At 53.0% G+C, this 141,237-nt stretch overlaps 2 protein-coding genes across 4 annotated transcripts; one reads left to right on the top strand and one right to left on the bottom strand.

Annotated features, from left to right (window-relative positions):
• The first annotated feature begins 899 nt into the window (after nucleotides 1-899).
• Nucleotides 900-37,075, top strand: TRPV4 (transient receptor potential cation channel subfamily V member 4). Of its 2 annotated transcripts, none has more exons than XM_047698134.1 (17): nucleotides 900-980; nucleotides 14,691-15,107; nucleotides 17,672-17,844; nucleotides 21,748-21,900; nucleotides 22,593-22,733; nucleotides 23,276-23,574; nucleotides 24,934-25,113; nucleotides 26,354-26,512; nucleotides 26,768-26,860; nucleotides 27,308-27,381; nucleotides 28,108-28,273; nucleotides 28,528-28,594; nucleotides 30,644-30,960; nucleotides 31,932-32,059; nucleotides 33,307-33,428; nucleotides 33,900-36,120; nucleotides 36,168-37,075. In XM_047698134.1, exons 2-16 carry the CDS (start codon nucleotides 14,722-14,724, stop codon nucleotides 34,055-34,057), a joined length of 2,616 nt encoding a protein of 871 aa, XP_047554090.1. In that variant the 5' UTR covers nucleotides 900-980; nucleotides 14,691-14,721; the 3' UTR covers nucleotides 34,058-36,120; nucleotides 36,168-37,075. The 2 variants fall into 2 exon arrangements, with proteins under 2 accessions (XP_047554090.1, XP_047554089.1); XM_047698133.1 differs by lacking the exon at nucleotides 900-980 and adding an exon at nucleotides 4,385-4,470.
• A 5,917-nt stretch (nucleotides 37,076-42,992) lies between these two features.
• On the bottom strand, nucleotides 42,993-96,274 carry FAM222A (family with sequence similarity 222 member A). 2 transcript variants are annotated; one of them, XM_047698153.1, is made up of 3 exons: nucleotides 96,143-96,274; nucleotides 66,526-66,653; nucleotides 42,993-45,564 (listed from the first exon to the last, which is right to left on the bottom strand). In XM_047698153.1, exons 2-3 carry the CDS (start codon nucleotides 66,605-66,607, stop codon nucleotides 44,285-44,287), a joined length of 1,362 nt encoding a protein of 453 aa, XP_047554109.1. In that variant the 5' UTR covers nucleotides 66,608-66,653; nucleotides 96,143-96,274; the 3' UTR covers nucleotides 42,993-44,284. The 2 variants fall into 2 exon arrangements, with proteins under 2 accessions (XP_047554109.1, XP_047554110.1); XM_047698154.1 differs by lacking the exon at nucleotides 66,526-66,653 and having other exon boundaries at nucleotides 96,143-96,259.
• Between the last annotated feature and the right edge of the window lie 44,963 nt (nucleotides 96,275-141,237).

Here is a 141,237-nt window from a genome sequence, read left to right as displayed (position 1 = left end):
TCCACTTCCTAGCTGCCGAACCACACCGTATGGGAGCTATTTCTGTTTGCAGGCCAAGGAGGGAAGGACCTACCCCGCTGTCTTTGGGGAGTTAGCTCAATTTAATAAAAAACAATAATGATAAAAGGGCTAAAAATGTTCCTGGTGCCCTGAACAGACCGGGAGCTCCCAGCATCCCCCCCAGGACTGTGGGGGGTGGGGAACAACATAGCTATTCCCCACTCTACAGTGGGGACACTGAGGCTCAGAGGTGGAACAATTGGCTGCTCAGGGGATGAGTCCAGAGCCAGAGTGTGGGCTCAGGGAGCCTGGACCTGGAGCTCAGGCCCACTAGGCTTCCAACCAACCCCAGCAGAAGTGAGCTGCCTGACCCGTGGAGGCATTCAAATGGCTGGAGTAAAAAGCCAGACTGCAGGTAGGGGCTCACCTTCACCACCCAATAAAAAAACACACCGGAGCACCTCCTAGGTGCCGGGCTGCATGCCACGTGCTGGTAAAGAGGTGAAGAAAGGGAGCTCACATTTATTTAGCCCCAGACAGCAGACTCTCGATCTACCCCTGTGCCACTCCTGCACCTCGCCTGCGGGACTGGGAAGCGACCTAAGGGCACGGGTCCCGGGCCCGCGTCCCAGTGAACTGTCTGCTGAATGAATGAGCCAATGCACCGAGGACGGCCTCGCCCGTTACCAGAGGGGAGGCAGCCCCCGGGTGGCGGGATCAAGAGCCCCGGAGGGAACTCAGGGTCCCAAGCGAAGCCCACCCCGGGAAGCGCCAGGGCCCTCGGGCCCGATGATCGTGACGCCCCGCTTCCCAGGAGGGGGGCCCGAGCCAGCCCCCGCCCCCGCAGACGCGGCGATCGGCGGGGCGGGGGCAGCCGGGGGCGGCGCGCGGCGCTGGAACCTGAGCCGGGGGAGGAGAGTCGCGCCGGGCGGGCGGGCGCCGGGCGGCCGGGATTCAGGAAGCGCCGCGCGGTCCTGGAGGTGAGCGGGGCTTGGGCCCTCGGGGCTAGGGATCCCGGGAGGGCATGCTCAGCCGAGGTCCTCTCGCTCCCCTGGGGACGTCTCCGAGGTTCCAAAGTCCGGGCCCGGGGCTCAAGAGCGAGGCGCGGGGTCCCGCCAGCTGCTGCCACCCCGCCCGGTGCCCTTGGGCCGGCCAACCCCCCACCCCACTCTGGGCTTTAGTTTTATCACTTGTGAAATGGGCGCCGTCGTGAGCCTTGGGGTCTCGAGTCTGCAGGAGAGAGGTCCCGGAGTCCTCGAGATCCAAGCCCAGGAACCCAAAGTTAGGAGGCCCTGCAGCCCACCTTGGGAGCACCCCCATTTTGGGGGCGGGTGGAAGGTGGGGGTCTGAGGTTTGCCCTCTACCGGGAAGCAAGCAGGAGGGAATTGAAAGTCTGGAACTTCCAAAGCCCACTTCTTAGTTAGCCTTCGTTAGGCCCAGAGATGGCTCTTCCTCCAAGAGGCAGGACAATCTTTAACCTCCACCTCTGCCTCTAGACTCCAGCGAGGTCCAGGAGGGCAGAAAGAGACCGCCCACACCCCCACTTGCCTGGAGATACCAACCACATGCCCTGGAGCTCCCTACCACCCCCACCTGGCCCAGCCCCAGCCTGGACCTCCATCGGACTTCCCGGTTTGCAGATGGGAAAGCTGAGGCTTAGGTGGGGGTTGTAACCGAGTGGAATTTAAACCCAGGGCTGTCAGGCTCCAGAGTCCTCCCTGCCTGGTGCCCAGGGGTGCCCTGTGAGTTATAGGGGAGGGGTTGTGCCTTTGGGGGCTCTGCTGGGGCTGGGGACGTGTGATGTCGTGTGTGACTTCGTTCTGGGGACGCTAAGAACCACTGGAGGACTTAAGCTTTGCCACTTTATCTGGGGGCCAAGAACGGGGGGGTGACTCCTTGACTACCAGGGAGGAAGGTGAAAAGGAGGTCTCTTTAGAGAAGTCAAGGAGAAGGGTCAGGTCCGGGTCACCTGTGGGGTTAGAATCGGGGCCTGTGTGGCCCCTGTTCCTCCCACCCCTGCTGCTGAGTGACTTTGGATGAGTCCCTGAAATGGGGATGGACTGAGGGCCACCCCAGGGATATGGTGAGGACAGATGGCCCAACTCAGCACCAGCCTGGGCTTCTTAATGCTAATTGGTCATTCCCTCATTTCCCTAGTTCATTCTGTTTGAATAACAGCGGGGAACCCCTCTTTCCAACCTTTGTGGGTAAATTGGAGGGGGAGGGGCTCCCAAAACAAATGGCAGATGGCTCTCCTAGACCGGTCAGGGTCAGGGGTGTAAGATGGAGGTGGGGTCCTTTGGCATGGAGTGTTCCCAGGTGTAGGGAATGGCACCTGAGGACAAGGGCGTGAGGGTGAGAGCTTCTGAAAGGTGCCTGGGGCTCCCTTGGAGAAATCTGGAGCCTTACTGCTGGGGAGGGGGTCACGGGGTGCCTCTGCTGCCTCACCTGGTGGGAGCTGGGCCTCGGCTGCTTTCACCTGTGGACACCTGTCAAGGTAAGCAGGTGTGGTAAATGCTTTGCAAATGTGTGCTGTTGAATGAATGGGAGCCAGGAGAGAAGGCTGTGGGGTGAGATAGCAGTCCGGGAAGGGATCAGGGAGGGCTTGATCCAGGTGGGGGTTGAGCCACACATCCAAGAGTAAATGCAGACTGGGGGAAAGGCATTCAGATAAAGGGAAGGGTACTAGTAAAGGAAGGGCAGTACCTGTTGCCAGGTAGGTAAAACTAGACTTTGTAGAGCCAAGACATGGTTCTTTCGGCCTGGAATGTGTGATGTGGACGGGAAGGGCAAGGAATAGGGCAGGCAGGGGCTAGATCAGGCCCAGAAGCCCTGAAGACCAGGCTGGGAGGGACATGCTGGGTATGTGGTCTGGAAGGGTCCCTCTTGCTGAGAGTAGTGGGGGCCAGGCAAGGAGGCAGGTCCCCAGGCTGGGGAAGTCATTCAGGCAGGAGACGTGAGGCCCAGGTTGGTGACTGGAGAGGCGTAGCCGGCAGGAGACCTAGGAGGGAGAGACCCGCTTGAGAGCTGGTCTCATGGGGCCTGGCACAGGGCAGGTGCGCTGTAATGTCTACTGCCCAGTAGAGGGACTGGACACGTTGTTTGTGAGAGGGCCCGAGTTCTTTGAGCTTCATCATCTGTTCTTTGGATGGAGGGGGAGTTTATGTGAGTGGCCATCTTGACCCCTCACAGGCCCCTGACCTGCTGTCTGCCTCAGTTTCCCCCCTGGGAAAGACACCCCAGGCAGCTCCCCAAATCCCTGGCTCCACTTCTTGTCACACACCAGATCTGGGGAGCCAAGAGAACACTGCATGCCAGCAGGCCTTCTGGAATGCTTACCCATTTAGAGCGGAATTCACCTGTTAAAGATTAATTCCGATCTCTCGAGATACTTATGGCCCTGGGCCCCGCAGCTGGCGCTTGGAGCACCGGGTACAATGTTCTGCCTCGCTTTAGCCAAGCCTGGGCTGCATTTGTGGTCCTTATGATGGTCGTGAGCATTTAGTGAGCACTTCCTGTATGCCAGGCCCTGGCCCAAACACTCTTAGTACATTTGGAGAAAAAACTATGATTGTACCTATTTTTGCGAGGGAGGAACTGAGGTCTGGGTAGTGAAGTTGCTTGCTGCGGGGTCTTTTACTTGGGGAGGGGCAGAGCTGGGATCTGCACTCTGTTCACCTGATTCCAAAATCCACACCCTTAACTTCCAAGGTGACCTGTCCCCATTTGTCCTGACCCGGGGTCATGGGGGAAGAGACTGCAGTGTAGAGAGAGAGAGAGAGAAGAACCCTGGTGGCTCAGGCAGGCCCCGCCTTAAGTCCTACGTCAGCTGCTTCTTCCCCAGGGAAGCTCAGGCAAGTCACCAGGCCTCTCTGAGCCTCAGTTTCCTTGTCTGTCAAATGACGCTTTCGGTTCCCGCTTTGCCAAGTCAGAGGCACACAGGTGGGGCTCCGAAGCACTATCCTCTTCCTCATTCTGTTTCCCTGGGCTTTTCCTGGACATGCTTTCCTCCAGCTCATCCCAGTGGCAGCCTCTGAGAGCCCCTCTGTGCCAGGCAGGCAGGCGGAAGGGAGCAGGGGCAAAGCTAGACTTGCATTTGGACAAAGGACGATGCCTTTTCAGCCGTGAGATATTTACAGGCCTTGACTGAGTGCCAGGAGCAGTCAACGTTTCATACTTAGCTAATCGTTTAGTGGATAGACAGTGTCTGTCACATGATGCTCATCTCGGTGATGTCACAGCCTGGCCCCCACTGCTGGTGGGCAGAGGCAGGAAGGCTGGATCTCATTTTATGGCTGGGGAAACTGAGTCTCCGAGGGCGAAGCAATTTACTCAGGGCTCCAGGCAGACCTGGATCTGGAAGCCAGATCTGAGTGACTCTGTTCCCTTTGGGTCCCTGAAGAGCTCCTACCTTGGAGTCTGACCCACCTTGGTCCAGTTCTGCTGCTTGCTGCTGTGTGACCTTGGAAGGTAGCTTAACCTCTCTCTTCCTGGGGTTGCAGCCTAGGGTTTGCTGGAGGTCTGAGCTGTCTGCTAGAGGGTAACTGCGTAATTCCGGCAGCTATTCCTGCCCCAGCCTGGATTCCCTTTGCCTGGGTTTCCCTTGGGTCCTGACACTCTGGCTGAACAAGAATGAGGAAGAGAGGCCAGCCCCCTACTTTCACTATGATTCCAACTTCCTTCCTGCTGCAGAGCCCCTTCCTGGTCATTTGCTTCCCCTTTCTGTCCCGAGCCCCTGGCCACAGCTGGCTGTGTGACCCCAAGTAGGTCACTCCGCCTCTCTGAGCAGGTTTCTTCATTGGCGAGGGGGGGCCAGACACCACAGCAGGAAGCCATAGGAAGCTCTCCATAAATGCTCTTGGGTCTGCTCCTGATGAGATCAGAGGATAAGAAAGGCGACAGAAGGAGGAGGGTATAACTGGAGGGGCAGACAGGCAAGCCATTGACCAAATGGGCATACTCTTATTTTTCTTTGGGTGGTGAGTAACTGCCACCCGCCCTGCCTGCCACCCTCCCTGACTCCCCCCTGCACAAAGGGCTCTTCAGTCTCCCGGGTGCCTGTTTTTCCCTGCGGGTGGAGTGGCCTGGGTTCCACCCAGATGACCGGGAGGCCTGACCACCTCTGGGACAGCTCCTCATGTGTGTGTATGATGGGGGAGCAGACTTCCACCGCATGCCCCGAGTGGGCCCCACAGGTTCAGGGGAGACCCCACTGGGCAAGGGGCCAGTTGACTTTAGTCCAGGGGGACCCACTGGACTCTCCTGTCTCCCCTTGCAAAGATAAGGAGCTCGGGAATACCAGTAGACAGAGTGAATGAAGGAAGGAATGATTGAACAGACATATCTTAATAAGGCAGGGGCATCAGCAGAAAGCCCCTACTTGGCTTGGAGACCAAGTGGGCTTGGGCGAGTGTCCGGGTCTCCTTGAGCCTTAATTTCTTCTTCTGCAAAATGGGTTCATGCTCACTGTTGCCCTACTGGCGGGATGTGGGTCTCACAGGTTAGAGAGCACACAGTAGCTGCACAATAAATGAGCTATTGAAGGTTGGGAGAGAGGAAGGAAGTTAGCCAGCGAGCTGGTTCATTGGGCAAAAAGGTTCATTTGTGTTTGTGAGTTCATTCATTCATTCGGCAAGTCTGTCTTGAGCAGCTACTAAGTGCCAGGCTGTGTTCTAGGCCCTGGGCACTCAGCGGGGACAGGAACAGAAGAGCTTCCATCGTGCCCCACACAGTCCTCAGGGCTGCACTGTATGAGGCTCTGATGCCCACAATGACCAAGTGACCCAGGGGTGGGTGCTGTGCTTAGCTCCCTATTAGAGAAGAGGAAACGGAGGCTCAGAGAGGTGATGTGACCTGTTGGGGATCCCACAGCTACAAAGCAGCAGAGCCGAGATTCAAACTCCAAGTGTGTCTGTCTGTAACGCCCCAGCTCCTTTCCACTGCCCCAGCTGCCTGCCGAGCTCCAGGAGCGGTGGCGTTTAGAAGAGGGTGGCCCTGGAGAGAGGGCTTCGGAGACCCCGAAGTGGTGAACTGACACAGGTTTCTAAGCAGATGGTTGGAACCCTAGCCACATTCCCTTCTCGTTGCATTGTGACCTCGGCTGGGTCCCTCATCTCTCCAAGCCTCAGTTGGCGCCCGCGTGACATGAGGACGATGACAATGCCTATCTCAGATGAGGGGCGAATGCAAAGGTGCTCAGTGCGGGAGAGGTGTTGGGTGGCTAGCCGCCCGCCTCTGTTCCCCCAGGACTTAGTTTATCCATCTGAGAGTGGAGACGATAATATCTGACTTCTGGATTCATTACTTGGTTTAGGACAGGGAGAAGGGGATGTGTGGAATGTTCCGATGAGGGCAGACCCTGCTAATGGTGGGATTTCAGGCATGATCCTCAGCCATAATTTTAAGCAGTTACCCAGAGACGCAGCCTGCTGTTGGCATAGGAGGGGTAGGCTGGGGCAGAGAGAGGATCTCAAACCGTTTTTTCTGCTGCTTTGGCTTCCTTCCTGGGCTCCTGATGGACCCATTCGCTCCCTAGGGATCTGCTCACTCCTCTGACTTGGTTAGCCTTGGGCCGGTTGCACGTGGGAATAAAGTGAGGGATCCCCGTGTGGGTGGGTGGGGTCCTGTCCCCTCTGGGACTCAGCCTCCCAGCTGGGAAATGGGGCCATGCCCGTCCTGACAGCCTCCCCGAGATGGCGAGAGAGGGACATGTGGGGTGAGAAAACTCTTTTGGAAGGTAAGGTCTCCAAGCATCATTACCGGCCCTGGCCTTGGAGCCAGGAAGTCTGGGTGCAAGAGCCCAGTCCACCATGCCCTCTCTGGGCCTCATCTCTCCCGCTGTGAACAGAGGGCATGTTCACAATCCCCCACAAAACACATACTACTTGTTGAGCACTTATTAGGCACCAGGAACGGTCCCAAACTTTTGAATAATCTCATTCAATCCCTGTACCAGCCCTTTGGGGGCAGGAGCTGTCCTTTTATTCTTTAATTTAAAGCTTGACTGTATGGTACAACAAGAAATTCTAAAGCAAATATGAGTAGAGGTGTATATTCCCCCCATTTTATAGATGAGTAAACTGAGGCCTAGAGAGAAGATACTTGCTCAAGGCCACCCAGCCTGAGAGTGGCAGGTGGAAAATAGAACATGGGTCAAGCCGTTCCTGAGGCTAGGAAATCCCCTCTGGGAGTTTCTGGGGCTTGACTGTCCTCTGGGAGAGAGGCCGGGCCAGAGAGAAGGGAGTCCTGAGTTCTCGAAGGCTCCCACCTCCTGGGCTGAACATTGGGTGGAATCCTGTAGTGTGCTCTGATGGGAGGGGGTGAGGACATGGAAGGAGGCAGAGCCTCCTGGGACAGGGAGGGCCTCTGCTTTGGGTTAGACCCCGTGCTGGACCCTTTATAGTACTCAGGACATTCCCATGTTGTGTCGAGGAAACTGAGGCTCAGGGCAAGGAAGCCACTTGCCCAAGGTCACCGAGCCAGGCAGGGATATCAAGATGTAATTCACGTACCATACCATTCACCCTTTCAAAGTGTACAATTCAGTAGGTTTTGTTTGTTTGTTTGTTTTTTCAGGTTTTGTTTGTTTGTTTTGTTTTTTACTGTGTTCAGAGTTGGACAGACATTCCCATTCTCTGTTCCAGTGCATTTTCATACCCCCAAAAAGGAACTCCAGACCCATAGCAGTCACCATCCCCATGCTCCCTCCCAGCCCTTGGAACTACAAATCAGTTGTCTGTTTCCATGCATTTGCCCATTCTGGACATTTCTTGTAAATGGAATCCCACAGCGTGTGGCCTTCTGGGTTGCACGGTACATGCTCTTGAAAGCACCAAGCCGCACTACCTCCTGGGGGCTCCTTCCCAGGTCGTGGGGCCCTCGGAAGTGAATGGCCACCCAAGAAAGCTCACAGTGGTGTCTGCACACATGGTCGGAGCCCCTCCAGCCAAGGACCTGCCTGATGTCCCGATGAGCACCTGCAGTGGCCACACCAGCCTTGCCCTCTGTGGGGCCTGGTGACTCACCCTGGGTGAGTGCCCCGCCTGGGTGGTGTGAGCTTGAGGGGGGCACTCTCCTGGGTGTGAGGGGGACGACAGGACACTGGGGCTCTGTCTGCCCTGGACAGGCAGCCACTGTGCAGCAAACAGGAAGCGGGCTGGGCCGAGACCTGCTAGGTAAACACAGGCTGGCTGGGGAAGGTGCCTGGCATGGCGGGATGCCCCCCGCCGCTGCTGCCCGCAGGGAGCCAGGGAGCCTCAAGCAGCCTGGCAGGCAGCGGGTGTCGCTGAGCTCCCAGCCCGCTGCTCCCAGCCGTGGCCGCTCCGAGGTGGCTGTGGTCCCAGGCTCTGGCCCTGGCCACTCCGCCCTCCCAGGCAGGCATACCTTCCTTGGTCCTCTGTCTCTTTGTTCCTCTGCCCTCTGACAAGAATTAATAAAAATAATAATCGTATAATAGTAATAATAATAATAATAATACAGTGGTACCAACGATGTTAACAACAGCCAGTCTTTACGGAGCGTGCATTCTCCCCCAGGTCCTGCGCTGAGTATTTTATACATTTATCTCATTTAAGCCCACAGCAGTTCCCGGAGTAGGTGCTCTGACCATCGCCTCATAGGGGTGGGGAAACCAAGGCAAAGGAAGGCCAGGGGACTTGCCCAGGGCCACAGAGCTGGTGAGCCGGCCATCTGCCTTGGGGGCCTGTGGTCCCCAGCAGCCATCCAGCACCCCTTCCTCCAACTCCTGCTTCCACCCTTCCCTTCTGGAGTCCCCAGTCCTTGTCAGGTGTCCATTGGAGGCACAGATCCTGGGGACCACATAGGTGTGACTCCTGGTCCTCCCCCTCGGGAGCTGGCCAACACTGTTGGAGTAACCCTGCCTCTCTGAACCTCAGTTTCCTTACTGGGAAGGTGGGGGGGCAGTTGGACAGAGCTGGTGTTGTCTCTGCTGGATCCCCGTTTTCCTAACCCCTTCCTCACCCACACCGCCCCTCCAAGACTGACCGGGAATGACAGGTGCTTGCAGTCTTGTTTATTCCAGGGGACCTCAGGAAGCAGGGGCCCCACAGGTTGGGCACAGAGCCCCAAAATGGAGGGAGGAGGAAGTGCCCTGGGTCCATGTGGGAGCCCCACATCTCCCCCAAGGTCTACCTGCTTCCCACCCACCTACTCATCCCACACCCACTCACCCACCTGCTTCCCACCCACCTACGGATCCCACACCCACTCACCTGTCTTTTCTTCCTCTGCCTTCTTTGTCCCAGTGCCTCGGCCCAGACTGTTCCCTAGTGCCCCCTGCACTTTCTCATTGGACCCTGCTGCCCCCATTCCAGCTGTCAGGCCCCAGTCCTGACCCCCCCTCCTTGCAGCCCATCCATGTCCCTGTCTGTGTTCCCATTGGAGGAGTAACGCTGCTTCCCCATGCCTGTACCCTCTGGGGACTTCAGAGGGCTCCTGCCTTATAGTTCAAGGAGACAAATATTTACAGGCGCCCCATTCTGCCCCCAGCATGGTGCTGGGAGCTGGGGAGACAACAGATACACAATAGTCCCTCCCCCATGGAGCTGACACTCCAGAGAAGAGAGAAGGTGACTAAAGGAGTAATACAAGTCAATGTACAAGTTTAATCACACAGGAGCTATAAAGGGAGGCACGTATTGAGTGCTCTATGAATGAACAAGGGAGCTGGTTGAGACTGGAGGTCAGAGAGGCTTTTCACAGGAGATGTCTGTGAAGAGGAGACCCGAGCAAGGGGCCCCAGCCAGGGGGAGGAAGTGGGGACAGCCCTGGCAAAGATCTGGAGGGGGAAAAGCCATGTTCTCCCCCCCAGACTCTTTAGTGAGGTTCCATTCTTTTATGCTTCCCTGAGTGCTTTGCAAACAGTTGGCACTCAACAGATGCCCATCGGGGTGAATTGATCCCAGGAGGGAGAGATCAGAGAAGAACTAGTTCCCTGGAATTCTTCCCCCTGGGGTAGAGCAGCTTTGCATGCCCAAACTTGCCACCAGATTTAAGCAGCTTTCCTAGGTCATGGAATCAGGAGGATGGGATTTGACAAATACATGCCAGAGTTTCCATGAGATCAGGCAAAGCTACAGGCGATGGTGAGGATGGGCCCCTTCTTCCACCCACTGCATGAGGAGGGGGCAGGTGAAAGGCTCAGGAGAACTCAACCCCCTATTGGACCTGAGATTCTCAGAGAGAAGGGACCTGCCTTTCACTTAGGCTTGTGGTTCGCTGTTTACTGAGGGCTTCTTCTGTGCCAGGGGCTTAACTCGACTTTTACAGTTCACACAACGACCCGGTTAAGATCTCCATGGACAGGGGAGGAAGGCAAGGCACAGAGAGGCTAAGTCACTTGCTCAAGGTCATGCAGCTCAAGAGCGGTGGGTGGGAGAGCTGACCCCCTGATCTGTCTGATCAAAATGCACACTCTTTCCACTCCCCACTAGTTCCTTCCCGGGGGACCTTTCCCGGGAGAGAGTGGGTTTGGTTGCCCCAACTGAGTCCCCAGGTCTGTCAGAGCATAATGTGTGGCTTTTGGCTGTTTTCCTGGAAAGCCTGGAGCCTCTGTCGGGGCAGAGAGGGAGGCTTGGGGACCCTGGGTCAGTACTGTGTCTCCTCACCCTGCTCGGGACCTCTGCAGGCCTTAACCCAATCACTCCTGAGCCCCTCTGGTCTATACTGCTCTGAACACCACTGGACATGACTGCTCCTTGCTTTGTCCGGCCGTTTAATCTGTCCCCCACCGGAAGATCAGCCCCAGATGGGCCAGGTTTTTCTCCGTGTCCTCTGTACCTGGCACGCCGTATGTTCCAGAAATCATTTGGCGAGTAAATGAATAGAGGAGTGGTTTCTAATCCTTTTCCTTGGGCCCTGAGATTCCGATCCCCCTCCATTCGTCTTGTCCGGCCACCCTCTGCATGGACCACAATCTGGTTTTTATGTTTGGAAGCGAAGCTCAATGCTTAAAACAACACGTGAAATTGACTGGTTTCAGTGACGCTCAGCAAGTGGGGAGGTTCCCACTCAGGCATACCCATCCTCCACTGGGCCTCTGGTGGCCCTGGTGCCAGCTGGGAGCTGCCTGCTGTGCAGGCCTTCTGGGTGGGGCAGCTCCCAGGGGCTCACCATGGGCACATGCACACGTGTGTGCACATCGCGCGGGGAAAGACACAGAGAAGCAGACATGACGTTCCCGCCCTGATGAGGCCCACGGGGACTCTCTGCCTTTCTTCCCTGCCCGCACCCCCTTCCGTCCTAAGCCTGGCATGGGTTTGGAACGTGTAATAGCAGCCTACAGGGCAAATTAGAACAGGGAGGGAACTCTTTTCCTGACCGCAAAGGACAGGGTAGTGTTTGGGTGTAGAATGGTGAGAGAGCAGCAGAGCGGGCTGTGCATGCGTGTGTGTGTGTGTGTGTATGCACACGTGTGCATGTGCACGTGCATGTGATCCCTGGTGTGTACACCGGCGTGGGCTGTGGGGAAGGAGCCCAGGCTTAGGATCGAGAAGCCTTCTTCATGGCCATTTGCTCCTGGGTGGCCTCTGGGGGCCTCAGTGCCCTTAGCTGTGAAATGGGAGCCGGGGCCCAGCTTTGTTGGCCAGGCTTTCGGGGGCCGGCACGGGGGGAGGGGTAGCCGGCTACAGTTCTGCATGTGCCTGTGTGTGGGGAGGGGGGTGAGGAGGGCAGGTTAACATGCCGTATATCACACACAATGGTGATGATTGCAATGGAAGCATTCGCCAGTGCTTCGTTAGGAGCCCGAGAGGCCTGTGATCGGCCTTATGTCACGGCAGCCCTGAGGGACGGAGGCTGTCGCCACCACCCTCATTTGACAGGTAGGGAAACTGAGGCTCAGAGAGACTGGCATGGGCTGGCGGGGGTAATCGTTAGCTCCCAGCGTTTGTGCAGCTTGAACAAGATACCATCAGTGGTTGACATGATGCCTGGTGGCCACGCAGGACCCAGTCAACCCAGGGCTTGGGGTAGCCCAAGCTTGGCAGCCAAATGCTCGGATTTGGATCTGGGCTCTGCCACTAGCCTGCTGTGTGGCCCTGGGCAAGTCACTCAGTCTCACTGACCCTCAGCATCCTCATCTGTAAAATGGGAATGAGAGCCATACTTCCCTCCAGGGCAAGGTTCCCCGACCTCAGCACTGCTGATGTCTTGGGCTAGATCGGTCCGGGCAGCGGGGTTTCCCCTGTGCGTTGTCATAATTATGATTTTATCATAATTAAACCCTAATAATGATCCCATGTGCCTTGCCTAAGGCTACGAGCAAGGAGCGAGTGGCCGAGAGGAGATTTGAACCTGGGTTTGGCTGAATTTAGACCCCTCATCATGGAGCCCTCCAAAACCGTGGATACCGGCCAGGTTGGGGTTCCTTAGGAGATGGGGTGCAGGCATGATGGGGGGTTGGGAGCGCTCTGAAGCAGGAGATTTCCCCACTGGCTCCAGTGGGGAAAGGGGTATGGTAATTGGGAGGGTGTTGACAGCAGAGGAACGTGCCTCAGTGCCTTCCCTCCCCTCCCGGGAGGTCCCCAGAGAGGTGGGCAGAGCTATTGCCCCTAGAAGTACAACCTACCCCCTGCCATGCCTGCACCCCAGTGGATTCCTGTCCCTGCCTAACATGCTCCTCATTCTTATGGAACAAAGCCATCTGATACCTCCCAAGATCTCTAGGAGGATGTGGGGTCACCCCAGTTTTACAAGGAGAGAAACGGAGACCCAGACACAGAAAGTGATTTGTCCATGATCACACAGTTGCTGGAGTCCAGGGCCGAGAGAGGAACCCTGTGTGTCTGATTTCAGCACCTGTGCTCCTAACCCTTCCTTCCTTCCTCCTTTGATTAGACTCATCGAAAGCCCTTGATTTATTCCCAGGGTTGGCCCGGAAAATGCCTGACCTCACTGAATTCTTCCCACAAAGCTATGAAAAGCTGCTGCCTTTACTCCCATTTTATTTTATCTTATTTTATTTAAAGATTTTATTTATTTGTTTTTAGAGAGAGACAGAGAGTGAGGGGAGGGGCAGAAGGGGAAGGGAGAGGGACAAGCAGACTGCCCTCTGAGCACAGAGCCCAACACGAGGCTTGATCTCATAACCCTGAGATCACATCCTGAGCCAAAACCAAGAGTCGGCCGCTTCACCAACCGAGCCACTCAGGCGCCCCTGCACCCATTTTAAAGGGGAGGAAACTGAGGTTCAGGGAGCTGAAGTGACTTTCCCAAGGTCACACTGCTTGTCAATAGCAGCTGAGCCTAGAACCTAGGCCTGAGTAACTCCAGAGTCCAGGCTCTCCCTCCCCACTGGTGCCCAGAAAAGGGCCAGTCCCCAGCAGGAGAGGGGACCCTCTGTAAGTTCCTCTGAACCCACCAAGAGAGACCTCTGGCAGTACCCCTGCTTCTCTGGCCTTTGCCTCCCCTCAAGCAGTCACAAAACAAACAAGGCGGGAAGCAGTGTTTATTTGCTTCCCTGCTCATGTGTCAGGCAGGGAGAGGAAGACATAGAAAAGAGAGCTTTTCAGACATCTCCCTGCAGCCAGGGTGGGATGGCGCCAGTTCCAGGAAACTCGCCCTCAGTGCCCAGCACCGCCTGCCCAGCAGTGCGCTGCAGAGGGCAGCGGCCTGCCAGCCAGCCCACGGGGCCTTACTCCTCCCCATCCTTGCTCCTGGTTCACCATTGGGCCCAGAGCTAGGGAGACCTGGGTGCAAGTCCAACTCTTCTCCCTAGAAGCTGGGTGACAGCCCCTCTTAAAGCTCCAGTTTCTCCATTTGAGAAATGGGAACACATCATACCTCTGTCCACGTGGCACCCTTCTAGGTGTTAGGGACGCAGGGGTGAACAAGACAGAAGCATTCCCTGCCTCCTGGTGCTCATGGCCCAGGAATGAACTAGTCCCATGGACAGATGGTCAGGGAGGGCTTCCCAGAGGAAGGGACAATTGAGCTGGGATCACAGGTGGGTAGGAGTTAGCCAGACCAACAGGGGAGGGAAGGGAAGGGCATTTGGCCCAGCGGAGCCAGGGTTTTGCACTGTAGTAAGTCAGCTATAGTTTAGGGAACTCAGTTTCCTGTTCTGCAAAAGGGGAGTCATAAGGATGGGCGCTAGGAGAGACAGAGGAGCCCTGGCTTACGCAGTGGGTTCACACTTGTGTTTTCTGAGCACCTGCTGGGCCCAGAGCATGCATTTAATGGTTATGTTCTAGTTAGTGCCTGACCACGGGAATGCATGCTCTCTGCGTGGACGCCCCCATTTTACAGGTGAGAAAACTGAGGCCGTGAAATCAACTTGCCCAATGCCACGCAGTTGCTGAATGTGGTGCCTGGATTTTTTACCTGCTCTGTGGGGCTCTGAATCCTGCCAGGTTGGGCAGGAGTAAAGCCCCAGGCCCCAGGCTTGGGGTCCCAGGGGTGACTCTGAGGCCCTTCTTCCTCCCGCTAATGCCCAGGGTAGTTGGACCTGAGGCACATTTGCATTTCTAGGTCCCTAAAAGAGGCTCCTGTTGCAGCCCTTGCCTGGGGCCGGCAGCCAACCACATCTGGGAGTGGTCACCCCGCACCCCTGTCATTACAACAGTGGCTTTGAAGCAGCTGGCAGCAGTGCTGTTTGCCCACATGGGAGGGGGCTTCCTGGAGCCCCCACCACTGGCCGGGCTCCGCCTGACTCTCCTCCTGTTGCCTTGCAGGCAGAGCAGCGCAGACGGGTCGTGGGTTGGCATGGCAGATCCCAGTGAAGGCCCCCACACCGGGCCTGGGGAGGTGGCCGAGAGCCCCGTGGATGAGAGCGGCACCCCTGGCAGTGAGGCCTTCCCCCTGTCTTCTCTGGCCAACCTGTTTGAGGGCGAGGATGGCTCCCCCTCCCCCTCCCCGGCTGACCCCGGCCGCCCCGCCGCCCCCGGGGATGCACGACCGAATTTACGCATGAAGTTTCAGGGTGCCTTCCGCAAGGGGGTGCCCAACCCCATCGACCTCCTGGAGTCCACCCTGTATGAGTCCTCGGTGGTGCCGGGACCCAAGAAGGCACCCATGGACTCGCTCTTTGACTATGGCACCTATCGTCACCACCCCAGTGACAACAAACGGTGGAGGAGGAAGGTCATCGAGTGAGTATCACGGGCTGCCTGGCCAAGGGTTTCCTCTGTGTCGAGTCCATCCACCCATCCATCCATCCGTTCTACCTGTTCACTCACCTGTCTACTTTTCCATATACTTGTCTGTTCAGCTATCATCCAACCGTCTACCCATTCATTTCTCCAGTTACCTGTCTTTCCACCTGCTCATCCACTCATCCAATCCATCCGTCCATACCCCTCTACCCTCGATCGCTCCAGCCACCCACCCACCGGAACCCGTAACAACCCCCCTCAGACCTCTTTGTGTATCTAGAGAACAGTCTTGAAGTCAGGAGATGGCCCGTTGCTGCCCAATCCCCACCGGTCCTCCTTGCCAGTCACAGACTCATTTATGCCCTTGGATGAAGCCCTTGCTCAGTAAGGAGCTGTCCCCTTTCTTTATTCACTGAGTCAGTGATTCATGTAGTGTGTGTTTCTCAAGCACCCACCCCTGCAGCCCATGTGCCAGGCAGTGCGGTTGGCCCTGTGGCTCTAGGGGTGAGCCACACCAGATCCTGCTCCAACTGAGATTAGACCCTGAGCAGCCTTCACTGGCACCTTCATTTTGGAGGGTGAGCCAGGTAATAAGCAAGTAAACAGACTCGTGAAAATACAGTTTGGGTTGGGAGAGGTGCTGAGGCAGAGAGAGGAACTGATACAGGACAGGTAGTCCAGGAGGGCTTCTTGGAGGAGTCAGTATTTTAACCCAATACTAAAGGATGAAAAGGAGGGCCATACGGGGTGAGGAAGGTATTCCAGTGGAGCGACATGCATGTACCAGGACCCGAGGCTGGAGGGCGTAGGTGTGCCCAAGGAATGAGGCCTTGTGGTCATCTACATGCTACCGGACAGTGTGTTTCACCTCTGCTCAGAGGACAGCAAAGCACCCCAGGGTCCCCATCCCTTTTAGGCCCTGTTGGAAGCTGGTGGGCTCCATGTCTCCCTTTCCTCATCCTCGGAACCCCTTCTTCAAGCCCTCACTGAACCCCTACCCCAGACAGTCAGGGCCAATAGCTCACAGGAGGGCTGTGCAGGGACTGGGGCTGAGGTCTTCAGAGACCCCGAATGCCACCCAATGAGGTGTGGGGGTGAGGGCGTTCTTTTCATTTCATTTTTTGGTTCCAAGCTCATAATTCAGGAGCAGATAAAATGGGGGCTGTCCAGGTGCTCTCCCAGTCTATGCCCCGATTTCAGGAGGGCATCTCTTCCCCTGCGCGGGGCCCTGCCCCTGGTGGGGAGTGTGCGGCCCGGTGCCCAGGAAGGAAGGAGAGCAACTGTCCACGTCCCCTGGCCTGCTACCGGTTCTCTCTGCCCCTATAGCCCCTCCTGACTCAGTCTCCCCCCACCGACCTGCCGCTGTCACTGTTCCCCCTCGGCTCCCCTCCTCTCTCCCCCACTGTCTCTGTTTCTGTCTTTCTCTGCTCTACCCTCTGTTCGATCGTTTGGACAGGTTCTTCCTGTGCCCCACATGTGCCAGTGCTGGGTGGGTGGGGACAAAACAGAGAGGATTCTTGCTCTTCCTGGGGCCCCTGGGCTAGTGCTGCTCCCAGCTTTTGTCTCTTAAAACCTAGCACGCAGTAGGTGTCCAAGTGGTGTTTGTTCAATGACCAGGGGAATATCTCTGGTCATCTACTTTGTCTCTCCGCTGGCCAGTCCCAGCCCCTGAGGGTTTGTACCCTTTCTCCACCTGCCTCTGTAGCTTGGCATTTCTCCCCAACCTCCTCCCTCCCCCACAGGCTCTGGGACACACAGTGGGTGCCAGATAATAGCCTCAGTGTCCGCTAACGTGTGCCGTGTCCTGCTGTGCAGGGGGCCTTGAACCCAGCACCTGTGTGCATGGCCTCATTTGTCTCAAATGTTTGTTGAGTGAATAAACCAGTGAGTGAATGGCGGAATCAATGAATGAGTTGCTTTATCTTTTAGTCCAGAGTTCCTCCTTTCTTTTCTTACTGGTTTCTCTTTTTTGGTCTCTGGCTTACTAAGTACTCAGTAACTGACTGATAGAAGAGTGGAAGGGTGGGTGGGTGGGGTGGAAGGGTGGATGAATGGATAGATGGACAGGTGGATGGATGGATGGATGGATGGATGGATGGATGGATGGATGGTAGATAGATGGGTGGATGGGTGAGTGGATGGATGTGTAGGTGGACAGATGGATGGATGGATAGTCGGGTGGATGGATGGACAGATGTATGGATGGGTGGGTGGGTGGGTAGGTGGACAGACAGATGGATGGGAGGATGGGTGGATGGGCCAGTGGTAGATGTGCGGCTGGTAGGTGGGTGGATGGATAGGTGAGTGGGTGGACAGATGCATAGGCAGGCTTATGTTTCTTTTTGTCTGTTTCTACCCAACACACAGTAGGTACTAGGCAGAGTTTGTTGGGATAAGATATTTCTTTGTTTTCCCAGCTGTCCCTCCCCTCTATTCTAGTCCCTTCTTAGGGCTCCAGCTCCCTCCACCTCCCCGCCACAACCCCTGGGCCCCTCAGGCCAGAGATGGTGGGGTGGGAGGGGGATGAGCCCTTCCATCACCCTGCCTTCCCCCACCTCCAGGAAGCAGCCGCAGAGTCCCAAAGCTCCTGCGCCACAACCACCCCCCATCCTTAAAGTCTTCAACCGACCAATCCTCTTTGACATCGTGTCCCGGGGCTCCACTTCTGACCTGGATGGGCTGCTTCCCTTCTTGCTGACCCACAAGAAGCGGCTGACTGACGAGGAGTTCCGGGGTGAGCCACCCAGGTGGGGGTCGTGGGTGGGCCAGCCAGGGCATGAGGGAGGCCTGGCATGGGGGCCCCCTTTCCTCTCAGCATCTTCTCCTGTTTTGCTGGCCTGCATTGGCATGAAGAGCACTGGAGAGGGAGTCTAGTTCTGTGTGTCCTTTGCCATATTACTTAACCCTTTTGGGCTTTTGCTACCATTATTCATTCATTCATTCTTTCAGCCTTAATTTATGGCAAGGTCAGTGTTGTAGGTAAGCAGACTTTACTCACACAGGTTCAAATCCCACCTCCATCACTTCGGGGATGTATGGCCTCCCTGAGCCCCAATTTCCCCATTTGTCAACTGAGGAATACTAATAGCCTAGTCCTGGCAGAGTATTCCAGCTTCTGCTCGCGGGCTCTGCCCTATCCCAACCAACTCTCGGGGCTCCCCTTCCTAGGCTGAAGCCCAGGTCACCACTGCCCGCAACTTCTCCCAGCCCAGAGAACTCACCCCTGAGCCTTGTCTGGGCTCCAACCTGCACCTCCAGGGATCAGCTCCCCCTGCCGCCCTGGCCTTCCCTGCAAATTGGCAAAGTTGCCCTCTGAGCCCTCAGACCTGACTCAGTCACCTGCTGTGTGCCGGGTGCCAGGTTTAGGAGCCATAATTAACTGGCCAAACGACCCCGCAAATCAACGTAAGATGTTGAGAACCGTGGCACCTGTTACAGAGGAGAGCCTGTCTCTAGAAGGCTGGCGGCTGTCTGCCACTGGGGACTAAAGAAACTTCCGGAGGTCAGAGGGGCCATTTTCTGAGACTTCAAGTATTTCAGCTAAATTCAGTGCCAGAGCAGGGGGTACCTAGCCAGTGGTGTATTTTTTGTGTGTACCTTTCCCAACCAGATCCTTTGAACACCAACGCGACTGTCAGAAGAGAATTCCTGGATTTATCAAAAATAGTCCTTCATGGCGTTAAGCTGGATGGTGGGGCTTCTTGGAGGCATGAGCTTAGAGCTGTGGCCTGTCAGGGTTCCTCCCTGTCCTTGGACGGTCTCAGTGACTATGTTTAAGCTCTTGGCCAAACGGCCCCTGCAGATGCCCCTAGAGCAGTCTGCACAAGGAGGGATAGGCTAGGGGGAGAGCAAACCCCTGTGTCTCCAGCGAGACCGTACTGCTCCAGGCTGGGCTCCCAAGGCTCCAGCTGCTCCCAGGTTTACGACCGAGTCAGGGGCTTGTCGCCTAGGCCAGGAGCCCCCAGGCGAGTGTATCTGTGTGCATGAGCAGAGGTGGGGGGTCCCCCAAAACTGCAGAGAACAGTGCATGTTATTGGGGGGTTAACCATGAAGCCTATGAGGCTAAGTAAGCTATAGAGCGGCTCGTTTGCTCTTGCCCCTTCCAAGGCCCTACAACTAATTTTGAATTCATAATTGCATATTTGATTTCATAAACAGTACCCCAAAATCATGCAAATCTGAGGCCCCCGAAAAACCTGGATCCACCCCTGCGTGTTGTTCTAGCCAGAGGCTCATGAGCTCATCTGATTCTCAGGGGAGTCTGACCACCACCCTTCCAAGTTTGACACCCTCCCATCTAGGATTCCTTTAGGGCCCCTCTCCCCTAGCAGCCGCTTTGCCACCTGGTGGCCGAGTCCCAGAACTGCGTGACACTCTCGGCATTTCATCCCAGGACCCAGGCTAGCAGCCCCCCACCCTGCTACAGTCCCGGTCTGGGAGGTGTGGGAGCCCAAATTCAAGGTCTCGTTCCATACCCCACACAAACCACTTTGGGCTATCTGTCGTTTGGAGTTACCTGTGGTGGCCAGCTCATGAGGTGCCGTGCCAGGCATAGGGCGAACAATGGTGAATGAGGCAGAACACAACCCTGTCCTCAAGTTGCTTGCAGTTTCCTGGGGCAGATCAACATTCATCAAGCAGTCAAGGAAATAAAAACAGTTATAAACTGTAATGTGTGCCAACAAGCAGCTGTCTTGGAAGCTTGATCTAGTCAGGAAAATCTGGGAGAGCTTCCTGGAAGAGGTGACACTTAAGCTGAATCAGAATGAGTTGCAGTTAACCAGTTAAAAAAAGGAGGAAGGACCAGGGAGGGGGTGCAGGACAGCATGTGCAAAGGCCCTGTGGCTCACTGCAATAGCATGTTCTTCCGTGACCACTCTAGCTGCTATGAGGATTGAAGGAAAGCCAGAGAGGCTAGTGGAAACCCGGCAGGTGTCTTGGGCCAAGGTGGTGGCAGTGGAGGTGGGGAGTGGTGGAGGGATTGAATAGGACATGCTGAAGGGGATGTGAGGGAGAAGAGAGGACAAGGACAAGGGTGACACAAAGGTTTATGGCTGGAGGGAGACCCCATCCTCTGAGGAGGGGACATAGGTGGGCTGGGAGTTGGCTTTGGGAGGGAGTGCAGAGAGTTGCAAGCTGCCTGAATTAGGAAATGGACTGACAACTCCTTGAGGCTACAACTGAGTGTGAGTGTGTCTGGAGAGACTCGCCAGGGCCGTTGACCAGCATTTGGGGCACCCCACCCCACACTTATGCAGATGAGGAACTGGAGTGTGCTTTTCCTTCAATTCAAGGTAGAGCTCCTGGTGACTCTGGGCTGGGCACCAGGGATGAAGCAGGAAGAGGCTTGTCTACAGGACCTCAGTCCTGGGGGCACCGGGTCTGCGAGTCTTTCTTGTTCTTCCCGCTGACTCCTGGCATCTAGGGAGAAATTCCTATGCCACCCCGTAACGGAGTCTTGACTGAGGACTTTTACCTACCCGGTGCTGGGCTCATCAACCAACATCTGGAAGCTCTTCGATGTCCTCTGTGGCCTGTTTAGCCAGAGGGAAAACTGAGGCAGAGAAAGAGTCACAAAGGAATGGGGAGTAAAGCCAGGAGTTGAACCCCAAGGTGCCTGGCCCCCCAGGTCTCAGCTCACACCTGCATCTCCCATTCTTGATCCCGTTTCTGCTTCGGCCGTTCCTGAGGCCCCAGCATTCTTAGGGGAGTTCTCTTCCCGTTGACGCTTGCTTGCTTGTTTACTTGCTTGCTTTCTTTTTAAGATGTATTTATTTATTAGAGAGTGGGAGGGGATGGGGGGAGGGGCAGAGGGTTGGGAGAGAATCTTAAGGAGACTTCCTGCTGAGCAAGGGCTCTACCTCAGGACCCTGACATCATGACCTGAGCCCAAACCAAGTGTCAGACACTCAACCGACTGAGCCACCCAGCCACCCCACATTAACTCATTCTTTTAAGATAGAAGTCAACTTGTATATCCATAAAAGTCAACCCAAGGGAAAGAAAATTACCAGTGTCAGTGGACGGTGTTAAGGACCTGTTTCTATCATGCAGACACTGGCTTCATGAGAGAGGTTTGACAACAAGCTCATAGCGGGACTTCAATGTCATCGGTGGCACGCCAAAGCCCTTTCCTGCCCCTCCTAAGATAATTTCATGTCCACTATGGCGGGCAGTCTGCACTTTGGGGACTGCTGTACCCCATCTGCCCCCTTCTAGTGGCATTGATGTAAATACTTCATGGGAAGAAGATCCTCTGTTCAAGTAGGTGGCAGATGCTTCCTGCTATGTCTGGCTTTAGAGCTTCACGGTTGTCATTGGCCTATCAAAGACTCTGACAAGTCCTGTAACAAGTAAATATTGGTTGGCTTTCTTTAACCCAGGATTCCCCACCATTTATTGGATTTTTAAAATTCCCTCCAAATTATGGTTCCATATATCCCAATCTCAACAGGCTGTGGCTTCCCACATTTTGCAGAACTGCCCCTCCAGGGTTATTGGACCCCTCTCAGCACCCATGGGGGCAGTAGGGAATGGGCTCAGAGGGGAGGTGTGACATGGCCCCAGTGCCCTGTCCCCTGCTGCCCAGTAGTTCCCTGGACTGAATGTCTCTCATCCCGTATGTGTGTCCCCCCAGAGCCATCCACGGGGAAGACCTGCCTGCCCAAGGCCCTGCTGAATCTGAGCAACGGCCGCAATGACACCATTCCTGTGCTCCTGGACATCGCTGAGCGGACAGGCAACATGCGAGAGTTCATCAACTCGCCGTTCCGGGACATCTACTACCGAGGTGGGGCCCTGCACTGGGGCAGGGGTGATGCAGGGTGGTGGAGGGGGGGTACTGTCCTTGCTCCTCTGACCCACGCCACCCCAGGAGCTTTCATCTACGCCCGGGGTGCCATCACATGTCCAGAAACTGATCACTGAATGACTCCCCTTCCGTCGGTTCTAATAGTCCGTGAACTTGGCTTTGGGACCTGAGGTGCCATGGCTCTGCGTGATTTAAGTCTCCACGATAGTAGTCCTATGGGCCAGCAGCACTAAGGGGCAAGGGGATCACCAGTCCCTGCTCCCCGGGGTCAAAGTTTTGAGATTCCATGAATCAGACTTGACTTTTCCAATTCCCAGATGTGGAGATTCAAAGCCTGTGAATTTTATAAATTCAGTCCAAAGTTCTGTGGGACCACAATGCCTTGGTCTCCTGGGGTAAAGCCCCCTGTGAGTCTTGACAAGTCCCCACACTTGGGATCCGACACGTGGGCTCTCCTCTGAGTCTATGTTCCGCTTGCCCAACACATGTTAGGCCTTCACACGACAGAGATCCCACATCCAGGCAGCGTCTAGAGGTCCGTTGCTGCCCTTGGGAGGAGCCGGCCGAGGCCTGGGGCTGCAGCCCACACTCCGCAGCCCCCCACCCCCGTCCTCAAGCCTGGTCCGGTCTTTGCCCCCAGCTGGTGACAGCCCTTCACCCCTCCCCCCCAGGTCAGACCGCCCTGCACATTGCCATCGAGCGGCGCTGCAAACACTATGTGGAGCTCCTGGTGGCCCAAGGCGCCGACGTCCATGCCCAGGCCCGGGGCCGCTTCTTCCAGCCCAAGGACGAGGGAGGCTACTTCTACTTTGGTGAGGAGAGGGCGGTGAGGGCTGGGGGACATGGGGTGTCCACAGCCCTGGCCCCTCCCCAGACAACCAGAACCCTCCTCTCATGTCGTGTTGGTCCCCAGGGTCTTACTATGAGGAGTAGAGCTTCACTGGCTCCTGGAGCCTCAGCTTCCCCATCTGTACTGTGGGGACCATGAGCCCCCCGGGGCTGTGATGGGTGGTCAGCCCTTGCACACAGCACCGCATCATGCTCGTCCTTTAGTCCCATCAAAGCTGGGACCAGGATCCCGACTACAGAGCCCACACCCCCATCACCACCACATCACCCCTGCTTAAGGCACATGCTATTAGAAGTTCAGGGCCAAAGTCCCTCCGCATCACAGAGCCACACCCCATCTCCAGCATGTCACCCACGGAAATGTGCACTTGCCTAACGCCTTGCTACTGACTGTCAGGACGGTGTCTAGTGTCCCCGGCTCTGTTCCCTGAGGATCCGTGGGCAGAGCTCCCCCACCCTGGGCCCCCCCTTCACTGACCTTCCCCACCTCCCCCCCGGCCTGTAGGTGAGCTGCCCCTGTCGCTGGCAGCCTGCACCAACCAGCCCCACATTGTCAACTACCTGACGGAGAACCCACACAAGAAGGCTGACATGCGGCGGCAGGACTCCCGCGGCAACACCGTGCTGCACGCGCTGGTCGCCATCGCGGACAACACCCGCGAGAACACCAAGTTCGTCACCAAGATGTATGACCTGTTGCTGCTCAAGTGTGCCCGCCTCTTCCCTGACAGCAACCTGGAGGCCGTGCTCAACAACGATGGGCTCTCACCCCTCATGATGGCAGCCAAGACGGGCAAGATTGGGGTGAGTGCAGGGGGTGGGAGGCACAGCCAGCCAGCACCCCCCACTCTTGTCCCTCTACACACACACACGCTGGAGGAGCAATAGCTAGTATTCGTTATTATTAATGTGCACCCACCTCCTATCATGCCAACCCCTTGTCCTCACACAAGAACCTGCTGTGGCTCCCTATTGTCCAGCCACACTACTCAGCTTCATCCCAGAGCCTCTGTCCTCAACCCATGCCACTGGATGATCAGGCCCCACTCCCGCCAGCCAGGACAAGCCACTGATAGAAATCGAAGTCCCAGGGCTCAACCCCTGGATACTCCCCTATAATCCACTATCGGGGTCCTAGCTTAGCCCCTAACCTGTTGAGCAGCCCCGCGCAGGTTCTTTCCGTCTCTGGCCTCACAGCACAGGGCACTGATGACATCGGAGGCTGGTTCTGGGGTGTGCGATGTGGCTGGTGCAGAGTAGGGTGATTAGCTATATCCTTGACCTTGAACCACCAGGTACCAGTGGCACTCCCCACCACTGTGACAACCCCAGAAGACTCCAGACGGTGCCAGCTTGTCCCCTGGGAGGCACCGTTGCCCTGATTGAGAACCAAGCCCGCAGTGCTCTGGAGTCAGGAGCACTTGGGTCCAAAGCCTGGCTCAGCCACTTCCCGGTGTGTGACCGCGGGCATCTCCCCTCCCCTCTCTGGGCTTCGTGTCCTCGGCTGTAAAATGGGGACGAAAATAGCACCCATGACGACTAGAGAGGGTGATCCACGGAAGGTCTTTAATGAAGACCCTGGGATGGGTGCTTAGTAAGTGGCAGGAATTATTCTTGTTCTGTTAAAAGCATGGTGAAGACTATAAAAACTGCAGTTCATACAAGAGGCTTGAGGTACTGGAGAAAGCCCGAGTTTAAATTTTGGCTTTTTGCACCATTAACCTGTGTGGTTCTGGGCAATGCCCACCCTCTCTCTGTTCCTCAGTATCCCCTGCATGTAAGCTACAGATAGTGGCATCATTTAATATGTCAATAAGATGGATTCACTGTTGTTTTAATTACATAAACAAGACATTCGTTCCGATTTCGATTTTTAAGGCTGGCCCGGTTCAGTCTGGTGTCAGCTGAATGTTTGTGTGGCCTCAGGGAGCACCCTTCTTTTCCCTGAGCCTCTGTTTGGGCATCTGGGAACCAAGACCATAAGAGTAAGGACAAGAGGCATGCCCCATAAATATTTCCTCCCCTCCGCATCCTGCTCTCTTGGGAGGCACCACAAGATGGGCTGTGATGGGTCCCTGGGTCCCTGGGATGTGAGGGGCTGAGTATGGGTGTCCTTCCCTGAGGCCTCCTGACCCACCCTCCCTCCCCCCCGACCCCGTGTAGGTCTTTCAGCATATCATCCGCCGGGAGGTAACAGACGAGGATACGAGACACCTGTCTCGCAAGTTCAAGGACTGGGCATATGGGCCGGTGTATTCCTCACTGTATGACCTCTCCTCCCTGGACACGTGTGGGGAAGAGGCCTCTGTGCTGGAAATCCTGGTGTATAACAGCAAGATCGAGGTGAGCGTTGGGGCAGGGGACGGAGCCTTGGGAAGGATGGGGTGGCTGAGAAAAGGGAAAGGACCCTGGCACCGGGAGTGGTCTGTAACTTCTTTGCTGTGTGACTCAGGACAAGTGACCCAGCTTCTCTGAGTCCCAGTTTCCTCTATCTTTATCTATCTATAAGGATAGTTCGTGTCCCTTAGGGTTGCTGGGAAGACCAACTGAGTTCCTTTGAGAAGGGTCTGGCACCAAATAAACATTATATGTCAGCTATTATCATCAGTAGTCGTTAGACGAAGGTTTGAAAGCTCCTTTTTTTCACTTATCAGTATTTCGTGAACATCGTTCTGCACCATTAAATATTCTTCTGCAATATCATTGCTGCGAGTAAAATGTACCACATTCTAATTAACCATTCCTCTATTCTTGGTCATTTGGGTTTGTTTCTGCCTTTAACTACCAGGAATAACACTGCAGTGGCATCTCTGTGGCTGCATTGTTGCACAGATCCATGGTGATGAGGGAACTCATGTCATTAATGGGACAGGACGCTATACAAATGAGACAGAAACTGCTGGGGACGGGGTGTAGGTCTCCCTTCCCTCCCCAGCTCCATGAGTTTGGACAGATGCCTTCCCCTGCTGGAGCTCACTTCCCCCATCTTTGAACTTAGGGATGAATTTGATTGAGGTTAGGGGTGGTGGGAAGTTTAGCATCTTGGTGCAAGCTTTGATGGATTGGTACTGTCTGTCTGGGAACCTGTATGGAGAACTATTGTGCAGGGCTCAATTATTGATGCCTTCCCCCCACCCACCCTATGGAGAAGAGTCCCCCTTGAGTTAAGTGTCTATCATCCTGGGGCTAAATTTCCCCATCCTGTTTCCTGACTCAGACCTTCTGAGGTTGCAGCCCAGAGATTTATATATTTTGACAAGCCTATCTAAGTGATTTTGCCACCAGGAGCTGGGGACCTACCATGCTCAGGTTGGAGTTTGGGTACTATGAGAATAGCTTTCCAGCTATTCTCTGAGAATAGCTCTGAGTGCAGAATAGCCTGGAAAGGTCAGCTCTGGCAGAACTGGACAGAGCTCAGTGGGGTTGATTTGGAATCCCCACCCAGTTCCCCGTGAATCCTTGAGTGTCACAGAAGAGTGGCTTAGGGAGGAGAGAGTGCTCTCGGGGCCGAGGGTGGGGACGGGTGTGTTAGAGTTGGCCTGCCTGGACCCCACGTGGCCCCCGCTCGCCCTGTCTCCCACAGAACCGCCACGAGATGCTGGCCGTGGAACCCATCAACGAGCTGCTGCGGGACAAGTGGCGTAAATTTGGCGCCGTGTCCTTCTACATCAACGTGGTCTCCTATCTCTGCGCCATGGTGATCTTTACCCTCACCGCCTACTACCAGCCACTGGAAGGCACCGTGAGTGGCCGGGAGCCCGGCAGGAGCTGGGGCGCAGCTGGGGCACATCTCGGTCCTCCTTTGCGGGTCCCTGTGGGAGGGACTGGAGAGAGCCCGAGATGGAAGTGCCCTCTCCCCCTACACCTGGGGGGGAAGAGAGTGGGGGAAGAGGATCCACAGGATCCAGGGGTTTGGGGGGGCCTTGGGGGAACATCTGGATCTGGGGCCAAATGTCAGAGGAGCTGGGTGAGGACTTGTGTGCCGTCTGCCCCCCAGCCCCCCTACCCGTACCGCACCACTTTGGACTACCTGAGGCTGGCTGGCGAGATCGTCACACTCTTCACCGGGGTGCTGTTCTTCTTTACCAACGTGAGTGCACAGCCCCTCGCGGCACCTGCCCTGCCCATCCTCCTTCCTCCTTTCATTTCCCCCTTCCATGCCATTCTTCTGTCTTCTCCTCCAGGCCTATACCCTCCTTCTCTGCTTTTTCCTCTTTCCCCAACAGAAAAGAGCCCATCAGCTCGGGGCGCCTAGGTGGCTCAGTCAATTAAGTGTCTGCCTTCGGCTCATGTCATGTTCTTGGGGTCCTGGGATCGAGCCTGCATCGGGCTCCCTGCTCAGCAGAGAGTCTGCCTCTCCCTCTGCCCCTCCCCCACCCCTCACATTCTTTCTCAAATAAATAAAATCTTACCAAAAAAAAAAAAAAGAGCCCATTATCTTGTCTCTGTACCACATTCTGCCTCCCTCTCTCTCCTCCCCTCCCCTCTGCATTCCTGCCAGCTCCACCCCTCTCACCTGCCTCCTCCCCTCTTCCAGATCAAAGACTTGTTCATGAAGAAATGCCCAGGAGTGAATTCTCTCTTCATTGATGGCTCCTTCCAGCTACTCTAGTGAGTCGAGGTCCCTGGGCTGTCAGATTCTGGGTGAAGAAGGTGGGATTGGGGTTGGGACTTCATCCAGATTTGGGGAGAGGGGCAGGGGAGAGGTGACTCTATTAGGAGTGTATTCACCCAGCCCAGGCAGTTTAGCCCAAAGTCAGGACAAGACCAATGTCAAGCAATAGACTCTTCTGATTAAAGCAAGATACTGGTTGCTACAGAGCTATCACCACATACACCTTAGATAGAAGTAATATAACCTCTTAGGCTGGTGATTGATTGCTAATGTCTGCTAGGAGTACCGCATGAAGAATCCTGAGGCACCTTTGTGTTTGGTGGGAAAGAGTACTGCACTTGATTAATGATGTCTGCCTGGAGCATGGGATGAGTTGCTGCCTGGGTACTACATCTTTCCCCTTTTTCTTAGGGAGCAATGAAATTCACTTATTCACAAAATCTCCACTCAACACCACTTTTTCTAGCAATTTCAAAGGGCATTACTTTGGGATCTTGTAGGGCCTGAGGCCCATTGCACACATATTACTTGCCAGCTAATTGAACATTCTGGTTAATAGAATCCTGAGGAACCCAGTGAATCTACTTTGTTTCTCTTCTGGGGAGTCCAGAAGGCATCGGAATGGCCTGGCTCCCTGGAGGGCTTGGGGGCGTGTCTCCCCCTCCGGTGCCTCATTGTCCCCTCTCCCCTCTGGGCCCTCTCATGGTCTCTGCTGCCTGTAGCTTCATCTACTCCGTGCTAGTGATTGTCTCTGCGGCCCTCTACCTGGCGGGAATTGAAGCCTACCTGGCTGTCATGGTCTTTGCCTTGGTCTTGGGCTGGATGAATGCCCTCTACTTTACCCGTGGGCTGAAGCTGACGGGAACCTATAGCATCATGATCCAGAAGGTAGGGGTCGTGGAACCTGATGGACTGTGTGTCCCTGGTGGGAGCCATGCACATGAAGTGTGCAGTTTATGTGTGTAGATAGTGCCCTTGGCCCTGAGGACATGGGGTTCTGTGGGGGCTGCAGGGAGGGTCTGGACATCGGTGGAGGTGGGAAGGGACAACGGTGGAGGTGGGAACACTTGGGATGGAGAAGTCAGGAAAATGAGAAACCACGTGTCTCATGTTTGTTTCCATATTCCCACTGGGGTCTTTAGATCCTCTTCAAAGACCTTTTCCGCTTCCTGCTGGTCTACTTGCTCTTCATGATTGGCTATGCTTCAGGTGAGCTCTGGGGAGCCAGGTGATGTGGTGGGGGTGTTGCCAGGACCAGAAGGGCAGCCTGGTGCGTGGAGGACAATAACTAGCGCATGCGAGTTTCTCTCTGTGTGCCAGGGGCTGGGCTGAGTCCTCTTACGTCCCTGCCTCGTTAATCCCCCTGATGGGTCTGTGAGGTCAGTGCTTTTATTGTCCCCTTTACAGGTGAGAAAACTGAGGCTTAGAAAGGTTAAAAAACTTGCCCAAGTTCCAAAGCTAGAAAATGGTAGAGATGGCATAGTAGTGATTATTGCGAAGGGAGTCACCTGAACTTAGGGGCTTAAGACAGCCACTGTTTACTATTGCTCACGAATCTGGGCAGTTGTGCTGACCTGGGCCAGGTTTGGCCCATCTCCACAAGCTCCTGTGTCCGTGGCCGGCTGTGGTTTAGCTGCCGGCTGGCCAGTCTAGCAAGAATGACCTCGGTGGGGGTGACCTCGCTCTCTTCCCTATGGCCACCTGTCCTCCAGCTGGCTCAGGAGCATTCACATGCTGTTCTGAGGGTTCTGAGAATGTATGTGAAAGTGTTCAAGGTCACTGCCTGGCATCCCTTCTGCTTTACTCTGCTGGCCAATGCCAGTGACAGGCCAGCCTTGACCGAAGGGTGGGGAAATAGATTCTACCTCTTGGTGGAAAGAACTGAAAAGTCACATTGAAGGGGCGTGGGTAGAAGGAAGGGTGAATGTGAATATGCACTCTACCAGTACAGGTCAATTCTGGCTGTCTCCAGTAGGCCTTCTCCGTGATGTCGTGATGCCAGGATGCCAGGGGACCTCAGTGGCACAAGCCGTGGGGGACGGGTCAGGGATGGGGACACTGACTGAGCCATTGGGCTGAGGAGATAGCAAGAGGCTACAGCTGCCCCTTCCCAGGGTTAGGACTGGGAAGAACTAGACAGTGTCAGGGGATCTGTAAGGTCAAGGGTCTAGCCCTATGGTGGTCCTAATTATGGAAACCAAGGCAGGAGCTTAGGGGTTAAATTAGCAAATAAGTGGTCAACTTGGTTGCAGGGCTTCTCCCAAGAGGGGACACTAGATCCCTCCTCTGAGGCTGACCTATCACAAACATGACACATGGGCCTTTTGTGTCCATGGCAGACATTGCTAATGGATCACAGAGTGATTTATTTTTTCTTTCTGATAGGTCCAGATAAGGTCTTAGAATCCTTCTCAACACATGCATCAGCAGCCGCTACACAACTTAACAGTGATAGCATATGGGTTGAAATGTGTTCACCGTAATCCCAGGATGAAGGTCCTAGGGGCTTGTATGCCCCACTGACCGAGGAGCTCAGCCTCCTTGTGCTCCCCACCTGGGATGGTGTGGGGACCCTTGTTGTTGCTGAACTGTGTTGAGAAGAATCCTGAAGCTTCATCTGGGCTCAGCGGGAAGGGATGTGCGCCAGGATCGGTTTGAGATGTCGAGTGGGGGCAACGACCTTAGCAGTCACAGCCTCTAGAACAGTAGGGCCCCGGCACCAGCTTTCAGCTTGCCCTTCTCCTCTGTGAGCTGGTGTGGATTGGGAAACAGGAGCATGGCAGAAGGTGTGCCCCCAGGAATGCTGGCCTTCTAGACTTCTAAGACCTCTACCAGCAACAGGCTAGATTAGGGTTACCCACCCTTAGCCCTGTTGCCCCTTGGGGCCAGATGATGCTCCATAGGGGCCCTTCTGTGCATAGTGGGATGTCTAGCACCATCCCCTGGGGCCTCTCCCTGCCAGGTACCAGTAGCACTGGTTGTGCTCTCTCTGGTTGTGACAGCCAAACATTGCCAGACGTCCCCAAGGGGAAATGCGGCCCCTGGCTGAGAACTTGTAGACTAGATCCCGGGACCCTCTTCCTTGTTAGCAAGAGTCTGTGGAATGAGTCAAGGCTTTGGACCCTTATGCTGGGGGACCCTGGGCCAGTGCGATCCCCTCACCAAGCCTCAGCTGTCCCCTCTGTTGAAGGGGCACGCTGCTGTCCACCCATCAGCGTGTGTCTTCTCTCAGCAAATGTCATTCCGCCCCTCCCACAGCCCTGGTATCCCTTCTAAACCCATGTGCCAACATGAAGGTGTGCAGCGAGGACCACACCAACTGCACGGTGCCCACATACCCCTCGTGCCGCGACAGTGAGACATTCAGCACCTTCCTGCTGGACCTCTTCAAGCTCACCATCGGCATGGGCGACCTGGAGATGCTGAGCAGCACCAAATACCCAGTGGTCTTCATCATCCTGCTGGTCACTTACATCATCCTTACCTTCGTGCTGCTGCTCAACATGCTGATCGCCCTCATGGGTGAGACGGTGGGCCAGGTCTCCAAGGAGAGCAAGCACATCTGGAAGCTGCAGGTGACGCCTCAGGAGCCCCGCCCCCTTCCTGAACAGGGGAGACCCGATCCATGGCAGGCCCCTCCTCTTTCTGCTCAGGGCCAGTTCCGTTGTCTCCTTCTGCCTCGACTTCCCTGTCTGTAAAATGGACACGTGGATGTGGGGCTTGTTGGCACAGGGGAGCTGCTGCCTTTGTTTTCCCCAAGTGCTCTATGCAATTCTAGAAAGCAATGGCCTCTGGAGGTCACACCCTTCTCGGGCCACATACGGCTCACAAATGGGAGGTTCACAATAAACAGCACTAGGACGAGACCCAGGAATGCTGCAGCCCCTTTACGGTGCATTTCAAGGAAATGATTCAGTGAGAGGGGGAAAAAAAAAAAGCTCCAAGGTCATCCTCCCTGTTCTGGGTCTTGGGGAACGACTGGCGGCTCTTAACCTTTATGCATACTACTAGCTTTCTTTCCTAGGCCTCAGTTTCTCCACAGGGTATAATTCATAGAGTCAAAGTGGCAACCTATGGGCTTGACCTTTAAAGATTTATGTTTTCTGCATTGCCAGATTTAAAAAAAAATTAATGCAAAATTTTAAAATGAAGAGATTTCTCGTAAAAATCCAGACTTCTGGCCTTTCTGGAAAGCTGGAAGCCTGGCAGGGCAGGCCCACATTCCCTTCCGGCAGTGCCTGCAGGGACGAGAGGCAGCTGCCTGCTTCTACACAGGCTTGCACTCCCTGGTTTGCCCCAGTCCCCACCCCTCCCTGGTGGTTCCCAGCACCGAGTGGTGACGTCGTGCATGTGTCTTGGGGCTTGGGCTGCAGCCTTCCAGCCTCTGATGCTGCTTTGCCCATTTGTGCTTCTGGCAGGCCCTGTGGGCATCTGAATGTATGACCTTGCTTCTGGGGCAGTAGGGATGAGCGTAATTTCTGCCACAAGGGCAGTAGGCACTGGTGGGGGGAGGCTCACCAATGGCCTGCCCCTCTCCCCCGTGCAGTGGGCCACCACCATCCTGGACATCGAACGCTCATTCCCTGTGTTCCTGAGGAAGGCCTTCCGCTCTGGCGAGATGGTGACCGTGGGCAAGAGCTCGGATGGCACCCCAGACCGCAGGTGGTGCTTCAGGTGAGCCGGGGCGGGCAGGCGAGCAGGGTTGAACCATCCTGCATTGATCAAGCCTCCTTATCTTTTCTACCCATTGCAACAGGCCTGATGGGCAACTGGAGTTCAGTTCTACTGGGTGATCTTGAGCAAGAAGGTTTTCTTCCCAGCCTGGGTTTTTTCCACGGATGACGACACCACCTCCTGGGGTTAGCTGCATGGAATCAATAGATTTGGGCTGTTACCCAGATGCATAGGGAGTACACCCTTCTTAGGGGAACCTCTGGGTGAATCTTTTCTTTCAACATGACTCATTCTTCGTAAAGCGATTGCTGGCATAGAGTACGACCGTCACGTCTTGAGTCAGGCAGAGCCAGTTTCCTGGTCTGTGAAGCAGGGACAATAGTGGCGCCGGCCTCCTAGGACAGCCAGACAGTCCTGTTCAGTTGGAACCCGAAGTTCCAATCCTGACCTTCTGATCGGTCAGTTTCGTGACCCTGTATGAACAGTGTAACAAGCCCGAGTTTCCTCATCTGTCTAAAGGGGAACAGTGAACGGATCTTCCTCGCTGGATACTAACCTATAGAAATGGCTCCAAATAGGGCAGTTGAATGAAAATGACAAAAAATAATTTTCCAAGAGGGAAATTAGATTAAGCCTGTTGGAGCCCAAGGGGCTGCCTGCTGCCTTTGCCAGGGCGTCCCATAAAGACGAGGGAGAGAATGTCGAGAAGCAGGGTGTCCATTGCAGATGAATGGATAAGCAAAATGCGGGGCATCCTTAGGAAATATGATTCAGTAGTAAAATGGAGTATAGTCCTGATGCACGCTCCAGAATGATGGACCTCGAAGACGTGATGCTGTGTGAAAAACAGCCACACACATAAGGCTATACAATGTAGGATTCCATTTATACAAAATGTCCAGAATCGGCAAATCTATAGAGGCAGAAAGCAGAGCACAGCTTATGGGGAGGTGGGGTAGTGGGACTTACAGCTTAATGGGTCCAGAATTTCTGCTTGGAGTGATAGGAAATATTAGAAATAGTGGGGATGGTGACCCAACATAGGGGGAATCTATTTAATCCCCTGAATTGTATACTTAAAAATGGTGAAAATGGCAAATTGTATGTCACGTGTATTTTACCAGAATTTTTAGGGAAAGTAGGAGGATGGGTTGGGGAGCTGGAGAAGGGAGGCTGCCTGGGAGCAGGGAAGGGCTTCAGTTAGTGTAGGGGAGCCCCTGACCTTTCTGCCTGCTGTGGCCCGCCAGGGTGGACGAGGTGAACTGGTCTCACTGGAACCAGAACTTGGGCATCATTAACGAGGACCCAGGCAAGAGTGAGAACTACCAGTACTATGGCTTCTCACACACTGTGGGCCGCCTCCGGAGGGGTGAGTGCAGGGGGCTGGGGGGTTGGGTGGGGGAGATCCAGAGGTGCAGAGGGGGAGCCTGGGTCGTCCTCATACCCGATTTGCTTTGAGCAGTCCTGTCCTCTTTCGCAGACTCCCTGTTCACATCTGTAGAATAGGAGAGCCCAAGGGGCCGGCCGCTGAGTTGTTGCCTTTGCCACTCATGAACGTCTGGGGCATCTCCCTTCCCCTGCGCTGGGTACATGAGATGTGGGGATGCAGGCCCTCAGCCATTCTGACCCAGCTTGAATTCTGGCTCTTCCACTTGCCCCTGTGTGCTCCTGGGTTTGGAGGCTTGACCTCACGGAGCCCCAGTTTTGGCCTCTGTCAAATGGGGATGATAATCCTCCCCCTTTAGATCACCGTAGAGTGCCCGGGACATAGAAAGTGCTCAGCGCCTATATGTGCCTTCTCCCCCCGCCCTCATTCCTCTCTCTGCCATGCTCACGACAGATCGCTGGTCCTCGGTGGTGCCGCGCGTGGTGGAGCTGAACAAGAACTCAAACCCAGACGAGGTGGTGGTGCCTCTGGACAACATGGGGAACCCCAGCTGTGACGGCCCCCAGCAGAGCTACCCCCCCAAGTGGAGGACTGATGACGCGCCCCTCTAGGGGCTGTGGGAGGGTTAGGGTCTCTGGCCTGCAGCCCAAGCCTGTCCCTCCACCTGCCTCTTTTTATTCCACCTGCATTTCAGCAATGCCTCTGCAGGGCATCCCCCACATGCTCCTTTGACCTCCAGAGGCGAGGGCTGGACAGAGATGAAGGGGAGGCCCCAGGACCCTCTGGTCCCCAGCTCCTGCCCTCCCAGCTCTGCCTCCCCCAACCCCCACCCCAGGGCATGTGGCTCCTGACTGCCAGTCTCACTCCCATGGAGTCACATAAGCCAAGGCCAGGGCCTCTCTGCCCATGGGGGCTCGGTCCCCTGCCTCTCCATTATTTATTTGCTCTGCTCTCAGGAAAGTGGTGTGACCCTCTCCCGCAAAGGGAACCTGGCTGAAGCCTCAGGACCCCATTCCAGGTCACTGCCGGCCAACCCCCAGCCTGGGGCCTGGGTGGCACAAAGCACCCTGTGGCTTTGTGATGGGGCTGGGGCCCTTGCAGTGGGGCCGTGCCTTCAGTGTGTTCTGTAAAAGGGCTGGGGTTTGTCAGTGCCCAATAAATGTTCATTCACTGATGCTGAGGCTGGTAGGGATGCTGATGAGAGGAGTGGTAATGGCACGGGGATGAGAGCAGCAAGACGGGGGAGCTTGGAAATGCTGGTGGGGGGCAGGGATGAGAATGAGGAGCGGTGGTAGTGACCAAGGTGGTGTTTAGGGTGATGGCCAGAGGCTGGACTCAGCGGCGTTTGGTGGTGTGAGCCTAGGAGACACAAGCGAGATTGGAAGGGAGGGAGAAGATGGAGTCGAAGGGAATGGGGAAAGAGTAAGGTTGGCTGGGTGAGGGAGTAATGCTGAGGGGCAGAGAAATGTTACTGGCAGGGAGAGAACACAGGTGTAGGGAGAGTCATGTTGGCAGGAAATAGTAATGTTGGTAGGAGAGAGTAATGTTTGTGGGAAAGAGTATTACTGGGGGAGGAGAGTAATGTTGGTGCACCAGTAATATTGGTGAGGAGAGAGTAATGAAGAAGAAGAGTAATGTTAGTGGGGAAGAGTAATGTTGGCGTGGGAGAGTAGTGTTGGAGAGAAGAGGAATGTTAGTGGGAAAGAATAGTGGGGGGATGGGCATGGTGGTGGGGGGAGAGTAATGTTGATGGGTGAGAGTAATGCTGATGCAGATTAATGTTGGTAGGGGGAGAGTAATGCTGGTGGGTGGAGTAATGGTGGGAGGAGAGTAACATTGGTGGGAAGGGTACTGGTGGGGAGAGTAGTTTTGATGTAAAGAGTAATATTGGTGGGAAGAGTAATGTTGGTGTGAGGAGACAGATGTTGGTGGGAAAGGGTAATTGTTGGGGGAGAGTAATACTGGTATGGAAGAGCAATGTTGGTGGGAAGAGTAATGTGGATGGGAAAAGTAGTATTGGTGAGAATGAGTAATGTTGGGGAGAGTAATATTGATGGAAAGCATATTCTTGGGGGAGAGTGGTGTTGGGGGGAGAGTAATGCAGGTGGGAAGAGTAATGGTGAGGAAAAATAAAGTTGGTAGGAAGAAAGTAATGCTGGTGTGGCTTCATGTCAGTGGGAAGAGTAATATTGGTGAGCATGAGTAATGTTGGGGAGAGTAATATTGATGGAAAGGGTATTACTGTGGGGGGAAGGGTATTATTCGGGGGAGAGAGTATTATTATTCCCCTGCAGGTGGGAAGAATAATGTTGATGGCAGGAAAGTAATGCTGGTGCAGATTAATATTGGTGGGGAGAGTAAAGCTCGTGGGTGGATTCAGGGTGGGAAGAGAGGAATATTGGTGAAAAGAGTAATATTGGTGGGGAAGGATAATGTTGGTGGGAGGAGAATAATGCACATGGGCAGAGTAATATTGGCGGGAAGGGTAACGTTGGTGTGAGGACAGTAATGGTGGTGGTTCTCCTTGTGTCTCTTTTTAGGAGGGCGGAAACCTGTCCCTGAACGACCTCCCCTCTTGTGTTATTGGCCAGAATAGTGTCACGTGTCTCCTGCTTCAGCCAATCAGCAGGCAGGAAGTCACAGAGTCCTAAAGCCCACAGGCACATGGAGAAAGGTAGTTTCTCAAAAAAAAAAAAAAGAAAGAAAGAAAGAAAAAGAAAGGTAGTTTCTCCTGCCCGGGATCCATACTGACTGGGCCCACTAGCAGTGGCTGCAGGCCTTTTTCCAGATGCCCACCCTCCGCCCCAACGGCTCTCCAATACCTGCTAATCTCTCAGGACCACCGAGAGGCCGAGCTGGAGCCGGGGATGGCATCAGCTTCCCCCAGACCACAGGGACTGGAATGGGGGCACTTCCCGAGGAAGGTTGCAACATGGGTACCTGTGCCAGACCGGGTCGATGCCCCCCCCTCCCCGCTCCTCCCTCTGCCCGTGCATTTGCAAGATAGCCTTATGGTGTTCTCCCACTGTGCACAAAGCAGAATTTTGCATCCCTGGCTTGACTAAGAGATTTGTTTTAATCAGCGGACATGCCTGGGCTAGGCTCCCCCAAAGGAGGCTGCAAGATCCGTGGAGCGCAGCAAGCCCGGCTGATCACAGAGGAACCCCAAAGATGCATGAGAAGGAGTTGTTCTCCCATGCCAATGAGTTTTTGTGGTAGTTACTTTTTTTTTTTTTTAAGGGCAGGCATCACTTTTGCAGCAACAACTAATGATTGCAGAATGTCCACTGCCCCCCATGTTTCGGATGAGGAAGCCAGGGCTCAGAGAGGTGAAGACTTTTGCCCAGGGCACCTGGCTGGGAAGTTGAACGCCCACATTCTGCCCTCAGAGCCCATCCTGGAGAGAATGCACTCTGACCCCCGACAGGTGACAGGTGACAAGGCCAGGTCCCTCCTTTGCTCTGAAGCCCCTGGCTGTCGCCTGCCACTTTCGCTCAGCCCCCGAGACTGTCAGCTCCTGTTTAGAACCCTCTCACTCTTTGAACATACCCCTAACTTTATTCCAACCCGGATTTCTTATTATGTGCGTGTATGTGTATTTAATAATGATAAAGCACTTATATGTCATATTTGACAGGAGGGCTTTTTTCATCTCAACTTTAAAGCACTACTGGGAAATAATTAGTGCTACTAGAGTCAAAAACAATGGGACCCCATCAGAAAAGACAGTCTCGGAAACTCTCAGATCTTAATTGAACAATTACCGCTTATGCCTATGAATACTTCATTATTACATGCCCTGTTATTATTAGCTGTTATTATTGTTTTAGATGAATGCTGGGGATTTTTTAAAAATCAAAAGCCATTTTCAACCACACTGTTCATCTCCCCGGAACGCACACTCCTGACATTTCCGAATATAATAACGTTGTAGCCGGCAGTCTCCACACCTCGCCCAGAAGACGTGTGTTCTGATCATTTCAGTTGCTTGGACAGAGCCGTTAAAGACTCCGGGCCTCTGTTCATACTGTTATTAATTGTTGACTCCCTGGCAAAAGCGTTGGTGTGAGAATCAAGCACCCCTTACCTTTTCATTTTTAGGAGCACAAAGCCATCAGGACAATGGGGAGATCTTCGTTCACCCCAGGCTCATGAGATGAAGCAAAAGGAGGGATGGTGGTGGAGGCAGAGGACAGGATGGAAAGGGCACTGGCTGCAGAGACCCAAGCCCAGACAAGGCAGGCGAGCTGGGCATCTTCTCTTCTTGGAGGGAACCATGGGGGGAGGAAGCGTGTGATCATGTGCTGGTAGGCACTGTACTCAGTGTTTGGTGTTCACGTCTCAGGAGCCATGTGTGGGAACGGGAGGACGGGTGTTGGATGTCCCTCCAGAAACCATGTCCTCCTTCCTTCTTCGCAGTACCTGTTTTGTTCAGAGTTCTCCGCTCTGCTCCACAGTCAGGAGCTTCCCTAGGCCAACCACTGTGACTCTATTTCCCTTACTAGGGATTGGTTGGGGAATTACCACATGAACCTATGATTTCTGACCTATGAGACAAAAGGGGAAGTCTGCCGAAGGAGGGGGGATCCTGGGAAAATAAGAGAAATCTTTGCTGGGCACTGTCGGGTTTATGATGTGATGCCTGGAACTGCAGCAGCCATTTTGTGACCATGAGAGTGTTGGGTAGAATAGAAGATGGAAAGAGATCTTTGATGATACCATTGAGCTGCTGAATTAACCAACCCTGGGGCCATCCTACCTCCCTACCTTAGGGCTTCTTATGATTGTTGGAGATAATTTTTCTTTCTCATTTAAACCAGCAAGTCAGGGTTTCCTGATACCTTGCCCAATTCCTGCAGGTACAAGAATATGTTTTGATTCCTATTTTGCAGATGAGGAAAGTGAGCCCCAATGAAGTAAACACACTTGCCTAAGATCACACAGCCTAGATGTGGTGGAGTCAGGATTTGCCCCCTCTGTCTTAGGAGGAGAACCCTTCTAGGGATTTGTAGGATTGTCTTTACATGGTGTTTTGGCCTTTCTAAAGCATGTGGTCATCAATTTCTCCACTGTAACAGCCTGTAATGGGTTCCAACAGGTGAGGACGGGGGAGGTTGGATGGAGCTGGGAATGGAACCCAGGTACCCAGATTCCAGCAGACAGCCTTCTCAGCATCTCGAGGTGCTCTGTGACATCAGAGAGTCTCGCTTGTTCCCACCCCCCCCCCCCCCCCCCCCCCCCGCCTCCTTTTGGGATGCAGCCACCAAATCCCACAGATCAGCCTTTGGCCTGTGTAGGGTGGGACGGCTGATCCTCGAGTTTGGCCACCAGGGGCCGCTGTAGTCATACCCAGTGGCCTGCTCAGCAGGGGCTGGAGGGAACCTAGAACCAGCCAACTTGGTCAGGAAAAGCCCCTCACTGAGCTCTCCATTAGGAGCACCCTGAGGCTCTGATTTCAGGAATTCCCTCACCTCCCAACAAGGAGAGAAGGCAGCCCAGATCTGCCCCTGGACAGTCTAGAACCTAGTTGCTGTGTGCCCTCAGGCAAGTTGCCTTCCCTCTCTGAACCTCATTTTCAAAATCGGGGTACACCCCCCACTTGTCAAAGGAGGGATTCCTTCTCTCTCCTTGTGGGTCTCTTCTCTCCTTTGGGCCTAGCACAACACAGTGAACAAAGACCAATTAGGATGTGGTGGCCCCAGAACTGAGGCCCAATGACTCCAGGTCAGGGTTGGAGTCCAGTCCTTGCTCCACCAACTGGGGAAACTGAGGGCCACACATCACCAGAGAGAAGGAGCTTACTCAGTTTCCCTAACTGCAACACAAGAGGTAGGACTCTATATTTCCTGAAGTATTGTTCCTTGGGATGTTAATGGATAGAAACAAAAACTTAGGTGATCAAAAATATTAGGGAAATGCTGGGTTAAAGCTAAAAGGGTACCTTGCCTGAAGGACTTTTCAGAGCCTTTAATATGCTAATATGATTTGTGCAGCTCTAAGGTGGGGGAAGGGGGATGCATCTGTTTCTTTAATTCTTTTAACCTAGAAACCCATTTTCCAAGGTGAAAGCAGCTGGACCAGGTGATGACAGAAGTAACACGCCTAACTTTTGGGGCATCTTCTCCCAAGGAGGCTCTGTCCCCTAGGAACCTGACCACCTGTTTCCAATATTCAACCCCTGGTGGTTGTAATGTGCTTGCTCTTTGCGGTGGAAAAAGAGGCAGCTCAAAGAGGGGTTGTCACTTGCCAAAGACCGGGTGCTCATGAGGGAACCAGGTCTGTCTGATCCTCAGCCCCTAGGCTCCACTGCCCTGGCACTGCCTCGGGACTCATTTGCCCTGTCATCCTTATCACACGTCACCTGTGGACATCCCAGGTCTTCAGAGGCCACCACCTCCTCTGATAGATTTGGAATCGAGTCTCAGGCCACACAAGTCCGCCCAGGGTCACATACGGCGTCAAGGAGGGCCACTTTTCCTGCCCCCTCCCCTCCCACTACCACTCTCTTAGGGAGCTGGCCCATGGTGGTGATTTAAATATAAATCCATGCGGCATCTGGGTGGCTCATTTGGTTAAGCATCTGCCTTCAGCTTGGGTCATCATCCCCGGGTCCTGGGATAGAGCCCCATGTTGGTCTCCCTACTTAGCGGGGAGTCTGCTTTTCCCTCTGACCCTCCCCCAACCCCCAACCCCTCCCAGACGAGCTCTCAAATGATAAAATCTTAAAAAAAAAAAAAAAAAGAAAAGAAAAGAAAGAAAGAAAAAAGAAATCCTCTGACCATAGGTCCCCTGTCTGGGCCACACCTTCCAGGCCCGAGCAGGGGCAGGTGGGGTCCCCAGGGGCCCTTGAAGGCTGCCTGGATTGCGCAGTGGGCGGGGCAGTGGGAAGCGTGCACGTGAAACCCACGTTGGCGGGCGGAGTCCCGCCCCTCTGGAAGCCCCAGTGTAGGTTCCAAGCTGAAGTCTCTGGCTGTTGCCACGTAAGGTCAGGGGTTGACCTTGTCTGCTTCCCCTGTCCAGGAGTGGGGAGGTGCACGGAAGGCCGGCCTATACGAGTCGGGAAAGCACAGAGCTACCCTGGAAAGGTGAGTGTTCCTTGTGGCGGCTCCGCTCATGTACTTGCTCAAGCTTTCATGCCCCTCTGGGGCTGCTCTGATGTCAGTGTGAGATGGGGTGATGCTCTCCTAGCAGTTGTTAATGACAATAGGCGTCACATAGTGGCGGTTATGTGCCAGCCATATGTGGCGACCACCTCGGACACTAAGGGGCGTGAGCGCAAGACCGCTAAAGGGAGAGAAGGAGCCCAGTGTTGCCCCAGAAGACCTAGAAGAAGGCTTGCAGCTCTGCCTGAGGTGGGGGGCAGACAGATGGCAGATTCCCCCACTCTGAGCCTTCACCCAGCACGAAGTCCTGCCCCCGGGAGTGCAGGACTCAAGGCTGGACCGACACACTAGAGCAAATTGGCCATATTTCGGGGTGTGGTGGTAGTTCTATGTTCTCTGCAAAGTGCAGCCCACTCCCAGGGCAGTCTTGGAGTCAGATAGGCCCGGATTCTGTCCCAGCTGCTTCTCCATTCTCCACCCTCAGCTGACCTTGGGCCAGCCTTCCAGGGGCCTCACTCGCCCCACCTCTGCCATGGAGACGTGCACCTGTGTCATGTTGCATGATCTATAGGGGACTAGATACCATTTAGCACCAAGTCTGGGGACCCGTCTGCTGGCAGTGACCGTGGGCATTGTAGCATTGATGGTGATGTCATCATCACCCGCCTCTCCCCTCCAATGTGGCAGGTAGTCCAAGGTGATTATGTGAATGGAGTGCAGGAGTGCTGCATGCTGGAGGGCCCATTGAGATAAGGCCAGCCCTGCTCCCAGGAAGGAGCCCGGCCAAGGCACCTGGGAGCCGGTGGTGCTAGGACAGGGCTAGAATCCCAGCCAGACTGTCTGTGCCATGTACTCCCACTGCGCTACGTGTAGACCCACAGACCCTGCCCATGGAGGGCGAGGTTTTCCCAGATCGGAGGCAGGTCCGTCCTCAGCCCACATCTCCAGATGGGGGACCTGGCCTAGTTAGAGGGGTGCCTCCAGTCTTGCCTCCTTGCTCTCCCCTGATGCCCCAGCGTGGGTTGGGCCCCTGGGAACAGCCAAGCCACAGGCCACCATCCAGCCCTAAACCTGGCTCTAGACCCCAAGTTCTTGCCCTGTGCTTTTGTACCCTTGAATTCCCTGTCTGGGTTATGGTCACTCCAAGTAGCAAAGCCAGGATTCCAACCTGCTTCTAGTTCAGGCCAGAGGCTGGGCCTCCCGGGCTGCCTGCCTCCTGGGCTCCCCCGGGGTGCTGTGAGGCCACAGGTGGGCTTTGGCTCCTGTGAGGGGAGAGGCTGCTGGAGTGTCTGGGGTGTCTGGAGGCGGCCTGAACCAGGGTGTGGGACCTCATGCCGGAACCTGGCTTCCTTTTACCGTCCTTGCAGCCGTTCTCAGGTTCTGTGTTCTCGTCTGTAAAATGGGGATGATTTTGTCACACCCCTGATGGCGCTGTTGTGAGGCTGTTTTGGGAGATCAGTGAAGCGCTCAGTCAGCTGCCGCTTGCATACCACTTATGGTCACTCCTAGAGGCCTTCTATGTAGCTGGTCACCCAGCACGACCCCTGGACTGCTCCCCGGGGGTGTGCAGGGTGCTACGCTTGGTTCACTGACCCAGTTCCAGAGGGCTTGGGTCCCGTCCTGGCACCCAGGTAGGGCTGTGTGCATAGCAGGGGAGGCCTGCATCAAACTGGGGGCTCTCCAGGTCCCCCCCAGGCCAAACGGGAGGCTCCCCGATGCCTGGGCAATTAAGGCAGAGACAGGCTGTAAAGAAGAGTCCAAACCATGGGGTTCAAAGCCCCATTTTTCAGACTTGCTGTGTGACCTTAGGCAGGTCACTTCACATCTGAGCCTTGGTTTCTTCCTCTCAAACACCTACTACCTTGCAAGGATGTGGTGAGGCTCCAGGGAGACACAGTGTGTATGAAAAGGCCCAGCACAAATGGATTGCTGATAAACATGAAGTACCTTGGGTGGTCTCCTGCAGATTCCCTGCCCCCGACCCGGCACACGGACCTGGGTGGGTGTGTGCTGGGGCTGCCCAGCCTCTTTGGCCTGCCCGCAGTCGCACTGCCCCCCTAAGGAAGCTTGGACGAGGAGAAGCTGGGAAGGAATGTAGTGCGACGTGGGGGACACCATCCCCAGACCATTCAGGGAATGAGCCACTGGGCCCGGGCTTGGTTCTGCCTCATCCACGCTACAGACTGATCGCTGGCCGTGGCCCAGGGGCCTTTAGCCTGGGTGCTGGCACGTGAACAGAGTACATGACAGCGTCCCCCTCTCAAGAGCTGGAAAAGTAAATGACCCACGGAATGCCTGGTGCAGTGGGCACCCCTGGCCCGCTTCCTCGGGGCTCTGTGCTGGGTCGGCTGGGGAGGAGATGGCCCCGTTCTACTCCTAAGGGAGGGAAGGCAGAAGGAACAAAACAGGAGCTACAGAACAATTCCACAGCTGAGACACCATCTGTGTTTTCCTTCTTTTTTCTTTCTCTTCGTTTTTAAAACAATATAGTGCAGACTGCACTTCTCACAGTAGAATATAATGGTCAATTTTAGTATAAAAAAAAAACATTCTCAGAGATTTATAAATGCACTTAGTGCTTGAACAGGCCTTGGAGAGATACAGTACCGCTTCCGGAGTGCCAGAGGGGCCAGGGCTCAGGGAATTCGGGCCTTGGGGATGTAACCGGGGGTGGGGGGGTGGGTAGAGAGAGATCCCTGCCTGCCTCCCTCCCCCAACCCTTGATGGTGCCCAGCAGGCTTTGGAGGGCAGCTTGCTGGAAGGGAGTTGGATTGGGTCTCCCAACTAAAACCAGTAGGTCGCCTCCTCGCTGGCTCCTAGGAAAACCCCAGAAGGTGGCAGGGTAGGTTCCCTCTGACTGGTGTCTAAGATGGCAGGCCCACTGTTAGCCCCTGTGGTGCCTTTGTGCGAATAGGGAAAATGGCGCCCCTTCCTCAAGATTCAGAAAATTGCCTTAATAAATATACAAGTCTAGGATGCAAATGGTGTCTCCTTGGATGAGGTGCCCTTGTGCAGTGCACAGCCTGTACAGCTGTGCCCAGCAGCCCTGTAAGATGTGAACAGAAGGGGGAAGGTGGTAGTACAGGGTTTGGAGAGAGTGGGAATGGGGTACAATTCTGTGTTGGGAAGGAATGGTAGGAGGAGAATCCGGAGGAGGAGGAGCAGGGGGGACTGGTAGTCCTTGGAGCCTATATTAGAGTGGTCTTCACCTGGATTAGCCAGTGGGGGACACTGTAGACCCTGTGACTTTCTATACCCCTTCTCTGCTCCGTTTCCAGGAGACTGGGGAGCTCATGGTGGGAGATGTCTGACCCCCGGGGGGCTGCTCTGACCCCACCCTGATTCTAGACTGTCACATTTCCTCCTCTATCCCACCCTGGCCTGAGCTCCTCTCCTGGGAAAGCCAGAAAGAACCATTCCTATCTTAAAGTGGTTTCTGTCTCCCTGCCTCTGCTGGCTTGGATGGAGGCAGTGGTGGACGTCAGCAGCTGCCCTGGGCCCTCCCCGTGTCCTAGGGCAGCCGGTGGCAGGGAGGGGCCTTGGGGAGCCTGGCCGTCGTGTTCCTCCCCATCAGGTGGCTGTGTGGCAGCAGCCTGCCTGGCTTCCCTGTGGGCATCCATGGGCACTTGGGCCCAGGGTGAGGCCAGGCACCCCTGTGCACTGCCCACCCTGTTCCACGGCCTGCCTCCCCACTCGGCACCCTGTCTGTCTGTCCGTGTGGCTGCCGGGCGGGCCTTATCTGTAGACGGGCAGGCGGATGTGGGCATGCTGGTGGTCGAGCAGCCGGGGCACGGCAACGGTCTCGTAGCCCTTGCCCAGCATCTGCTCCTTGATGCAGGGCGGCCGGATGTCATTGATGAGATACTCCAGCGACTGCAGGCTGCTGCTCAGCACTGCTGTGTTGCACACACTCTTGCTGGGCAGGCCCGAGAGTGCCTCGGCGGGGGGCCCTGCAAGCTCCCGGGCCGCCCCCGGCCCCAGCTCGGTGACCGCCACAGCCGCCGCCGGGTTGTAGCAGTCGCTGGTGGGGGTCACCAGCACGCTGTTCCAGGGGGCAGCGAAGTACTGGCCCACAGTGAAGCCAGTGGGCAGCCCCAGGCCACAGTTGAGGGGCGACCCGCCGGCCCTCTCATAAACCCGCCCCCCGCAGGCCTCCGGAGACTTGCTGGCCACCGTGCCGCCACTGTAGGCCCGCAGTGGCTGGGGCGGTGGCGGGGGCGGCTTCTGCGGCCACAGCAGGTAATCCAGGCCCCCATCTGCGTACCCTGCAGGCTTGGTGGCCCCAGCCAACGTCAAGGCCGCTGCGCTTCCCTGGCCCAGCTCGGCACCCTTCCGGCAGTCAGGCAGGCCGGCAGCGGCCGCATAGGCCATGCCGGGGAAGCTGGGCACGGGGCCATGCTTGGCTGGGCTGGGGTGGGGACCGGCCACAGCCTGGCAGGTGGCAGGCGCAGCGCCTGGGGCCTGGCACTGCTGGTTGAGCTGGTACAGGATACTGTGGATGGAGGGCAGGTTGGAAGGCGGCAAGGGCAGGCCGCGGCCAGGCAGGGGGATGATGGAGGCGGCAGTGGCAGCAGCCGTGGGCAGGCCAGGCGGCGGGGCAGGTGCTTCAGGGGGCTTGGGGTAGGCCAGGGGCCCCAGAGTGCTGGGCGCCGGGTAGGGCGCGATGCCCACCTGCACGGCGGCCGGTGACAGCTTGGTCCGCTTGCCCTCGGCGCTCTTGAGCACGCTCTTGGTGGGCCCGGTGGGCGCAGTGGTGCCAGAGGAGGACACAGCGGCCTTGACGATGGCCAGTAGGCCCTGGTAGCCGGCAGCGTGCTGTGGGTAGGGGCTGTAGCGCTGGCCGCTGGTGTCATAGCCATTGACGGTGCGGCCGAGATGCTTGTGCTGGGGCACCCGGATGTTGGTGGGGAAGATCTTGATGGACAGTGGGCTGTTGGCCACCTTCTCCGCATAGGCGTCCAGCTCGGCCGGGCTCGGGTAGCGGGACGAATGCATGGAGCTGGCCACCGTCTCACCTGCAAGGACAAGCGGGAGAGGAAAGCACAGGTGAGAGCCGCCTCTGTGACCCAGGGAGCCCATGGCCCGCTACCCGCAGCAGGGCTCACTCTGCCCCTCCCTCCATCGGTTCCCCATCTGTCCCATCCCCTCGCTCCTCCAGCTTGTTCCATCTACACTCCAAAGCGGCACATCTAGCATCAAGTACGGGAAGGAAAGCGCACGTCGTCAGCTGAACTCGCACAGACCGAATGCACTCCTGCAACACCCCTGCGGCCGAGCGATGGGACACGGCCAGTCCCCCAGAGCCCCCTGCGCCCCTGCCCAAGCAAACAGCTGTCCTGACTTCTGACGGCAGTGTCAGGCGGGATGGAATCCTGCTATGCGTCCCCACCCATACAGGCCTCTGCCACTTAGGGTGGCTTGTGGGATATGCCCAGGTGGCATGGTCCATGCGTTCTCACTGCCCTGTGGTCCTCGTGTGGGACGCAACCATCACAATGTACTCATCCTTGCTCCTGTTGATGGCATTGGGGGCAACACACTTAGCACCATATGTCCTCATGTACACGTTATCCTGTGACTTCTGTTGGGACTATGCCCAGCAGGGGGATTCGGGGCAGATGACTCTGCAGCTCTAGGAAAAGATACCCGCAGTCTGCCCAGGAGACTGTCCCAGGCTCCGCTCCCCCACAGAGCCGACGTTCCGGGGGCTCTGCAGCCTCAGTGATGCTCGGTGTCACCTGTCTTAATACCACACCGCCAGGAGGCTATTCCTCCTATTGCTTCATTATCCTCTCTGTGGCTCCCTTTCCTAATCTGTAAAATGGGGTGATGATGACCTGCCACCCTCTGTGGGACGGTTAAGCGTGCTGCTCCAGGAGCAGAGTACAAGGCCTAGAACGGGGGGACATGGTGCAGGCAGCAGCTGCTGCGTCAGCTTCCAGCCTTTGCAACATCAGCAGGCAGGTGAGGGGGAAGTTTACCCACCCTGGCTGCCCAACCCCTCCCTGTCAACTGCAAGGCCAGTGGTGTAACCCCTGCCTTTTCTGCATGCGGTCGGCATGGGGCTGAAGGGTGCACTTTGTGTGACAGGCTGACTGTCCTAGTCTTGGTGGCACAACTGGCACCTTCTATGGGGCAGGTGGGTTGCTGGTGGGCAGGCCCCCTTCTCTCATCCAAAGCCCCTCCCTGGGCCTGAGATATTCCTCAGCATTGCCCAGGACCCTCCGTGGGTGAAGGGAGCAGGGGCCTCCCAAGAAATAGTTGGGAAGACCCTGGGGTTTAGAACTGGCGCACTGGGTAGAATCCTGTCTGGTTGTGGGGCTTTGTGGCTCTGGGCAAATGGTCTGTCTGGCTGAGCCTCATTTTCCCCACCTGTGGAATAGGCATCAGGCATAATTATGCCAGTCTTGCAGGGTGGCTTGGGGGAAGGGCTGTGCCAAGGGGCTGAGCAGAAGGTGTGAGGCTCACAGTCGGTGCTGGGAAGGGGCGACCTCTCTGGGCCCTTGGGCGAGGGGACCCCTCAAGGTCTCCACAGCACATTGCCTTTCTCCTGCCCCATGAGCACCCCTGGAACCCACTGGGGACTTGAGAATGAGGCTTCCCCACACTGTGGCTCTGTTTCCTCATCTGTAAAATGGGCATGATGCTCCTGGGGACACTGCCTCCCAGGGTGGCTGCAAGTTCCAATTAGTTGTGCGTGGTGGGATGCGTCAGCAGAAGCAGGTGCTCTCTAGGCAGAAGTGGTAATACCCTCCCATCTGCCTGGGACAAGGGCCTTCCTGGGGAGGAAGGGGTAGAGGCTCAGCCTGCCCTTTCTGACCACAGGTGGGCCTGGCATGGTGGCTGGGTGGAGTGCTGACCCCATCACCTGCCCTCCTCCCCCTCGGTTGGAAGGCCTCACCCCACATCCCATCCTTCCAGAGCCTCAGCCCTGGTCCCCTTGTTTGGCTCACAGCCAATCTCGGCAAGGTATGTGCTGCAATGGGAAGGCACAGGCATTTTGGGGTGCGGGGGGGGCTCACTCAGGTCAGCTTCGGAAAGCGAGATGGCTTTCTAGAAGAAAGAGCATCCCAGTTAAGGCAATGTTGAAAGGGGTGAGGAGAGAGCAGAGAAACTCATATCAGGCAAAAGAAAACAGCACAGGCAAAGGTCCAGGGGCGAGGAAGCCTATCCCAAGTGGGAACTGTAATTCAGAATGAAAGCAGAAGCCAAGGGCGACAGTCGGGAGAGAGAGATGGCCTGGGAGGGCGTGAGGTAGGGCAGTGGCTTCCCCCACCCCACCCTGAGGGCACATTAGCCAGTCTGGGGATGTACTTGGTCCTCACACTTGGGTTGGGGGAGCCGCCACCCCAGCTACGGGGGTCCAGTGGGTAGTAGCCTGGGATGCCATGGGACAACCTACAGTGCATAGCACCACCTCTGTGCGCAGAGAGTGTTGGAGAAACCCTGTCCCAGGCCATCGGCAGCCAGGCGAGGTTTGACACAGGAGAGGGAGGCCCAGGCATGCATGTCAGAGAGGTCATTCCTCTCTGCCCTGAGGTGCAGGAATGTGGTCTGACCTGGGCAGGGCAGCAGGGAGGGAAGAGGTAGGCATCCCTCAGCATCCCAAGGAGCCTGGGCCAGTACCCCTCCATCCCTTGGTCCTAATCTGGGCCAGCAGGTGGAGCTGACCCCTGGCAGGCCACAGGCCTCCATCCTTGACCCTGCCTGGGGCAGCCCCCTCCTAAGTGGCCTAAAATAAACTCGGTGTGGAGAATGGAAATGTCACTTTGGCCAACGGGGGAATCTTTCTCCGAGATTGGATTTAAACTACATTATACAAGCAATTTCATGGGCACTTAGCGCCGCTCGGAGAGTCCCGCAAAAAAGGGACCAGCTCTTCATTTACCAGCCATAAATCAGCAGTTGCTATAATGAGCACAAAAATGTCACTTTTATGCAATTTTACAGATGAACAAAACTGGTGAAATTAACTGTGGTAACCTACCAGAGTCAGCAAAAGCGGCTGCTGGGGAAAAAATTATATCTGTATGTATTTTTGTTCCTCTTCATCCCCCTTCCCAAGCAGGTTTCTGCCATTGTGGTGTGAAAACTCATTTGTCCTCACCATTATACTTTCATTTGGAGTTTATCTTGAGTATCCAATGAGCCACCAACTGTGAAAATGATTAAATCTACAAAATCTATCTAATGGATGGAATAAATTAGGTGTTTAAAACCTTTAAGAAGAAGAAGAAGAAGAAGAGGGGGTTTGTAAAAAGGTTCAGCCTGTTACCGGTTCCCATTCGCTGAAGGATGGGCCCGTCTGGGCCCCGCCAGTCACCAGGGCTCCCCCAGGGCGGGTTGGGGCCTCCAGTATTTGCGGGAGCCGATGGGGGTGGGGGTGCCCTTTGGCTGCACTGAGTACAGGCTGGTCTCTGGGCCCACAGCTTTTCTCGACATCTCTTGTCTGGAGCACCTGAGCACTCTTGAGAGCCGGAAGGGGGGGAATGGGCAGTGACAAGTTCAGCACCATGACACAGCCCCATGGGGTCAGGGACTCATAGGTTTATGTGTGGTAGGCGGGGGACCTGCTGGGGGACCCCAGGGCTTGTCTTCGATGCTGCTCCCTCCCTGCCTTCCCTGGACTAGGGGACCCCTACACCCCCAGCCTGGAGGTCCCATTAGTGCCTGGATGTGGTCACCACAGACACCACAGCAGATCCCGGTGACCCTGGGCTTGTTCTTCTGCCTCCCAAGACTTGGGCTCCCTAGCTGGCCTGTCTGCCGCCGTGTCCCCCAGCATCTACAGGACACAGAGTAGGTCTCCAGGAATGTCTTACTGGACGACTAGGCTGTGCCTGGATGGACCCATCCGGCCTGGGGGCCTCTGTGTGCTGCCAGTCACAACACTTGGAAGAATGAGTCCCAGGAGGGACTAAGCTAAGGAGACAGCCCATGGCAAGCTGCCTCTCCAAAGCCCCTTTCCAGCCCCGTGTTCAGACACTTCCTGGGCCCTTGTCTATGCAGGCAGCACACAGGGCCTTGGAGAAGCAGCGGCAGCCAGAGCAAACCAAGGTTCCCGCCCTCACGGAGCTGACAGTCTCGCAGGGGCGACAATCCTGAGACCCTGTCAGGCAGCCAGAGGCCCCAGGAACAGGGACAAAGCAGACGTGGTAGCTTAAAAACCTGTCCACGAATCCTTTGGCACTCCTCCCACAAGTAGTGGAGGCCCATCTTCCTTCCCTGGAATGTGAAGGAACTCAGTTACTCGATTCTATACTGAGTGGGTGGAGTGGGTGCCGGCAGGGCGGGTGGGGATTGTGGCGGGTGGGGCACCATGTGGCCCTCCTGGCTGGGCAGTAACAGGCAGCGTGGCTTTGCATAGACACCAAGGTGGCTCTGTGCCGGTCTGTCGGGGTGTCTGTCCCTGGAACCCAGCCACTGTGCTCCGGGAAGCCCCGGCCCCACGGAGGGCCACGTGTGGGTGTTTGAGTGGACCGCTGGCATCCACCACCTGACTGACGTGGGAGGAAGCAAGCCTTCGGAAGCTTCCAGCACCCAGCCCAGGTCTCCCTCACTCTGCTCCCAGCAGCAGCACAGAGCAGACACACCCTCCCCACTGTGCCCTGTCCATTCTCCCAAGCGCACCAGATGGCTGTCGGAGGTCACTGAATCAGGGGTGGGTAGTTATGCAAGCACAGTAAGCAAAACAGTGGGGCCTGGGGGGCGCAGTGACCCCGTGGAGGGATGCCTAGTGTGGACGCTGTGATCAGCGAAGGCATCTCTGATAAAGTGGCCTTTGAGGGAAGGCTGCAGAGTGAGGGAGTGGGCTACATGGCTCTCTGACAGAAAAGCGGTCTTCGCAGGGGGCAGCCAGGCGCGCCTGGGGAAGCAGCGTCAGCGGGGGAGGACCGTAGAAGGTGGACGGGGTGAGGGTCCACTGTGAGGACCTGGGCTCCTGCTCCGCGTTGGAGGGCGGTGACCAGAGGAGGGACAGGACCTTCCTAGAGTTTTGATGGGACCCCTCCAGCTACTGGGTGGAAAATTGGGCAGGGAGAGGGGGCCTCACAAAGAAGTCCTGGGAGCAACTTCACTGTCCCCACAAGACAGAGTGTCCAGCAGGTCCTCAGTAGAAATGTGCTTTGCTGGGCATTGAAACTTGGGTTCTAGAAGGTTCTGACGAAATGGGCAAAGGTGTACCAACAGTACGGTCTGTGGAGATAGGAGGTAACAGAGGGGCTGTACCTGCGAGCCCTTGGCCTCTCTCCTTCCCTCTCGAAGGGGGGCCAAGCCAAGACTTAAAGACAAAAGCCCTTGAGGCTGGCATGGTCTTGCCTGGGAGGGGGGCATTTTAGTTCTCTGTGCTTTTCTGTAGTCCCCAGGGGGTGGCCCTGACCATGTGTCGTGTGAGGGTAGGGGAGAGGCGCGCAGCTCTCCTTTCTCCCAGGGTCCTGCCCTTGACGCCTGCGTCACAGCAGCCTGCTTCAAAGCCACCTCCTCTACCCTTGGCCTGGAGCTGCCCAAGGCCCTCCCTGGCTCCCCGCCTGGGCCCCCGCCACGGAGGGGAGCGGAGCACCAAGGGCAGCTGGGAGCCTTTTGAGAAGGGATCCTAGTGCGGGGGGCTGGGGAGGCAAGGGTGGGCTGAGTCAGGCTGCTACCTCTCTCCGGGTCTCAGTTTTCTCTTGTGTAAAATGGAATACTACTGCCGGTCTTGGGAGAGTTTTTATGAGCATCCTCAGGGGGGGCTATGGTTGCTGGTGGTGATGGCTTCACTAAAGTCCCCTCCACAGCCTCCAGGCCCCCGGATGCGTCTCTGTACAAACCCCTCCGTTGAGCCCGTGTGTGTGTGTGTGTGTGAAGTCTGAGCTGCTAAGGCTGGCATCCAAGGCCCTGGCCATGGGACCCTAACCTCTCTCTGCAGCCCTCTTTTCCCACAGGCCCTGGACATACCCATGGTATCCCTGGGCTCCCTCTCATGTGCTGACAGCCATCCTCGGTGGAGCGCCCTGGACCAGGCACAGTGCCAGCTCCTTACAGCCCTGCCCTTTGGACATCCTCATGGCAGCCTGGGAGGTGGGCCTGGGTTTCAAAAGTGGGGGGAGACATTTAGGGAACAGGGTGTCAAGTGTGGACTGCAGATGAGCGCCCCTCCTGCCGCATGTTATTGCTGACTACTGGAGGACAGAGGGGCTGGGGATGGGCCAGGAGCCAGGAGATCAGGGCTGAGGGGCGGGGACTGGGGCGGGCGTGGAGGCTGTGCCCAGCCCAGAGGCATGCGCACCTCTGAGACTGTGTTCGGACACCACATAGGCCCAACCATACGCCTGCTGGCTGGGAGGTAGCCCAAGGAGCACCAGTTTGAGAGCTCGGGTGGCACAGAAAGGATCTGTGAGCCAGGTTCTGAGCTCTGTCATCTGTCCCCTGGGACCATGCTCTCTGTCGCCAGGCATCACGGACACCGTGGCTCGGGACAGGTGTCTCCCTCCACAGGCTTCTCCTCAGTAACCAAATTCTCCCGGGTCCTTTAGAGCCTAGCTAGGATGATGCCGCCTTGTGCTCATGTCCTTGGACACCCACCTCACCTGGTCTGTGTCCCACACCCTGGTGGGAAACCCTCCATGTCTGCCTCCCCTCCTCCACCCCCCTCCAACCACTCCTACCATTCCAGGGTGAATCTGGGGTTGGGTGGACCTGTCCATGTGCTGCCTGGTGCAAAGAAGGCGCCTGAACTCCGCCCTGGGAGGACGGAGGAAGAAGTGGGGCTTATACCCGACTGGGTGGCTGGCTTTGGCCTCTGTGGGGATGGGCTCTACACCCCTCCCCGCCCCCAGGGCTCCCATGCTGTAACTATCTGTTGTCTTCAGGGCAAAATACTGAGGGCAAGCGTGGCTCTTTCTCCCCACCCTGACCCCTGGGAAGATGTGTGGGGTCCCCGCAGGTGTCTGCAGAGTCCATTGATTCCCCCCACCCCCACCCCGTTCCGAGGCCCCTGGGAGGAGGCAGGGGCAGAAGCCAGACAGAACTGAGACTCCGTGTGCAGAAACCATGGCCCCCACCCTGTGAGTTGGGCCCTCCCTGCCCCAAGGCCCCCATTAAAGTCCTGTCAGGAAATTTAAGAGGCTGGCTGCCAGTGCGGATGGGCCGTCACTGCCATTACGTTAATGTTATGGGCCTTTTACAGGTGCCTTAAAGAGATGTGGTTATTAACGAGTATATTAAGCCAATTAAAAGCAGCCCTTTGAGTGGGATTTAATGTTGCTACAGGGAGACGGGAGAGCGGGACTCGGCAGGCCCTGGTGGCCCCCAACCAGGAGTAGGGGAGAAGCATGGGTGGCCAGGCGGGGGCTCCACAGGAGTGATGGCACGGGTGCAAAGCTCGGACCCTGGCTGGGGTCAGGACGCGGCGTGACCACTTGCTGTGGGACCCTTGGTTTCTCATCTTTAGGGGGAGAAGGATGGACAAATCACAGTGGGCTGAAGTCCATGGGCTCCTCTGCTCTGTAAGGCCCGTGGTGCCTGCTCCCCGAGGGGTAGTGGAGGAAGGCATGGGGGTGGTTTCGGGGGTGGGGTTGTCCAGGGCAGCGGTGGGGGGAGATGCCAGCTCCCAGGCTCCAGGGTTCTCAGTGGGAGCCCAGGCACCTCCCACGTCCATGCCAGTGCCTCCAGGTACTGTCCAGCTGAAGGCAGGCTCCTGCAGGGCCATGGACACACTCCCACATTGTTCCCTTGGGGGACCTTGGGTGTGTTTGACTGTAAGGTGGAGTTCTGTAGCTTTCCCCTGGGAGGAGTGGGAGGACTACAGGCATGCCAGGCACAGTAGGTACTCAGCGAATGTCATTTCTTTCTCATTTCTCTTTGCCTGTTGCCTCTTCCCTTAAGCCAGGGCACACACTACCTTGCTGAGATGGGGGAGGGGTGTCCCCAGGCACCTCAGGGCACAAGGGGTCCCTGAGCACAGGGCCTGGCCCAACCCCACAGGGAGGAGCAGTCCGCATCTGCATTCCCCTTTGCTGCCGACACTGTGCCCTTGGAGGTGGCAGCCTCCTGAATGCTCAATTAACGTGACACTAATTAGCTGGTGGTACCAGCAGAATCCCTAATGAGGCCGCCCAGGAAAGGGGGTGGTGGGGAAGGCGGCTGGGCCAGGGCTGATGCAGCTGTCCTCTGGCCCACACTGCGAGGGCTGGGGGAGGGACGAGGACGACTACCAACAACCCTGACCGGCATGCCCCTAGCTTGCTGACCCAGGGTGTGAATCCAGGTGCCCCAGTCCCCAGCAGGTTGACCTCAGGGAGGTGACTGCAGCTTCCTGGCCTCCATCAGCCCTAAGAGGACGGGGGGGGGGGGGGGGGGGGGGGGGAATTCCACGAGAGAATGCGTGACTGAAATCTTGGTACATCATGGGGGCTCAGAAAGGCTAGCTGCCTGCCTTCCAGCTCTTTCTGGACCAGACTAGGCAGTGCAGGGAGGTGGCAATCACTGGACGCTGTGAGAACTCTCATTCTCTAACCACATGTGTGCACGTGCACACAGGCTCACATGTACACACACCCAGATGCTCAGGGACACGTGTGGAGTCACAGGTGCCCAGATATTGAGGGCCGGCATGTACACAGAGACCAGGAGATGCTCACAAGCTCACACGTGTATCTACCCATGGCTTCCATGCCCTGGAGTGCCTGGGGGGCCCTGCAGGCAGGGCTGGGGGTACTTTAATCCTTCCCAGCCTGACCTTCCTGCCGCTGACCTATGTCTCAGTCTCCCTTCCCTGCTCCCTGCCCGGCCTCTGAGAGCCTACTTCTCACTGTCCCCCTGTGCTCAGCTTGTTGACCGCTGCCTGAACGGTGCCCTTTGGAACTGCTGCCTCATCTCCCCTCATGGCCACATACATTCCCCCCCTCACATCTCCATCCACAACCGCGTGGATCTGACTCATCCACCCTTTGCTCCCCAAGTGCCCGGCCCCCTCCCATCCCCTGCTCCTTGGCACTGCTTTCTCTGCAGTCACATCCCTGGCTGTCTGTTCTGGATATTGGTCCATTGTAAGTGCGGCAGACACCCTCCCTGTCTTTGGCTATCTTGACTTTTTTTATGGTGCATTTTGCCAAGCAGCAGTTTTTTATTTTAATGTGTTCCAACCTGTTTCCTTTATTCGTGCTTTTATCCCCTCTTCCCATTTGCAAGTCCTTCCTGGTGGATGTTCCCCGTCATTTGCTTTAAAGAATGATACGGTTTTGCATTGCACCGTACCAGATTTTTAGTCTATCTGGATGTCTTCATTGTGTGTGGTGTGAGGTAGGGCTCCAATGTCATTCATTCCACATGGATAAGCAGGGGTCCCAGCCCTGCATGTCTATCCCCAGGGATCTGCAAGGCCTGCTTTGTCCCAGACTGAGCTCACATGCACACTGGTCCACATCTAGATGTTCTGCTCCATGCCCTGGCTCCCTCTGTCCCAGTGCTGATCCCACCACCTCAGCCTTAAGCCAGAGCAGTATGACCCTGGTCCTCTACCCTTCTATTTCTTTGTCAGGCGCGTGTTGCCCGTTCTTGGCCTTTTGTTCCTATCAACTTCAAAGTCAGCTTTTCAAGTTACACACACATACACACACACACACACAAATGGATAGGATGTAAGGATTGGACTGATTTTTTCCTCTACTGAAATCTCTGTCCACATGCAGGACGTACATCTACGTTTATTTAGGTCTTTAAAAAACATCACTGAATATACTTTTCCTCCACAAAGGTCATTTACCTCTTCCACCAATGTATTTTCGTTTCTTAATGATACCATAATGTGGCTAAAAGGGATGGTTCCTAGAAAGACACAAACTACCTGACTGACTTATGAAGAAACAGAAAATCTGAACAGACCTATCACCAATAAAGCACTGGAATTAGTCATCAGAACGCCTCCCCCCCCCACTCACCCCCCTCACCACCACACAAGATCCCATGTCACACTCAGGGGGTATGGCTGGGATCAGAAAGCCAGGGGGTAAGTTTCAGTGAAGATGGGGAGAACTGGCACCTCAGCTGTGGCCAGCGGGCACGCACGACAGCACAGCTGCTCTGGAAAACTTTCTGGCAGTTCCTCAAAAGAGTTCAACGGAGAACAGCCATGTGCCCAAGCGACACAACTCTCCTCAGTTTTACCCGCAAGACCCATGGAAACCTACATCCCCACAAAGGTTTGTGCATGAACATTCATGGCAGCATACTCACGACTACCCCAAAAAGTGGAGCAACCTGCACGTCCGTCTGTAGACACGTAAGGAAAATGTGCCGTAGCCACACCAGGGGAAGATTACTTGGTAATGACGAGGAATGACATATGGGTACGAGCTACTTAGGGGCTGAACCTCAAAAACGAAGTGAAAACAGCCAAACACAAAAGGCCTCACATTGTATGACTGCATTTATCCGAAACGTCTGAGACAGGCACATGCGGAGACAGAGGGTTAGAGAGTTGCGTGGTCCAAACTGATGGTTCATGGGTGTGGGGTTTCTGTTTGGGGCGATGAGGCAATGTTCTGAAACTTCATGGTGGTGATGGCAGCACAGCCCTGTGAATTCGCACTACAGGGTATTCACCCGTACACTTGGAAGGCATAGAGCGTGTGGCGCATGTTACCATACACGGAAAGCTGTTTCCAAAAAAAAAAAAAAAAAGTGATAGTATCTTTTTTTTTAATGCAATTTCCAGCTCTTTAGCTGGAAGAGCCTGGCCTGCTGCCTGCCATTGTAAATAAAGTTTTATTGGAACACAGCCATGCCATTCATTTCCGAGCATCTGCGGCTGTTTCCGCGCTACCACGTGGCTGAGCAGAGTAAGTTGCCATAGAGACTGTGTGGCCTGTAGGGATGAAAATATCAGAAAAGTTACAGGAAATGTTCGCCAGCTCCTGTGTGTAGGGGAACACGATGGCATTTGGATGTTGGCCTCATAGCTGCGATCTTGCTGAATTCCTCCGGGGTTTCTATGCAGCTAGTTTTACTTCTTTCTAATCCTCGTAGCTTGTTACTTATTTTCCCTGTCTCACAGAGCCGGCCAGGACCTCTGCACCGTGTGGACAGGCAGGGATTTGGATCTTTGTCTTGCTCTGATTTCACCAACCCTCAGCTTGGCTTGCGGTGGGTTGTGCTTGGATGCTCTATAGTGAAGGAAGCTGCCTTCCTTCCTAGGGTTAGAGCTGATTTTTATTTGTTAAATCATACAAAGGGGGCTGACTCCGTCTGGCCCTCTCGCAGCCCTTTATCTCTGAGCTTCTGTCCTCTCCTAGGCATGGTTCCTGTGGCGGGGGTGGCACTGGCCCTTCCTTCTGTCCCGAGGCTGCGTTCAGCAACAGCTACATAATTGAATCTGCTACCAGAGGTTTGTCTTTAATTTTATTGGAATTTTAAATTGCTTTGTTTCTTCCGTATTTTATTAGTGTCAGTGGAAGCAGCTGCACCTGCAGGAATGCTTGTGTGGCCACGGGTCCAGCCTTCCGGGGTCACGGTTGGTGGGTGAGGGGTGGGAATGGGGGAGAAGTGCCTCTCCCTGCTCCTCCTGGGTTAGCAAGCCCTTCCTCCCATGAAGATGAGAGAGTGGGCTAGAAGCCTTTTGTCCTTTTGTGAGCGCGGGGAGGGGCGCTCCCACTCATTGCGGGAAGGTGGGACAGGTGATGTATTTGAGTCTGCCACCAGGCCCTAGGGGTTCTCTGTTGTTTTTAATCCTAACATCACAATCGAGTTAACAGGCCCCAAGACGGCCACTCACTCACTTGTCCAAGACCTCACACACATACCCGACTCAGGGCACAGCTAGGATCTGACCCCCCAGACCAGCTCTGTCTCCACACCTTTGCCCTGGAGGCTCATGCTCAGGAGGGCAGTATGAGGCACAGAGAGGCTGTGCCACTCACCTGAGGCCTGGCAGAGCAAGGATGGCAGCTCACGTCAGTGTCCTGGGGTAGCTGCCTCATCTCTTCCCTTCCTGGGTGACAGGTCCTGGAATGTCACCCCCATGCTCCCATGGTGCCTCTCTGGGGCTCTCTCCTCAGCCCGTACTTAGTGCAGTGCACATTCCAAGTTTATGGATCAACACCATGATGAGAAAGTCAAATATTTATTATCAGGGAAGGTCCCGAGCAGCTGAGTAAAACACGCTTCTGTCCCAGGTGTGGGCAGGTCCTATCGGGGACCCAGGGACTCTGGCCAGCTGGGAGTAGCCCAAGAACTCAGGCCTGAAGTAAGGGAGGGGAAATGGACTCCCCTGCCCACTACACACACACACACACACACACACACACCTTTTTTTCCTTCTTTTTTTTCTCCAGGTCACTTTCTCTAGTCACCTGTACATACATACACACACACACACACACACACACCCCTTTTTTTCCTTCTTTTTTCTCTCCAGGTCACTTTCTCTAGTCACCTGTTCCAGCTGCCCAGGCTCCTGGACACAGGGCCACCCCCACGCCTGTCTCCTCTACTTGCCTGACCTCAGGCCCCAGAGAGGGAAATTGCGGCCATTTCTGGTTTGCTGGCCATGTTCTGGGCATATGTGGTTGCCATGCCTTGTGCAGGCTTATGCAGGCAGATCCCATTTTATAAAGAATGGAGGGAGGGCATCTCAGACCGGGCCATGTCCTCCCTTGACCAGGCTTTTGACATTATTGTCACAGGTGGGCAGAGCTGGATGGCTTCTTACCCCTTCTTTATAAAAGGGAGAACACTGACCCCTTCTTTATAAAAGGGAGAACGCTGGCCCTAAGAAGCTGACCAACTTGGCCAAGGACAGTACCCTTCACCCAGTTGAGACCTTTCTCCTGGGATAAGAAATGCAGCCAAGCCTATGGTCCAGTCACAAAGCTCAGGGAGAGCCCGTCCCATCTCAGCTCTGCTGGAAGGCCACAGGCACAACTGCCCCACAGTTATGCCCAGGAGGAAAGGGCAGGAGCCTCACTCTGCCAAGTGTCTAGGCCCTGACCAGCAGCAGGGCACCCAATGCAATTTGCTTATCTCCCTTCCTGCCTCCCTCTTTCCTGTGCTCTTCAATTACAGGCAGAGTCACTGTCTTTTCCAATCAGTGCAAAGATGTCAAAGGGTCTGAGCAAGCTGGAGAAGCAGGACGTCCTTGGTGGCCCCCCACACTATTTCATTCAAGCCTTGGAACAGGAAGGAAGGACAAGTCCAGGTCATCACGCCTAGCCTCTGCCTCCAGCCAGATGCACAAGAGCAATCAAGGGTTACAACACACAGATCCTCTGAGCCAGTAAGTCCACCTGGGGAAGACCTTTTTATTTTTAAACAAATACACATACTTGTACAAAGATCCATTACAGCCCTGTTCTGAATAGCAAGAGACTAGAAACCACCTAAATGCCCATCAACAGAGGGATGGTTTAAAATGTTATTCTTTATCCAAGTAATGGAATACAATGCAGCTGTTAAAAAGAATGAAGATATTCTTTCTATCATGTGGTGAATAACTGCCAGGACATATGAGTCATGAAAAAAGGCAAGGAACTGAGAAGGGGGGGCGGATATGAATGTTTATACGAAAGGTATTTATTGTTCCTCCTGAATGTGTATTTTTCAGGAGGGTATTTAAGAAACTGCCAACATTGGTTTCCTCTGAGAAGGTGAGTTATTTTTCATTTTAAATTCTTCTGCTTTCTGAATTGGGCACCATGGACAATCTATTCAGTGAAGTCTTAATTTAATAAAAGAGAATATGTTCTCTCTGAAGGTCATATAAAGGAATGAAGGGGACTGTGCATGAAAAACATATTCCTTGAAACCAAAGCCCCCCCACCAAATTATCTGTCCTTGTTCTGTTTTTGATAAGGCAGACAAATATTTCTCTATTTTCCTCTCTCTGGAAGAACACCAGCAGAAGAGTGAGCCTCAATTTTGAGAAATGTTGATATAATACCTTCTCTTCCTACAAATACCCCCAAAGCAACATGGAACAAAAACACAAGTTCCATTTTTTGGCAAAGTTAGGAGACCACTAAACCCCTAAACAACAATGGAGAGGCTGCCCAAAAGCAACAGCGATCCAGTGGGGAGTTGAGGGAGGAAGCAGAAAGAGTGCCATAGCTGTGCATTTCAGAAAGAACCGGCAGCATATACTTCCCAACTGTGACCAATACATCCTGTATGAGTCTAAACAAAATCTAAACCCTCTTTTTTGCAGTGAAACCAGGAATGCAGCAGCTGGTTATCAACCTTCCCTAGGCCCATGTGGTTCTGAAAAGCAAAGAAGGTAGGGCTAAATAAGAAATCCCACTAATAAGCCGTACTTGTAGGAACCAGTTTGTCTCTGAGGCCACTGGAGGGAAATAGCTGAGCTGAGAAAAACTCCAGAGGCAAGTAATAAAATTGAACCAGGATGGTACTTAATCGAAAGGAAAATGAGACAGGCAAAGTCTATGTAACAGCTGGCAAAAAAAATAAAATAAATCCCACTTCCCATCAGAAAATGTAGCCACAGATGAGATGAAGATTATAGCCCAATATTTCACTGTGAGGGAAAAAAAACTTTGTAAACAATTGTTTCTATAAAACAAAAACACAAGGCAGATATACAAGAGTAGAGGGAAAAACTTGTAAAAGCAAAAGGGGAACATGGAATGTATAAGGAAACAAAAAGTTCAAAAAAAAAAAGTGAGCAAAGTGAAAAGGGTACATCAGGAAGATAGGCAAAAGACAGACAATCTTTGCTTAACTAGAGTCTCCAAAGAAGGAAACTGAAATAATATAAGCCTGGGAGATCCCCGTCAAAAGGGCATGGTACTGTGTTCCGGGAAAAAAAGACTCTCAACAGTTAATCCCAAGGCACATGCTAGTGAAAGTAATAACATGAAAGACATGGAAAGATCTAAGTGAAATGTAAGAAGGAAAAATCAGGCTTCAACTTCTCCATGGCAACATCTGACAGTAGAGGAGAACACGGTATGGTCTGCAAAGATCCTCAAGGAAACAAGTGACCCAGGGAGGATTTTTCACTCATTCAAGCAGAAGTTCGACAAGATATACCTTTCTGCACTTGCAGGAACTCCTGGAGTGTTGTTCACTTGAGGCAAGCCATATACCCACGGACTAGCTTTGGGTGATGGGAAACTAAGGCACAAGAACTGGTGGTGAGCAGTGACCCTATTTCTCTAGGAGACAGACTGAAATTAACTGTGGGACTGTGACCAACATTACAAATCCTGGGAACAGTGTAATGGTATTACTAATAACAGAAGGTTGGGAAGGGGAAAGAGAGGAATGGCAGAAGCACATAGATATCCTCATATTTAATAGTTGGGATCAAAAGATATATATTTTTAAGATTTTTTTTTTCAGTAATTTCTACACCCAACATGGGCCTCGAACGCACAACACTGAGATCAAGAATCATATGCTCTAACGACTGAGTCAGCCAGATGCCCCAAACAGTATTTCAAACTGATGTCAGTTTGGGTGGTGCAGGCTTGGTTAAGTGTCCGACTCTCAGGGTCACGAGATCGTGCTGTGTGTTGAGCCCTGTGTTGGGCTCCGTATAGAATCTACTTGAGATTCTCTTTTCTGCTCCCTCTGCCTCTCCTGCTTGTGCTTGCTCTCTAAAATGAATAAGTTAATCTTAAAAAAGAAACTGATGTCAGGTAATGGAGGCTTAATATGAAGAAGTGAGCTCTAAGAAAATGTTGAGAAAAAAAGGAAATATATCGATTTCATAATTTTGTTCATTTTAGGAACAGTATAGATACTGTTCCGAAGAAATAGATATCAGGGTATTATTTGAAGTTACAGCACTAGAACAAGGACAACCTTCTGTATGATCAGTAGGTACACAAAAAGCACAGATCACATAGAGAAAGACTTTTTAAAAAAGATTTTATTTGAGAGAGAGAGACTGAGCAAGAGAAGCAGACTCCCCAGTGAGCAGAGAGCCTGACATAGGGCTCAATCTCAGATCATGACCTCAGCTGAAGGCAGGTGGTTAACCAAGGGAGCCACCCAGGCACCCCAAGATAAGACTTTTCAAAGCAATTAAAATAAAGCACAAAATAGATCAGACACCTGTCATATCAATAAATGTAAATGGCTTAAAACATTCAAAAAATTTCAAAAAGACATGCAGATTGTCTCACAAAGCTTAATCCAACTCGATGGTATATGAGTCATGTCTAAACCAAGTAATTCAGAAAGGCTGAAAGGAAAGGACTGGTAAAGTTTCAAGGAAAATGTGAATTAAAAAAGCAGAAGTTACCGTTGTATTAAATATGGCAAAGAAAGATGCAATTCACTACAAAGAGTTAAAAGATTACTATCTGTGTGTTTTAAAGGACATGCAAGAAGAAACAAACTGGGAACACATGAGTAGTAGGTGTCTAATTCATGTCTCCATCCATGACAGGTAAGCAAGGATACAGAAGACATAACCAACATAATTAATGGGGGAGACATAACTGATATACACCAAGCTCTGAATCCCCCAAATAGCCACACTTCTTTTCAAGCCCCATTTGAAAAGTCATAAAACTCACAAAAACTGATTACATCACAAAGAAAAATTTAAGGCCAAAAAAGTGGAAATCATGGACATTCTCTGATCATAATGCATTATAACTAGAAATAATTAATTACAAAAGCACCTACTACCGGAATGGACAGATGGAATTCAAATGAGCCTTAGGTCAAAGAAGAAATCAAAACCAAATTAGAAGAGATTTTAAAAATAATGATAAAAATGCCTTCTATTAGGGCACCTGGGTGGCTCAGTGAGTTAAGCCTCTGCCTTTGGTTCAGGTCATGATCTCAGGGTCCTAGGATCAAGTCCCACATCAGGCTCTGCTCAGCAGGGAGCTTGCTTCCCCGTCTCTGTCTGCCTCTCTGCCTACTTGTGATTTCTCTCTGTCAAATAAATAAATAAATAAATCTTAAAAACAAAACAAAACAAAAAAACCTTCTATTAGGACCTGTAGGGTACAACTAAGGCAGTGCTCAGAGAATTCATAGCCTTAATAATTCCTTTTTTCTTATTTATCAGTAGCAAGAATTAAGCTTCTAACTCATTTTTTAAGAAGAAAAGTACAAAGACCTTAATAAAAACATAAATTAGTGAATTATAAGCCAGAAAAGGGTAATTACTAATAAATAAATCCTATAGATAGATCTTTGAGGCGGGGGGGTTGGTGACCTCTTAGCTAACCTAATCAAGAAAAAATGGGGATGGGGTAGGGGAGGAAAGCACAAAATACACAAGAAAAAGGATGAAATCATCATTTAAAAGAACAGTAAATTAATTTGTTCAACCTCACGAAAGTAAATTTAACAACTGGATAAAATGAATACTTTTCTAGACAGACATAATTTACCAAACTCATTCAAGAAGCAGTAAAACAATGATAACAGATCAATTATTACAGAAGATCAATCATTACAGAAGAATCAAGCTACTCTCCCACCCCAAAGAAAGGCACTGGCCCAGCCTGTTTCACTGAGGATCAACTAATCTTTAAAGAACAGAAAATCCACTTCTACTTAAACTGTCACAACTGCATAGAGAAAGGAGGGAAGCCTCCATTTTCTTTACAAGGCAAGCTTAACAGTGATTGCGAAACCCAACAAAAATGTGTTCCAAAAAACTGAAGACTAACTTCACAGATGAAATTTTCTAGCAAAACCCCTAGGCAGCCAAGCCAATCCAGCAATATACTGAAATATTCACCATGACCGAGTGGGATTCGACCAGGAATGCAAGGATAGTTTGATGTTAAGGGATTGCTGTCATTATTCCTATTAAAAGATTAAAGGAAAAAAACCTACAATAGTCTTCACAGACACTGAAAAAGGATTTGGTAAGATGCAGCTTCCATTCTTAATTTTTTAAAAATTCTTAATAAAACAGGAATACAAGGACACTTATTTAACCTGATAAAACATCCGTCCCTGAAACCAGCATTTTGCATGATAGGGACATCCTAAAAGCTGCTCATTAAAGTCAGGAATGAAGCAAGCATGTCCATTATCAGCACCATTATTTTTCACTGTTGCAAGGATCACAGCCAACACTATTAAGACAAAGAAATTAAGATATAAAACCTCCAAAGTACATGCACATGATAAAACAGAGTAAATGGAAAATCTAAGAAACCAAATGGAAAAACCATTACAAACAATAAAAGAATTCAGTAAAGGGGCAGGAGTTAATAGCCTTTATGTAAATAACCTCCATTTCAGAAAGAAAAGACTAGCCAAAAAAAGGGGTAACTATCCAGAATTAAAACTTTTAAAATGCGCATGGATCTAGGTGAAACGAATATTAAAACATTCCCAGGGACACAAAAAAGTTGGAACAAACCGAGGGTTTCTCATGGCCCTGGAAGGCATCGACATAAAAAAACAATTTCTTCCTGAATTATAAATTTCCATGTGATCCCAGAAAAAAAAAAAAAAATAGGACTTTTCTTCTTACCCAGATGAGCTGATTCTATAGTTCAGTCAGAAAAATAAATAGCCAATTTCCACTTCTAGAAATTTAGGGTAGGGGACCAACAAAGAACAACAAGCACCACCATATAGTAAAAGGTGTTGTGTACATGCTACAATGCAAATGAACCTTGAAAACACGCCGCTAAGTAAAAGAAGTCAGTTGCAAAAGACCACATGCTATAGGGTTCCCTTCTTAGGAAAGAAGAAGGGGAATGAGGGGTCGGGGAGTGACTGCTGGTGGATAAGAGTTTCTTCCTCAGGTGATAAGAATTTTCCGAAATTGACTGGGGTTATGGTTGCAAAATTCTGTAAATATACTAAAAACCATTAATTGTATAAATCACACGGGTGGGTTTATGGCATGTGAATTCTATTTCAGTAAAGTTGTTAAAATTCTCTGTAACAACTCTGTAACAATTAAAACACCATCGCCCTAATGACTTGAGTATGCTTGGATCTATACCTTACATTTTATACCATGTATTTATTTATTTTTATTTTTTAAAATTTTTATTTATTTGACAGAGAGAGACACAGCAAGAGAGGGAACAGAAGCAGGGGGAGTGGGCGAGGGAGAAGCAGGTTTCCTATCAAGTAGGGAGCCTGGTGCAGAGCTTGATCCCAGGACCCTGGGGTCATGACCTGAGCCGAAGGCAGACATCCAACAACTGAGCCACCCAGCACCCCTATGCTCTGTATTTAAAAAAAACTAGAAGAAACCTTGGGGAACTTAAAAAAAAAAAAAATCTCAGCATGAGGAAGGAGACATTCTAAAATCCATGACCCAAAATCCACAGGCCCTAAAAGGAAATACAGATTTCACTTCACAAAGACAAATGGCAGAATCAAAGACAAATGGGGAGTTGGGAAACCATATGTAATTCAGATGACAGATGGAGGTCTAATTCCATCATATACAAAGAGCTCCTGTAATTCAATGAGGACAAAAACTACCCAATTGAAAAAATGGACTAAGGAGATGAATAAGTTCAAAGATAAAACAAATGGCTCCAACATGAAAAGATATTCATCCTCATTCATGTTAAACTTAATTTAAAACTGCACTGTGATCCTACTTTCACTGATGAGGTGACCAAGCCTAGAAGTGTGATACCATGCTGTGATGGTGAGGGGTGGGCAAACAGGCTATCTCACCTAGAGTCATCTGAAGATGTCAGTCAGACTACATCTATCAAAATTACAAAGGCAGGCGGGCACCAGGGTGGCTCAGTTGTTAAGTGGCTGTCTTTGGCTCAGGTCACGATCCCAGGGTCCTGGGATTGAGCCCTGTGTCGGGCTCCCTGCTCAGCAGTGAGTCTGTTTCTCCCTTTGCCCCTCCGCCTGTTTGTGCTCTCTCTCTCAAATAAGTAAAATCTAAAAAAAAAAAAAAAAAACTTAAAAAAAATAAAAATACTCAAATAAGAAAAATACTTAAGTAAAATACTAAAATAAGTAAAAATACTCAAATAAGTAAAATCTAAAAAAAAAAAAAAAGATAAACACCTATTAAGAAAGGAAAAAGAGGCACAGCATAAGCACAATGATGAATGGCAACCAATCCTGGGCTTTAGGACAGAGCCAACAGGGAGACAGCTGTCCCCCTACATTTAAAAAGAGAGTGACAGCACATGTGCATGAGTGGGGAGGGTGGGGGGTGGGGAATGAAACTTAAGCAGACTCCAACACGCCCAGTGTGGAGCCGGACATGGGGCTCATGACCTGAGCGAATTCAAGAGTCGGACGCTTAACTGACCACCTAGGTGTCCCCAGAGCTGTCCCCTTTGAAGAGACAATAATTGTTCATTTCTAACTGAGAGCTGTAGTTCAGGAACCTGGGCCTATGTTACCAGATACTCTGATTTTTTTTTTTTCCCCAAGAGACATCAGAAATCCAGGTTATTAGGCAAATCTCCCTGTTTTCAAATGTTCCAAAGGACTTCAAATTAAAAAAAAAAAAAAAATCGGATCAGAGAGTTTGGTCTTCCTGTCCTAGAGGGTCAAGGAAGACAGCCCCTTGGAGATCACCTTGTCCAGCTCCGTAATTTGACACACTGAAAACGCAAGACCCAGAGCGGGGAAAGACATGCCCAAGATCACACAGCAAATCAGGCCCTGCACTGGGATCCCACTCAGGACTATGTGCTTCTGCATCGTCCTCCTCTCTCCCAACAGCACCAGAAAATCATGGTGAGTGAGACAGACACGGGGCATTGTGAGTTGCCAGGCAGGGGGTTCCTGGGGAGGAGGTCACACTGTGCAGGAGTCACCCACCCAGCCAAAGGGTGGGTGCCACTGTTGGGGAGGGGGGTGCAGCATAGGCAAAGGCCTAGAACATGGAGAGCTCTGGACAGGGTGGTGGTGGGTGGACGATTCCTGCTGGGATCTGCCCCACAGAGCCCTGAGGTGGGAAGAGCTGGGTGCATCTGGGAAAGAGCACTTTCCCCCCACCCCCGACCATGGACTCAGGGGGCAGAAGAAGGGGACAGAGACAGGGGCTAGGGAGGCTGTGCACTCACACTTGCGCAGATCCAGGCTCTTGCTCGGGCAGGCCAGGTGCTGGCCTGGTGGGTTCTGGGTCCTCTGGAGACAGGCCAGCATGGCTGAGCTGGGGGCCCGCGGTGGGGCACACTATGCAGCAGGGTCCCTGTGAGGAGGGAGATGAGATGCTTGTCACTTGGGCTGCTCTGTGCCCGCCTCCCAGGTCCCCCGGCTGGCAGTTGCTTCCAGCAGCCTCCCCACTACGTGGCAGAACATCTGATACTTTCAAAGCAGATGCCCCTTTTCCCTTATCTGACAGAGGAGGACGCTGAGGCCTGGAGGCATCAAAGGAAAGAAAGGAAAAGAATCCACATCTTGGGTGGTGGATTTCCACCATGTCACAGGGGACAGTGCAGGGGGTCGGTAAAACAGACCGGTGGGTCACCTCCTCCAAGGGGCTTCCCTGATGCAGCGAGGCCTGGTTAGATCCTCACCCCCTCCCTGTTTCCTCAGCAGGTTGCCCTTCCAGCCAGGGGTGGCCTGTGGCCCTCTTGTCGGCACCTGGGAGTGGGTCTGTCCCTGCTTTTCAGTTTTGAGCTCATGGAGAGCGAAGACCCCATATGGTCACCTCTGGAAGCGACACTGGGGCCAGGGTGGGGTGTTGCCCGGGAATTGCCAGTGGGCGCCTGGGTGTTCCAGTGTACTGAAGAGTCCTGGGACATTCTCATAGCATCCCCGGGGGAAACGTCCAGGACAGCATTCCCAGGAGAACGTGTGGTCTCCAACCCTGACTGGTGCTGAGCCTGAGCCCAGGTCCCCCAGGGTTCCCAGAATGCAGAGGCCCTGATGGGCAGGGTGAACACAGGCCAGGTGGGGCCTGCCCTGGAGGCCATGGAGAGGGAGGGGTAGGTTTCTCTGCAAGACCCCTCCCTTCTTCTTGTCCCAGTTAGGAGCCAGCAGCCCCACACCCCTGACATTCACCGAGCTGACCCTGGCCCCCCCCACCTCCTGACCTCACCCCACCCCCGCTGGTGTCCTGAGCAGCCAAGCTGGGCCAGCTCAATCCTCCTGCCAGTTCTTAAAAAAAGGAAGAAAGACAGGGGTTGGGGGGGCGGTGTTTAAAGGGAAGAAAGGGAGTTATTTAATACTAAACAGGTGTCTGGAGCCCTTAAATTCTGCTGCTTTCTTCTAATAATGAAGTATTCATGAGGAAAAGCCTTTTTTCACTACTTTCTTAAGATACTAATTTCACAACAAGCTCCTTGTTACAGAGCAATTATTCCAATCTTGAATTTCCACGAGACGGTTGCAGCCTCCTGTCTGTCCTGGCCTCTCGGTAAATGAAAGACAATCACGTAACCACCTTTCATTATGCTCTATTTTACTTTCAGCAAAGGTACCCTGAAAGAAATGATTTACTCTGAAAGGGACTTTTATTCAGTTTCAAAACCAATTTTCTCCTATTACTGTCTCAAAAAAAAAAAAAAAGAAAAAGAAAAAGAAAAAAAAAGTAGGGGGCGGGTGGGGGAGGGGAGGCGGTGCGCATCCCCCTCCCTACCCCCCAGTCGCCAGCCTTAAGGCAGGCAGAGCTGCAGTATCCACTTCCCGGCTTTGATTTCTGGTAATTTTAAAATATGCCATTACAATCAGGCAGAAATTATACAGTTTAAAAAGGGAATGAAGTGGGGTTTATTGCAGGGATGAAAGCCCTTGACAGTGGGAAGGAGGCACCGCTCCTGGGAGACAGGGGACCCGGGCCCTCTAGGACAGAGCCACAAACTCACACTGCCCCACTAAGACAGCTGGGGACGTGCGGGCAGGACGCCATTCACGTGCATTCCATTCGTCTCCCAAGGTGGGTGCCCACTGCCATCCTCCTGAACGTGAAAGTCCTCTCCATCCACAGATGGGGAAACCCAAGCCTGAGAGAGGCAGCACCCTGCCCAGGGCCACCCTGCAGGCACTGGCTAGATGAGCCTGCTCCCTTACCAGTGGGCAGCCCCCGCCCCCGGCTGGGCTGGAAACCTGGGACCTACAGACCCCTGCCAGGGCCAACCATGGGACCTCAGGGGAGCTACTACCCTCCTCTTGTAAGTAGAGGCTCCCTTATCCCTCCCAGGTCATTACCCACCAGCATCCTCACCATGCCCAGCAGGCCCCCCTCCCCCTGCAGATCCTTTCACTGTGTGCCAGGGGCCCAAGAAGCCCAGCCCCTGTCCAGGTCCACCCCTGCAACCCCATGGGTCACAAACGCTTTGCAGCTGAACAGGGCAGGCTTGGAGCTGTAGTTGTTGGGGATAAGGGGCAGGCTGCCTAATCTGGGGCCTCTCTGGACCCCATCAGTTGCCCTCTCTGTGGGGCTCTGGTTTTCAGAATGCTCTGATGATGGATGCCTAAGCAGTTCAGGAAGCCGAGAGATCACCAGCTCAGGGGGCGATAGAGGATCCCCTGGAAGGGACAGCATCCACTCAGCTCAGTACGAACAGCCTGGATCACCTCAGCCTTGCTTCTGGAGGCCCCGCAGCCCGAGAGACCATCTCTAGGTGAGGAGTTTTTCTCTCTGTGCCTCTAATCCCAGTTCACTGCTCATTTTCCCAGGAACCCTGTGCCTTGCTGCTGGGGCAGGTTGGGGGTCATGGTGGGAGGGGTCAGGAACCAGCCCAGCACGGTGATGAGCAGGTTACCACCAGTTCCCACAGCATCCAACCAGCTACAACAGGACAGAGTCAGGCCCAACATTCCTTGCCTATCCCCCCCACACCACCCGCCCTGGCCAGCTCTCTTAGCCCTCCCTCCAACTGGCTGCCCCACACCTCCAAACCTTTGCCTATGTTGGTCCTCTGCCCAGAGAGCACCACGACCCCAATCCATTTTAACTCAGACTCTGGTTCAGCTGTCCCTCCCCTGGGCATCCTCCCCTCCACAGTCCTAATCACACCAAGTTGTAATTGCCAATTTTCATGTCTGTCTCTCTCCACTGGACTGTGAGTTTCTCAGGGGCAAGAACCATGTCTTATTTGTCTCTTTCTCCCGGTGCCTGGCAAAGAGTAATCATTTAATAAATAGGTGTTGAATGACTGGCTGAATCAATGAATCAGTTATTGTCAGATGAAGTGACCAAGGCCCAGAGAAGCCAAGCATCCTACACAAGGCCACACAGCAAGCTGGGGACTGGAATGAGGCAGGTGCCTAAAACACTCCTGTTTTTCCCTCGAACCCACCCTGCACCCCTCCCTGCTTGGCATCATCCCATCTGCAGAAAGCCAGCTCCTCTGAGGCCCCACCCTGCCTCATGACCAGCCCCCTCCCCCTCCCCCCCCATCAGGGACCATCCTGGGAACACTGCTCATTTTGAAACCCTATCTACAAATCAGGCTGTTTATAAGCCCAAGGTCTTTTGTGACTTTAATAAAAAAAAAGGGGGGGGTGGGGGGGAGGGAGGGAGAAAATGTCGCAAGCCTCAATGATTAGAATGCTTTGGCATCATTCCTGACGTGGGGGCTGATAAGACGTCTTATCTCAGAGGCACCTCTAGGAAAAGGTCCCCTCCACCAGATAACGCCCCCAGCCGTTGATATGCCCTTTCATGGCTGAGGATTTAGATAAAGGAAATGTGACAGGGGAGGGGAAAGAAAGGAAGGAACTTTCCCAGTCCGAGGAGGAATGGAGTCTGTGCGACTTGCCTTGGCAGAACAATACACAGAGGATGTCTAAAGGCTGTCTTTATTTTTATTAAAAGAACAGGGAATTGGGGCCTTTGGCCCTCCCTGCCTTTTGTCATCTCTCCCTGCCTGTCTGGCTGCAGGGGACCTGAGGAAGCCCCCAGCCAGCGGGAGGGGGAGCTCACCAATAACCACATACATTAGCACTAATAAGAGCCCTGCCCATTTACCGAACGTTCCCTCTGGGCCACCTCCCACGTGCCTCCTGTCCGTTACCCCTCACTGCCACTTCCTAGCAGCCTCTGTGGGTTCTGTTGTTAGCCCCATTTCACAGATTAGGAAATGGTCACAGAGAAGGGAAGTAATCTGCGTGAGGTCACACAGCTTTTAGGTGTCACACTAAACAGAGACCGCACCCTAAGCCTCACACACGTGCAGCCCCCACACTTGGCTCCATCGTGATGGAGGGGGTGCCCGCAGGCCCCAGCTCCCTGGGCAGCTGGACAGGAAAGAACGGAGGCTAAGGCCTGCTTCTCCCCAGTGCCCAAATCCACTTTGATTCTGCTCCAGCAGGGGCTAGGATCACAGGGAGGGAGGTGAGGAGGGGAAGGAGGGGCTCCCAGGAGGCCGCTTACTCATCCCATAAACATTCACAGAGCACAGCGTGTGAGGCCTGTGTTGGGCAGAACAATACCAAGAGGAATAAATCGCAGACCCTGCCTCTGGGAGAACCATTCTGAGGTGGCTGTCATTTACCCACCCATTCACTCACTCACTCACTCATTCATTCAGGCAGCAAACACTCCCTGAGCAACCTTTGAGAGCCATCCCTGTGCCATGGGCCCTGTACAAAAATCGTAAGAACGTCCTGCCAATCCCTGGGGCCTGCTTCTCCCTCTCCCTCTGCCTGCCACTCCTCCTGTTTGTGTGGTCAACTAAGAAATAAAATCTTTAAAGAAAAAAAAAAAGGATGTCCTGCCAAAGAGAACATCCAGTAAGAACTGTCTACTCCCAAATCCAACCCACTTTTCAGTGCGTGTGGGTGGCAGAATCAGTTAGTGTCTGCCTTGGGCTCAGGTCATGATCCTGGGGTCCCGGGATCCTGGGATTGAGCCTCATGTCAGCTCCCTGCTCAGTGGGGAGTCTGCTTCTCCTTCTACCCCTCCCCCTACTCCTGGACTCGCTCGCTCTCAAAAAACAAATGAAGTCTTTAAAAAAAAGAAAAAGAAAAGAAAAGGACTTTCCTGGCTTCTCCCTCCAGCTACTATTTACCGAAAGTGGCAGGTGGGCAGAACCCTCCCTCATGCATCCTGCAGGTCCACAGTCTGCCCCTTGCCAGGCCACGCTGGCCCTAGAGCGCCACCAAGTATGAAGATGTGCTTGGGTTCCACAGCAGGGTGAGGCTGTGACCTCATGAAAGCCAGGGCTACACTTCCAGAGCCTGTCCTTCCACACTCCTGGAGCTGCCGACTCTGGCCTCGCTGGCTCTACCCAAGGCCAAAGACTGGCTGTGGCTTGCAGCAGAAGGTCATGCCAGGCCCGTCCCAAGGTCCAGTGGGAGTAGGATTTCACTGGGGAGAGCCAGCCCTGGACGCCTCTGGGTGGCACCTGCCAGCACCAGGGCTCTGACTGGCTCAGTGACCTGGGGAAAGTCTCAGTCCCTCCCTGACTCTGTTTCCCTCACTGAATCTTGATGGGGAACAGCCCAGAGGATTTTCTGAGAGGCACTTCCAGCTTGGACATGAGGGGATGTTTCACGATTTGGTTTTCAAACAATCCATGTGCAAGGCAGCAGGCTAGGACCTCTGTTGACACACAGAGGGAGTTCTGGGTGCAGCCTGTGCTTGAGGAATTTAGAAGCTTGAGTTGGGATGAGTCAGGGAGCTGGAAAAATACAGCAGTTCACATAAAGCACTGGGGTGGATGTCTAGGACCATGCTATTCCTCAAGGCCCCACAACCTTCACAGGGGAGGGGGGAGGAGCTGCACACAGTTCTCACCCTGATCCCTCCCAGAGGGACAGGAAGCCTTGTTCTTCCCCCTGCCCTGGCCACAGAGTCTGACCTCCTAGTGCAGGGAACAATGTGAAGTGGTGATGAGAGGCCCAGTGGCTGGGACAGAATATGAGCACTGGATTGGGAGCCTGGGAGAGCTGGAGTCAGATCCTGCTCTGTGGCCCTGAGACACTTTTCTGTGATAGTCCCCAGCACCACAAGCCAGGCCAGCACAAAGCCTCAGGAAGAGCAGTCCTCCTCTCTAAACAGTGAGGGACAGGAAATCACCCGCACCTGGCCAGGACTGCTGTACCATAGGGAGTCAGGGTGCACAGCCCCTCCCCCACAACAGGAGGCTCCACTGTCTCTTTCTTCCTCTTCCCTCTCTCCCTCTCCCTTACTCCATCTGCTTCCCTGTCCTGCTGCTTCCCTTCTTTTTTCCCGCTGTCCCTTCTTCTTGTTCCCTTCCTGACCCCACTCTCCCCTATTCCTTCCGATTCCCTCCCTCTGGCCACCCCCCAACCCACCCTGTCTTTCAAGGCAGCCAGAGTAGAAGCCCACCCCCATCCTCGTCCTGCAGCCCCCTCCCCCATCCCTGTTCTGAGCCTGAGGCCTTCCAGGGGACCCTGTTAATAATTAAATGTTAATCTAAAAAGCAATTTGAGCTGCGGCTAGGCAGATCTGGTTAGAGATTACATTAGCATGGAGGAGGCGAGGGTAATTTTCTTTAACCCCTCTCCTGATCTCTCAAGCCCAAGAATCTTCAAGTCACACCGCCACTCCTGATTAAACTGGTGCAGGGCTGGGCTGTGGATAAGGGGTCTGTGAAAAGTGATTATTTCCCCACTGCCATTTGGGCCTCAGCACCAGAATGGGATTTTCTCTCTCTCTCTCTTTTTTTAAAGCTTGGGATGGAGGGGCATTGCCCCCTTCAGCAGGAGGCCTCATCTACTGCCAGGATTAGTGCCATATCCATACCTACTCCCACGGGGCCAGAGGTCTCTCTAAAATGCAAATCTGGCCACAAGGCATACCTGGCTCCCTCTGTTCACCACACAGAGATGGATGCCAACCCTGGGCCTGGGAGAAAACTCTCCATTCAGTCTCGGCCCAGCTCTGGCCAGGACACTGGAGCCAGACGTGCGGGTAATTCTGGGCCAGCAGGAGAGACCAAAAAGTGAATCAATAATCACGAAAGCCAGAGAGTAGGCAGCCACAGCTGGGGCCCTTGGGTGGGGGGGCACGAGCTTCTTACCACCATCCTTGCAGGCCTTTGCCTGTGGAATCCCTTCTGCCTGCCAGCAAGCCCTTTCTGAGTCTCTACCCACCCCATGAAATTCTCCTTGACTTTCAATTGAAGCTCAGTCCCTCAAGGGCTTCTCAGAGACACACATGGTGCTTGATAAATGTTTGATCAGTAATCGAACTAATGGAGTTCCTCATGTGGCTCTCTCTGATCTCTCCTCTGTGGGTTCACAGTGCTGTGACCATGACTGTGCACAGTGGGCCCCCAGAAAACCATCTCCTGGAGGAAGAAGGGGCCAGAAGCACAAGGCAGGGCTCAGTGACAGACAGGTTCCCAGCGGGCAGTTCCCCGGAGCACTTCAGCACCATGGCCAGCTCCCTGTGCACGTGCCCGGATAAAGGGGTGAGGCGGAACTTGGGAGCCTAGTGACATCAGTGGCGAGGGGACCTACCCTGAGCAGCACTCCAGCCTCTGGAGATGTGATAAATTAAGCACCTACTGTGTGTGAGAGGCTGAGAGAGTGACAGACCCTGACAGCAGGGAGGGGGCATCAGGGGCAATTACAAGGCAAGAAGACAAGTCGTAGCCAAGGTGGGGCCAGCCTACCTACCCTAGGGGTGTCACGGTCAAAGGACAGACCCCTGCCCTCATAAGGAGGATTAACAATAGCTTCCAGTCTTTGGATCCCATGTCTGAGCATTTTATCTCTTAACTGTGATGTGCAGGGCACGTCGCTCTAAGACTCAGTTTCCTCCTCAAAAAGAGGGGGTTAATTCCACAGACTGTACAAGGTGTTGTACCACGGATTGTACTAATAAGGTGCCAGGGTTATCGAAGTACCTGCCCAACTGGTAGCTGTTATTAGTACAGTTTACGATTACCACGAGCAGGTAGGTGGTAAACAGCCAGGTAAAGATGGAGGGAGAAGGGGTCTGAAGCACAGGATGGCACACTCAAGCCTACGAAGATGTGAAAAATCAGGGAGCATGAAGAACTTGAAGCAGCTCCAGGAGGGAGAAGAAACCCTCTTGATGAATTACCAGGAGCAGCCCATCTATGTTAAGGCCAAGCAGGGTCACCAGGGCAGAGGGAATTGGGGGAGGGAGCCCAAGTGCAAGGCGGCAAGATCCACCTGCTGAGGGCAATTGTTGGCTCAAGGCAGGGAAGAGCTGAGAGAAGGTGCTGGGTGGACGGAGGGCTCATGGGGGCGTTGAAAACTGCTCTCTCTCACGATGGGGTGAGGTGGCAGCTGCCACTGACATCAGACCTGGTGAGCCCTCTCCCAGAACCAAGGGCCACCCAGGAGCACCTAGGGAGTGAGAGGGGTGAGCACTAGGGGCAGGGTTCGTGCTCAAGAAAGCGAGCCTTCGGGAAGCCCAGCAGTCCAATCACAGACACTCCCATCCAGCTTCCCCTCCCTGAGAGCCAGATCCCAAAACAGGAAGTGTGGGGGGAATGGTGCGATTGTATAAGTCACTCCTTCTTCCCCTAGTTCTGGCCTGGGCTTAAGTGACAGCCAGATCTCCCTTGTCACCTTCCAGCCAAGGGGTGAAGCTGGGCATCAATATACTGATGTCATCAGCAGAAATGTCCCAACCCAGTTTTTTGCTGGAGGTCATAGAACCTTTGTGGAGGAGAAACATACAGGTGGAGACCAAAATGATACTGGGTGCTCCCACCCATCCTCTCTACCTATCCCCCCGCTGCACTCCCCAGGTCCTTACACCCTACAGTTCAGGGTTAACCCAGCAACAGGGAAGGAGAAAATCTAATAATCAGAGCAATAATAGGAGCTGGTTTTTATTTTTAGTGTTCCCATGGGCTCAGCACTTTCCAGACATCACCTCATTTAGCCCACCCCACAACACAGAGAAAGAGAGGATCACTGGTCTGTGCACCCATGAGGAAATAGTGGCCAGGGACGGGGGCTGTCCAGGGCCGCAGGACAGGCAGTTAGTTGGTGGAGGGGGCAGGGAAGCCCAGAAGAAGAGGTGGGCCTGGGCCAGACTTAGACCCCAAGGGCAGAGAGGAACGGAAGAAAACTGGGCCCAGGGCAGGAAGGCAGGCTTAAGACACCAGGAGAGAGAAGCCCAGGTTGGGGGATGCGCTGAGGGGAGGGCTGGTCTGAGCCAGGAGCCAAGGATCAACAGATGCTTCAGAAGATCAGGCTAGAAGAGAAATGAGCAGAGCCTTTGGGACGGGGTGGGAAAAGGACAGGGAACAATACTATTAACGTATTTATAGACATGTGAACTCCCCAGAGCCAAGCCCTGCTTGTTTGTGGACCAGGTGTCCTTTCCTGTTAGCTGGGCTGGGGGTGGCGGTGCAGCGTCTCTAAGCCCCCATCATCTATCCGCAGGGTACCATGATCCTAGCAGTGGGATGCTGGGGTCAGACCACCTGGATTCAAATCCCAGCTCTGCCCCAGGCCGGCAGTGGGACTGTGTTTCTCTCTAGGGAGACTGACTCTTCTTTGTGTTTCTACTTCTAATTTTTCTTTTCTTTTTTTTTTTTTTTAAAGATTTTATTTATTTATTTGACAGACAGAGATCACAAGTAGGCAGAGAGGCAGGCAGAGAGACAGAAAGGAAGCAGGCTCCCAGATGAGCAGAGAGCCGGATTCAGGGCTCGATCCCAAGACCCTGAGATCATGACCTGAGCCGAAGGCAGAGGCTTTAACCCACTGAGCCATCCAGGCGCCCCTACTTCGAATTTTTCTACAGTAATCGTGCATCCCTTCTGTGCGTGTGTGTGTTTAGGTAACTTTTTGGAAAGGGATTTCAACCACAGGTCTCCTGGAGGCAAGGAGCTGGACACACTCTAAATTCTTGGCTGTGACAGGGAGCAGGAAGAGACAGGGAAGAGACGGTGGCCCGGGAAGGTGGGGATGAGTAGAGGGAGAGGCAGGGGCAGGAGAAAGCCCAGAAGCTTTGAAATCTAGCAGCGAAGAAAGCAAGTGTGGTCCAGGCAGCCCTCTAGCAGGTCCTTCCTGCAACTCTTCCACAACAGACTGCTGGTCTGAGTACCTGCCTCACTTGCCTCATCACGTCCCAAGTCCCAGGGCCACTTCATGCTATTCTCTACCCTGAAGGGGCCAAGCTGGGCTTCCACGTGGAACTCACTTCCTTCCCCACTCAAAACTCCCCCGCTGGCTCCCACAGCATTTCTAACAATATCCTCTATGGCTGTGTGTGAACCCCCTCCCCACTTGGGTACCCACACTGTCCCTCTGCCTTTGCTTACCCTGACCTTCCAACAGGTCAACCTTGGTCTCATCTAACGACCTTTGCACTTATAATTCTGTCTCCACCTAAATATTCTGCCCCAGGGCTCTCAGGTAGAAATATAATGTAATTACAAGTTTTCTAGTATCCACAAGAGAAATTACTCTTTTGTTTGTTTTTTTAAAAGCCCAACGTGGGGCTTGAACTCACAGCACTGAGGTCAAGAGACACAGGCTCTCCCGACTGAGCCAACCAGGCGCCCTGGAAAATCATGTCTATTGACATATCTTATGTAATCTAATATATGCAAAATAGTATCACTTCAGCATATAATCAATATTTAAAAGTGACTCGTGAGATTTTTTTTTTCCACACTAAGTCTTTGAAAGCTGGGGTAGATTTTGCTCTTCTAGGACATCTCAGTTCATAAGGGGTGGCACTCTCCATGCCAGCTCTAACTCCTCATTCACACGTCAACTCAAACCTCACCTCCTCCAAGAGGTCCTCCTTGACTGCTCCAGCCACTATCCCATCACTGGCTGTAGTTCCTTCCTTGTCACTACCACTCCGAAATGACCTTATTGATGAATAGTTTAGCATCTGTCTCCTCTACCAGAACACAGACTCTGCTGTGTGTGCCCACTGGGGTGCACAGGTGGTAGGGGATGGGGGTGGGGCCCCAGGGCCCTTGTCTGTGCACCTCATTCCAAATTCTACTCTCGGTGAGGAAAGGCAGAGGCCTGCATGTGGGGGGGGGGTGCCGGGAGGGGGGCAGATATGCACAAACACACACACACCCACACACACACACATAAAGACCCCCACCCCCTCCTCCTGCTTCTAAAGAGCAGGCCTAGAAGATGGGCCTCCTTTCAAAATCAGCCCGGCGCGGAAAAACAGCTGTGACAGCACAAAGCCGAGATTGAATCAGCGAAGGGCCCGATTGCCTGGTGACGGTTACAAATGATCTGATGTGGAAAAGACAGGATCAGATGTGTGTGGAACAACGGCTGCTCCAAGCCCCCACATGCCAGACAATGGGCTGCTGGGCGGGCAGGCAGGCAGGCAGGTGGCTCCCAGAAGCTGAGGCCGGAATGTGCCCATCGGTGTGGGGCCCACTCTGTGCTAAGCCTGTCGTGGGCCCTTCCTCTGGGCCAGGCCTGGCCTTGGCCTTGTCCACCCAGGTACTCACACAGGCCCCACCTGACAGGACGGTCACTTCTACAAGGCGAAATCAGGCATTGACCAAATACCGAACACCTGGGAACAAAGTCCTCAGCCTGAGACCAAGTGCTGAGCTCTGGGCAGCTGGATGCTGGCTGAATTTTTCTTCATTGGACTTGTTTCCAGATACCAAAAGATGCCTTTCACATTCTTCCTACTTCTTATACCCCCCTAGCCCCTAGCCATACATAGGTCCCCGACAGACACAGGAACCAGCTCTTACCCTCCCCACCAAGAGTTGGGGGGGAATGAATCCCCCGTGTGCGAGAGCCCCTAGGCTCTCAACCACTTAGTAGTACTGAATGTCAACTCTACACTGCCCTGTCGAGAAGACTGAGTCCTGGGAGAGACTGTGGCTTGCCCAGAGGTGCACAGCTGGGAAACGGTGAAGACTGGGGCCTCGGGGACCCATCTCTAGGCTCTTGTTACACCAAAGCCAGGAACACAGGAGATGCTCAGTATATCCCCTTGTACGAGGAATGCACTGGGCCTCTCCTCCTGGACCACTGTGTGGCCCAGGGCTCACATGCTCTCACAGCTACCCTCTCCAGTCACCTGCCCTGGCCCCTGGCACCTTTCCCTTATTTCACTGCACAGCATACCTACCTCTTCAGTCCTATCAACCCCTCCGCACATCTGGAACACAGGGGACCCTGGAGAACCAAGTGGGGTTTGACAATGCAGGTGGGTGAGTGGGATGTGGGCTGGGCAGCAACAGGAGCTCCACCCTCGGGGATGTCAAGGAGGCTCCAGGGCTGGGAAGTTTCTGGAAGCGGGGAGGGGAAGGGCTCCTTCCTCACGAGGTCTGGGCAGGGGGCTGCTTCACCCAGCCTGGAGCCCATCCTGAGGTATAGGAAGAGCCATGCCTCCCATTCTCCAGGGGCAAGCAGAGCTTCAGAGAGGCCCAGGCCAACTGGTCAGATGTGGACGTGAAGGCAGGTCTGCTGCACCCTGAAGCCTGTGGCAGAGCCATGCCAAGGGAAGGCTGGGATTCTAAGTGGGCACCCAGTCTCCCATAGGCCACTTCTGCGAGGGGCTCTGTGTCACCTCCCCTGGACACCACCCTGGGCCTGAGTAGTGGGCATGACCACGGGCCAAGAGGCTGATTCCAAAGAGGCCGCCCTGAGTACCATGAAGCTAGCCTTCCACCACCACCACCACGATGGCATCCTACTGGGCCTCATCCTCCAGGCTGGAAGGTGCTGCCTGCTTTAGCCCCTGATCAGCAGTATCCGGGAAGGCCAAGGCACAAACCCAGAACCCCAACTCTGCCACTTCCAGCAGGCCCTACTTGAGGAAGTGACCAGGTCCCTTGAGGGCCTCAGTTTCGCCATGTGAAAAACAGGGCTAGAAACAGCAGCTCTGTCACCTGGCCATGGTGAGGACGAAGCTGGATGACGTCTGCATGGAGTGTGGTCACTTCCTCGGTGGTGCCCTCCTAGCTCCTTGAAATCCCGCACTCCTCGGCGGCCCATGGCGCTGGCAATGTCCGCCCTCAGCTTTCACCGTCAAGGGCTAGAGATGACAGCAAGTGGCTTCAAAGAGGTGAAGGAATTTGTCCATGGCCATACAGAGCAGGGCGAGGGGACCGGGGAGGTACGTGTGGCCCTGGCCTGGGGACCCTTGGCCTCCAAGACCTAAACCCCAACTCCTTCCAGCACAATTTATCCTCAACTCCCAGGGACAAGCCCCACCTGTGCCCAGTGAGTTAAAGCTTCTGCCTTCCACTGAGGTCATGATCCCAGGGTCCTGGGATGGAGTCCCGCATCGGGCTCTCTGCTCAGCAGGGAGCATGCTTCCTCCTCTCTCTCTGCCTGCTTCTCTGCCTACTTGTGATCTCTGTCTGTCAAATAAATAAATAAAATACTTTAAAAAATAAAAAAATAAAACCTTGCCCGAGCCCCACCTTCGGTGCTCGGCTGCGGAGACCTAGAGACCCAGACACAGAGGAGATGATCAGGCACACGCCTTGCAATCCCGACCCTGGCCAGATGGAGCTTCAGGGGAGCCCAGGGAAGAAGGGTTGCCCCCGGGAGCAAGGGGGAGCATCTTAGCCCCTTGATGGTATGCTCGGGAGCCACATGGAGACAGAGGCACCCGACGGGCTTAGAGAGCCAGATGAGCCGGTGGGGGAATCCCACCCCGCAAGCAGATGCCAGAGATAGTTGTTCACCCAGTGAATCTTCCTAACCCCCCTGAGGTAGAGACTCTTATTATCCCAATCTTCTGGGAGGGTAAACTGAGGCAGAGAGCAAGGTGGAGCCACTTGCCCAAAGCCATCCAATAAAGGACTGGTGAACAGGGATCGGAACCCATACCCATTTAGCTCTGCGATCATGACCACCCCACCCACGGCCCCTCCATCTAAGAGAACACGGGGCAGGGGTGGTGGTCTTGACAGCCAGGCTGAGGGCTCAGCTCACCACCTGCAGACCACGGGGAGCCACAGAGGAGGTGTGGTGATTATGGTGAGGGCTCTGGAGCTGGCCTGTCTGGATTCAAAACCCAGCTCTTCCACTCAAGCGACTGTGCAGCCTTGGGCAGGTCAACTAACCTCTCTGGGCTTATTTTTCCATCTGAAGGAAAGGGCACAGGACAATGAAGTTGAATTTGGGCACACAGTGAATTTCACATGTTTATTAAATTGGGGGAAAAAAAAAGAAAGAAAAAAAACCTGAAGGCTGGTGGACGGAGACAGTGCCTCATCAGGTTTGGGGACAATCTGGTTGCTGGGCCTAGGGCATATTTTGGCTGAGCGTAGTGGCCACAGACTGGCCTGGCCCAGCCCAGCCCAGCTTGAGCAGGGGTGCTGGCCCAGGGCAGGGGGCGGCGGCAGCTCAGGGCCTTGCTGGGACACGCGCTGGCGGGTGCGCGCACACGGCTGTGTCTGTTGCCGCAGCAGCTTCTATGCAAACATGTTAATTTGTTTTCATTTTGTTTTTTTTTTCCCTCGCAGGATAATTGGGTGAGTTTGAAGTCTTGGCGAGGCTGCTGATTATAGCTATTTGGGTGGTGCCCTCGTGGGGCTCTGGGCCCTGCCTCCTGCCTCTGGCAGTGAAGGCGGTATCTGGGGGTGTCTGGAGGGGTGCATGGGGCTGTGGCCGGGTTCTGGGGACTCTAGCTAGCTGGGGATGGAGAAGGCACGACATCCTGGGGCCCACTGCATGCTCCCTGCCCAGAAAATACCATATCCCCAAAGGGTGCAAAATCCTACCCACAAATCGTTTCTCTGCCCTATTTGCTGTCCTTTAAAAATATATATATATATAGGGGCGCATGGGTGGCTCAGTGGGTTAAAGCCTCTGCCTTTAGCTCAGGCCATGATCCCAGGGTCCTAGGATCAAGCCCCACATCGGGCTCTCTGCTCAGCAGGGAGCCTGCTTCCTCCCTTCTCTCTCTCAGCCTGCCTCTCTGCCTACTTGTGATCTGTCTGTCAAATAAATAAATAAAATCTTTAAAAAAAAAATATATATATATATATATATGACATGGTTGCCAATATTAAAAAGGAAAGAAAAACAAAAATTTCACCCCAAATTCTCATTGTCTGGCGGGTCTTGAAAACAAACAAACTAAAACTGGCAGCTCTGGGGCCTCCGAGCCCGCACTCCCATAAGGCCCTGCAGCAGCTGCTTTGTTCTTCACGTCACCTGGCCGGCCCCTGTGGGCTCCTGAGTGTTCCACCCTGGAGAAGGGCACAGGCTTTGGGGTCGCATTGTCTGACGCTGAGACCAAGGCTCTGCCCTCAGGAGCTGTGTGGTCTCAGCCAGTAGCTGCCTTGCCGAGGCTCTTTTTCCATCCGTGAAACCCCTGCCTGGCCTTGGCCTTGGGAAGACTGAGATAAGATTGCGGGGATTTCAGGAGCAGAGTCAGGGTGTGGAAGGGTTGGTTGGCTCCCTTCTGGAGAGGAAGGTCGTCTGGGGTGGGAGCTTCTTGCTCCCTGGGTGTCTTGCACTTGATCCCACCCCGGGACAGGCAGCCTGGTCTCTGGTCTGTTTCGTATCCCTTTCTTCCACTGGGCAGGGACCAGGGGTCTGAGGCCAGGGCTGCATCTCTATCTTGGACTTCACTGACAGCCTACTATGCGCCACACTGTGGCAGAAGAGCTGGGAGAGATGAAAAGGCATGGGGAGCCAGTGGCAGGAGGCAGGGTGTGGGACCCAGGGTGCGGGGACTCCAAGCCCCACCGGGATGGAAGACTACTAGGGGAGAGCAGAACTGGACTTACTCTACAGAGAAGGGAGGCATGTTTGATGTTTGGGGCGGGGGATGGGCATAGGTGTGGGGGGGATGGGGGTAGGGGTGTGTGTGTATGTGTGTGTGTGTGTGTTGGGAAGGGGAACAATGAAGGCAGTCTCCGTGGAAACCTTGGGCTGACAAAGGCACAGAAGAAGGAATGGCCTGGTGGGTGCAAAAGGTCCCAGGTTGCTGTGATAAGCCGTGGGAAGCCACGTGGCCTTTGGGGCTGCCTGTCAGTGCTCTGGGCCTCCCACAGCACGGAGGGGACTTGGTCAGTGTCTACAGTGGACAGCTGCCCAGTGGGCTAGGTGGAGGTCTAGAAGAGACGAAGAGCTAGGCCTTCTAGGAAACTACCCTCCCTGTGTTCCCAGGACCCTTAACAAGTCGCTTCAGTTATCCAAGCCTCAGTCTGCTTTTCTGTAAATGGGGACTGCAGGAGGGACCCTATCCCCACCATGAGACAGTCCCTGCCGTGTGTTTATGTTCCTAAGACTTACGCCACCTGCCTGCCCCTGCACACTGCCTCAGCCTGTCCTCTTGCCTTTCCCAGGAGGGGGCAGGGGTGACAGAGGGCCCAGGCCAAGGTCGTGCAGCCTAAGCAGATACAGGCTCTGAGCTCAGCCCTTCACCCGTGTCCTGGCACATCTCCCAGTGCTCCCCGCAGGGGTTCTATTCCATTCCCATTTTTAAGCTAAGGACACTGAGACTCAGAGGAAATTTAGCAGGTAGGGCAGCCCTCAGAAAAAGTCCTGTCATCAATCCCCACTAACACGACAGCTGTTAGCACAGAGCCTGGCCAGGACGGAGGGACAGAATGGATGCCTGGTGGCTGCCCAGGGAACAAAGGCACCAGGCAGCCTTCTTGAAGCCACCTAGGCAACAGAGATGGGCACCTCAAGTCACAGCCCTAAGTCCCGGGACCCAAGACCAATGGGGCACAAAGGGCAACTCCACAGAAAGAAAAGGCATTGAAATGGGCCAAATACTGGCCCCGAGAGCAGCTGGGACTACGGTGAGTCCCCTGTCCTCTCTTGAATCTCTGTCTTCATCTGTGATGGGACTACTGCCCTTTACCCGCAGGGTTGCTGGAATGCACACAGTAGGCCTACAGCAACCAGGTTAACAACTGCCCTTGGCTCCTCTGGCAGCCAGAGGTTCCAGAACACAAGAGCAGGCAAATTATGGTGGAAGGTGGCAGCTGGGGAGACAACAGGATCCCTGGCCAGTCCCCTGGGGGTGGCGGCAGACCTCTGTGGAGGGCTTGGGCCTCCCCGGTCACACAGGGTGGCAGCTGGCAGCATCCCCTCCCCCACTGAGCACCACACAAAGGGGCCTCTATTCCCCTGCTCTGAGCATTTATCCTTGGCCGGCTGGGCCGCACCGCCCTCTCCCCACTCTGCTGGCAGCCCTGCCTGGCCCCGGCCTACCCGAGTCTATACAAAGGCCGGTGTGTCCCCGCCAAGCCAGCCTGGCCTTAGAAGACCCCGTCTGCAGGGAGTGAGAGAGCTCAAACTGGTCCTGGGGCGGGTGCCTAGTGTGTGGCAAGGCCTCACATCCGGGCCACGATGGGGAGGCAGCTAGGAAGGCAGGGGAAAAAGATTTCGGAGAGAAGAACCTGAACGTGGCTCCAGCTGCCCATAGCTGTGTAATCTCAGATTGGTCTTGACCTTGATTTTCTCATCTGTACAATGGAGACAATGACCAACTTTTGGGGCTACTGAGGGCTCAGTTAGGTGATACACGGCCTAACACACAGTCAGCACCTCAAGGCCAGATTAGAGGCAACAGGAGGGGGTGGGGAGCCTGGTGGGCCCAACCCCCAGGGTGGGAGGGGGTACAGCACCCGTGGTAGGCCCTTCCATCCCCAAGACCCACGTATTTTGGTGCTGACCCTCAGGCTGGGTGCACCCCTGCCTGCCTGAGCCCCCCTGCAGGGGGTGGATGACAACAGTAACTCCTGATGAAAACACCAGCTGTGTACTAGGACTTTCAGATCCATCACCTCCTTTCAACCCTACTGGCATGATGACAGGGTGCAGCCAGGTGGCGTAATAGCGACACGCTCTGGAGCCCAGAGAGCCCGGTCCAAATCCCCACACCACTTCTGGCCGTGAGACTCCTTGGCCCTGCTGGGGACAAGGGCAGGGCCTAAGCAACAACCCAGTGTGATGCCCAGCATCCTCAGCCTGGGGCACAGCCCCAGTAAGCCTGAACTCCTCATCACCAAGCTATAAGTCCTAACTCACAGATGGGGAAACTGAGGCCCAGCTGGCAAGCCACACATGCCTGGTGTGTAGGAGGCAATAACCCCAACGGGTCATTTCAGGAGCGGGACTCAGGGTGCGAGGCCAAGGCTGCTGGATTCTGATTCCCCCTCTTCTGCTAGAGGATGCTGCAAACACATTTTGGCAGTTTTTCCTCATCTTTTTTTTTTTTTTTTTTTTAAAGATTTTATTTATTTATTTGACAGAGAGAAATCACAAGTAAGCAGAGAGGCAGGCAGAGAGAGGAGGAAGCAGGCTCCCCGCCGAGCAGAAAGCCCGATGCGGGGCTCGAACCCAGGACCTGGGATCATGACCCGAGCCGAAGGCAGCGGCTCAACCCACTGAGCCACCCAGGCGCCCCAGTTTTTCCTCATCTTACAGGCGTCCTTGGCTCAGTGGGCTGGTGGGCTGCAAGACCAGTGGAGGGTGGGACAGGAGAGCAGAGTCTGGAGCCTGACCCATCCCCCTGGCTGACCCCCAGGAGCCTTCACCCTGCCTCACCAAGTCCCCCTTCTCTCTCCCCAACCCGCGCGGGGCAGCCAAGTGAGCAGCAGAATACCAAGTAATTAAGTCAGCGTACACCATCCGGGCGCCCAGGAACACTGTGGAGTTTCCCTTTTATGTTTATAGCAATTGTATGAAAATGTGCAACATGGAGCGGCACCAGCTGACAAATGAGACGAAACAGACAGGATTCCGGGCCGGCTTTTTTCCGGGCCTGATTGGCATTAATTGTGAGCGTTTACAAAGCACAACTCGGCGCCTGACATTTGCTTCAAGCGAACATTTCCTTCTAATAGTTTTAATGATTACAACGGGAGCTGGTGATCACTGCCAGGCGGGGAATGGGCTGCCTGGTGCCTAGCCTGGGCTCCTGCCAGGGGTCTGACCAGGCTGTGCTTGCCCGGGGCCCAGGGGTCCCACTTTCCCCTGCTACCTGTTGTGGGAGGGCTGTGCCAAGTACCAGGACTGGGGCACCAGGTCCCCTGTGTGGGGCCTGGGTGCAGACACACACTAAGCCCCCAGCTCAGAAGCTGATGGGGGAACCCCCAGGCATGGTGATCCTGGGTGCAGACCTGGGGCAGAGGGAGGGCGGGGGAAGGAGGAAGAGCCATGGGATTTGGCTGACCTGGCTCTGAGGCTGGGGGGGCCTCAGGTGCCTCATCTCATGCCATGGGGTAGGAAGGACCCCACAGACGCTGGCAGCTATGTCTTTGCCACATGACCTTGGCCCAATCCCACCCCCACTCCAGGCCTATCCTCCTTCACCTATGACATGAACATCAGAGACTTGGTCAGCCAGTCACACTTACATGTTCCGGTCCCAGCTCCACAAACTTGGGGGAGCCCCTTGGTCTGAGCCCATTTTCCTCAACTGCAGAACAGAGTTCAGAATGCCCGTAGGCTACAGACTGTTCCTGGACTCCAGCAGAAAGGGTGCAGAAACCCTGAATCTCTGGCCAGCCAGGAGCCTGTGGCCCATTTCGTCCTGGAGAGTCCTCCCAACACCTCGCCCGCTCACATGTCCACTCAGTAGCCCTCAAGTGTCCTGCTTGGGAACCTGGGAGGAGGGGCGCCTGGGTGGCTCAGTTGGTTGAGCAGCTGACTCATGATTTCCGCTCATGTCACGATCTCAGGATTGTGAGATCGAGCCCTACAACGGGCTCTGTGCTCAGCACGAAGCCTGTTCAAGATTCTCTATTTCCCCGCTCCCTCTGCCTCTCCCCCAACTCAAGCACGTGTGCACTCTCTCTCTCTACACAAATGAATAAAATCTTAAGAAAAGAAAAGAAAAAGTCACCTGGGTGGTTCAGTCAGTTTAGCCTCTCTACCTTCGGCTCAGGTCATGATCCCAGGGTCCTGGGATTGAGTCCCGCATTGGGAATCCTTGCTCAGCGGGGAGCCTGCTTCTCTCTTTGCCCACTCCTACCCCCGTGCTCACTCCCTCTCTGACAAATAAATAAAATCTTAAAAAAAAAAAAAAAGAGAGAGAGAGAGAGAGAGAGAGAACCTGGGAGGACATCACTAGCAAATGCAAAGACCCTCCCTTGAGGACAAGTTATGACAGTTTTGGATGCACTTGGGATGCATTATCCTACTGACTTCTCCCCATTCTACAGAGGGAGCAACTGAGGAACAGTGAGGGAGAAATGAAGTCTCCCAGTTGGGATGAGGTGGCCCAGCCATCGAACCCTGGCAAGCTGCCTCAGAGGTAAGTCCTCTCAGACCTGCCTGATGACCAGCCCACTTGGGCCCTGGGTGGACGCACCCCCCTCCTGAGGGCCTGAGGAGGGCTGATCCCACAAGTGGGGGGCTCAATGTCCCAGCCAGGCTGGCAGGAGGCCCAGACCACCCAGAGGAAGGGAATCTGTAGGGCCTGGACAGCCCCATCCTGCTGGACTGGAAATAGAAGGGGGTTTCCCTCATCTGTGGGCTCCACAACACCACTCTTTCCCACATCTCCATCAATGTGGGGCAGAGCCGCACCCCATGACAAGTCCTGCTGTAGAGGCCAGCCAAACAGCATCAGTGAGGTGGCTGTGAAAGGACAGCGGGTCCTTGGATAGCTACACGGCATGTGCAAAGGCCCGGAGCTGTGGAAGACCCCTAGGGTTTCAAAATGCTGGCAGTTTGCAGAGGCAAACTGAGTGGTGATCAGCAGTACCCCTGTCCCCCCACCAGCCCCCTGACTTTGCCAGGCCCACTCAGTAGGAAGCTCCCTGGATGTGTCCCTGCTCTGTGCTTGGCTCCAGCCACCAAAACCTTGGCAACCACTCCATTTGGAGTCAGTTTGGGGTGTGGGGCAGGGAGAATTTTTTTTTAATGGGAATTTTTTTTTCCCTTTTGCATATGGTGGCACAGATGGGCCCATGATCCATAAAAACTGTTTGCAATTAAACTCCCACTTTGCATGGCTGGATTTGTCAGTTGTTTGAACCTCGAGTGTGGGGTTCCACACGGACGGGGAGATGGGATTCGGGGCAGGGTGGGGCTGGATTCTGCAGGATGGGCGGAGGCCCAGGAACCTGCTCTGGGCGTGGGGCCCAAGCTGATGGGGTATCATGACAGCCCCGCCAGCTCCCTCTCTGGGCATCCCCCAGCCCTCGCCAGGACTCGAAGTGTGGCCAGGCAGCTGGGGTGGGGCTTGGCAGGGTTTCCCAGCCCGGTGGAGACTTGGCTGGTGCTGGGTGCCCCGGCTGTGGGGGTAATGAAGGGGGAGAGAGAGGAGCTAATTACCCCTCAGCCCTGCCAGAGCCTGGGTCTGGGACGAGGATAGGCAGGAGGGTGGTCGGGCAGTATGAGCCATCACGGGGGGTCCAGCAAGCAGAGTGCAATGGCAGGTTCGAGGCTGAGAAGCCAGAACCACTGGCCCAGTTAGCAGAAAGATCTAGGATGGTGCCAGGAAGAACTGGCTCCTTCCTTGTCCCCAGGGGAACTGGCCCAGTCTCCCTAGGCCTCTGTGAAGCAGGTAGGGAAATCAAGGCAGGCACTGAGAACATCTCAGGGGCCCAGGCTGCCCTTGCCGAATCAATAGGCTCTGCCTTTGGGAGCTTTTTCAGAAAGCTTCTAGAATGGGGGCAAGGGGACTGCACCCCTTCTACCACTCTTGGCCTCAAAATGCCAGCCTACCCTGCCCCCTCCTACCTCCCCAGCTGCCGCCCGGGGATGCTTGCTTGTTTGGGTTCAAAAATGCATCATTTGGCTTTGGGAAATCCTGAGATCGCTAATAATTGTTCCCCGATGAAAAGCAATAAGGCCCCGATACCCCCTTCCCCCCGCCCCTTCCAAGCTGGGAAAGAAAAGTCATAAAAATAGCTTGTTATCTCACCTATTGAGGCTCCGACTGGATGTTACTGCTAATTGGGTATAACATCCTTGTCTTGTTCTCTCAGAAGCTAAATCAAGAAAGCGCCACTGCTGCGCACTAATTATATCTCCGGCCTGCAGCCCGCAGCTCGTGTCTCTCCCTTTACGGAGTTAAAAAATGGTCACGAACCCTCATCTTTTATCCCCCCAAGCACGGGGTCCAGGCTGCCCGCCAGGCGTGGACAGCCCAGCGGGGGGGGCGAGGAGGGGCTGTGGGGATGGGTGGCAAGGTGTGGAGTGCCGAGAGGGAAGCCAGGGCCCCGGGCATCGGCCTGGCTGGCTGCCTCCCTCCGCCACCACCCCAGGCCTCTGGTCTCTCTCCTCTGCGCAGCTGGGCCCGCTGGGAAATCGGGAGCATGTCAGCCCAGGGAGCATCCGTTCGCTTATTTATTCAACACTGCTTTGGGCTAAAGCTTCCGGTAGACCAGAGGTAGCCCCAAGCACCAGCTAACCTGCTCTGGGTTCGAGGAAACACTGAATGAATATACCGAGATGGGCCAGGAGCATTCCTCTGCTTAAAGAGCTGCCACAGTCCCCTACCATGGATCCAGAGGCCAAGACCAGCCCTGGCTCCTGTCACAGTCCCCCATGTCTCCATATTCCAGCTATGTCCAGCCACATTATAGGACCCTTAACCCACACTAGGTCACTCCTGCCTGCCTGTCTCTGAATTGCTTCTCATGCTGTTCGCTTCACCCAGAAGGGGCCCCACCCCTTTCTTAGAAGGACCAGCTCTGCCTGTCAGAAGCCCACCAGGGCTTTAACGACACCTCCTCCAGGAAGCCTGCCTTGGCTGCCTGCCACACTTGAGCCGGCTTTAGGCTGTGGACCTTGAGACCTGAGTGTGAATGTCAGCATAGCTGCTCATCAAAGTATACTACCCTATTCTGTTTAATGGCTCTGAGCCTCAATTTCCTCATCTCTAAAATGGGTTAAGATGTCTTCCTAGAGGAGCCAAGAGGCACAATGCAGTGCTCTGCAGAATGATGAATGAGAGGGTATCCGTGAAGGACCGAGCTCTCAGGAAGAGCTCAGTAAAGGCTGTTATTATTATGCAGGCAGAATGCTTTTGGAATCCACCCAGAGCTCTTCAAACGAGCATGCACTGGGCCACACAGACACAGGTCTCTCCGGGAGCTGGAGGAAGGTAACAGGACTCTTACACTTCAACAGCTCCTGCAACCGCAGAACCACCTACATCCACGGAGAAGACCCCCCCAGTGTCCCTCATTCTGCTACCATATGGAGATGGGCCGGGAGAGACCTCTGAGCTCATCAAGGCCAGGCAGGCAAGCAGGCTTCAGCTCACAGGCCCCACTGATTGATTGGAGCTGCCTTCCCAGAGCCCTGGAAAGAACCCAAGGTCAGGGGAAGAACTCAGCAGGGGAAGAGGGCGTCAATTGATTGGCGATGTCTGCCAAGGGCACAGCGGTGGAAGGCAAACCAGGCCTGCCACAGATTTGCCATCCTTGACATTTTACAGAGGACACAGCTGAGGCTGGGCTGGGGTGGGAGGTAACTTGAGCTCAAGGTCATGCATCTCATAAGGAAAACAGCTGGCCTAGAACTGGGTCCCCTAGGCCCCTGCCCTAGGATCCTAGGATCCTCCCTGCCTTCCTTCCTTCCCAGGAGGAAGACAGGCAGAAGCTAGCACGGATAGCCAAGGGGATTCTGCTGATCTGCCAGGGTGCCCTGGGCAGTCATTTTACCTTGCTGAGCCTCAGTTTCTTCATTTACACAACAGGGATAAAAATACCCTTCCCACAATCATAGGAGGATTAAATGAGAGAACAACGTGTCAAAGCAGGAAGCTTAGTCTGGGGCACAGCAGAGGCTGGCAGTGTCCTGTGAGCCCCATAATAGGCAAAAAGGGTTTAGACAGAAATCTCCAAGGCTGGCCATTGAAAATCCCTCCTCTTCCTCCTCCTTCTCCTCCAGGGAGCCCTCCCTGGTTCTCCCAGCTGGTAGTAATGGTTTCTGCCTCTGATTTCCTAGCCTGCTTTGAGAGACTGGAGCCCCGAAGGGCAGGGGCTGTATGAGGCCTGTCCACTGCAGTCTCCCTACCCCTGGCATGGTGCCTGCACACTGTGAATTCTTGTACTGTGGTGACCGACCCGCTGCACTGTGATGGGGTGTCTGAGGCCTCACCACCTTTTAAGGCAACTGGGCATGCTCATTTCTGCGTCCCCAGCACCTGGCAGGGAGCCTGGCACAGAGCAGTGAGCTCTCTGAATGAACGGGTGAATACAGAGTAAAAATAGCAGGTCCTGTTTACTGCCCGCTCACTATGGGCTCCTGCCAAGCCTCACAGCTGCCCTCCGACGTGTACCCCTGGCCCATGTGACAGATGAGGAGAGGGAGGTCACACAGATGCTGAGGGACAGGGCCAGGCTCCCAGTTCAGGGCCCAGGGACTGCAGCCTGGAAGGCTGTGCCCCTCCATCTCTCGCAATGCAAGCTCAGACCTGGCCCCTGTGGGGAAGCTGCCCCTGCCTTGGCAGCGAATCCTGGAGCAGACAGCTGGCTGCTGGACCGCCCTCCTCCTCCTCTTCCTCCAAGGGAAGCCCCTCCTCCCCACAGACTCCGGGTCATTAAGTTCTGCATCATTAAGTCCCCATCCCCAGGAGCCTGTTCACAGCCAGCCTCAGCCTTACTCCCTGACCTCCCAGGCCTTTGTCCCCTGTGCCCTCTGCACAATGGCAGGGGCTTCCCAGGGCCCCAAACAGCTGCTGTGGCTGGGATGCTGGTTTGCTGTGGAGCTGGGGTGACTGGCTGGGGCCTGTGCCTGAGCCCACCCACTTCTGAAAGGCTCCGACTCACCCGGGGAACTCTGCACACTTAAGCACATCCCACCCACAAGCCTGGGGGCAAACTGCCAGTACTTCCTTGAACAGATGAGAAAAGTGAGGCCCAGGGGGGCGCCTGGGTGGCTCAGTGGTTAAAGCCACTGCCTTCGGCTCAGGTCATGATCTCAGGGTCCTGGGATCGAGTCCCGCATCCGGCTCTCTGCTCAGCAGGGAGCCTGCCTCTTCCTGTCTCTCTCTGCCTGCCTCTCTGCCTACTTGTGATCTGTCAAATAAATAAAAAAAGAAAGAAAGAAAGAAAAGAAAAGTGAGGCCCAGAGAGGCAAAGTGACTTGTCTGAGCGCACACAGCCAGTGAGAGTGCAGGAGCCCAGGGTTCAGGGGCAACTCCTAAGGCCCTGCAAAGGTTGCCAGACTGACTCTCTGCACCCGGGTTTGCTGGCTTCAGGTTGTTCTTCCCTAGACACATCAAGTACTTAGCTCAGCACTTGAGGCCCAGCACACTCTCTTAGTTTTTCTCCCTTTACCTCTTCCCTATTATAAGCTCCCCCTGCCCTTCCTGGTCATGTCCTCAAATCTCAAAGTCCCTCTGCCAACATCATCATCATTTACTCCACATGGGGCAGATTCACCCAGTCCTCAAGCCCAAGAGCAAAAGCCTCCATGACCAGCTGCAGTTTTTCCCTCCTCCAGCCCTTCCTCTGGCTCTGACCAAAATTCGAGTTAGCTGCAGGCTCCTCTTCCTCCCCATGGAGGCTGTGGGCCATCTGACGGCAGGGTGCCCTTGCCCAGCTCAATGCCTGATCCGGAGTGGACCCAGGAGGTGGAGGGGGTAGCTGGAGCCCCAGGCTCACTCCTTCATCGGCTGCTCACTGGCCATGTTGCCTTCCGCACTCCCACTTCTGGCCACCAACGGACTTCTTGCTTGTGCTCCTTCCTGGCTCTGTGACCTTGGACAGGGAAGTTAACCTCCCTGTGCTTGTTTCCTTCCCAGTAAAATGTAGTAAGAGCACCTGCATTTCTTAAGGCGATGACATACATCCCAGGAGGTACAGGTGACCTCCAACCCAGGAAGGCTCACCGCTATTATTTCTGTCTACACCTCATCCGGGACCAGCACATGAATTTGGGGGGCAGAGAGACCTGCAGTTCCAACCACTTATTGCATATATGACTCTGAGCTGGTGTGGCTCATTCCTCTAGGCCTCTATTTCCCCATCTCTGAAATGGTACTAACTCCTCCCACGCGAGCAACCGCAAGCCCGATCTCGGAACCTCTCTTTTGTTCCAGGCACGCAGGAGGCACTCCGGTATTTCTCAACTAACGAATCAGTGGTCCAGGTGTAAGGAATCCATCCCCCTACCAGCCTCCTCCTCCGCCCACCCTAGCCTCCAGAATTCCCTTCCCCACCCCCAGCCCGTGCAGACTAAAATAGTCATTAGGCAGATTTCAAAAGATGTCAGTAGCTTATAATTATAGTCGACATACTTCTGAGATAAAAGTGATTACCTTGGATGCAAATCACTTAGCAACCAATCAGGGCGGTGGGCGGCGCCCGCGGAGGTGACCGGCCCGCCCGCAGCCCTCTGCCCGCAGTCCACCGCCCGCAGTCCACCGGGCACAGGAGTAGAAAGCGCACAATAGCTCTTGACACGCAAATGGGTTAACACAATAAAGGCGGCTCCGGCCGCTGCTGGGGGGAGAGCAGCAATTCCCGGCCCGCGGGAGGTAATAAAGCGGCCCTTTTGTGCGCGCCTCCTCGTTCTCACCCCCGCCCCGAGCCCAGAGGAATCACCGCCTGATTGAATTACGGTTCATGAATATGAGCTGCTCCTATTGCTTCCTCCGGTTTGTGAAGGACTAGAAGGTGGAGGGGGCCGGGAGAGGTTTTGGGGGGCAGCGGGAGGGTGCTGGCCAGGGCCCAGCCCTGTAGGAACTCAGGTAGGAGGGAGCCACGTGTGCTCACCACGTGGGGTGCCCTGGGTAGGTGGGTGGGAGATCAAGTGGAGGGTGGCTGGAAGGGTCCCTGCCTACCCTGCAGTCTTTGATCTTTGGCTCCAGGAGGGACTGGGCTGAGCCATTCGAGGCACTGTTCTGAGGATGAGGCTCAGAGAGGCAAAGCTGCTCACCCAAGGTCACACAGCCAACAAAGGTGGACCCATTCCATCGCGTGGCTCTTAACCATGAGCCACTGCCCACCAATGGGGTTTAAGCAACCCAGCCCAGACCCTGGCCAGAACAACTGTGAGGCTCAGAAGAGACAGGGGATGGGGGAGCTTACGAGCTTAGGTGGAATTAGACAAGTGAGATAAGGATTACTGGGGTGAGTGGGAGCTAACCTTGAAAGAGGAGACTGGTCAGGGTTACCATCCCTGTTAAAGAGACCTAACTGGATCTCTCCCATCCCACCTAAGTCTCCAGGGTCCCTGCTTCCCCTCATCCAGCACACCCTAGCACTCATAGGCCACACCCAATGCCCAGTACACTATCTGCGCGCCTCTGTCTGGTGGATCCTGGTTGGTCCCAAGAGTCCCAGTGCACCCCCCCTCCCCAGAGGGCCCTTGCCAACCTTCAGACTGGTCAGGAGCCACGTCTACTAATGTTGCCGTTGACCCATCGACATCCTTGACTTCTCTACCAGCGGAGTGCGTACCTGGAGGGTCCGTCCCTGAGGTGACAGAGTGCAGCCTCAACCCTCCTGGTGGGGAGCTAGAAGGGGCATCTCTCTCAATGTCTCCCCGCCCTCAGGCAGGTTTCATGGCCCACCTTACTTCCCCCAGTGCAGGAGAAAGGGGGTGCCAGGGGTGAGGAGAGCAGGCTGTCTGCAAGGCCAGCAGACAAGTTACTACTCAGCTCGAGAGTATCCTATAAGCAAGGATTCAAACTCAGGTTTCAGTGTGGGAAGGCCTCTTGGCGAGGCCAGACTCCCTCTATAGCCGACAGCCCCCCACTTTTGTGGGGACCCTGTCCAACAAGTGGTGTAAGGCCCGGGGAAAGGTGGGAAGACCTCGGGACTTTGGTGCTGGTGCCAAGGCACTTCAGAGCTGCGGGGCTGCCCACCCGAGACTGTTTCCTCATCTGTAAAATGGGCCACCACGCGTGAGCCACTCTGAGCAGTAACTGAGCTCCCCCTGTGCAGTGCCTGGCAAGCGGGGAGATGCCGGGTAAGCTGGCATCCCCTCCTGCTCGTCGCCGGGTACTATTGCCAAGCCCAGGGAAGGGAACAGAAGGAATTGCCCAATTCTGACAGCCTTTCCCTCCGCTTTGGCTACGGAAGTGTAAATACTCCGAGGAGGACCTCCAACCGCCTGTGTTTGTGGAGCTCTGGCGCACACTCCGGGTTTGTTTCTAAACTGGGAAGCTTCGAGAGGCAGCGCAAACAGCCCTTCTGCCCACCTCTCCCACTTCTCCCCCCCACCCCCATCTGCTGTTGCTCTGTCCTTGGAAGCCTGTGTGTTTAACGACACCATTTCAGCTGGAAATATCATCTCCCTGCCAAGCCCCCCAAAGCAGCTCCATTGATATTTATTGACCTGTTAATCTAGCTAGAGAGCCTGGGAGTAGAAGAGAAAAAATGCTAGCTGCATCCAGACTGGGGCCTGGCTCTCATAATGACCCCACACACACTTCCCTCTGCTCTCACCCCGCCCCACAACGAAACAGTGCCACGGTTCTCTAACCTTTACCTCCAAATGCGATCACACCACTTTCACCCACATCTGACAATAATAGCAATTGCTGGAAGGAACTCAAGACGAATCAAAGAACCCAGCAGCAGGATACTGGCTGGGGTTCTCTGGGCCTTCACAAGACACAGGGCCAGGGCTGGAGCATTGTGGGGGGTGGGGGAGTGTGCGGCAGAGAGGGCCGGTGCCTGACTCCCATCAAAGCTGGCCCCTGGCAGGGACACACTTTTTTCAGACCTTGGCACTGACGGGACTGACTTGCCCTCCATTCACTTAATGAGCACCATACTGTGCTTGTCAAAATCATCTTAAACAGCAAAAGGAGAGCAGGGAAGACAGGAGTCCAGGCTTGGCCAAGGCCCTTCACCTTGGGGTTGTGCAGCAGGGGGAACCCCTGGACTTGAGGGGTAGCAGGCAGCAGCTCCTCTGCACCTTCCCCGCACCTTTTTCCTGGCCTCTTTTAAGGGGGGGGTGGGGCACATCTCTCTAGGGACCCTGGGAACTTCAGCCTGCTGGCTGGGTGTATAGTGGGGTTCGAGGAAATCTCTGTAGCATCCCTTTTGAAAGCACAAAGTTGCTCTGTTTGGCAATCCTGAGCCCCCAGGCAGTGCCAGGCTATATGGGCAAAACTGAACACCTGTCCTTGGGGGGAGGAGCATCAGCAGAGACAGCTGGCACTGCTTCCCTCCCCCACCTCATGAAAAGCTGGGGATTTAGGTCAGAGGACTGCAGTTGAGGCTGGGGGCGGGGGTAGGATCTGCCTTCACCCCTCCATTACCCAAAGGCATCCAGTCTGCCCCTGGTTACCATGACCCCGCCCCCTCCGACCCTGGGTCAATGCAAGTCCTGTCGCCACGGCAACCCCAGTGACGTCAGATGCCTGGCAGTGACGTCAGGCTGTGGCCCCACTGGGAAACCCACCATCCCTGTGAGATTTTTGTTGGAATGAGGGCTGTATGGGAGACCCTGCTATGATCTGGCATTGGAGGGCACAATCCTCAAACGCAACCACCAACATGGCTGGGACTCCACAACCACCGCTAAGCAGATGTCCCCTGAGGACCTCAGAGGCTGCTCCAGAGCACCCCAAGGGTTCCATCCCGGGTGCCCTCCTCCTTGGCCCTCCAAGACGCCGGAGCTCCCTGGGAATTTTCGCAAGATGGAGCTACTACCTTTGTCTGTTGGCTTTAGGGGTGGGGTGACCTTTCCTCTCTGGCATACGCCTCACCCGAGGCTCTGTGGAGTCCCCCAACGGGCTCCCAAGCTCCAGGCCGGCCGCTTGGCCAGTCTAGACAAGTTGTGTGTGAGCGGGAAAGGGCTGGGGCGAAGGAGCATCGCTGCTTCAGGATTCCCAACAGCTCAGGGCCCCTTTATTTCCGATCCGGCCGCCCCGACGCCAGGGAGTGCCCCCGGCTCCAGCCCGGAACCCCGCCCCGCGGAACTCACCAGATCAGCCAGGCCGTTGAAGGGCACCAGGTCTCAGCGGCGATGACTCTTCGCTCGCCGGGTCTCAGCCATGCAGAGGCGGCAGAGGCCGCCTGAGGGAGACCCCCTTGGGGGCCGATACCTTTCTCCGGGTGCAAAGGGACGCTGTCCGTGAGGGTGATCCAGGCACCGGCTCGCGCCGTCCGAAGTCGGGGGTGGCGGGTCTCTCCGCTCAGCGTGGGTCGTACCCGCCCAGGACCTGGGCCGTTCCGGCGCTCAGGTGGCGCATCCTCTCCGGAGCCTGTGCTCACCACGTCCGGCGGGCGGCGCTGCGCCTCCCCTCGGGGTCCCGCTCAGGACCGCAGCTCTGTCCGCGCCGCTCCCCGGGGCGCCCTCTCCGCTCGCGCCAGGAGCCCGGTGGCCACGGCCCCTCTCGCCGGCCCCAGCTGCAGCCTGTCTTTGTTGCTTCCTCTCGCTCGACCGCCCGCCAGAGGCTCGCAGCCCCCCGGTCCGCCTGGGGGTGTGAGGGGGGTCGTCTCCTCCAGGGTTGCACGCACCTGCAGCGGCCCCGGTTCCTCACCGGGCAATGCACCGGCCCCCGCAGGTTGCAAAGAGCGGCGACGAGAACGTACTGGCCCCTCCTCCTCCTACTCCGAGCCCTGGGTGTGGGGGGAGGGGAAGCTGGAGAGTGGCGGCAGCGGCGGCAGCAGCGGGCGGCGGAGGCTCGGATGGCAGCCCGGGGGGCCTCGGCGCCGCGAAATAACCGGTCCGGGTGGCGCAGCGCGGACGTAGGAATGGCCCAGAGCACGGTACACCTGGCGTGCGAGCTCGCAAGCTGCAGCAGGGGCGGCGCGCGCCCGGCTCTCACGCGCCCATGGCCCCTGGCGGCGCGCAGGGGCTCCCGGGGCTCAGCCTCGCGCCGCCTGGCGCGCGCCGGCGCCTCGCCTCGTCTCAGGCCCAGGTGCCGCACGCCGCGTCCCGCAGATAGCGGGCTCGGCTCTTCACCTCCCTCGGCTGGAGCACGCAGCCTCTCCGCAGAGCCGCCGGCTCAGCAGTGCTGCCGGTTGCTCCGCTCCGGCCCGACTGACAGGCGCGAGCGCCGGCAGCGGCCGCGGCGTCTCGCCCCCCGCCCGCCCCCTGAGGTCCGGCCCAATCAGCGGCGGCCGAGAGGCGGTTACCAGGGTGACGCGGCGCCGCGTCCTGCGGGGGGCGGGGCCGGGGGCCGCCACGCGCGCTTTTCGCGGCAAAATTCAAAGGCCGGCAGGGCGGCTCTCCAACCTCCTCCCCCAGGCTGGGGCGAGGCGGGACCTTCCTCTCCAGGACTGCAACTCCCGGCATGCGGCGCGCAGACGCCGGGCGGAGGGGCCCCGACTTGGGGCGCGGAGCATGCTGGTATTTGTATTCCCTTTGTCGGGACCCCGAGTTGGAAAAACCGGTATCTTTTATTGAGCACATATTTGAGACAAGACACTCTGCTAAGAGCATTATCTGCATTGTTTCTTTTAATTTTGAAAACAATCCTATGAGGAATTTGTTAAAGATAATAAACTAGAACTTATGTAACAAAGTACTCTAATGTTCACAACAAGCTGGTAAGATAGGTATTATCACCCCTATTTTACAGATGAGAAAACCGATATGGTAGGTACTATTCTCCCAGCTTACAGAGGAAATTGAGGCTAAGATATATGAAGTGACACTCTGTCCGGAGTGCTTTGCCTCAAGGCATATTTTTGGCATCACAGTTGAGATCATGGACCACGAACTATATACCCCGGCACTGTGCTGAGCTCTTTACAAAGTCCACCCCATGGTATCTACACCTCAGATATGGACGGCAGGTCCTGGTATTCTCCTCCACTTAACAAACAGGGAAATTGAGGCACAGTATCACCTGGTACCCAAATTTTGACTCCATCAAACTGTACTGCACCTTGCCTTTTACTTTCTTTTCTTTCTTTCTTTCTTTTTTTTTTTTTTTTTTTTTTTGCCTTTTACTTTCTAAGCAGCTTCATAGGTTCTCAATAGGTCTGTCTGACAGCCCATGGGTGGCCTGCTTAGCAGTCCCATTTTATAGCTGGAGAAACTGAGTCCTGGGAGGGACAGTTCCCTCAGTTGCCATGTGTCCATTCCACAGCAAGTTGGGGAGCCAGCTTTCCAGGAGAGACTTTAGGATCCCTACAGAAATGCAAAGCCGCAGCCAGAACTCCTCTGAGCACTGTCAGGCTATGTCCGTGTGACCCCGTGGAATCCCATGGAACTTGGGTGGGATTCCATCCTTGTCCTTGCTGGCTGTTGGCTTCGGACATGTACGTTCATGGCTTTGTGCCTCGGCTCGTGCCTGTGTATCATAATGCCTATCAGAGGGGGTTGTTGTGTGGACAAAAAGTTATTGCTGGAAAGGATTCAGAACACAGTAAGTGCACAATAAATGCCAACTGTAGTCATCTAGACCTGGAAGGCTTTGAAGACCCTTGTGAGTGTACCCAGTGAGATGGGCTGCTTATACTGGCTGGTGGGGATGGGGTGGGGGCGGATTGGCTAGCCTACTTTTAGGCCAGCCAACCTGCCCCTATCCACAGCCTGAGAAGTGCCCGTGGGTGAGCTCCAGGGCCAACCAAGTAGGCCACCCCCTGTCTTATCTAGGGCAGGAGCTGGCCCTGTTTCAGGCCCTCGAGCGGCTTCCACGAGTGCCATTCCCAGCAGCTCCTGGCTTCAGGGCCCTGCTCTAGTTCTCCTGGGCTGTCCCACCCAACCCTCTTGGAGTTGGAGTGAGGGTGGGGATTTACCTGTGAACTTGATCCAATCCCCAGCTGCTTCCTCTCTCTCTGCTCCAGGGGCCAGCTGACAGACCTGTTAGTGACGTCAGGGCAGGTTGCCAGGGCAATGCACTGGGTGGACCCAGGGTGTGGACAGGTGGAGAGAATTTGGGGCAGGACTCAAGCCAGGTGCAGGGACAACAATGGTAACAACCAAAACCCTGTGAAGAAAGGGCGGGAAGTGGAGAAGACTGTGGGGCCACACCATCTATTTTCCTAAGTTTGGGCTTTTTTCCATCATAAGTTGACTTGATACCTACTATGTGCAGGGCACATGCTCAGTGCTGTTTATATCACGTATTTCTATCTCCTTTTATCTTCACAGCACCCCTAGGAGGTCTATTCAATTACCGTCCACATCTTACAGCCAAGGAAGGCCATGTGACTTGCACAAGGTCACACAATGACAGAACCAGGTCCCAAATGCCCAAGCCCCTGATCTTGATTTATTGCACCCTGTGCCAACCACTACTTGACAGGGTGTGGCCTTGAAGGCAGGATTCCTCTCCTCTTTGGACCTCAGTTTCCTCTGTTGTAAAATGGAGTGTGGGACTTATGACCCAGCCCTACCAATCAGGCTCTTGCGACCTGGCACCCCTCCCTGACTTAGTGGCTTCCAAAGGTCCAACTGTGGTTCCAATGTCCAGCCATGGGGTTAGAAGGTCTCCACCTCCAAAGGTCTGTGAGCCCATGATGAGCTAGTGGTGGGATTTCAGGCAGGAGCGGGCTGGAACATAGCTCCACAGGTGGACAGCTCCGTCTTGCAGGTGCCTCTCACACCTGTCCAGGCAAGTGAAGGGTCTCAGAGATGCTCAGCTGCAGGCCTTCACATATACCCTCCCACACTCATACAGTGCCCATCTCCCTGAGGCCAGGCCTTCCTGTCCATGCCCCCTGGCCGCCCAGTTCCCAGCCTTGATCCAAGCCTCCCCTTGCTATGGTCATGTGCAATAACTCTGCTTTATGTGAATGGAGACAATGTCAAGATAGATTTGCCACGGTCCATGGAACCATTAGGCGGGCCAGTGCTTGAATGTTGGCTCTGGCCAAGGGTTCAAGAGGCCCTGAGGGGGTTGGGTGACAGAGAGCACCTCAGTCCTCACTGTCCCTGTATACCTCCTATGTTCCCTTCTTGCTGAAATGCCTGCACATCCTCCCAGGTGTCTCTCTGACTTTCAGTCCTTTACCCATTCTGTCCATTTCAACTAGTTGACTCCCCCCAGGTAGTCAACTCTTGCTCCTCCTTCAGATTTTAGTTAGGGTGCCACTTCCTCCGGGAAGCTTTCCCTGACTACTGCCCTCCAGGCTGGGGCACTTCCCCCTTCATATAAGGGTCCACTTATTGGACAGTCTTCCTCACCAATCTGAGGGCTCTGAGAGGGCAGGGGCTGCATTTGAACTGCATTAGCCCTATCACAAGCCTGGTATACAGTCAGCACTCGATATTTTGTTGAATTAATCTCTGAATCAGTGAATAAATATGGCTCAGGTTTTCTTTGTAGTGGAGAAGCAGGAGAGGAGGAGGGGATGGAATCATACCAACTGGGTTTGAATCTTGACTCTAGCCATGTGACTGATCTGTTCTGTGCCTTGATTTTCCCCATCTGTGAAATGGGGTTAATTGTCACATAGGCACTGCTCAAGGGGTCTGGAGCCTGAAACTTTTTTTTTTTTTAAAGATTTTATTTATTGATTTGACAGAGAGAGATCACAAGTAGACAGAGAGGTAGGCAGAGAGAGAGAGAGGGAAGCAGGCTCCCTGCCAAGCAGAGAGCCCGATGCGGGACTCGATCCCAGGACCCTGAGATCATGACCTGAGCCGAAGGCAGAGGCTTAACCCACTGAGCCACCCAGGCGCCCTGGAGCCTGAAACTCCCACCCTCCCATGTATGTAAGGTTAGTCATGCCCATTCCCTCTTTAACTCGCTCATTCATTCATTCGTTCAGCATTTCCTAAGTGCCTGCTCCGTGCTAGCCACTAGGGATTCAGCAGTGATCCAAATACAATCCTTGACCTTGTGGGGCTCAAGTTTCATGGGGGGACAGATAAGACAACTAGCAGTTATCATCTAGGGTAACAGGAGAGGGAAAAGCCCAGAGCAGCCACCTGCCCCAGCTGGTGGATTGGGGATGGTGGAAACGCTGACCAGTGGCCCTTTGAGAAATTAATAGAAGGTAGCCAAGGGGAGGGGTGAGGGGAAGAGTGGTCCTGGCAGAGAGAATCACCAACGCAAAGGCCTAGTGTCCCAAGTGAGGGGGATATGAATGCCCCAAAAGTGGAGATGGTCAGAATCTGAGCTGGCCTGGGGAGGAAGGTGGGGAGGCAGAGACTGATTTTTGTCCTGGTTGGGGGAGCAGGCCTGCCCCAGCCTCCCTCTCCAGCCCCCACCTGCCTCACCTGCCCTTGTTGCCATTATCTAGGCCAGAGCCTGGAGGGAGCCGAGCCCCCATTGGTGCACACCATGTAGGTTTTTCAGAGATAATTTAATCAGAGCTATTAATAAGCAGAAAAGAAAGAGCGCTTTATGCTCCTTCTGGTGAAAAGGGGAAAGAAGAAGCACGTGTAACCTTGTTATTCACCCAGCCCGGCCCCCAGTACCTGGAACCTCTCCGTAGGGCAGGCCCAGGGAGATGGTGCTAGGAGCCCAGGAGATGGGGGATGAGGAGGCCCACAGAGCCTCAGGGACCGGCCCCTGCCACACTTACCTCTAGCCAATTTGACCCCCTCTCGATCGCTGGCAGGTGCCAAACTCTTTCCCTGAGGCCTTTGCCCAAGCTGTTCGCTCTACCGGGACACTCTTCCTTCCGCTCTTTGCATGACCTTAGTCTCAGCTCAAATGTCACCTCCTCTGAGAAGCCCTTCCTGACCACCCCATCTACAGTTATTCTCCCCAGAGGCCCTTCCTTTGCTTTCCCTCTGCAGTGCTTATTATTGTCGGCAACTCCCTGGGCACTTGTGGGTTGACTTGTTTATTTTCTGTCTCCTGGTCTCCATGGTCAGCTCTGCGGGGGGCAGGGAGGACTGCTGGGCGTCATCTTTGGTGCTGTACTGCCACCACCTTGCACACACTAGGTTCTGGGTCGATATTTGTGGATGGAATTGGAGAAGGTTCAAGATGCCTAGGGAGTTGGGATAGCCACCAGAAGGTGGTGGGGTCCCTTCCACTAGGAAAACCCAAGAGAATCTAGGAATTGTTAAATCCCCCTTATTTCACCCCTGGGGATTAGGAAGCCCAGAGAGGGGAAGGAACTTGGACAAAATCATGCGGTAAGTTTGGACCAGAGGTGGGCCTTGAGCCCAGAGCCCTCTTGGGGCGTCCAGTTTCATCTGAGTCTCAAGTCGAAGGGAATTCTGAGGCCTTACCAGGCCCAGAAGGGAATGAGTGCTGTGCTGCCATCAGTTAGTGATGTCAGCCGAGTCTGGGGCTGGCTGTTGGGGGTTTGGAAAGAGCACTGGACTGGGAGTCCAGGATTTCTTTCCTTCAATCAGCACCACCAGCTTGTCATGGGACCCCTCTGGACAAGGCAGGCAGCTTCCCTGGGCCTCAGTTTTCTCAACCGAAAGTTGGGACTACTTAACCCTGCCTATTTCAAGGAAGGACCAGAAGCATCGTATGGGCTCTACAAAAGGTCATCAGTGATGATTAGTGTAAAAAAAAGAGGTCACAGTAACAGGGATATGCATCTAGTGAGGTCCCGCTACGGACCAGGCACCACCCCAGGTGCTTCTCATCTGGGATCTGTAAACCTTGCAGCAAGCCCATGAAGGGGAACCACTGGCCCATGTTACGGATGTGCACCTTGAGGCTGGTGTCAGTGGCCTTGCTCAAGGTGGCATGGAGCTCCTGGGTGGGCGGCATCAGGATCTGAACCCTGATGGGTCTCTGTGATAGCTTTCTGACTTAGTTGGAGGCCTTAACACACAAGAAACAGTGACTGGATGTGGGGGTAGTCCCCACGACCCCCCACAAGGTCAATCTCTGCTCCCTGGCCCCGCTGGGCCGGGTTCTCTCAGGCTCTAAGTGGCAGGGAGATTTCCAGAGGATTAAACCCAGACTGCCCTGCCTCCCCACCCCACCTCAGCCTGGAAAGGCCAATAGGCCCTCCCAAGCCTACCCGGCAGCTCTCCTTTTGTACAAAAAGTTATTGACTTATCAAGGTTAAAATACATTCAGCTCAGGCCAATAAAACAGGGATACGGCCGCATCCCGGCTGTCACGCGCGGCCTGGTTTTCATGGCAACAGGCTCTCTTCTGCACATGAAACGGTTCAGTTGTGCAAAGTTCAGGCGTTACATAAACAGGGAGTTAACAACAGCCGCAGAAATCAATGTCTGGCCAGGCATGGCCTGGGGAGATAGCATTGATTGGGCCCTACGCTGTCTGTCGCTGTCGATATGCCAGGTCTCTGCTTCCTGCCCAGTAGCTTTGGGCTCTCTCCTGAGGCCCCAGCCCCTGGCTCAGGGCCAGAGAGCTCCAGAAAGGTGCCTCCGCCCTGGCCCCAGAGTCCCTTTCTGGCTAGGATCCAGCAGGGAGGGGATCTGTTAAGCTGTCTGCAGCTGTTTCATAAACTATTCTATGGCTCAGAGATGCCATTCCATTGCCTTAAAATAAGTTCACCCCATTGTTAATAGAAAAGAGAAAAGCATCTCTCTGCCTTTTGAGCCCTCCTTGAGACAAAGGACAATCCCATTGACCCTGTGTTTAGCCGTAAAAAACCAGCCATAAGTCAAGATGTGCCCCAATCAGGTCAAATAGATCAGGATATGAAACCAAACTGGCTGGGTGACCTGGGATAAGTTACTTGACCTCTCTGAGCCTTGGCTTGCTGTTTTCTAAGAGTAACAGCATCAACTTCATGGGGGTAGGGAGGAAGAAATGAGGGGACACGTGTGAAGCCCCTCACTTAGGGCCCGTGTCAGGAAGCTAACCCACTGTGTCTCTCTTCTACTATGCATTCCAGCAGGTACCTAAATGGGGTAGAAAGAAACAGGGAACTAGGAAGTGGTATTTGAGCTCCAATCCCAGCTCCTCTGCTAGCTGTGTGACCTTAGGCAAGTCACTTGACCACTCTGAGCCTGAGCATTCATTCCCTTATGTAGTATGGCAAAGGTGCCTTTGCAAGAGTGAAGAACAAAATAAGCTCACTGTTCTGGGCAGGCAGAGGTGACCAGTAAAGCGTCATCAAATCAGGTCCTTCCTCCAGTATTCCAACGTCAGATCTACCCACCCTCAGAGAACGGAAGCTCTCCTGGAAATTTCTCTCAGGAAAGGGAGGGTTCCAAAGGAAAGAGTTATCTGTCCCATTTACTGGAATGTTCTTAAGGGCAGGAGCCAATCCTTGTTCATCTTTCCATGGTCAGTGCTCGGTGCAAAGCCTAGGTCTATAGTAAGATATCTGTGCATGTTTGTTGAACAAAGTTAAGCTTGTCCCAAGAACTGACTAGGCCTTCTCTATCTGGCATGGGATAGCATGGAAACAGCAGGATGGCTAGGATGATTTAGAATGGGTTTGGAGTGCTTCTTGCCACACTGGGTATAGCATGAACATCTGTTCAGTTGCACCAGTAAGATGTCAGGGGCCTGTTTGTTACAGCGGTAGTGTTGCTGTTACAAACTCACAGGACTTCCCTGAAGGGACTCAGAACACTGCCCCCCTCTCCCTGCCGCCCCCAATACACACACACCAGCACAGTCCTCTCCAAGCCATGAAATGTTACAGAGCTGAGAGGGGGACCCTTATTTAATAAAGCAAGTGCATGAATGGGAGAATCCAGGTAGTGGATATTGAAGTGTTTGTGGTAAACGTCTTTCAACTTTGCTGTATGTTTGAAATGTTTCATCATAAAATGATTGAAAAAATATCTATTCCGATAGTTTCAAAATTTTCCTAGGAAACTTAGGGCTTTAGGAAGATGTGTCAGGGACCACTGGTTATGGTGGGGGAGGGCAGAGGAAGCTGGAAAAGGGAGAGCCCCAGGGTCCCCGCTATCATCCTCTGCCTCATCCACTTCAACTAGAGCTCAGTCCATTTCTTCTCTTTTTCATATTGGAGTTCCGCATGTGATTTTCATTCGAGGAAAGGTTTCTACTGTTCTGACAATAGAAGCCTGAAAGCCACTGAGTTCAATCCTCTGGGGTGATTGATGGGGAATCAGGTTCAGAGCGGGAAGAGACTTGTACCAGATTGCATGGTGAGCCAGTGGCTGGGTAGAAATTCACACCCAGGTCTTCTGGTCCCCAGGACGTCATTCTCCATGGCTTTCTGGAGGTTCTATGGGGGTTCCAACCCTGAGGGCTGCTTGGAAGCAAAGAGGGCAGGTGTGGCACTCTGGACAGGACTCCTTCATATCCTGTACCCTCCAGCTAGAGCCCTCTGCCTTTGGCTGTGTTCTATGTTGGGGTCCTAGGTATTTGACCTAAGTGTTCTGCAGGTGGGGAGTGACCGCTTAGGAGGTGATGGAGGGGGACACTGAAGAAGACTTCAGTGGGGCCAAGAGTTTCCTGGAGTGGGATCCTCCCCTTCGATCCCTGCACCACCCCCTTCTCTCTAGCTGTGGTGAGAAGATGGATGGGGAGAGTCAGGGCTGGGACAGATCACTCAGGAATGATGGATTTGGGCCCTGACCAGAAGCTCCCAGGGTCATCTGGGGCCATGGGCAGAGGTGAGAGTTCAGCCAGCCAGGGGCAGGTGGGTCAGTAAGGGCCAGGGAGTCAGCTTGGGGGTTTGAGAGCTAGTAATGGAAGGAGTGGGGTATACCCTAATCCTGGAACTCTTCTAGTATCAGCTGTCATATTCATTCATTCATTCATTCTACTATTACAGCATGCCAGGCTTAGGTTGGGCACTGGAATTCCAGGATAAATGGGCACCATTCCTGCAGGGAGAAGGGCAGCAAGGCAATGAACAGTGCAACCTCACTCTGCCCTAGCAAATGATCCATCACATGTCCCTGGGCAGGTCCCATCAGCCCTCAGAGCATCAGTTCCCCCTCTAGAGAATGAGGATAGTTGTAAGTCCAAACAGAGAGCCTGTGATGCAGGGGGTACAGAGCTCGGTGCAGAGAAAAGGTGACCCTCTCCCCAGACTGCCGATCAGAAGAGAAGTGTCACCCTTGCCCATATGGACTGTTTCCAGGAATCATGGGCATGGATTCAAATCTTTTTTTTTTTTAATATTTTATTTATTTATTTGACAGACAGAGATTACAAGTAGGCAGAAAGGTAGGCAGAGAGAGAGGAGGAAGCAGGCTCTCGAGGAGCAGAGAGCCCAATGCGGGGCTCAATCCCAGGACCCTGGGATCATGACCTGAGCTGAAGGCAGAGGCTTTAACCCACTGAGCCACCCAGGCACCCATGAATTCAAATCTTAACTCCACATAGTAGCTGTGTGACCTTGGGCCAAATCACTTCCCTTCTCTGGACCTTGGTTTTCTCCTCTGTAAAATAAGCATAGTAATAACAGTAACTTCTTTATCTGATGGTTGTGAGGTTTCAATGAGTTAGCATATGAAAGCATAGGGTCACCTGGCTGGCTCAGTCAGCAAATGTGCGCCTCTTGATCTTGTGGTCGTGAGTTTGACCACATTGGGTGTGGAGCCTACTTAAAAAAAATACATATATATATAATATATATATGTGTGTGTGTGTGTGTGTGTATATATATATATATATATATATATAATGTATATCATATATAATGTAAAATATATTTATATAAATATATATTTGTATTTATTATATATTTATATAAATGTATATTTATATATAAAATATATTTTATATAATATATGTAATATATATTATATACATATAAACATATATATGTATATAGAGAGAGAAAGAGAGAGAGAGACTCTAGTCTATTACAGCAATAATAACACTATTGGTGAATATAAGCCTAGTGCTAGGGGAGACCTTGCTGACAGTCTAAACCTAGCCTGGTGTCCATATGCCAACTCTGTCGCATCTGGAGGGAATGCCTAGAGCTCTGGTTTGGACTGGCTTTGCTAGCCCCTCCAGGCTCAGTGAGAACAGTACCACAATTGATTAGCAATGCCTGCCATGGGCAAGGATGGGGAGACTGATGGGAGGCATGCCTTCTATTAGCCATTCCCGTGCTGGCCCAAGCCCTCCCCTTGTACAGATGGGGAAACTAAGGCTCAGAGAAGAAAATAAGACTTGCTCAGGGCCACACAAACAGTCACAGACATGGTTCCTGTGCCCGCCTTCCTGATTCCTCACTGGGCCCTGGTCTATGTCATTTAACCCTGTGGAGAAAAGTCATTATTTCTCCATTACATTTCTCAGCCTGTTTTCTGGAAGGGAGTTAATTGATTTAAACTTTTCCAGGATGATTCTCCCTCCTCCACCCCTCCCCTGGGCCCCCGATTCTATTACCGCTCTGCCTCTCGGAAATGAGTAGGTGGCATCTGTGAGGACAGGCACAAAAGTCTCTAGGCAGGGCCTCTAAGTGGGTGTGAAGAGTGTGGACCTTGCCTGGAGCTGGGTCTTCTGGGGACCTCCACAGTTAATGACCGTAACTGCCAGGACCCGAGTATGTGGTGTTCTTTTTCCTCAACCAGCTCCTGCTTATGCTGTGTGCTAGGTGTGGCTCAGAGCATGTGGCTGGTCACATCTGCCTAATTTACAGACGGGGGAACTGAGGCACCGGGATGGTCCCAGAACTGGGATTCAAACCGAAGACTGCCTGGCCTCGACTTCTTAATTCTCTCCTCTCTCTAATCACTGCCTCCTTGGTTCTGTTGAAACTCGGTTACCCTAAATGCCCTTTTAGATTCTCCCTCCAGACCCATGGGCTTGGTTGAAGGGTGATCATTGACACCCCACTGGATGGATAAGGAAATCGAGGCCAAGTTGAGGGCAGGTGGTAATGGATCCTGAGCCACATGGCAAGTGCGGCCAAGGCTCCATCTTCATCTGCCCCTGTGGGGAATCAGCAGAACAAGAGAGGCTCAGAATAGGGCTGGTATGGCGGTCATCCTGGCTGATTCATCTTCCAAGCTGGAATATTTATTCATGCACCCCATTTAATCAGGATATGCCGTAATTAGCGGCAGATTTGTGCCTCCTGCCTGTGGTATTATTTATTTCCGCTTCTGGGCAGCCACTTCCCTGGTCCCAGTGTGCACTGTGCCTGGATTTCAATCAGATGGGGCCATGGCAGAGCAGTCCCGGGGGACCTCACGGCAGCAATGCCCCCTTCGGAATGATAAATGAGCCCACAGACAGCAGCAATGCTGCCCAGCTGCTCTGGGGGGTGGCGTGCGTCGGGGAGGAAGGGGTGTTCTCACCAGTCCCAGGATCCTGTCACCGAGGACCTTCTCCACCCCCAGTGCCAGATAATACCCTGGCATCCCCATCCTCAGAAAGAAACAGCCAAGAGAGACAACGCCATGCATGCCCCACCACTGTCCTGCTTCTGGGGTCCTAGGGCTGGAAGGAAATTGGAAGAGCCACTTGTCCCTATTGTTGTCTTGGTTCCCATTTTTACCTTGGCATCTCTTGGCCTTGACAGTGAGGAACACACTCTTCTCCTTGCAGCCCGCATGACTCAGAAGTTCCTTCTGCTGTCTAACTTGAGTCAAGGCAAAAGAATCTGCAACTTGGTCCCCTAGATGATCCCATAAATGCCACCCTCTGTTGCTGTCTAGAAGGAGGCAGAAGATAGAGAAAGGATGGGGAGTGTGGGCAGGGGTTCTTTGGATTCTCAAGGGAGTAGAACAGAAATAAAAGATTGCCTTTATTGATTTGGCCTCCTGTGTTAAGGTCTTCATGTGTGTTTGGGTGATTTTCTTAATCTCTTAGTGCCTGTGTTTGCTCAACCATAAAATGGGGATAACAGCGGGAGCTACTTCCTGTGATTGCTGTGAAGGTTAAGAGTTAATACACTCAGAGCCCTTAAGAAGTATCCAACACACAGTAGGTGCTCAGTTATTGTTCACTCTTGTTATTACCTGGTGATTAATTATTACACCAACCTGACAAGTCAGGTTCACACCATTTTACAGATGAGAAAACCGAGGCCAGTAGCCAGTGCCTTACCCACGAGATGGCTCTCATCATCCTCATTTTTCAGCAGGGTAGGGGGGGCCAGGGTCTGGAACACCAGGGACCCCCCCCCCAAGGTCTGTATCCAGCATGGTGGGCTCTGTGGATGGTCTCCACCCCTGCTTTGCCCTGGACTCTTCCAGAAGGTGGGGACAGAGGTACTGACCTTGCTGGGTGTTTTGGGAATCAAGTGAAGGCATCTGCGGGAGGCACCCAGTGTGGGCCTGGCAAGGAGAGAAGCCCCGTCGGGGGTGTGAAGCTCGTATTCCAGCCACAGATGAGCTGAGTCCTGGGGCTGGCTCAGAGGTGCTCCAGGCAAGTGTTTCCTGGGTGTGTAAAATGATCACAGCAAAGCTGGCACACCTCCCGGGGGTGGGGGGACGATGCCAATTAGGCCAAATGCCCACAGGGGGATCCCGTTGAGGCTGGCCTAGTTGGGATGGGTTTTGTGGCCGAGGTTCTGCCAGGGACAGCTGCTTCCAGGCCAACTGCCCTAACGAGGTCAGTGAGAGAGAGATGTGGCTGTAACCGGTGTGGGGGGAAGGGAGCGTGCACCTGGGTCTTGTTTTGTAGATGAGGAAATTGAGACTCAGCAGACCGGTGACTTGCTGGGTGGGGCACAGGCTGTAAACCCTGGAGGCTGTGGGAGGGCTCCTGATACAAGGTTCCCTGATGGTCACATCCATCCATTTTGCTCCAGAGCCAAAGCATCTTTGCTGTGTGGCCTTGGGCAAGTTAATCGACCTCTCTGCGCCTCTCTGGCCTCAGGCACCATAATGGGAATACTACCTACCTGGGGAGGGGCATGGGGGTGTGATGGGTGTGAGCAGCACCCTGATGCTCCAAGGATTCTGATCTTGAAATAGAACAAAGGAGTTTTCGGGGTGGTCACTTCTGTGTCTATACCCTGTTCCTTCTCACTGTTTTTCAGACTGTTCCTGAAATGCCCTTCTCTAACTTCTCATTGTTTGGGTCCCAGCCCAACTGTCACCTCCACCAGGAATCTCTCTTACTGCTCTTCCTCCACATATGGGATAAGTTTCACATCTGTACTCCCTGGTCTCCCCTTGATCACATCGAACTGTGTCACCTGCTTCCTTGTAGTCAGTTCTGGAGCGGGGGCAGGGACACCGATTATCTGGTTTACACTGCAGCCCTGGTGCCCAGCGTGGGTTCTGGTGCACGGTGGGTGCCAGTAAACATTTGTTCAGCGACTGACTCACTCTCTAAATGAGTGAATGATGGAACCAATTAATAGGATTCACTGGTGTGCCTCTGTGGTCTTGAATGTGTCCCCCTAAAATTCATACATTGAAAACCTGATGCCCAAGATCATGGTAGTAATGGGAGGTGGGGCCTTTGGGAGGTGACAAGGTCCTGGGGAGAGAGCTCTCAGGAATGAGATCTGTGCTCTTAGAAAAGAGGCCCAAGAGCTCCCCTAATCCCTTTAGCCACAGGAGGACACAGTGAGAAGTCTGCATCCAGAAAGAGGGCCGTTGCCCAACTGTGCTGGTTCCCTGACGTCGGACATCAAGACTCCAAAACCGTGAGAAACAAATTTCTGTAGTTTATAAGTCCCTGAAACTCTGGGTATTTGGCTAACAGCAGCCTGAACAGAGTAAAACACATGCCCACCTCTTCCAGGTCAACCTTTATCCCTCTTCGCAGCGAATCAGGAAGCCGGCAGCTGGGGTGGCCACAACTCAGTGTGGATCCTTTCTCAGAAGCCACATGGGTGTAAAGCCAGGTTCTCTGCTCTGGGAGTTCACTGGTTTTCTCCAGAACGGCTGCGCCGGCTAGATGCTGCTGGAGGGAAGCCAGCTTTGGGCTGTTCCCCTTGGGCACCTATGGGAGCAAAGAAAAGGCTGGAATTATGCAGGCCTGGTTCAAATTCCAGTCCTGGCCCAACTGAGCTGGGGACCCCAGACAAATGCTTTCACCTCCCGGGGCCAAAAGGTCCTCATCTAGGAAATGGACTTGGCATCCTGAAGCTGCGGTTCATACTTAGAGACGACGCTGGGATCGGGCAGGGGGATGCCTGTAAGGCATATTCTGTTCCACAGCTGTACTTCCTCACTCGGAAGGCCCAGGCATCAGCTCAAGGGACCCTGACCATCTGCCAATCCCATCCCTCCTTCCTCTTCCCCACGGAGGTTCCGCTCTCCACATGGAAATTGCCACTGGGAGAAGAGCTGCAACTACCCATGTTCATTTCCTGAACACCTACTATGTGCCGGGCACTGGCTCTTTCTGCCCTCATGGGATCCTTCCTACTGCCCCACCCCACCCCGTTTGACAAATCAGGAAATGGAGACTCAGGGAGGGAGAACAGAGGCCCCCAAACATACAGCTGAGAAGTACTGGACCCAGGACTCGAACTTACACCCCACCCCACCTCTGGAAACAGCCTTGCTTTGAGTAATGGTTCTGTGGCCCCTCTGACATCAGAGAAAACATATATCAAAACCCCCATCCCAACTGGGGTACGAGAGCAGAAGGGGGGTTAATTTGGGGGGAATAGGAACCAGACAAAGCAAAGCAGCTCCTTGTAGAGACCACTGACTAGGATTATTGCAATCTGATTAACAATAATAATCACCCAGGAGAGGTTTTGAGCCCACTAAGGCCTCCCAACTCCTGTCTTAGGATGGCTTCAAAATGTACCTCCATTTTATAGATAAGGAAACTGAGGCTCAGGAAGGCGAGGTGGTGTTTTGGGAAGGCACCCAGCTTGGAAGTAACCGTGCCATGATTAGAATCCTAGGAATGTCCAAGCTTATGCTCCTTGGCCAGGAGCCTTGTCTGGAGATGATCAGGAAACGTTTGTTGATTGACTGACTGATGGACTGAAGGAAGGAATGATTTAATGAATGAATGGCCAGCTCTAGGATGCCAACTGGGGGCACTGGCAGAGGCTGGGGCAGAAACTCCAAATCCAACCCAAGCCCCTCCTGACCTTCAGTGGGGCCTTGTCTCCTGCGAGGCAGAGGTGGGTGGCCAGCAGGTGGCAAGGCAGGGGTAGGGGCCCAACTCCCGCAGCCTCCATCTTGCCCCTGAATGCTCACACTGTTTGTGACTTACTGTTTAACTTTACAAGCTCCTTGGCTTTTATGAGGGTTATTTATAAAGCTCTGGGCTTTGATCCGCAGCATAAAAAATGCAAACTCCTGTGTCTGCAAATGTCACCAGGGATTAGGGAGCCTTTGAAGTCCCCTCCCTGCAGGCAGCACCCACCCAGCTTTCCCTCCAAAAGGCCTCTCAGCCTGGGAGCCCTGGCCAGGGTCTGGGGGCCCTCCTTCGGGGTGGAAGTGGCCCCCCTGTCTGGATGATTGACAGGTAGGAGGTCCCCTCCCCCTGGAGCACTCCACCCAACTGGGCACTGTTCCCAGTTCCAGTCAGGACTGAGCCTTCCTGATCTCCAGATGTTGGCAACATCTGTCTCTCATGTTTATGGACAGCCAGAGGCTGCTATCTTGCATTCTTGAGCCCAGAAGTAGGGACTGTGAGGGGTTTAAAAAAATGGATTATTATTACTGGCTTATTAGGAGGGTGGGGTACAGGGAATGTTAATAGGCAGGTAGGGTAGAAAGAACAGCTCTCAATGAGGCAGGTGGCCATCCCCTCCCTCCTAGCCCTGGGGTGGGACCTTCTCCCCTGCCTGCTCGAGAGGGGCCCCTCATTTCTTTCTTCCCTTCTCTTTAGTCAGGTGATAGCTGGAATGGTTTAGGCTAGTTCATGGTAGGGGGGCGATGGAGAGAGGGACCCAAGTAGCCAGTCTAGAGAAGCAGTGTTTTTCCCTGCTCCCTGCCTGGTTCCCAAAAGGAGGAACCGGATGACCTGGCCTGGGTCCATTCAAACATTCCCAGTGGCCTGAGTGTGTTTAGGACATTTCTCTCTCCTTCTCTCTCTGGATCTTCTAGGACCTCCAAGCACCTTGGTAGTGAGCTAGCAAGGAGGTGAAATCCCAGCCTGTCCCTGCTCTGAGCTGTGTGATCTCAGCCAAGCCCTCGTCCTCTCTGAGCTGCCCTTGCCCTACCTCATACCAGATAAGAGAGTATAGGGATTAAACAAGGTCATTCCCAGGAGCATGGGGGATGCTTGGTAGCCCTGGAAGGAACCGGCCCTGGCTTCCTTCTCCAGACTCAGAGAAGGCAAAGCTGGGGCACCAATGAAGAGAATCCTCAGCGAAGGCCCTCTGTCTGGCTCTCTGCACAGCTTTCTCCCAGACCCAAGGTCCAGCCTCAGCTGGTGGAGGAGGTGGCTGGCCATGACCCTCCATGGGGCTGGCCTCACTGCCACCACCTTGACTTAATAGCTTTTAAAGCTCATAGAGGAGGAATATGGTTCTTCGTCTGTGAGGGAAAGGCAACACCATTGATCATGGTGTTGTTTACAGGACTGTATTCATTTGTGTACAAATTGTATGCATTTGTATACATTTATAAACTCATCCAGTTGCTCGCTTACCATCAGCAAATTTTGTTGTGTGTAAATTACAGTTCCGCTGAAGCTAAATGATTAAAGTAGAAAAACCTGCAAGCAAATAAGAAAACTACTTGTCACAGAAGAATATAAGATGACAAAGTAAACAAGTACAACTCTCTCCCACCTTCAACTCTTGCCCCCAGAAGCAACAATGCATTCATTCATTAAGTCACCCAACTAATTCTGATTGCCTATCTACCTACTATGTGCTAAGCACTGCGGTCATCACTCTTAATAACTGTAGGTATGTGTGTGTGTGTGTATGTGTGTGTGTGACTTTCTGGAAACACTTTCTGGATATAACTTTGCTTTCAGGTGAATGTGAACAGACCAGAGTCTATTTTCCACATTTTGTTCATCCAACAGCCCAGTCTAGAGAGACCTAGTTCTGCATGAACATATTAGTATCTCCCTCATGCTTTTCAAGGCTGTATGTGGGTCCATTGAATGTATGAACCAGGCTTATTAAACCTGTTCTCTTTTTTAAAAGATTTTATTTTTGAGTTATTCTACACCCAGTGTGGGGCTCGAACTCACAACCCCACTATCAAGAGTCGCATGTTCTACCGACGGAGCCGGCCAGGTGCCTCTAGACCTGTTTTTTTCTTGACAATTCAGTAGGTTCTGTGTTTCAGCACTGTTTCATATACAACACTGTAGTGGACATCCTTGTACAAGAAGGTGGCCTTATTCACAGAGCAAACTCCTGGTTGGGAGGGAGATCAAAGAATTTTTACATTTCAAATCTTGAAAAAAATCCAAAATTTAAATCTCTCAAGCCAGCCCTCTACTTGATATTTAGGCATGCTTCCACTCCCTTAGAAAATGAACCCAAATCCCCACTCATGCCAGCAAGCTGCAGAGTCCTGCCCCTATCAATTCCTTCAGCTTCATCTCTCTCTGTGCTCCAGCCATACTTATCTCTCTTTCCTACCACGGGGCCTTTGCACCTGCTATGCCATCTGCCTGTAAAGCTTGCTCCCTCCCTCTTGTCCCCCTGAACTTCCTACAGGAAGGAAGTACTACTTCCTCCAGGGAGACTTCCCTCATTGCTCTGACAGGGCATGTCTCCATTACAGCTCTCAGAGACTCTGTTCCTGACTCTGTTGCTTCCTTTCAAAGCACTGATATATATTCATTTATATTATATATATTATATATTATATATAACATATATTGTGTGTATATATATATATATATATATTCATTATAAAGAAATTTGTTTTGGGGACACCTGGGTGGCTCAGTTGGTTAAATGTCTGACTGTTGGTTTCAACTCAGGCCTAAAATCTAAAGATTTTATTTATTTACTTAAGAGAGAGAGCAGGGGGCAGAGAGCATGAGCAGACTGGAGAAGCAGGCTACCCACAGAGCCCCATGAGGGATTTGATCCCAGGATCCTGGGATCATGATCTGAGCAGAAGTCAGATGCTTAACCAACTGAGCCACCAAGGCACCCCAAAAATTTGTTTTTCTAAGACTCTGTGAGTAATACCTGTCTCCCCACTAGACTATGAGCCTCACAGAGCAGGTCTTAGGTTGGACACTGGCACACACAGAAATGGCCAAAAGGACCCTAGGTGACCTGAGCAGGGCACTAATTATACCCACTGCAGGTGATATCTATTTTCTTCACTATCCCAAGCACCTTGTATAGTGCTTGGCATAGAGCATGCAATCCAGAAAGACTTGGTCAGTAAGTGAATGCATACAGGAATACACATGAGTTCATTCAGAAGGAATAGCATCAGCTAAGGCTCAGAAGTGGACTGGGCAGTGACGCCTGTATCAGTCCAATGAGAACCGACTGTTACATTGTTCAGAGTTGTGTGAGCCCGTTGTGAAACACAGTAATTCTGCCACATTGTAATTCAATCCAGTTCTGATGCTTAACCACCTGGAGTTAGCCCCAGACTCCACTGTACTGGTGAACATGTATCCCAACAAGATTGCAAGTTCAACAATCCCTACTTTCATGACCAAATAGGTGTAATTTCAGGGGAGCCCCAGAACTCCCTTCACATCTGAAACGTTGCTGGAACAGATCAGAGAACTCAGGAAAGTGCTATACTAAGATGTAGTATAGTTTTGTTACAAAGGATTATAGTTTTGTTATAAAGGATGAAATTTGGACCAGCCAAACGAAGTGTGCGGAGTTGGGGGTCCCAAACTCAGAGCTTCCGTGCCCTCTTTCGGTGGAATTTAGTGTCTCACCCTCCTGACACAGCCGTGTGTTTACCCTCCAGGAAGCAGTACTGAGCTTTGGGGTTCGGAGTTTTTACTGGGGTTCCATTACCTAGGCATAGTTGATCGAATCCTTGGCCACGTGCTTGAACTCAGTCTCCAGGCCTCCCCTCTCCTTGAAAGCCCTAACCTGATCACATGGTCAGTCTTTCTGGTGATTAGCCCCATCCTGAGTCACCCCATCTCAGGGGTGACCCAAGCGGCTTACAAATCACATACGGTCCTATCACTTCAGAAAGTCCAAGGATCTAGTCTTCTTCCAGGGAGCCAGGGACATAGGGCAGCCACAGTCTTCGTACACAACACGCAGTGATTACTGACATTTAAATTACACAAACTTACAGCTAAATCAATTATTTTATAGATAGTAGTAAATACTCGAAACTCATCATCTCTTAATGTTTTATTCCGTTTTGTTACTATCTGTGCCCTTGAAGTTAGTTTTACCTATTGCCTCTCCATGGTGGAAATGCTACACGGCGAGATCGTGCAGCTCTCCCCAGGCTTATGCTCACCATCCTGTCGGTAAGTTTGAAATCTGAGCATCTGATGATTGATCGTTGGTCACTGGCAAGTGTTATGAATCTGGGCTTAACTCCACGTTGATCGTCTACACTTAGCAATGGAGGAAACTCTTAACATGGAGGAAATCCGAACATGTGCTATGTTTCTAGCTATTACCTAGGGATAGCACGGGAAACTGAGGAAATGTTCTTCCACTATTCAGAAATCACTCTGCAGTTCTGCAAAGGACTTGCTCACATCACCGACAAGCAAGTGAAGTTTTGACGTCCACCTTCCCCGTCCCACTGGCAGTCTGCCCATTAACAATGAAATGAAAGTATCAACCCAAATTGAAGTTAAGATTGTAAATTGAATTAAGATTGTGTGACACACGTCAATATCAATTATCAGTAGAAGTTATATTTATGCACATAAAAGGCATCATGGAGATACTATTTTTCCCCAGAGAGCTGGGATTAAGCCACTGTGATCCAGCATGCTAGACCCAGGCTGGCATGCCTGAAAACTGAGGCTGGAGAGACGAGGTCCGGTTCAGACAGTGCAGAAGCCTGAATGCCAGGCTCAGAGAGGGAGACAACCTAGATCTAAGTCACACAGCCAGGAAGTGGCAGAGCTGAGTTAATCTGAGGGTTAGTAGCAGGGACCCCTCCCTCGGTCCTGGGTCCTCTGCTTCCCCTCCCACCCAGGGCTCCAGCTCACATTTCAGGGGCAAACCTGGGGTGGTCTGGATATGCAAAGTTAATCCAGCCCAGCCTGGGAATCCCACAAACAGAGCCATTTGTCAGATCTCGGAATGCCTATTAGTGGGGCAAGAGCCTGATTAGTCCCTGCAGCATGACGGATTTGGGAGAATTAATCAGGCCAAAGGTGGTGGCAGGGAAGGGGGTGGGGGGTATGGGAAGGTGAGAGGAAAGGGGGCCATGGGTGCTGAGTGCTGGAGGACCCAAGTGATAATTCCTTAGATCGGGCCTGCTTGGTGGGTAGCAGCTGAAGCTTCTGGGAGATGCCGTGGGAGGAGGGGTATTCTGGGGAATCAGGAGGGCCTGCCTACCCTTCCCTAGAAAGATGGTACTGGGTTTTAGATCCAGGTGGTTCAGGAAATGGCCGCAGATGGGGTCCTGCCTTCCATGCCTGGAGGGTAGAGGAGGGTGGAAGAAGGGGGCTAAGTGGGATAGGAGGGAATGATCTAGGGCAGCTGAGCAGAGTGAACTAAGTCCTATACTCCCTCCTCGTTGGCCCCAGCTTCCCTGGGAGAATGCCAGGAACTGTCTCCCACCTACTAAGGCTGTTCCTGGCATTGAGGCCCACTGGGACTCCACCTCAAAAGTGTCACCTTAGAAGCTGGGCAGGGGTTCTCAGCACCTGCCGATGTGTTTCCAGCAGTTCTGGGAGCCCGTGTGAGGGCTTTGCTAGCATTAGGAAAAAGCATCCTGTCTGGGCAGACCAATTAGGAAAAATCACCCTTCTGGGTACAATAATTACCAAAAGTCTGCATTTTCTCTAGGCTCCTGAAGGTTCCTGTTATAAGCCTCAGCTCGTGGATGTAGAGCTGAATTTCAGATACATTTCCCCTCCAATTCCAGTGCCTCAGTCAGGTGCCTCTAGATACAGAACAACTGAACAGGTGTATCTTGCAGCCCTGTTCCCACCTTAGGGAACCCCAGGGATTGCCTTGGGCCCCTCTGACACCACGGAGAGAGCATGGGCTCCAGAATCAACTAGCACTGGACCTGAGTCCAGCACTGCCTCTAGCTTTGTGTGCCCTCCCACTCCTCTCCCCTGACCTTGATTTCCTCATCTCTAAAATGGGATGCTCACAGCTCTTCCATGCCAGGGCTTAGGGATGATTGAAGGAGATGACACGTGGGACCCATTGAGAGCGCTCCATACATCTTTCGGCCTGAATGCCCGACATCAGCCCAGATCTTGGCCTGCACCCCCACCCCACGCCTCTGAGAACTGGGTCTGCCTGTCTCTCTGTCTGTGGCAGGTGTAGAACCGGGCTGGGGTCTGATAACTGGGGAGGCTGGTAAACAGCCTGAGGACAGGGCCTGGAGTCTGGGGCTTGATAGCATGCGACAAGCGTCCAGACAAGGCCCTCAGGGTCCTTGGCTTTTTTTGGGGGGGGGTCATGGACCCCTTTGGGCATTTGATAGAAGCTATAGATTCTCTACCCAGAAAAAGGCAACTGCACACACACAGTTTTTCATATTATTCTAGGGGCTCATGCTCATGAACCTATCCATGGACCCCAAAGAATTCCCACCCTACAAGCAGTAGGTTCTGCTCCCCCTCCCTCCAGAGGGGCCATCAGGGCAGTGGATTCTTCCCCAGGGCCGGAAGAGAAGAAGGAAGGAAGGAAATTGGCATCTGATGAGCTGACTTTACGTGTTTTATTAGGTCATCGAAGGCTGTCAGCAGCCCTAAGGTATAGCAACTAGTCCCTTAGGACAGATGAAGATCCTGTCCCAGAGACTAAGAGACTTGTCCAAGTTCACACAGCCGGTGATGGGGCCAGGACCCGCATCTTGGTTGTCTGGTAACAAAGCTGATCTAGTCAATTTGGAGGCTTTTTCCTGGTGGTCAAATGGCCTGGTTATGACTTTGCAGGGAGAAAGGAGGAAGTCAAAGGTTTGTTTTTTCTGCTTCTTCTGCCTGTTCATCTATCTATGTATCCATCTCACCTCTGCATCCATCCATCCATCCATCCATCCATCCATCCATCCATCCATCCAACCACCAACCTGCTCATCCATCTATCCATCCATCCTCCCACCTACAAATCCACCCACCAACCTGCTCACCCATCCATCAACTACGAATCCTTTGTCTCTTCATCTATCCATGTATCCATCTCATCCATCCAACCATCCAACCGTCCATCCATCCATTCGTTCATCATCCATCCTTGCATTATCTAACTATGTTCCCTTAGCAACTCCTCAGTGTAAATTTCTAGAGATAAAGTCAAGAAGAAAGCATCATCTTTGCTTTTAAGAACTTCTGGTCTCCAGAGGAAGATGAGATACATAGTTAGATTATTTTCTCAAATGTGTCTTCCCTGCCCTACCCCAGGGTGTCAGGAAAAGAAATGTGGGAAATGTTGCCTATTAGATCCCCTCTGGGTGATTCACTACTCACATTATTAGCACATTAAAAGATCTGACAAGTCCTACAGTCAAGATCTCTTTTCAACCACTATTACCCCAAATGACTTGTCTCTAGAACCTATTTTAAGAGGATTGCCTGTTAAAAATCCCATGGAATGAGATTGTCTCAGAATAGATTTTGGGAAATGCTGATAAACCGAGGAAGAAAGAACCAAATGTCACTTAAAAACCACAGAGTAGTACTGGATTATAACCCAAAGTATAAAATAAATATCCATTAGTCCAAACTGATATAAATAAATGACTAAATCAATAAACAAAAGGGAGAATATACAAATCCCCTGTGCAGAAGAATTCCCAATAATTTATGTAGATACTCTGTCGTCCAGGAGTGGGAGCATAGCTCCCCAGTCCTTAAGTCTAAAGAGAACAGTATGCATAGAAGGGGAAAAGTCACTTTCCCATGGAGAAGCCAGACAAATGCTACTCCAGCCACATGATCAGGATTAAGATCAATAGTGATATCTCAAATTCATAGTACGTACCCTGACGTGATGAGAGCGGCACTTTACCTCTGTGGTCTTGCTAAAACACATTAACCTCATTCGAATTATGAGGAAAATGTCAGACAAAGCCCAGTTGCGGCACAAAAGACCTGAACAGCACTCCTCAACATTGTCAAAATCATCAAAAACAAAGAAAATCCGAGAAACTGTCACAGCCAAGAGGACCCTGGGAAGAAATGACAAATGAACGCACTGTGGTAACCTGGGTGGGATTCTGGAAAAGAAAAAGGATGTTAGGTAGAAACCAAAGAAATCGGAATAAAGAACGGACTTTAGTTAATAATAATGTATCGATATTAATTCATTAATTGGGACAAATGTAGGATGTTAATAATAAGGGAAACTGGGTGGGGGTTATGGGGAAATCTCTGTATTATTTGTGTAATTTTTCTGTAAGTCTCAAATTGTTCTGAGATTAAAAATTATTTTGGGGGCGCCTGGGTGGCTCAGGTACTTGGTCAGCTGATACTTGTTTTTGTTTTGTTTTGTTTTTAAGATTTTATTTATTTATTTGACAGAGAGAGATCACAAGTAGGCAGAACGGCAGGCAGGAGGGTGGCAGAGGGAAACAGGTTCAGCGCTAAGCAGAGAGCCTGATTCGGGGCTTGATCCCAGGACCCTGAGATCATGACCTGAGCTGAAGGCAGAGGCTCAACCCACTGAGCCACCCAGGCGCCCCTGACGCTTGTTTTTGATGCAGGTCATGATCTCAGGGTCCTGGGACTGAGCCCCGTGTTAGGCTTGGCGCTGGGTGCAGAGTCTGCTTGTCCCTCTGCCTCCCCCTCTGCCCCTCTCCCTCTCTCTAAAATAAACAAATAAAATCTTTAAAAAATTAATTAAAAATAATAGAGAAACGAGTAAATAACATTTAACAAGCCAAGTACAGGGTTTGAGGAACAGCCTGGGAAGACACTGGTTAGAAGAGGAGGTCTGAAATCAGAGAAGCCCGAGTTCTGTAGCTCACCTACTATGTGACCTTGAGCAAACGACCTTATCTTTCTGCACTTGTTTCTTCATCTGTAAAACGGTGATTTTAAAATGACAACTATTAGTTGATTTGGATTAAAGGAGGCAATGCCCCTAAAGTGCCAGGCACCAATAAACACTGTGGGACTGTTAAATTTACTATTGTGTCATTTGGGTAAGTGGAGGATCTGGGAAGGATGCAGGGAATGGGGGATACTGACACCCACCCTTGGAGAACTGGTAAAATATGGATGGGGTTGGCAGTGGGAGGTCATTTTCCCTCCAAGCAGAGAAGTGTTCTCTTCTTCTATCCCTAACTCTTACCCCTTGGTTCCAGAGTAAGTCTAAGGGGCCTGGGAGGAGATAGAGACCTCCCAGACAGGTTCCCAACTTCCCACCCCAGCGATGGCCCTGGCTTGCCCTTCCGTCTGCCAGGGTCTCTGGGCTAAGTAATCGCTAATTCCTCCCTGATGAAGCACCTGTATCTGTAAGCAAATGAGCTGGCAGGTGGCGGCCCGGATAAAATATGACCTGCTCAGCGGGGGATTTGCTTACCAGTCGGGAGGAAGCCCATCCTGCTGCATACAGCCTGGAGGCCTCCTGGATAAAGCATAAATCATCGGTGGCCACAGGGCAGGTGGGAGGGCAGGAGGCACCCGGAAGAACAAATGCCCCTGCTCAGTCCTCAGCCGGCTGTAGGCCAATGAATACTTTCTCAGTGGCTTGGAAAAGAACCAGGACCAGGAAGCAGGAGACAAGGGGAGTTCATTCTAGCTCCACTACACACTTGCTGTGCAGCCTTGAGCAAGTGACTTTGCCCCTCTGGGCTTTTGTTCTCAACTCTCTCAAATAAGACATGCTCTTTCCCTCATGGATTTGCTACAAAAAACAGAGAAGAAACTGTATGGAAATTCATAAAATTTGTTATAATCTTTATTACTACTGTGTTGTTACTATGTTGCTCTTGTGAACCCCCATGAGCAGAGCTCAGGGGCTAAGTTTCTGGTGGGCTGGTAGTTTTAGGAAATTACCTTCAAGGCTATAGTATCTATTGGCAGAAAACTGATCAGAGACTTTTCTAAGGAAACAACAGGATGTCAGGAAAAGCAGAAGGGCCAGAGACATCAGAGCTCGGTTTGAATCCTACAGCTGCTGCTTGTTCACTGAAGGGATGTGGGCCAGTCAGTAACCTTTCCTTCTGATCCTCAGTTAACTGATCTAGAGAGCAGAGTGAAGAATAATATCTTTTCGGTTGCGGATTATAAGGTATAAATGAGATTACATTCCACAGTGCCTGACTCATAAGCAGCTGCCTGATAAAGTCTAGTTCTTCAAGGCTGAACCAGGTTTACAAATCAGATTTCCTAACTTTCTACTCAGCTCTTTGCCGAGACCTCAGAAAGTCTTGGGGGAATCTCCAGGCCTCTGTGAGCTCAATCACTGCCCCTGCCCCCAGTCCCCTGCCAGGAGACTTCTGCAACTTGGACCTGGAAGACCCCTTGGGAAGTGCTCCAGCCCAGAGGCTACGGGGACTGCATGATGAAGACAGAGCCGTTTGCTAATACCATGTGGCTGCTGTGACAGTCTGTTAATGCCATTTACAACGTGCTGTAATTATGTCTCACACATGCTGGCGGCCCAGCCAGCAGGAACATTCCCTGGGAGGGGCCTCGGAAAGATTCCTTTAGCAGGATGGGGGGTTGGGCTTTCTTAGGAGGTGGGGGCTAGGGGGTTGGAAGCCACTCTGAAGGGGGAGGAGTTCCTCCCCTTTTACAGACCTACTTGGCTGCCCTGGGCACCTGAGAAAGAGTTCACACTGACTCGGACCAGGGGTTCCCACCCTGAATTGCTGTGGAACTTTGGGCAAGTCTTGGTTCCTCTCTGGGCCTCAGGATCACCTTCCCTGAAATAAGGATGTGGAGAGAGATAAGAGAAATGTACCAGAGCAGTAGTTCTTAACATTTTTTTGGTAGCATCTCTCTAGAAAAATGCACATACTCACATCCAATCCCAACGTATCCTGCATTTTCAGGAGTCTCATGGGCCACAGAAGTCCATTATAAGGCACCCATAACACCAGGCCAAGACTCTCGGTCTAAATCATCTCATGGACCCACTACGGATGTGTTTCAGGCTATTTCTCCCTCTGGGTTGTGAGGTCACTATCTGCCAGATGTTGCTGCATATTGTTCGAGATGTAGCTGAGAGTCAGCTGCTTGCTCTAGATTGGGTTCCTTATCATAAAACGCCCAGAGTTGTCTCTTAAGGCCTTCTGCCTTGAATTTAATGGGCCAGTTAATTTCTACAATGTGGCCCAAACTGACATTCTAGGATCTTGCTAGTAGGTGGTGTATAACCCTTGAGGTTTGGTAAAAGGAGCTCAGCTTTGGAGTCAAACAGGTCTGAGTTAGAGTCTCTCTATGCTTCCTTGCTCTCAAACGACCAGCTTCCCCTAGCTTCCGTTCCCCCTTGTAGGGAGTGGTTTATCATGAAGGCTAAACGCATCCGTGCCCCTCAGGTGCCTAGCGCAGAACAAGCACCCAACACCCGCCAGTTCTTCTGCTCCCATCACTTCCCCTCCCCTGCCCTGGCCACCGCTGCAGCCTCCGCTGCCACCACCACCACCACCACCATGCTGAGCTCAGATCCTCCTCTTCCTTTCTGGAGGGAGCCGAGGAGTCTTGGGGAAAAGCTCTCAGGAATGGAGAAGCCTATTTCCAAGTCATTAGTCCCCCAGTGTTGGGCTGCAGGATGGATTTTGATCAAGAGCGGGGTGACATTTGGCAAAAGTTGCTGATGAGGGATTGAATGATTAATCGTCATGACAACCAGGCTGGAGTAATGACAGGGATGCGATGGCGCCCGAGTTAAACACAAAGCAGCCCGCGAGCCGGGGCGGTAAATTACTAGGCATGTCACCACTGCGCTTTTGGAGAAAGCGGCCGTGCGTTCCTAATGAGAGGTTAACTGTGTCCCCAAAGTAATTACAGCCGATTGAAGAGGTGGCTGGTAATTAGAGGATTAGCGGTGATGAGGCTCACCTGCATGGTTGCCATGGTGATGGAGGGTAGGTGGGGTAGGGGGGGAGGACAGTCCAGACTCCTCCCCAAGGCAGGTGCCGGAGACCTCTCTAGTGGTGCCAGGCTTGGTGACCTCGACTGATGGGACAGGCCCAGGAGAACTGGTCGGCAAGCCCCAAGGTTCTGCCTCTGGTGGTTGGGCCTCAGTCTTCTCATCTGTAACATGAGGGCTCGAACCCATTCAAGGACATAGAATATCAAAGCTGGAATTCTGGGACGTGCTGGTCAAGTCATGTGCCATCTCTTTCAGACTCCAAATAGACTGCCACCTTCCTCCCAAGCCTGGCATTGCTGGGACCCAGGAAACCACACACAGATTCCACTTCTTGGCTGAGTGACTCAAAGTCAGGGGTCTGAGCGTAAGTCTCCACTTCCTCACCTCTAAAATGGGGAGAACAATCGTTCCTGCTTCCAGGGGTTGTCTGGAGAATGAAGTGAGGTCCTCATTGCAGAGCCCCTAGGACAATGCAGGGCCACTGCAAGAACTCTATAAATGTTAGTGTTTACGGTTGTCTTTACAAACATTTCTTCTTTTCCCTGACTTGGGGTAGCTGGGGACAGGGAGGGGTCAGGGGGCTCAAAATTTGTTGGGGAATGGGCTAAGCTCTCCCACACGTGACAGGGGACAAGAACTCCAGGCGAAGACAGTAAGCACGCACTTTTTGCTCACTTGCTGTGCATCCTTGGTCAAGTCTCTTTGCATCTCTGAGCTTCCCGATTCCTGTCTGCCAGCCTGCCTGTTCTGTTGGGAGAAAGGAATAAAATACTGGATTTGTGGTATACTTGGCATGTGCCAGACCCTCCTTTGGTACTTTATAACTCTTATTTGATTCTCCACATAACCCATAAAATAGTGACTTTGCCCATTTTTAAAAGATTTTTTATTTTTTAAAAATATTTTATTTATTTATTTGTCAGGGAGAGAGAGAGAGAATAAGCAGGGGAGCAGCAGGCAGATGGAGAAGCAGGCTCCCTGCTGAGCAAGAGGGCTGACCCGGGGCTCCATCCCAGGACGCTGGAATCAGGACCTGAGCTGAAGGTAGACGCTTAACTGACTGAGCCATCCAGGCATCCCACAATTTTTTATTTTTAAGTGATCTCTACACCCAATGTGAAACCTCGAGATCAAAACTCATATGCTTTACTGACTGAGCCAGGCAGGCACCCCTATTTTGCCCATTTTTGAGAAGAAAAAACCAAAGGCTCAGGCGGAGTGACTAGCCCAGACGCACCGAGCTGGAGTGAGAGAGTCGGCATTCGAATACAAGTCCGCCTAAATATCTTACTCTCCCTACCACGCAGGAAGCCTTGTTATATCCCAAGAAGCCAGGACCACCACCTCCACCTAAGGGGCTGGGGTTCCCTAAAGACGTACCTTTAGGAGAAGTCTCCCTGGGATTAGCCACGGCTGTAGTGACACCACGAGGCCAGGTCTCTCCCTGTGACATAGTTGTGGGCAGCAGCCCCGGCTGCCAGTGGAGACCGCATGTCCCAGGGTCTGGATTGAGAGGCCGAGGGGTGGGGATGGTGACAGCGATGTCCCCAAATTGTCCCTGGGCACGGGTCTCAGGGAACCACTGAGTACAGTGGCTTAATTATTCCATCCATAAATGATAACCTCCTTCATTTCCAGGCCTTCATGACAAATTTATGTCCTTATTTAATGTGCTCGCTGCTGACCTTCCCTGGGGTGGCAGGGAAACCGGGGTGGGAGAAGGGAGCCTTTCTGGAAGGTGTGGTGGGACATTCTTGTTGCCCTAGCTGCTGGGCCTCACGGCCTCTCCTGTCACCCACAGGAGCCATCAAGGCCTCTGGCCTGTTGCAATTTGCAAACCTGTTTTTCTCTGATTTGCTTCTCTGGGGAGGTGCTGGAGGCAGGGCCTCTGGAGTCTGAAAGACCCTGGTTCAAGTCCAAGTCTTATACTTTTGAGCCATATGACCTTAAGCTGGCATGTTTCTCTCTCCACCTCCCAGACAAGGTCAAACAGCTGCAAATGTTCTGTGTGTAATAAACACTCAATATAGCCTAGTGGTTATTATTGCTCAGGGTTTTCACATCCTTTATTGACTTATTTGTCTTTTGAAGCCACTGCTTAGGGCCTGGTGACTCTGGAATGGGCCACATCTTAAAGTAGGAGGACACCCAGGTTTGGCCATAAGGCCCTGCTTCTGCTCTGAGCAGAGAAGGCTACAGAAATTGTTGGCTGCATGAGCCCAGCCCCAAGCAACCAGGAGCCTGGTTCCAGTGTTAGTCCCACCTCTAACTCTGAGCTGGCCTTGGTGACTCCCACCCCTCCCTCAGTTTCCTTATTTGTCACAGGGCCTGCCAGCATGATACTCATAGGTGTCACGGGCTAGATGTTCCAGCATAATTGAGGAATGCCGGAATCACCTTTTTGGGGGGCCAGTTTCTGGAACCTACACAAGGCCCCCAGCCGAGATGGGGGGACAGGCACTGAGTGGGGTCTGCATGCAACGTCCAGAACCACAGGACCTTAGAGCTGACCGGGTGCTCAGACTTCCTCACACTTCCCTCACACTTCCCAGATAAGGATGCTCATAACACAGTCATCATATATTAAGTGTTTACTGTATACCAGGCACTGTGGTCATAGCTGCCCCTCTATTTGTTTCATTCAGTCCTCACCACCACCAAATAAGGGCCAGCTAAAACTGAAGGCTTTGGACATAGGAGGAATCCAGAGGCCGAGGGAAGAAGAGACTTGTGGAAGGCCACACAGCACTACCGGTATCCAGTTCCTTGAGTCTGCACATTCTTGCCCAGGCATGCTTTCTCATGTCTGTGCTTGTTTTCATGGGGGGTGTCACTATAAGGAGGCGAGCACACCACCTGTGCACACATGTTGTGCCTGCACCTGTCATTCCCCAAGCACTGGTCCTGACTCCCTGTCCAGTGCTCTTTCACTCTGACCCAGTGCCATTCCACAAAGAGCTGGTTGGAAATGGAGCCCTTCAGCTTGGGGCGCGCCTGGCTTCCCACAGTCTTAGGGAATGAGTTTAATTTGCATACTGATTTGCATGCCAATGCAGTCGCTCCCTCAGCAGGGCCCAAGCCTGGGCAGGGAAAACAGCATGCTCATTCCTACACTGCCTGTAACTCCACCCTACACTGCCTGTAACTCCACCCGTTAGCCGGCCATCCGCTGCGCTGTCTCCACGAGCTCATTTCTATCATTACCCCCACTGGATAGATCACGAAACTGAGATTAGAATTTCTGGCCAAGGTCATGCTGCCAGCAAGAGTTGGAAGACCAGGGTCTGATGCTTGGTCAGAGAAGCCACACCCAGTGTTCTTTCCCCAGTCCTACCTTGCCTGCAGCTTTGAGGCGGACATGGAGGAGTGAACGGTCGGGAAGGGCTTCAGGGAGAAACCAAAGAGCCCCAGAAGGTTCCCTTTGTGCATGTGTGTTCCGAGTAGTATGTTTAGTATAGAAGGGAGTGTTTAATCATCTTCTAACCAAATGATTCAGCCTCTTATGTGACAGGCACATAAACAACAACAATAATAAATGGCATAGCAAACACGTATCCAGTATGCATGGCACACCAGGCAGGTGAGTTCTAATAATGTATTTAATCCTCATGACAACCCTGGGAGATGGGAACCTTATCGGTCCCCTTTTACATATGGGGAAACAGAAGCACAGAGAGGTGAAGACACTTGCTCAAGGTCACACAGCTGGTAAGTGGCAGAGGTGGGATTCAAACCCTGGCCATTCAGGTCCATGGTTCATGGTTCCAACCATACCACTCTCAAGCTGTGCTTGTTCCCAGCATGACAGGACATGGGATGGTGTGTGGGTGTGTCTTAGCTCCGGCTACAACAATCGAATACCATAGACTGGGTGGCTTAAACAACAGAAATGTCTTTTCTCATGGTTTAGAGCCCAGGAAGCTCAAGATCAAGTTGCTAGCTGATTCAGTTTCTGATGAGATCTCTCTTCCTGGCTTGTCGACCACTGCTTTCCTGCTGTGGACTCACTTGGTCTTCTCATGGTTTGCACACATGGGAAGAGACAGAGCTCTGTCTCTGGTGACTCTTCTAAGAAGAGTGCAGTCCTTTCATGATGGCCAGACCATCATGACCACATTTAGCCCTTATACCATCTCCAAATACCATCATATGTGGAGTTAGAGCTTCAACATAGAGAGTGGGGGGAGAGAGACACAGTCAGTCCATCACAGTCTATCTGCTATACACATACACATACACACGTCCATGCATATATGCATGCACATGAATATATTTGCATTTCAAGTGCATGTTCATATGGAAGTATGTGTGGGTATATAACAATGTAGACATATATACGTGTGTGTGCATGTGGGCACACATGAGCCTGCGTGTGTGTACATCAAAGCATGTGTACTTGGGTCTATAAGAGGTTGGGTAACTTCAGCCCAGGTCAGCCCCTCGGCCAATAGCCCCATGAAAGCTGGGGTCACACAAAGGGGGCTCAGGTGGGGCTTTGAGTAGCTAGAGCCTAAGAGCTAGTGCTCCCTGGATTGGAGGGGGAGGGAACTCCCCAGCTGCTCACACCCATCACCCTGGCCTCCAGGAGACATTAATAATAGATCAGCAAATTCCAAATGTAAATAGGGCAATCAGGCCCGAAAACACAGACATTCATCACCCAGATACAAATTACGCTGCCGGCCCTGATGTAATTACCAGAGTTCAGCTTGCTGCATCGAGCTACCCCACCCTGTGCCCCAGCACGTTGCTCTGTGGTAGTGTTCTCCTCACTGAGAAGGCTCATCCACCTGACCCCAGAGGGTCTCTGTGGCCGTAGCCAAGCATCTCTAGCTATCTTAAGCTGGTATATAGACATAAAACCCCTGTGATTCTTGGGCCTTCAAGACAGAGCTCCAAAGGTCATGGGGACAGACACCAGACAATGATTCAGATGCCTGCTTCTGGCTCTTGTTTTGAAAAAACTTGCTGGGTGACCCTGGGCAAGTCACTCACCCTTTCTGAGTCTCAGTGTCCTCTTCTATCCAAAGATGCTAACAATGCAAGAGCTAACAATGCAAAACAAGACAATACAGCTTGGGGCTTTGCAGTCAGAAGAACCCAGTTTCGATCCCATCCTATCACTCTCGGGCCTGGAGACCTTGGGCAAGTTTCTTCCCTACTCTGAGCCTCAGCTCCTTTATCTGTAAGTGGGTATAACAGTGCCAACTTCATAGGATTATTTTGAAGAAAGAATAAAATAAGATTTTTCTTTTAATTGGTGAATTTAACTCATTCACATTTATTGTGATTACATTATAATATCACATATAAAATATATATCAGTATGTCAAAAAATCCATATCTTTATATAGTGATTATATAATTATGTGTTTCATGGCAGACCTCTTTCTTGCCACGTTTGTTCATGTTTCCTATTTATTAGTCTTCTGAATATTTCTTTCTTTCCCATGGCTCTTGTATTAGTCATCTATTACTCCAAAACTTAGTGACTTAGCACAATAACCATTGAGAATCTCGTAGTTTCCATGGGTCAGGAACCTGGAAGAGGCTTAAGGTGGTTCTGGTTCAGGATCTTTCAAGAAGTTGCAGTCATGATGTTGGCCAAGGTGGTGGTCTCATTCAAAGCTCCTATTCGACTGGCAGTTCCACTCCCAAGGTGACTCCTCAGTTCCCCGTGTGATCCCCTGTGGGGCGGCCCAAGTGTCCTCATGATACAGCAACTGGCTTCCCCCAGAGCAAGTGCACTATGAGAGCAGAGCAGAGGTTGTAATGTCTTTAATGGCTGAGCCCAACAGGGGCTTACCAGGATGCAGGGATCCTCGGGGCTAACTTGGAGCCTGGCTCCCACTCCTGCCTTGTGCTGGATTGAAGGATAGTGCATGCAAAGCTCTTACTCCAGGCACTGAGAGAAATTCACAGTCCCTGTGACCCCCAGTGCCCAGCACAGTGCATGGCACAGATGAGGGATCCACAGATAATGGGATGGTGAGACTATAGCAGAATTGGTAGGCTCTCTGCATTAGCTACTTGCAATTCATATCCTCCTTCCGGGGTGCGGATGAGGGGTGCGGCGAGCCACAGAGGACTAGGCGCTCCTGCCTTTTCTGAAGCAGAGAGGAGAGTCTAGACCAAAGGCAGTTTCCAGGCCTGTCTTGTCCCAGCTTTACATTGATCAGTAATTAAACACAGCCTCCAATTACTATAACGTTTGGCGAGGCACCAAGCTTGTGTGAAACCTTGCAATAAACATCTGCTTTATAAATTGCCTTTCAGTGCAGTGCACCAGTGGGGTTCTTGGGGGCTGGGGAGAGAGAAAAGCAGGGAGCTGGGGAAGGGAGGAGAGGTTAGGGAGGGAGAGGGACAGAGGAGAGGGGAGAGGGGACCTTCCAAGTGGTGGGAAATGAGGGTCCAATCAATCCTGTGCGGAATGCTCCCTCACCACCCTCCAGGGTGGGGGCCTTGATTTTAACCTAGAGCTGGGGAATCCTTGTCTCCTGAGATTGTGTCAAGAGCTGCACACATATCTAATGCAAATTACTTTTCTGTTGCTTTTTCTTTTTCCAAAACCCATAACATCCCACTCACCTGTCATTTACATTTAGAGGGAGAAACCTAAAGATTTATTAGCTCTACCAGCAGCCTCCGTCGGGGGTGAGATAGTCTTTGGGCTGCAGAGGAAGAGGAGGCCCAGTGGATTCTCACCACTGTCCTGGTGCTCTGCCCCACCAGACACACTGTCTCCTGAACCAGAAGTGGGCCTGTGCACCCCACTCCATCTCCTCCAGGTCTTGCTCATGGAGACCACAAGGAAAGGGGACCCCACGATTGGAGGTCCGATGGAACTGGGCCTGAGGAGGGCTGGTTCTTCTCACTGGAGACTTTGGAGCAAATGACTTTGACTCTCTGGGTCTCTGTTTCTGCATCTGTGAAATGGACATAAGGCCCACGGAGGTTTGTGAGGATTAAGGGTGCAGTGGAAGGGGGATAGCAGAGTGCATAGGGGAGGAGCTCTGAAGCCAGGCAGGCCTGCTCCCTGGACATGACCTTTTCTTTTTCAGCCTCTGAAAATGGGAAGGTAAGAGTGTCAGCTCACGGAGGTGCCGTGAGGCCTCAGCCGGCTGTATTCACAGTGGGCACTTCCATTCTAGGGAGCCAGGACTCTCCAGGGCCTTCTGGGCTGCCCTCCCCAGCCTTTTCTCCATCCCCTTTCCCACCTCTCAGAGCCCCTGCCCCACCTGTTGCCTGATACACAATACCTGGGCTCTCCAGGGAAGACAGTTTGATTGATCTGCTGTTCCCACCACTGTCCCACTCTCCAGGCAGGCTGTTTGCTCCCCCAGCACTGGATGAGGTCAAGGACTTCTGGTGGCTGAAAATGGGGATGAAGGGGAGGACTGTCCGAGGACAAACTGCCCATCTGGGGAACCCCACAACTGCCCGCGCAGCTGAGATAAAATGGTTATCACGTGTGTTAATGCCATGATGATCTGAAACCCCACCTGAGCACTGTGGGGCGTGTCCCTCCCCCTTACTCCGCCCACCTGGGCCAGGTAAGATTCGAGGCCAAGTGAGCGGAGCCACCTCCCATCTCTACATCCACGTGAGCGGCCAAAAGCGCCGGAGTCCGTCCCTAGGAACGCATTCCTTGGCATTAGCGTTGATCCTTGGTCTTTCAAAAAAAATGAAAACAGCCCCCAGAAGCCTGGCCCAGGGAGTCCCCTTCTACCTTTAGCAACAAATCATCGACAAAAAGACCCAATTTGAGAGTTAGTGGGGACGTTCATCCTAGCGCCCGGGTCGTGGTAAATATGAAATGAACGAAATATTAGTGAGAGAATGAAGCCCAAACTCCATCTGCCACTGGCATTGCTCTCGGGATGCTCACCGCACGGGAGTCCAGCTCGCTGCAAACTTTTCCTAACACAAGAAACTCATTGCCTAGGGGGCAGCCTGGTCCGCCTCTGGACAACTCCAGCCCTGAAATGTATTGCATATGTTGAGCCCCAACTCACTTCCCTGAAACTTCTCTAGGGATTGCCTCGCTCCTGTAGCAGGGCTCCGAGGTCAAAATCCTAAATCAGAGATAAGCCGTTGCCAATAAGTTTTGGAGAAGCTCGCCCTGTCACACACCACATCAGGATGCCTATCAATGAAACTGACATAGCCCGCGAAGTTTCATTCCGCCGAAGCTGTCAGCCCAATGTAGTACGCGGGCTCCTATAATGTGGCAGGATTGTAACAGGAGCTCCCCCAAGCCAAGTGCCAGGCACTACTTAAATCTTCTCACATGTATTGACTCACCTACTGCTCCCAGCCCTCCAGGGAGGGAGGTGCTGGGTAGGAAACTGAGACTCAGGGAGCTTAAGTAACTTGCCCAAGATCCCACAGCCACAAGGTCATCGGTGCAGGGATCTGAACCCAGAGCGTCTTGCTCCAGAGTCTGGGCACCTAAGTCTTACACTGAACTCCAGCCATATTTACCTGTGAATCAGGATTTTCTTGATACTGGGCAACTCAAACCAGATGCAGCGATAAATCAGATATGGGGTTGAGACAAGACAGTGGCTGTCATCCCTAGCTCCCGATTTCAAAGGTTTATGTCTGTCAAAGCAGCTTCATTGTTCTTCCTAACTGGCTTTATGAATAAATATATCATTTAGCCCACTTTGGGTTGTGACAGAAAATCCAACTAGCTGGAACATAATTGTTCCAGCAACAAAAACCTCCAGAGGTGGGGCTGGCTTCAGGCACAGTGTGATTCAGGAGCTCTTGTGATGTTCCGAAGGCTCAAGTTTTTGGCCTCTTAGCCTTTTGCGGTATTGGCTTCGTTCTTAGACTCTGACAGTGAGCTCTGGTGCTTCTGGCCTTGCCTCATCCCCAACCTTGGGCTCAAAACCAGAAGAAAAAGGACCTCCTCTCCCTCTCCAGTCTGCGTGGAAGTCACAAGACTGAGCAGCCCACACTGCTCACAGTCTAGTCCCTGTGACAGGGAGATACCTTAGCCATTGGCCCTCTGGTGTGGAGGGCACTGAGAGTGGGAGACAAAATAGTCCCCTCAAAGGAAGATTGGCGTGTTGCCACCAAAAGAAGAAGACAGGATGCTATAAACATCCACTGGGTATAAATGTCACACTTTGCTACTAAAATGTTTTAGTTCCCATTTTATACATACTGAGCTTCCACTTAAGATTTTATTTGTCAGTGGGATGCCTGGGTGGCTCCATGGGTTAAGCGGCTACCTTCAGCTCAGCTCATGATCTCAGGGTCCTGGGATCGAGTTCTGAATCAAGCTCCCTACTCAACCAGGAGTGTGCTTCTCCCTCTGCCTGCTGCTCCCCCTGCTTGTGTGCTTTCTCTGTCTCAAATAAATAAATAAAATCTTAAAAAAAAAAGATTTTTTTTTTGTCGATGAATTATATACCTAAAGCCTGATGAAGGACCACTGGCCTATAACATTTCAAATAGCCTCACAGGGTCTGTAACGAGGATGGGCATTAATTCTCCAACTGGGACGACACGCGAGGGTTTGCCATCGCTCTCTCTAGGATAATAACAATATCGTGATAAAGTTACCAGTCATTGCATACTTGCTCTGTATGTACTATTAATACCTGATATTGCCCCAAGAAGTTAACAGAGAGGCTAAATGACTTGCCTAATATCACTCAGCTGATGAAGGGAAGATTGAGAACAGAGCCAAGTCTGCCTGATATCAAAGCCAACAAGTTCTTCATTCAAAAACTTACATTGTAGGGGACACCTGGGTGGCTCAGTGGGTTGAGCCTCTGCCTTCGGCTAAGGTCATGATCGCAGGGTCCTGAGATCGAGCACCACATCGGGCTCTCTGCTCAGTGGGGAGCCTGCTTCCCCCCACTCTCTCTCTGCCTGCCTCTCTGCCTACTTGTGTCTCTCTCTTTCTGTCAAATAAATAAATAAAATATTTTTAAAAACCTTATATTTTAATATAAATATAAATATATTATGGTACATAATATTATATATATATAATATATAATTATATATATATATATATATATATATATATATGATGGTTGTTTGTTGTGGGGGAAAAAAAAACAAGCCCAACTCAAACCATAGGGAAAAATGTAAAGGAAAAATTTAAAACTACCCCCTTACATTGAGTATTTTAAAGGATTTTAAATTAAAAAAAATTTTTTTAGGATTTTATTTATTTGACAGAGAGAAACACAGAGGGAACACAAGCAGAGGGAATGGGAGAAGGAGAAGCAGGTTTCCCATCTAGCAGGGAGCCCGATGCGGGGCTCAAACCCAGGACCCTAAGATCATGACCTGAGCCAAAGGTAGACGCTTAATGACTGAGCCACCCAGGCTCCATCTAAACTCCGTCTAAACGTCTAAACTCCGTCTAAACTCTAAACTTTTAAAATTTTGAGAATCATACTGCTCCCAGCACAGAGTAAATTAAACCAGCACATAAATATATGGGATGAAGCCCCAGAGTTGTCTCCATCCCCCATTCTTCGGCCTCACTTTCTAAAGAGAATCACTGAGAATAGATGTTTGCTCTTTTCATCTATTTTTCATGCACACCAAGACTGTGTATGCTTCCTTTTATGTAAATGGTAGCACACTAGAAACTGTCCTATAGTTTGCATTTCCTGCTCAATAATAGCTCATATACTTCCATCTCTACTGGTCTGCACGGAAAGCACTCATTCTTTTTCCTAGCTGCGCAGTACTCCCCTTAAATGGTAGCATTATAACTTACATTTAACCAGTCCCCCGTTGATGGACACTTAGGCTGTTTCCAGTTTTATGCTTTGTTTTTTTTTTGTTTGTTTGTTTGTTTATTTACTTAAGATCGCCATGAATGTCCCTGTATTTTCTCTTTGCCTGTTTACACGCACCGAGCCTGTTCTAGGCTGTAACCACCCGCCACACGGCCCTCTGCTACGCGGCCACACTCTGCATGCCAGGCTTGGCGTCTCCACCAACTTCTACTTGGGGGAACCCCTTGGCGGGGTGGAGCTCCCTGCCTCATGTTCCAGCCCAGTTCCTGCTCTGTCTCCTCCGGAGGCCCAGCTTAGAGCTCTCAATGTCTCTCTTGATGAGATAATTTACATTTTGTTATTTTTCTTTTTCAGCAAAAAGGGGGCACTTAAAGTGAAATATCTTTTGACACACTGTTAACAAGGATTCATAAAAGTGAACTGTTCACCTTGTTTGTCGGCCGCCAGTTATGCAAAATCAATAGCATGCAGAGGCACCCTGTTCGTCGCGTCTGAGCTTGTCTGTTTAGTGGTGAGGACTGGCTTCTCAAATGTGCCACCCAGGGGCTGGGACATCTGGAGGTGTGGAGCTCCTGGACCCCGGTGCTGGCTCAGGTCGGAAGTCAATGCAGAAAATGTATCGTTTGTGCAGAGAACACTGTCCAGCCCTACATCCCTCACTGCTTTCTTCCCCAAAACTACCGTGAGAGCATGGCTAGAATGCCACAGTTTCTAGAAAACCCTGCCCTCATTTACTCACCAAACACACACGGAGACTTCTGCTGTGGGACCAATCTGTGCCGGGCACCTAGAGGCGGCTCAGCATGGTCCCTGCTTTCGGCAGGTTGAAGCCTGACAGGCAAACAAGAACTCACCACAGGGACAGGGTGACACGGCCCAGAGCACATGGGGATGAACCAGATGGAGTACAGGAGGAAGGCCTTGTTGAGCAGAAGGAACAACACATGCAAAGGCTCAGAGGCAAGAGAAGGGAGGGCAGGTGGGTCTGGGGACATTAGCAGGTTAATCTGACTGGAGCACACATGCACAGAGAGGAGATGGGATGGTAAGGGGACCAGTGGCCCGCCACGGAGGGCCCTGAAGATCCTGCTGAGGAATGGGGGACCTGATAGGGGATGACACTTCTGATGGCAGTATTTGGGACTGAGCTTTAATTTTTCTTTGAAACTGTCTCAGATATCTTCATTTTTCTAAAATGAATGTGTTACCTTTATAGTAAGAATTTCAAAATAATAATAAAAATCCTGCAGAAGGAAAAAAAGGAAGAATGGGAAGTGGTAGTGATAGTGATAGCACTGGTAATAGTAACAGTGGTAATAGCAGGAATCTTGGAAGTAATAGTGGCAAAAGTAATAGCAACAGCAGCAATAATGGAAGGAAAAGTAGTAATAGTGGTGGTAGTAATGGTAGAAAACAGTGGTTGTGGTAATAGCAATAGAAATAGTATTGCTGGTGGTGGTAGTGACAGCAGTAGTAGCATTAGTAATGGCGGTAATAGCAATAGTAGCAGTAGTAATACTGCCAGTAACAGTAGTAATGGTACGAGCAATAGTAGTAATAGTGGTAGCAATGGTGGCAGTAATAGTAGCAATGATATTAGTAATAGCAGTAATGGTGGTAGTACTAATAGCAACAGATGTAGCAATAGTGGGAATGGTAGTAATAACAATGGTAGTAATAGTAGCAATGGTGGTAGTAATTGTAGTAACAGAGGTAGTAATAGTAGTAATAGTTCAGACTCTACCTTGTAGGCAGAGGGGGCCACTGAAGAGAAGGGAAGGATGACAGTTTGAGTTCCAGAAGACTCAGGAAGGTGACTAGTGTGGAGGCAGGGCTAAGCTAGCCTGTCCTAGCTCTGCGAGGGGCTAGGTAGGTCCCTATTCCTGACCATCTCCTCTTTAATAATTCACCTGAGCGAAGTGATCCATTTCCAGAATATACCATCACCCCATCAGCAACCAGACTTTGCAGTCAGTCAGATTCAGTTGTGGCTGCTGTGTGGATGGAGTGAGGGTCTGGACAGATAGGTCTCTCTAACACCACTTTTCCAGCATCCAGAAACTTACTTGTCTCTCTCTAACTCTTAGAACCCTCAACAGTCAGAATTATTTTCTTACATCTTTTGTTTTCTGCATCTATTCATCCACTACCCATCACTCACCCATCTATCCTTCTATCCATTCATCCACCACCCATCCACCACCATGCATCCATCTGTCCATGCATCCACTCATCACTCACTCATCTGTCCATCCATCTGTCCATCCATCCATCCATCCATTTTCTTATTTTCTGTAGTAGAAATATCCCTTAATTAAGGTTCCAAGTGTTAATTTCTAGGTAGTGGAATTGTGAGTGATTCCCCTCTTGAATCTTTGTACTTTTCTCTATTGTTGGAATTTGTATAACAATATCCATCACAGGTGTGTAAAAACAATGCATTCGGGGCGCCTGGGTGGCTCAGTGGGTTAAAGCCTCTGCCTTTGGCTCAGCTCGGGTCATGGTCCCAGGGGCTTGGGATTGAGCCCCGCATCAGGCTCTCTGCTCAGCAGGGAGCCTGCTTCCTCCTCTCTTTCTGCCTGCCTCTCTGCCTACTTGTGATCTCTGTCTGTCAAATAAATAAATAAAATCTTTAAAAAAAAACAAACAATGCATTTGTTAAAACCAAGATAAAAAACACAAGCCAACATTTCAGAATGCTCACCCCGGGGCTAGTCAGCTACCTAAGAAGCCAGACCACTTGGAGACTGCCATGCTGTGAGGAAGCCCAAGCTAGCTGAGTGGAGAGGCTGCAGAGAGGTGGGGAGGTGCCCTGGGAGTGAAAGAACCATTTTAGGCATCTCAGCCCCAGCATATGCAACCTGGAGAAAAACAAAGGGACTCATTCAACAGCCAGAACTGAGACCCCAGACCCATTGCTAGTCATTCAAGGACCCCAAATTAGGATGCAGTCACCAGTGAGCAGACATAAGCTGTCCCTGCTGTGCCCTGCCTTGGTCAACATACAAAAAAGTTGTTCACACGTGCACACACATACGCGGTTTGCATATGACAACAGGCAGATCCTTCTAACTTTCTGGTCTCACTTTTTCTACCAAGAGTCAGATGACAGCAGGTGATCACACTCCTGGACCCTGCTCCCCTCCCCCCGCCCAGATCTCTTAGCCGCCATATCTGGAAGGCAAAGTCGTGGGAAGTATAATTTGGTCTTTGGAGTCAGGTTCCTAAGTTTAAGCCTTGGCTGTGGCCTCCATGAGCACGTGACCTTGATTCTCCCTATGCAATGCTCAGCTTTCTTTCTTCTTCTTCTTTTTTTTTTTTTTCAGTTTTACTTTTCTATCTTGATGAAAAACATGTGATATTAGATGTCATGGCAAATGGGATCATGGCTAATGTGGCACAATTTATATTCTGGTACTCTTGATGCTTTGAACATGTTTTGGCAATATAAAAAATTTTTTTCCTTCTTCGGCAGAGCTGTTGGTGGGCAGCAAATGACTCCCTCCTTGCCTTGAGCCTGGATGGCCAAACTACTTGAGAAGCACACAGACAGGATGGGCTGGTAGAGCCAGGGGCAGCCTACACACCAACCAGCCAGCCCCGATCAAGATGGAATGAGGACCTTGGCAAGGGCATGCCCCTGCAGCCTGTGAGCGTTCATGTGTACGTACACACACACACACCACAGCAACTCACACACCCGGCCTGATTAGAGTCAAAAGGGCGAGTAGAGACCAGATTAAATATGTGCTGATTATGCGAGCCTGAGCTCCTGTTTATTTCTCATAAATAAGACATGAGCCCTGTTTTCCACCCCCAACACACACATGCGCACACACACACACAAGCACACTTCCTGGGAATGATATTTATTGTATGCAAATCAGAAACCGAACTGGGAGGAGAAGTAATCACCTGTTTATCAGATGGCGTGCAGATCTGGCAGAAAATAAGCCGAGGTAATGGTGCTGTATCTATTTGTCGGAAGATGACAGACCAGGGTCTAGATTTGTTGTACCCTGGACACCTCGAGGAATGGCCCTGGGGACCCATCGCCCCTCCTGCCTGGTCAGGTCCGCCCAGTGGCGCTTGCATCCAGAAAGCAGCAGGGTGAGGACTACTGTCTGCCTGAGCTTGGATGGCAGTTTGGGGACAAGACCTTAGACAGCAGGCTGACCTGGTCCTTGCTGTGTGACCTTGAGCACACTGCTGTACTTCTCTGGCCTCCATTTCTTCCACTGTTAAATGATGACAATTGTAATTCCAGTCTTGTAGGGCGCTGGGAGCATGGAAAGCTTCAGGTGTGTCCAGAGCAAGGCACTTGGGGTCACCCTAGACCTTTCTCTCTCCCTCACTTCCCATTTCTGCTTCCTAACTGCTTCCTAAATGTGAACACGGCCTGGCCCCTGGAAGTGCCTGCTGAATACTGTCCTTGTTCTGCTATGCTTCCCCTCTTATTGTCTCTCACAGATGGACATCTTGTGGGCTACACTGTCTTCTGTGTCCTCTCCAATTCGTTCTTCACCCTCGGGAGAAGAGAGGGCTCTTTCTAATGGGAATATCCCATCATCACATCGGTCTCTTTCTCAAAGGCCTGCTACAGCTCCTCAGTGCCCTCAAGACAAAGAAGTCCACACTGTGTCCCACGAGGAGCCCCGGTCCAGACTGCAGCAGCCTGGCGACTGCCTCCTCCACCAGGCTCCAGCTTCTCCCATCTTTATTCAGGTCCCAAAACATTCCAAGCCAGTTCCTGCCCCAGGGCCTTTGTCCTTGCCGTGCCCTTTGCTTGGAACCTTCTGCCCCCAGCTCCTTTGCCACGATGCCACTGAAATGTCACCTCCCTGGGGAAACTGCTCCATCTGAATTAGGTTCCCTGCCAGCAATTCGCCCTCTCTGGAAACCTTGTCAGTTTCCTTCATGACGCTGATCGCGATTTGTCCTAATGTTATTTATTTGGGTTTACTGGATTGTGGCTGCATCTCCAGCTGACGGTGAGCTTCAGAGAGCAGGGCCTGCCTCCGTTTCACTCACCAAGGTGGCGATCTGGTGCTTCACCAGAGGATTTGCTTTGCAGATGCCCTTGGAAGGGCTGTGGGTATGACCAGAGAGGCGGAGGGATGCCCTGGCCGGGGCCTGTGTGCCCCAGAGGAGAGGGGGCTGGACACCTGGTGCCCTGCCAACTGCAGGACCCCCCAAGGGATGTTTTTGTGCATCTCCCTAATGGCCTGACATACAGGGTCCCAGTGATAAAACTCCCTCTGATAAAAGATGCAAAACTAACATCTGGCAGTTAATTAATAAAGAGCAGCGGTGTCTGGCTGGGGTGCGTGGTGTGCTGATGCTGGCATTTTCTTCGCCTGCCCCAAGAGATGCTGACACCATGTTCGAAAACAGGGCAGTGGTGAGGGGAGAAAGATCGATTTGGAACAGGCCCTGCTGACGAGGTTTCCGAGGGGCAGGACACCCCCTCGCCCCCTCTCTTGGGGGCTGACACCCAGTCCTCTACCAAAGGGTTATGGGTGGTAGGAGGCTGAATTCCATTTACTGAAGACCTATTATGTGCCAGGCTTTAAGAGGCGATGTCTCTGTTCCCACTTCCATCTAAGGAAGCCGGTTTACGCACAAGGAAACCGAGGCTCGGAAACCTGACCTAGAACCTAGACTCCTCCTCCCTCACTAGGAATCAGGGGTGCCGGGCAGTGCCAGATGGGGAGTCACTGGGGTGCCTGTCACAAATGCAGACTCCAGGGCCCCAGCACCCTGGAGTGGGGCCCAGGAGTCTGTGTTTGTAACAAGAGCCCCATGTGATCCTGGGGTGGGTGGATCGGGTACCCCACCTTGGAAAACATGGCTCTCGTGAATACTGTCAGACGCTTCCTTAGCACCTGCTGTATGCCAGGCCCCAGGCGGATCCCAGGAACACTCTGGCTGGAAGGACAGATATCTCCATTTTTTATAGATGTGGCCCAGAGAGGAAAAGAGACTTGATCAAAGCCACACAGCAAGGCAGGAAGGCTCCAGCCCAGATCCTGGGACTGTGCCTGGCCTCAGGGCTTCCCAGCTGTCTCCGCCCAGCCACTGGGAAGGGGAAAGGACCTGGCCTTCAGCTGCGGGAGTCACTGGCCGGGACTAGGTCACTGAGTTATTAATAGGGCAAATGTTTCAATTATGATTTGGGATACCTTGGCAGGCCTGGTCCCTAACCTCAGCTGAATGTGAGCACCAGGGGGACTTTATACAAGTGTGTGGGGAGATTTTACGATTTTATTTATTTGAGAGAGAGAGAACGAACAGGGGGAGGCGTGGAGGGAATGACAAGCGGGCTCCCCGCTGAGCATGGAGCCCAATGTGGACTCCATCCCAGGACCCTGAGATCATGACTTGAGCCGAAATCAAGAGTGGGACGTTCAACCAACTGAGCCACCCAGGTGTCCCCAAGCTGCAAGAGATTGATATCCGAGCAGCCTATGTGCCAGCTCTC

The sequence above is a fragment of the Lutra lutra genome, chromosome 12 (assembly GCF_902655055.1).
Source record: "Lutra lutra chromosome 12, mLutLut1.2, whole genome shotgun sequence".
In the NCBI taxonomy this organism is placed as follows: domain Eukaryota; kingdom Metazoa; phylum Chordata; class Mammalia; order Carnivora; family Mustelidae; genus Lutra; species Lutra lutra.
The sequence above is the reverse complement of the archived record's forward strand: the minus strand, read 5'-3'. Positions and strand labels throughout refer to the sequence as shown.

What these genes read in the sequence shown, in the direction of transcription:
- TRPV4 (XM_047698134.1), top strand. Translation starts at nt 14,722, where the DNA reads ATGGCAGATCCCAGTGAAGGCCCCCACACCGGGCCTGGGGAGGTGGCC. An exon ending in ACCAGCCACTGGAAGGCACC is followed by an intron (nt 26,513 to 26,767) that starts GTGAGTGGCCGG and finishes TCTGCCCCCCAG; the next exon opens with CCCCCCTACCCGTACCGCAC. An exon ending in TGCTGTTCTTCTTTACCAAC is followed by an intron (nt 26,861 to 27,307) that starts GTGAGTGCACAG and finishes CCCCTCTTCCAG; the next exon opens with ATCAAAGACTTGTTCATGAA.
- FAM222A (XM_047698153.1), bottom strand. Translation starts at nt 66,607, where the DNA reads ATGCTGGCCTGTCTCCAGAGGACCCAGAACCCACCAGGCCAGCACCTG. An exon ending in GAGCCTGGATCTGCGCAAGT is followed by an intron (nt 45,565 to 66,525) that starts GTGAGTGCACAG and finishes TTGTCCTTGCAG; the next exon opens with GTGAGACGGTGGCCAGCTCC.